This window comes from Ovis canadensis, chromosome 10, assembly GCF_042477335.2.
Source record: "Ovis canadensis isolate MfBH-ARS-UI-01 breed Bighorn chromosome 10, ARS-UI_OviCan_v2, whole genome shotgun sequence".
Classification (NCBI taxonomy): Eukaryota; Metazoa; Chordata; class Mammalia; order Artiodactyla; family Bovidae; genus Ovis; species Ovis canadensis.
In genome coordinates, this window is record NC_091254.1 from 32,773,890 (window position 1) to 32,918,068 (window position 144,179).

Sequence of the window (144,179 nt, forward strand, 5' to 3'; positions counted from 1 at the left end):
GTTCCAGAAAAACATCTATTTCTGCCTTATTGACTATGCCAAAGCCTTTGACTGTGTGGATCACAAGAAACTGTGGAAAATTCTGAAAGAGATGGGAATACCAGACCACTTGACCTGCCTCTTGAGAAATCTGTATGCAGGTCAGGAAGCAACAGTTAGAACTGGCCATGGAACAACAGACTGGTTCCAAATAGGAAAAGGAGTACGTCAAGGCTGTATATTGTCACCCTGCTTATTTAACTTCTATGTACAGTACATCATTAGAAACGCTGGCCTGGAAGAAACACAAGCTGGAATCAAGATTGCCAGGAGCAATATCAATAACTTCAGATATGCAGATGACACCATCCTTATGGCAGAAAGTGAAGAGGAACTAAAAAGCCTCATGACGAAAGTGAAAGAGGAGAGTGAAAAAGTTGGCTTAAAGCTCAACACTCAGAAAATGAAGATCATGGCATCCAGTCCCATCACTTCATGGGAAGTAGATGGGGAAACAGTGGAAACACTGTCAGACTTTATTTTTTTTTGGCTCCAAAATCACTGCAGATGGTGACTGCAGCCATGAAATTAAAAGACGCTTACTCCTTGGAAGGAAAGTTATGACCAACCTAGATAGTATATTCAAAAGCAGAGACATTACTTTGCAGACTAAGGTCCATCTAGTCAAGGCTATGATTTTCCTGTGGTCATGTATGGATGTGAGAGTTGGACTGTGAAGAAGGCTGAGCATGGAAGAATTGATGCGTTTGAACTGTGGTGTTGGAGAAGACTCTTGAGAGTCCCTTGGACTGCAAGGAGACCCAACCAGTCCATTCTGAAGGAGATCAGCCCTGGGATTTCTTTGGAAGGAATGATGCTAAAGCTTAAGCTCCGGTACTTTGGCCACCTCATGGGAAGAGTTGACTCATTGGAAAAGACTTTGATGCTGGGAAGGATTGGGGGCAGGAGGAGAAGGGGACGACCCAGGATGAGGTGGCCGGATGGCATCACTGACTGGATGGACATGAGTCTGAGTGAACTCCAGGAGTTGGTGATGGACAGGGAGACCTGGTGTGCTGCGATTCATGGGGTCGCAGATTCAGACACAACTCAGAGACTGAACTCAACTGAACTGAACTGATACTGTAGTTGGAGAGAGGGCAAAACCCAGGTGTTAGAATGTCAGGCAGCTTCAGTGAAGTGCCAAACAGTAAATAAAAAGCCTTACACATCATTGCTGAGCTTCCCAGATGGTGCTAGAGGTAAAGAATCCACTCACCAAGGCAGGAGACATGAGAGATGAGGGTCTGATCCCTGGGTGGGGAAGATCCCCTGGAGAAGGAAGTGGCAACGCATTCCAGTTTTCTTACCTATTGAATCCCAGGGACAGAGGAGCCTGGAGGGCTCTGGTCCATAGGGTTGCAAAGTGTCAGATACAACCTAAGCAACTTAGCACGCACTGTTGACAGTGAAGTAAATCCTTGAGAGGATTGTTTAAAATTGTAGAGTCTCTGCAGGCCTGAGTTCTTTTTGTTTGTTTGTTTTGTTTTTTAATTTTATTTATTTGCCTGCACTAGGTCTTAGTTCCTGCATGTGGGATCTAGTTCCCTGACAAGGGATCAAATCCAGGTCCCCTGCATTGCAAGTGTGGAGTCTTAGCCATTGGACTACCAGGAAAGTCCCTATGGAAGACAAGCTTTAATGCAACGTGGAACTGAGATTGAAGAGGCCCCAAATCAAAAACTCACAGAGATTGATTGCTTGGTTATTATACACCCCCCTCAGTTCAGTTCAGTCTCTTCAGTCGTGTCTGACTCTTTGCAACCCCATGAATTGCAGCACACCAGGCCTCCCTGTCCATCACCAACTCCCGGAGTTCACTCAAACCCATGTCTATTGAGTCACTGATGCCATCCAGCCATCTCATCCTCTGTTGTCCCCTTCTCCTCCTGCCCCCTATCCCTCCCAGCATCAGGGTCTTTTCCAATGAGTCAACTCTTCGCACGAGGTGGCCAAAGTATTGGAGTTTTAGCTTCAGCATCAGTCCTTCCAATGAACACCCAGGACCGGTCTCCTTTAGGATGGACTGGTTGGATCTCCTTGAAGTCCAAGGGACTCTCAAGAGTCTTCTCCAACACCACAGTTCAAAAGCATAAATTCTTCGGCACTCAGCCTTCTTCACAGTCCAGCTCTCATATCCATACATGACCACTGGAAAAACCATAACCTTGACTAGATGGACCTTCTTTGGCAACATAATATCTCTGCTTTTGAATATGCTATCTAGGTTAGTCATAGCTTTCCTTCCAAGGAGTAAGCGTCTTAATTTCATGGCTGCAGTCACCATCTGCAGTGATTTTGGAGCCCCCAAAAATAAGGTCTGTCACTGTTTCCGCTGTTTCCCCATCTATTTCCCATATACTCCCTACCTCGCTTCAAAAATGCTCTGAATTTGTATTCCCCAGAGAGAGCAGTTTTTAGCCTACTGTCTCCCTTGTATATCAGTCTTACTTATTTGTCACACACTTATGCCATATGTTGTACTTATCAAGTTTTCTCCAGAGAAACAGAACCAATAGGACACAGTTCACGCAGAAGTTTATTTTAGGGTACTGGTTCACATGAATATGGGATCAAGTTCAAAAACCACAAAACAGTCTAGTAGGCTGGGAATTCTAGTAAGAGTTATGTTGTAGTCTTGAGTCCAAATCCCCCAGGGCAGTAGGCTAGAATCTCAGGCAGTGTTTCTGTGTTGCCATCTTGAAAATTCCTCCTGCTCTGGGGAATCTTAGTCTTTGCTCTCAAGGCCTTCAACTAATAGGATAAGGCCCGCACAGACATGATACAGGATAATTAGCTTTGCTCAAAGTCTGCTGATTTAATTGTTCATCTCATCTGAAAAAACACCACCACAGCAACATCCAGACTGGTGTTTGACTAAACGACTGAGCACCATAACTTAGCCAAGTTGATACATAAAATCAGCCATAATACCTGCCTAGAAGATAATTCAACATTAAGGAGTCTAAATTAATCATCTCCTCTGCAGAACTTTCACGTTCTACTTGGAGTATAATTTTTGTATAAGTGTCTTATCTGAACTACTCGACTTTGAGCTGACTCACTGGAAAAGATCCTGATGCTGGAAAAGATTGAGGACAGGAGGAGAAGAGGGAGGCAATGGATGAGATGGTTGGATGGCATCACTGACTCAATGGACATGAGTTTGAGCAAACTCGGGGATAGTGAAGGACAGGGTAGCCTGGTGTGCTACAGTCTATGGGGTTGCAAAGAGTTGGACAGGACTTAGCAACTGAATAAAAACAACCATTCCTTAGCGGACAGTGGGGCTAGAGAGACACCTTGGGTGTTCTAATTCTGGTTCATAAGAAGAAACTCATTTTTTTCTTTTCAATCACTTTACACAGAAAGAAAAAAACATCAGCCTTACATCAAGCTGGTTCCTTAACACACCCTGCTAGGTTTTCTGGGGTTTCATCCTTCCAGGCTCCTAATTACTATACATGATCAAAACAGAAGAGTGTTTCTATGTGCACCAGCAGAAAGAATTTATAAGCACTGACACCCCTAGAGTGTGAGAAATTCAGAATGCCTTCCCTGGTGAATTCCCTGGTGGTCCAACGGTTAGGACTCCATGCTCACACTGCTGAGGGCTTGAGTTCAATCCCTGATAATGGAACTAAGATCCCACAAGCCTCGTGGTGTGGCAAAAAAAGAAAAGCAACAAGAAGAATGCCTTCTCCACTGTGCATTTCCCATCTGTTTATCTGCAGCACCCACACCTTTACCAAGCCCACCTCCCTGCACACCACCAGGATGGAGCCCAGGCTCCTTTCTTTCCATGGCATCAAGCTCCTCTGCTCCCCACCAGCGCAGAAAGCAGCCTCTAATTGCACCCTGGCTTGTCATCAACAGGAGCCTCCTGGCTTGTCTATGAGAAGCAAAGTGAATTGGCTGGTCTGGGCAGTTACAAGGGCTTGGTACTTGGACCTCCCTAATGACTTGGATGAAATAATACAATTTCCTGGGCTTTATGCAGATTTCTGAAGTCTCCAGCTATCCAGTGTAGTTCAGTCACTCAGTCATGTCCAACTCTGCGACTCCATGAACCAAAGCACGCCAGGCCTCCCTGTCCATCACCAACTCCCGGAGTCTACCCAAAGCCATGTCCATCGAGTCGGTGATGCCATCCAATCATCTCATCCTCCATCGTCCCCTTCTCCTCCTGTCCTCAATCCTTCCAGCTATTAGAGCAACTGCAAAGTACTCTTGGGATACTTTATTAAATATATAATTTTATTTATTTATTTAGGGCTGTGCTGGATCTTCGTTTCTGGGTGGGTTTTTCTCCAGTTTGGGGGCTCTGGTTCTCACTACAGTGGCTTCTCCTGTCATGCAGCACGGGCCCCAAGGCCCAGGGGCTTCCGTTGGAGCATGTGGGCTCAGTAGTTGAGGTTCCCAGGCTCCAGAGCACAGGTTCAATAGTTATGGTGCACGAGCTTAGCTGCTGGCAGCACGTGGGATCTTCCCTGATCAGGGACTGAACCCGTCTCCTGCACTGGCCGTTGGATCCTTTACCACTGAGCCACCAGAGAAGCTCTCTTTAGGTACTTAAACGCATGATACATGTCTTTTGTTTTGTTTCGTTTTCTTCGCCCATCTATTCTGTTGCACATGCCCAGTTTCATTTTAGTTTGGCCTGTCCAAGAGGCCCTTGCTGCTCGCATCCTCAAGCTGTTAAGAGGCACAGAAGCCTGCTTAACTGAGGAAACAATGGTGCTCAGTGAATGTGAGTGTCACATAAACGCTCAGCAAGGCTAAGAGAAGCTGTTGGTTCTATTAGTAAGCAGAAATTCCCTAATATGGGCAGGATGGCTAATATCATAGCCAAAGGAACTACAGTTGGTATTGTTAGTATTTGCTAACGATAGGAGGATGCATGATTACTCAGGCTTCCCAGCCTAGAGGTAATGAACCCGGCTTCCAATGCAGGAGATAAAACAGACTCGGGTTCCATCCCTGGATGGGGAAGATCCCCCGGAGAAGGGAATGGCAATCCACTCCAGTATTCTTACCTTGGAGAATCCCATGTACTAAGGAGCCTGTGGCATACAGACCATGGGGTTGCAAAGAGTTGGACACGACTGAAGTGACTTGGCACGCATGCATGATTACTCAAGTTTTCTGAAATTCAGGATCCTTATCATTTAGATATGATGAGATAGGACTGTATTTCACTGTCACTGCAATACTACATGAAATCTGTGTGTGGCAGTGCCTGGCATGGGCCTGGCAACTGAAGGGTGGCCAGCAGCTGACTGCTGGAGAAGTGAGTGTGGTGAACACATCCCTCAAAGATGAGGAGCTCGTTAGGGAAGCCCCTCCCTCAGTTTTCCTGGACCTTGGTGACAGTCACCAAAGACTAACCAGAAACACAGAAGCCATTCTGAATATTTAAAACAGGGAAGGTTTGGGGACTTCTCTAGCAGTCCAATGGTTAGGACGCCACACTTTCACTGCTGTGGGCCTGGGGTTCAATCCCTGGTCAGGGAACTAAGATCCCACATGCCATGTGGGACAACCAAAAAATAAAATAAAATAAAATAAAATAAACAGGGAAGATGTGCTCAGGTGATGCAAGAGCTGAGAAACCAAAAGAGGAAAAGACAGACTAGGGTAACTGAGACTAACAGCCCACGTGACCATCAGGGGCTACATGGACAGAGGGCAAACATGGCCTTCTCCAAGCTCAGGGGTCACCCGGCAGAAGTTGGGCCCATGGCAGGAGGGGGTGGGGTGGGCAGAAGCTGGAGCCACAGTGGAGACACAGCTGCCATCAGAAATGCCACCTGAGGGACTTTCCTGGTGGTCCAGTGGTTAAGACTTGGCACTTCCACTGCAGGGGGGTTGGGTTCAACCCCTGGCATGCCATGCAGCACTGCCAAAAAAGAGAAAGAAATGTCACATGAGGAGCAGATGAGAAGAAATACCATGGCTTTTTTCTCCCTTTCTTCCGCTAGTTCCACGCCCCACTAAGAGCAAGAACAGGGGAGAGACAGGAACACAGCTGTGAGTCAACAGGCCCAGGCCCTGGGATACCCAGCTGGCTCCAGAGCCTCTGGAGCAGACGGACCAAGTGAAGTGGTCTGGTTCCCAGTTCTTCATCTGGGGTGAGTTTGTTTCCAACCCATCTCCTCCTCTCCTGTCCTTGCCCTCAGTCGGCCCCATGCCTCTGTTTCCCCGATGTCCCTGAGGTGTTCTGCTCAAGCTGGGTCATTGTTCCATCTACAGATGGGAAAGAAGAACAGACAGCAGGCCCACTGCGCCATCAGGGAAGCACCGCTGTCTAAATGTCAGCGTGCGTGCAAGGTCTGAGCCCGCCAAGCAGCACGGAATTCCGGCAACACCATGCTCTGCGGCGCATGCGCTCTGCCCAGAGTTGGAAAGAAGTAGGATTTTTCACATCCCCAGACGCTTGGACTTGGGGTATCGTATTAGGGGATACTCCGCTCCACGAGCCACCTATATTAGTAGTTCTTAAAACCCTGGCCTCAGATTCAACTCAGGGAATGTGGAGAGCAGAACATTTTTTAGGATTTTCTGATGGCTCATTTGTCATTTATTTCAAGAGTGTTTCCATTATCTGCTCTATTGAGCTTAATGTTTACAAACTCCCTCCTTACATTCTGTTATTGAAACCTACCCGGAGCCATCCACAGCGGTCTGTCACCCCAAATTTGTGAAAAGCTTCATGCATCAGGGGAAAACAGATAACAATGAAGACAATTTATTCTCCCAGCTGTAGTGCCTCTTGCTGATGAGTTCAGTCATTAAAATGTGTATACTGACATGGAAAGTTAAAGTGTATGGTGTGGGAAAAGTGGAATGAAAATTTATGTCAAACACAGGAAGTGACAAATGAGCAAACACCAGAGTAAAATGCCCAGAAGGCAGTGCACAGAAATGCTGTGTTTGGGGGCTTTTTAGAATGATTGATGATGGGGTTCCCTGGTGGCTCACTCAGCAAAGATTCTGCCTACAATGCAGGAAACCTGGGTTTGATCCCTGGGTTGGGAAGATCCCTTGGAGAAGGGAATGGTTACACACTCCAGTATCCTTTCCCTGGGAAATCCCATGGACAGAGGACCCTGGCGGGTTACCATCCTTGGGGTCGCAAAGAGTCAGACACAAATGAGCGGCTGACATTACTACTAGTAGTCATACGACTGATATTTGTGGAAGGAAACTAAGTTTATCCTAGAAATCCTTGTGTTCAGTAGTAACTGGTCATACTTGCCTTTGTATCCTCAATTTCTTCCCCTTGCCCCATGGAGGAGTTTCAGTGTGTTTCCAAAACCACACAACATAGGCTGAAGACATCGGACCAGACTATCTCTTGACTCTCTTTCCAGGGTTCTTATCTAGCCACGTGTCACCTCAGGCAAAGATGGGGATGAAGAAGGCAGTCAGTTGCCAGGATGGAAGTCACAGAGGGCAGGGAGAGAGACTTGAGAGCTGGTCAGGCTGGGCTCATGATGTCATGTTTGGGATTTAGAGGAAACCAGAAGGCAATGGCACCCCACTCCAGTACTCTTGCCTGGAAAATCCCATGGACGGAGGAGCCTGGCAGGCTGCAGTCCATGGGGTCGCTAAGAGTCGGACACAACTGAGCGACTTCACTTTCACTTTTCACTTTCATGCATCGGAGAAGGCAGTGGCACCCCACCCCAGTATTCTTGCCTGGAGAATCCCAGGGACGGGGGCGCCTGGTGGGCTGCCATCTGTGGGGTCGCACAGAGTCAGACACGACTGAAGTGACTTAGCAGCAGCAGAAGGCAACAATGAGCAATTCCAGATTTGAGACTAAACAAGTTAGTTTCACTTCTCTTCTGTACATGTGTTTTGTTCAGGCTCTAATTCTGTGGGCTTTTTCCAGAATGCTGTTATGTTCTAATACATTGCTGCTGCTAAGTCACTTCAGTCGTGTCCGACTCTGTGCGACCCCATAGATGGCAGCCCACCAGGCTCCCCATCCCTGGGATTCTCCAGGCAAGAACACTGGAGTGGGTTGCCATTTCTTAGGCCTTAATTTATCATAAGCAACTTTGTTTCCTCTAAAAGGTCTAGGATGGGCAGCAAGAGATTTTCAGGGACTCAGAAAGGGGGGCCTGAAAAGGAGGGGAAGGGGTCTGATAAGGGAATGAAGAGTGAGAGGGCTTCGCCATCTTCGTATGTTAGTCGCTCAGAAGTGTCTGACTCTTTGCAACCCCATGGACTGTAGCCTGCCAGGCTCCTCTGTTTACCCCCTTCACAAAGAAACTTCTGCGTAAACTCGATTGTACACATCATACTGAGGAAAACGAACTTGCTTCTTTGCCAAGACTGTGAGCTGGGCCCCTTAATGTCTAGACCTGGAGTCTCCTGACTCATTACCATGCAATATTCTGCAAAGAAAATTAACCTCCTGTTAGACTTCTTAACTCAGCAACGCATCACCAATTTGCTCAATGTTTTTTTTTAAAGCGTTTTGCAGGGTTTCCCTGGTGACTCAGTAGTAGAGAATCTGCCTGCCAGTGCAGGAGACGGGTTTGACCCCTACCCTGGGAAGATCCCACATGCCTCACAGCAGCACAGCCTGTGCTCCACAACTCCTGAGCCTGTGCCCTAGAGCCTCTGCTCTGCAATAGGAGAAGCCATGGCAATGAGAAGCCCCTGAAGTGTGGATGGAGGGTAATCCCTTGCTCCCAGCAACTAGAGAACAGTGCAGAGAGGAAGATTCAGCACAGTTAAAGATGAATAAATAATTTTTTTTTAAAGTATTTTTCAATGGGATAAGTGTGTATGTGTTGGGGGTGAGGAGGGGCTGTAATGTATCACGTGACTGACCAGCAGTATGGTTCTCCATCTCCTTCTTCCTGCTCTCTGATTGGCTGGACTATAGTGGCTGTTAATGTTCACGTCAGGCTTCTGAGGTGGTGCTCACGGTAAAGAACCTGCCTGGAGACACAAGAGACATGCAGGAGACCCAAGAGACGCGGGTTCGATCCCTGGGTGAGGAAGATCCCCTAGAGGACGGTGTGGCAACCAACTCTAGTATTCTTGCCTGGAGAATCCCATGGACAGAGGCGCCTGAAGGGCTACAGTCTATGGGGTCGCAAAGAGTCAGACACGACTGAAGTGACTTAGCACAGCACGCAATGCTCCTTCCAGCCTCAGCATCTCTCCAAGGAGCCAGCCCTCCTTGGGAAGTTAAGTTGTTCCCCTGAAGGGAGGATTAATCATGAAAGACTGAAAATCAAAATATTAAAATAAGAGAATTTTTATCTTAATAATTGAGCTGTTTAAAATCCTGAAAGATGATGCTGGGAAAGTGCTGAACTCAATATGCCAGCAAATTTGGAAAACTCAACAGTGGCCACAGGACTGGAAAAGGTCAGTTTTCATTCCAATTCCAAAGAAAGGCAATGCCAACGAATGCTCAAACTACTGCACAATTGCACTCATCTCACATGCTAATAAAGTAGTGCTCAAAATTCTCCAAGCCAGGCTTCAGCAATACGTGAACCGTGAACTTCCTGATGTTCAATCTGGTTTTCGAAAAGGCAGAGGAACCAGAGATCAAATGGCCAACATCCGTTGGATCATGGAAAAAGCAAGAAAGTTCCAGAAAAACATCTATTTCTGCTTTATTGACTGTGCCAAAGCCTTTGACTGTGTGGACCACAATAAACTGTGGAAAATTCTGAAAGCAGACCACCTAACCTGCCTCTTGAGAAATGTGTATGCAGGTCAGGAAGCAACAGTTAGAACTGGACATGGAGCAACAGGCTGGGTCCAAATAGGAAAAGGAGTGCGTCAAGGCTGTATATTGTCACCTTGCTTATTTAACTTCTATGTAGAGTACATCATGAGAAACACTGGACTGGAAGAAACACAAGCTGGAATCAAGATTGCCAGGAGAAATATCAATAACCTCAGATATGCAGATGACACCACCCTTATGGCAGAAAGTGAAGAGGAACTAAAGAACCTCTTGATGAAAGTGAAAGAGGAGAGTGACAAAGTTGGCTTAAAGCTGAACATTCAGAAAACTAAGATCATGGCATCTGGTCCCATCACTTCATGGGAAATAGATGGGGAAACAGTAGAAACAGTGTCAGACTTTATTTTTTTTGGCTCCAAAATCACTGCAGATGGTGACTGCAGCCATGAAATGAAAAGACGCTTACTCCTTGGAAGAAAAGTTATGACCAACCTAGACAGTATATTCAAAAGCAGAGACATTACTTTGCTGACTAAGGTCTGTCTAGTCAAGGCTATGGTTTTTCCTGTGGTCATGTATGGATGTGAGAGTTGGACTGTGAAGAAGGCTGAGCGCTGAAGAATTGATGCTTTTGAACTGTGGTGTTGGAGAAGACTCTTGAGGGTCCCTTGGACTGCAAGGAGATCCAACCAGTCCATTCTGAAGGAGATCAACCCTGGGATTTCTTTGGAAGGAATGATGCTAAAGCTGAAGCTCCAGTACTTTGGCCACTTCATGGGAAGAGCTGACTCATTGGAAAAGACTTTGATGCTGGGAGGGATTGGGGGCAGGAGGAGAAGGGGACGACAGAGGATGAGATGGCTGGATGGCATCACGGACTTGATGGACGTGAGTATGAGTGAACTCCAGGAGATGGTTATGGACAGGGAGGCCTGGCGTGCTGTGATTCATGGGGTTGCAAAGAGTCGGACACGACTGAGCGACTGAACTGAACTGAAGTCCCCTATGGATTAAACTTTTGGATGGTTCATGGCAACCGACCACTTTCTTCCTGAATTTTAGATCCTCGAGGTTGGAGAAGGTAGGGGTATGAGCTCCCTAAGACTGCCGTGCAAGTTGCCATTAGCTTGGCTTAAAACAACAAAAAATTTATTCTCGCACAGTTCTGGAACCAGTTTTCTGACATCAAGGTGTTGGGAGAGCACCCTCCAGAGGTTCCAGGGGAATCCTTCCTTGTTTTTTCCAGCTTCTGTGGCTTCCGGTTAGAATCAAGGACAGCGGATCCACTCTGTCCACTCCAGGGGGCCTTCTCCCCTGTGGGGTCCTGTCAGACATCCCTCGGCCCCTCTGTTACAACAATCCCTGTGATTGCATTTTGAGCCCACCTGAGTAATCCAGGAGTGATTCCTCCTCTTGGGATCCTTCTATCAGTCACAACGTTTGCCATGTAAGGCAGTGTTAGGTCATCTTTCTGAACATCAGAGAAGCCAAACTGGAGAGGATGAAGACCTTGAACTTTTTGGCCATGTCATGTGGCATATGGGATCTTAGTTCCCCGACCATGGGTTGAATCTGCACCGCCTTCATTAGGAGTCTTAACCACCAGACCACCAGGGGAGTCCCAAGGATGAAGTGCTTTAACTTCAAGTATACTTTCTTTTCGCTGCTTTTGTTTTTTAAATTTTAAGTTATTGGGACAAGCCCATTCACTGCAATATTAAACTCTGGTTGTAGAGTTTGTTTTACTTCAACATCAAGGGATGCCTGAAGAGCGGGCACTCAAAAGATGGCCTGGGAGGAAGGAGGTCCTAAAGGGTTTCTGTGGATTCCTCACTCGCCAATTGCTAGGTCAGGGTCTCCTCACCACACATTGCATCACAGTAAACCACACCAGCGTTGCCTTTTGTAGAATTAAACGGATGTGTATCAAGTATAACTAAGGAATAAACATCAGAACCAGTTAAGTGTTTTAACACATATCCAAGACTTCTGATTTGCAAAGAACTGAGCCATACTGAACATAATTTAATCTGATTCAGAATAAATTTAGAACATCTCTCCAAAACATGTACAGATTCTGGGGTTAGGATGTAGACATATTGTTGGTGCTACCATTCAGGCCACTACACTGGGTAATTCTTTTCTCTTATCACAGAATGTGTCCAACTGCACATGAGGTTTGTTGTTTTCTAAATTACATGTGTTTTCAAGTTTTGCTTTCATTTTTTTCGCTTTGCAAATTACCTAAGTTGGACTGAGAAAAGGCATAGAAACCAGAGATCAAATTGGCAACATAGAAAAAACAAGGGAATTCCAGAAAAACTTCAGCTTCATTAACTATGCTAAAGCCTTTCACTGTGTGGATCACAACAAACTGTGGAAAATTCTTCAAGAGATGGGAATACCAGACCACCTTACCTGTCTCCTGAGTAACCTGTATGCAGATCAAGAGGTAACAGAAATGGATGTGGAACAATGGACTGGTTAAAAATTGGGAAAGAAATACATCAAGGCTGTATATTGTCACCCTCCTTATTGAACTTCTATGCAGAGTACATCATGAGAAATGGCAGGCTGGATGACTTACAAGCTGAAATCAAGATTGTCGGGAGAAATATGATATGTAGATGATACCACTTTAACGGCAGAAAACAAAGAGGAACTAAAGAGCCTCTTTTTGAGGGTGAAAGAGGAGAGTGAAAAAGCTGGCTTAAAACTCAACATTGAAAAAACAAAGATCATGGCATCCGGTCCCATCACTTCATGGCAAATAGATGGGGAAAAAGTGGAAACAATGACAGATTTTATTTTCTTGGGCTCCAAAATCACTGAGGATGGTTGCTGCAGCAATGAAATTAAAAGATGCTTGCTCCTTGGAAAAAAGCTATGACAAAACTAGACAGCATATTAAAAACAGAGACATCACTTTGCCAACAAAGGTCTGTATAGTCAAAGCTATGTTTTTTCCAGTAGTCATGTATGGATGTGAAAGTTGGATCATAAAAAAGGCAGAGTGCTGAATAATTGATGCTTTTGAGCTGTGGTATTGGAGAATACTCTTGAGAGTCCCTTGGACTGCAAGGAGATCAAATAGTCCATTCTGAAGGAGATCAGCCCTGGGATTTCTTTGGAAGGAATGATGCTAAAGCTGAAACTCCAGTACTTTGGCCACCTCGTGTGAAGAGTTGACTCATTGGAAAAAACTCTGATCCTGGGAGGCATTGGGGGCAGGAGGAGAAGGGGACGACAGAGGATGAGATGTCTGGATGGCATCACCAACTTGATGGACATGAGTCTGTGTGAACTCCGGGAGTTGGTGATGGACGGAGAGGCCTGGCGTGCTGCGGTTCATAGGGTCACAAAGAGTCGGACATGACTCAGCGACTGAACTGAACTGAACTGAAAGGAGATCAACCCAGAATATTCACTAGAAGGACTGATGCTGAAGCTGAAGCTCTAGTACTTTGGCCAATACATGGTGCAAAGAGCTGACTCATTGGAAATGACCACCTGGTGTGGGGAAAGATTGAAGGTGGGAGGAGAAGAGGGTGACAGAGGATGTGATGGTTGATTGGCATCACTGACTCAATGGACATGAGTTTGAGCAAACTCCAGGAGATAGTGAAGGACAGGGAAGCCTGGTGTGCTGCAGTCAATGGGGTCAAAAAGAGTCGGACACAACTTACTGATTGAACAAAAACAAAATGGCCTAAATAGAAACATGATTCCTGTTTACTTCTTCCTTGTGTTCTGAAAATAAGCTACTCTCTCTGGTTCTGATTATTTAAAAATCCCAGATTTGTGTTGGTGAGAACATACGTGCTAGAATCAAGCTTGGTGGTGGTGGTGGTTTAGTTGATCACCTGTGTCCGACTCTTTTGTGACCCCCATAGACTGTAGCCTGCTGGGCTCCTCTGTCTATGGGATTCTCCAGGCAAGAAGACTGGAGTGGATTGCCATTTCCTTCTCCAGGATATCTTCCAGACCCAGGGATCAAACTCAGGCAGATTCTTTACCAACTGAGCCAAGCTTATGTCTAAAAGTCGGAGTCAACAAGCTGTGACTAGTGCTTTATTGTAACCAGCAAGAAATTGGCCCCATTTCTCCTTAACTCACTTTGTCATCCAGGAATAAACTTAAAGATCTCCTTCAAAATTAGAGTTGATTCTCATCTTTGATGACTTCTTCAGGCCTTTAGAGTTCCAGAGAAGTTCTCTGTGCACTGTGTATATTGAACATGCTGCCATTTTTGTTGTTTCTATTTATTTCTCAAGGTCATCAGGAGTAACAGGTTGAAAAATGTGTTGATTCATTTCTCTGCTGTGTTCGGATTGTCTTTTCTTTAAAGCCATGGACTCTTTCCCTGTCTACTGCAAACAATTTCATTTTTTCATCCTGGCAAATCTGATTAAAATGAGATTTTATTTCTTTATGTCCTCAGATCAAGTTGTACAAGGAAAGAGTTTATAATGGGTAACTTTCATCCTATCTATATATCTATTTGAAATCCTAGGCTGTTCTAAAAATAAAATCTTGAAGAGATTTCTCCTTTCCTTGAGGTTAACATGTTGAGAAGTAGGGAGGAAAGAAAATAAGGAAGAAACTTTTCTCTCCGTATCATTCTTAAAAAAGAGTCTTATTCTGCTCCTTGAAAACCTGGCATGCAGAGTTAGCTCTGGAAGTAGAGGGTTGGATTTCCTTTTAACTTTATTTTAATGAGATGTAGATTAGTCAAGACTCTTGAGAGTCCCTTGGACAGCAAGGAGATGAAATCAGTTAATCCTAAAGGAAATCAATCCTGAATATTCATTGGAAGGATTGCTGCTGAAGCTGAAACTCCAATACTTTGGCCACCTAATTCAAAGAACTAACTCACTGGAAAAGACCTCAATACCAGGAAAGATTGAAGGCAGGAAGAGAAAGGGATGACAGAGAATGAGATGGTTGGATGACATCACCAACTTGATGGGCATGAGTTTGAGCAAACTCCAGGAGATAGTGAAGGATGGGGAAGTCTGGTGTGCTGCAGTCCATGGGGTTGCAAGAGTCAGACATGACTTAGTGACTGAACAAGAAAATCAGTCCATCTATTGGACTTTTGGGGAAAGGCATGAAAACCTATAGTGGTCAATTGTTGAATTATTTTTTCAAGCTTTTTTTTCCCCCTAAGAGTAAGAACAGTAATATTGTAATATTTGTACACTGTGAATTTCCACGTGAGTTAATTAAATATTAGAAATAGAGTCACAGGCTCAGAAGAATCTTGCTTTCAGAGCAACAGGCTTGGCCTCAGCCCCTTCTCCACAGCTCCACGAAGAAGCAGCACAGAGAACTGCCCGCCCTCATACTCACTTCTTCAGTGTGAAGATCAGACCACCGCACTGTCCTGGCCACAGTCATGGCCAGAGAGCTGTGGGACATTCAGGCAACAGATCCAGGAGCCTCCTCCCCCTCCATCTTGGCAGCAGCAGCCCAGAGCTTTCAAGGAAGACCTATTTTTCATTGCCCTAGGTCTTCCCTGGTGGCTCAGACAGTAAAGAGTCTGCTTGCAATGTGGGAGACCTGGGTTCGACCCCTGGGTTGGGAAGATCCCCTAGAGAAGGAAATGGCAACCACTCCTGTATTCTTGCCTGGAGAATCCCATGGACAGAGGAGCCGGTGGGCTACAGTCCTTGGGGTCACACAGAGGCAGACACAACTGAGCAACTAACACCATGCGCCACTATGTACTATGTAAGTCTCGAGATTTGTGTCATTTGGGGGAGCTACAGATTGGATGAGGAAGGTCAGGACCAGGGCTGGGAAGGGCTGGGGCTGGGTGCTGAATTGACTGGTTTCCAGGGACAGAGGAGTCCAAGGATGAGCATGCGTCCAGAGATAGCTTGTCTTTCCTACGGCCTCTAGGTCAACAGAAGGCAGAAGGGGAAGCAGGCATCATGGATTCTTGGCAGTTTTTCAGACGCCTGCTCTGGCATCCAGGCCTAGAGGAATATTTACTAGCTGTATGCAGGGACTGGGGAGGAGAGTGAAGGGTTCAGCAGGTCTGAGGCTCTGTTTCTTCATATGGATCATGATCTTTTTTTTTTTCCCCAGATCTATTATAGTTCCAGCAAATAAACTATAAACAAGCAAAACAACCAAAGCCTTCTTACAATTCGAGGATCGATTTGTTATTTATTTTTATCCAACACAATAAACTCCTTACCATTTTGCACTCTTCTCAGGCCTGAAAATAGTGCTTTTTATTTTGGGAGATGAACAAATAGTTCCGTTTGACTGGAGTGTGGGTAAGGAGCAAGAGGGCTCCTTAACAGGACATGTGACCAGAAAGAAAGGCTGAGGTGGGACCTTGAGGACAGAACTGCTGGTAGCCTCAGGCATGGCGAGACACTGCCCTGGGTGTTAGGCTTTGGTCCACCCTGCTCTGGTCTTCTCCCAGCCCTGTCTGTCAGAAGAGGGCTGGGAGTCTGTGGGGCTAAAGGGTGTGCCTATCCCCTCGGCCCTTCCTGAGAATCCCCCAGTCAAATATTCCCAGGGGCTGTGTGCTCTCTTCCCTGATGTGTTGGAGCATACATCTTGTGTATATCTGTGGCCTAGGGTAGCCAAGAGTGGCTGTTTGCAGGGGCAGTGAAACAATCTTGGCAAACTTGTCAAAAAATGATTGTTTCTCAGCTCTCTATGCTGCACCAGTAAGCAATATATCTGTCTTTATGCTAACTCTACACATTTTTTTATTACTGTAGTTTTGTAGTAAGTTTTGAAATCAGGAAGTGTTTGACCTCCAACTTTTTTCTCCTTTTTAAACATTGTTTTGGCTCCTTAGGGGTCCCTTTAAATTCTCCATTTTGAACATTCAGGAATAACTGAAGCAAAGCCAATGAATCCCTGAAGTAGTAATTAGTAAAAGTTTATTGTGCACATATTGAAAAGATACTACAGACTGGGAGGATTCAAATCAAAACCTGGAATGAGGAGCAAAAGTATATTGTTATAAAGCAGCTTCTATAGGGAGAAAGAAGTAACTACTCATTCTTCACAGTGATTGGTTCATTTTTCACAGTGATTGGTTATAATATTAGAATTTTCAGTGATTGACTCATACCAGTCTTGGGAAATAGTTCAAGTTTTGCTTATGATTTCCAGAGGCATAAGCAAGAAATGACCCCAGCAGTGTTAGTCTTGCCAGTAAACGAAATTAAGTTTTATATAACTAAACTGGTTTTGTTTTTCAAGGCTGGTCTCCATTTGTTTTTTATTCTAATTGTTGTTTAGTCACTAAATCATGTCCAATTCTTGGTGATCCCGTGGACTGCAGCACACCAGGCTTCCCTGTCCTTCACCATCTCCCAAAGTTTGCTCAAACTCATGTCCATTGAGTCGGTGATGCCATCCAACCATCTCATCCTCTGTTGTCCCCTTCTCCTGCCCTCAGCCTTTCCCAGCATCAGGGCCTTTTCCAGTGAGTCTGCTCTTCACATCAAGTGGCCAGAGTATTGGAGCTTCAACTTAAGCATCAGTCCTTCCAATTTATATTCAGGGTTGCGTTCCTTTAGGATTGACTGATTTGATTTCCTTGCTGCGTCTTCTTCTGCATGCAATCAAAAGCTTCAATTCTTCCATGCTCAGCCTTTTTATGGTCCTTTTGGTCATTCTTTCAGCAGGCTGAGAGTATCACCAACTGATATAGCATTACTCTCCTTTACCTACTGTTGATGGATAGTCAGGCCAAAGAATGGCATATTCGCTGTGTCCATTAGTTGAATCATAAGGCCAGAGGGCCATGTGGTCATCATCTTCATTATTTACGTGGTTATTGTTTATTTCACCTGGTTGTCTGATTGTGATGGATATCACTTCACGTGAGAGCGGCTCTGACAGGCTTTAAAAATCCTCAAGAGAATGCAATGTCTTCAGGAGGTTAATATGATAACTATAAGGAAACTAATAGCCAAGGATTGGAAAGTTTCCTGAAGCAGAGATTCCCCAGGAGACAAGATTTAAGCAATTAAATAATTCAAATGGGTTATAATCAGATGCAAGTTTTACCTCTAAATCTATTTACAATTTTTTGGATAACGTGTAATTGGGTTTAATTTTTTTAACTTATTTACATGGACTCAGCATGATGTAATAGCAAACACATATCCTCATATTTTCATGGTTGCAAGATGAACATGAAGATGTTGTAATTCAAGAGATGGTATTGAAGGTGAGTTTCCACTAAGATTAAGCTTCTATAGGGTGTAAGCTGGGCTTCCCCACTGGCCCAGCAGTAAAGAATCCACGTACAATGAGGGAGACTTGCAGGAGATGTGGGTTCGATCCCTGGGGTGGGAAAATCCCCTGGAGAAGGAAATGGCAACCTACTCCAACAGTCTTGCCTGGAGAATCCCATGGACAGTGGAGCCTGGTGGGTTACAGTCCATGAGGCCACGAAGAGTTGGACATGACTGAAGGGGCTGAGCACACAGGACAGAGTGTGAGCAACCAGGTAATTTAATGAGAGTAGTTTCCATGGAAACAAAAGAAAAATAAAGGTTAATATCAAATTATAAATTCCATTTCTGAGCAAATTATAAATTCAGTTTCTGAGTTTGCAGAGCAGCCAGGTGGGAAAATTTCCAGATGTTGAGTTCGCCCTTCTTCAGGTGGAAGGCGGGCAAGCAGCAGCAGCAGGTTTCCCTGGTTTACAACGTGAATATCTCGGGTGATTTTTCTAAGTGATCATATAGCAACAGGAACAAAATGGACCACACGTGAGCTGTTGTGATGATTCCTCTGAAGTTCATTTTAAGTTGTTCAGCTTTGGCTTGCATGACTTTGGGGAAAATGACAGTTTTTGTTTACAAGTCAAAATGGGAAAAAATCAGAAATGCTTATTTGGGAAGTTCTAGCCAAGTATTGGAGGAAACTAGAAGAATTCAGTTTTCATTCCAGTGAATAGGTAGAAAACAAAACATTAAAGATGACAGCACTAGGATCTGATATCCAAAAAGGGGTATTAACAAAATACAATTTTTTCTCTCTATAATCCTGCCCTCTTTTTTAAATCACAGCTGATTACAGTAAGACAAATTTGTTTGCAAATTATGCTTACTTTCAATTAACTTGACCTGTTTATTTATATAAGTGCAGCACGAATAGTGATTGACTCTATTATTTTAAATCTCTGCTAGAACTTTAGTCAGAAATTGCAGCTTGAACTTTTCAAAGACTCTCAAAATAAATAAGTAAAAGCAAAGATGGAAAGAAAGAAGAAACCTCTCAAGGCTAAGAAGTCAAGGTAAGAACTTGTCCAATTGCACCCTGGCTCAATGGTAAAGACTTTGCTTGCCTATTCAGGAGACTCGGGTTCGGTCCCCGATCCACAAAGATCTCCTGGAGAAGGAAATGGCAACCCACTCCAGTATTCTTGCCTGGGAAGTCCCATGCACAGAGGAGCCTGGCAGGCTACAGTCCATGGGGTTGCAAAAGAGCTGGACATGACTTAGCCACTAAACAACAACAATAGAGAGGAGATTAAATTCCTATTGAGCATAGACAAATAAAAACATTGTCATGAAAAATAAAAATCTTTAATAAGAAATTCAAAATTCTGGAGGGATCAGGTAAGGAGGAAAATGTAAGTGTGCTAACTTTTGTTGCAAAGATACCCTTTACCAAATTGTCAGAAGTTATTGATAGATTGCTTTAAGGAGTGGAGAAAAGGGAGTCCTTTGAATCCCAGAAGTAAAACATGAAAGAAGCAGCAGTGTTTTATATGAAGTCATAAAAATTATAGTCATCCTCATCAGTTCATCTAGTAGCCTGTAATTAATTCGTATTTATCTTGATCTGTTATTAGCAGTTTTATAAATTCATCAGTTTTCCATCAGAGTTTTAGAAATTCTTACTTTGTTTATTATTATGATCTTCAAGTTATCAGAAAACCTCATTCTAAAGTACTTGTCAGGGTCTTCTCCATGAATCTCTTCGTGGAGAAGAAATATTGTGCAATATTTTTGCAATATTTTGCAATATTTCTCCATATTTTACAATATCTTTGAAGAAATTTTGCAAGAACACTTTTGCAAAAGCATCAGGGTAAGGCAATAACCATTGACAAATGACAAAAAACTAAAATACAGCCATGTTTATAGATCGAGGGAAAGGGCACAAACAGACACACACAAAAAATGGCAATTGACAAATAAATTTAGTTATCCTGTGACATACATTTAAAAATGATAATTGATAACATTATGTCGACCGAAAAAGATGTACAACTTGAGACTTGTGAGTTAAGTTTTATTTGGTGCAAAATGAGGACTGCAGCCCAGGAGGCAGCACCTCCGATAGCTCTGAGAGACTACTCCAAAGCTGCAGTGGGGGAAGGTCCATATATAAGGTTTTGGTGAAGCGAGTTCAATATGGTGAAGCATGCATTTTACAAAAGGCTTTTTGTTAGTCATGAGGGTCTGATGTCACCATGAAGGGATTTAGCGCTTCTCTAGATATGAGGAGATGCAAGGATTGAGACCATAAAATCTGTTCCTAAAAACATCCACCAGATTCCCTGGAGCACAGAGTGCCTCACTCCACCCTGAACTCCCTCAGTGGGTGTTGCATGCAGGTCAACAGCTGTAGCAGCATGGGGTTCAATCTCCATGGCAGATGGCAAATGCCTTTGTTGTTCAGTTCAGTTCAGTTCAGTTCAGTTCAATTCAGTCGCTCAGTTGTGTCCGACTTTTTGCGACCCCATGAATCGCAGCACGCCAGGCCTCCCTATCTATCACCAACTCCTGGAGTTCACTCAGACTCACATCCATCCAGTCAGTGATGCCATCCAGCCATCTCATCCTCTGTCGTCCCCTTCTCCTCCTGCCCCTAATCCCTCCCAGCATCAGAGTCTTTTCCAGTGAGTCAACTCTTCACATAAGGTGGCCCAAGTATTGGAGTTTCAGCTTTAGCATCAGTCCTTCCAAAGAACACTCAGGACTGATCTCCTTTAGAATGGACTGGTTGGCTTTCCTTGCAGTCCAAGGGACTCTCGAGAGTCTTCTCCAACACCACAGTTCAAAAGCATCAATTCTTTGGTGCTCAGTTTTCTTCACAGTCCAACTCTCACATCCATACATGACCACTGGAAAAACCATAGCCTTGACTAGATAGACCTTTGTTGGCAAAGTAATGTCTCTGCTTTTGAATATGCTATCCTGGTTGGTCATAACTTTCCTTCCAAGGAATAAGCGTCTTTTAATTTCATGGCTGCAGTCGCCATCTGCAGTGATTTTGGAGCCCCAAAAAATAAAGTCTGACAATGTTTCCATGTTTTCCCATCATTGGCAATTGATAAGTGCCAATTTGTATTTGACAATTATATCAGAATTTTAGGAATTTTATATTATTTAATTTCTAGAACATGTTGTTGCTGTTTAGTTGCTCAGTCATGTCCAACTTTTTGTGACCCCACAGACTGCGGCATGCCAGGCTTCCCTCAGTTCAGTTCAGTTCAGTCACTCAGTCATGTCCATTTCTTTGTGACTCCATGGATTGCAGGACTCCAGGCCTCCCTGTCCATCACCAACTCCCAGAGTTTACACAAACTCATGTTCATTGAGTCAGTGATGCCATCCAGCCATCTCATCCTCTGTCGTGCCCTTCTCCTCTGGCCTTCAATCTTTCTCAGCATCAGGGTCTTTTCCAAGGAGTCAGTTCTTCACATCAGGTGGCCATAGTATTGGAGCTTCAGCTTCAACATCAGTCCTTCCAGTGAATATTCAGGACTATTTTCCTTTAAGATTGACTGGTTGGATCTCCTTGCTGTCCAAGGGACTCTCAAGAGTCTTCCCAACACCACAGTTCAAAACCATCAATTCTTTAGTGCTCAGCTTTCTTTATAGCCCAATTCTCACATCTATACATGACTACTGGAAAAACCATAGCCTTGACTAGATGGACCTTTGTTGGCGAAGTAATTTCTCTGCTTTTTAATATGCTGTCTAGGTTGGTCATAGCTTTTCTTCCGAGGAATAAGGGTCTTTTAATTTCATGGCTGCAGTCACCATATGCAGTGATTTGGAGCCCCAAAAAACAAAGTTTAACACTGTTTCCACTGTTTCCCCATCTATTTCCCATGAACTGATTGGACCAGATGCCATGATCTTTTTAGTTTTCTGAATGTTGAGCTTTAAGTCAACTTTTTCACTCTCCTCTTTCACTTTCATCAAGAGGCTCTTTAGTTCTTCTTCACTTTCTGCCATAAGGGTGGTGTCATCTGCATATCTGAGGTTATTAATATTTCTCCTAGCAATCTTGATTCCAGCTTGTGCTTCCTTCAGCCCAGCGTTTCTCATGATGTACTCTGCATAGAGGTTAAATAAGCAGGGTGACAATATACAGCCTTGACGTACTCCTTTCCCTATGTGGAACCAGTCTGTTGTTCCATGTCCAGTTCTAACTGTTGCTTCCTGACCTGCATACAGATTTCTCAAGAGGCAGGTCAGGTGGTCTGGTATTCCCATCTCTTTCAGAATTTTCCACAGTTTCTTGTGATCCACACAGTCAAAGGCTTTGGCAGTCAATAAAGCAGAAATAGATGTTTTTCTGGAATTCTCTTGCTTTTTCTCTGATCCAGTGGATGTTGACAATTTGATCTCTGGTTCCTCTGTGTTTCCTAAAACCAGCTTGAACATCTGGAAGTTCACAGTTCACATACTGCTGAAGCCTGGCTTGGAGAATTTTGATCATTACTTTTCTAGCATGTGAGATGAGTGCAATTGTGTGGTAGTTTGAGCATTCTTTGGCATTGCCTTTCTTTGGGACTAGAATGAAAACTGACCTTTTCCAGTCCGTGGCCACTGCTAAATTTTCCAAATTTGCTGGCATATTGAGTGCAGCACTTTCACAGTATCATCTTTTAGGATTTCAAATAGCTCAACTGGAATTCCATCACCTCCACTAAAGAGTCAGACATGACTGAGCGACTGAACTGAACTGATGCTTCCTGAGGCCCACTTGACTTCACAGTCCAGGATGTCTGGCTTTAGGTGAGTGATTACACCATCATGATTATCTGGGTCGTGAAGATCTTTTTTGTATAGTTCTGTGTATTCTTGCCACCTCTTCTTAATACCTTCTGCTTCTGTTAGGTCCATACATCTGTCCTTTACTGAGCCCATATTTGCATGACATGTTCCCTTGGTATCTCTAATTTTCTTGAAGAGATCTCTAGTCTTTCCCATTCTGTTGTTTTCCTCTATTTCTTTGCACTGATCACTGAGGAAGTCTTTCTTATGTCTCTTTGCTATTCTTTGGAACTCTGCATTCATATGGTTGTATCTTTCCTTTTCTCCTTTGCTTTTTGCTTCTCTTCTTTTCTCAGCTATTTGTAAGGCTTCCTCAGACAACCATTTTGTTTTTTTGCATTTCTTTTCCATGGGGATGATCTTGATCCCTGTCTCCTGTACAACGTCATGAACCTCCATCCATAGTTCATCAGGCTTCCCTGTCCTTCACTATCTCCTGGAGCTTGCTCATACTCTTGTTCATTGCATCTATGATGCCATCCAGCCATCTCATCCTCTGTTGCCCCCTTCTCCTAGAACACATAGCATGTAACTATGTGACAGATACAACATAAAGAGAGCTTAATTTAACATATTAAATAAACCTAATCAGTTTAACTTATCTCCTTTAAAAGACAAGATAAATCTTTTGCGATGTTCTAGGGGCCTTCGACAAAATCTCAACTTGCTTCCAGATCCAAAAGACTCCAGTTTATAATTTGCTTTTGGGAAGTTTGTCAAAACGATTCTACTGAGGTTAAGTTCCTCTTGCAAAGGCTTAATTAAAATTATTTTAGTTTAGCTTTAGTTGGGCAATCAGGTTTTGTTTGCTGTTGGAATTTTCAAGGAATTTTTTTTCACAGCATGAATTTTAGGATGGATTTTTTCTGTTTCTCTGAAAAGCACCATTGATAGGGATTGTGCTGAATCTGTAGATCAGTTTGGGTAGTATATTAATAATATGAAGCCTTCCAATTCATGAACATGGGATATCTTTCCATTTATTTATGTCTTTCATACTTTTCAGCCATGTTTTATTTTCAGTGTACAAATCTTTAACCTCCTTGGTTAAGTTGATTCCTATGGGGATTTTTTGATGGTATTGTAAATGAAATTCCCTTGTTGGACTGATCATTGTTAGTGCATAGGAATGCAATTGGTCTTTGTGTAGCCTGCCATTTTGCAAATGTTTTTTATTAGTTCTGCCAGGTCTCTGTGTATGTGCAGTCTTTAGCGTTTTCTACATGTAGGATTATATCATCTATGAACAAACATAATTTTACTTCCTTCTTTCCAGTTTGGATGCCTTTTGCTGTGCTTAGTCAGTCAGTCATGTCTGACTCTTTGCAACCCCATGGATTGTAGCCCTTCAGGATCCTCTGTCCCTGGAGATTCTCCGGGCAAGAATACTGGTGTGGGTTTTATTTCTTGCCTAATGTTATTGCAGCATTAATGCTGAAGATATTAATGAAATGGGGGAAGTGAGAAATGGTTAGACTTAGAACATATATTGCAGGTGGAACAAACGGAATTATTGGCTTGCATGTTGGCTGTGGGAGAAAGAGAAGTTAAGGATGGCCTCTAGGTTTATGTGAGATTGACTGGCTGAATCACTGTGGTGCCATTTCATTAAATTTTGGGTAAATGAGAGGGTGTGTCCTTGGGTAGGGAAGAGAAAAGCTCTGTTTGGCCACATTATGTCCATGAATGTGGATAATACAGACTTCCCAAGTGGCTCAGCAGTAAAGAATCTGCCTGCCAATTCAGGAGACACAAGAGATGCAGGTTCAATTCCTGGGCCAAGAAGATCCCCTAGAGGAGGAAATGGCAACCCACTGCAGTGTTCTTGCTGGGATAACCCCATGGACAGGGGACCTGGCAGGCCATGGTTCTTGGGGTCACAAGTCAAACACGATAGAGTGACTGAGCATGCATCCAGGTGGGTAATATAGATAAAAGCAGAATATGATGAGAAGAGATCAGAAGGCAGACTGTTGTGTCTTCTGGTCTTGTAGCCCATTTCTGAAAGCTCACATTTAGAAAAAGGAGAAAAGAAGGAGAATCAGAAAGGAAGCAAAGAAGAAACAATCCAAGGGATAGAATAGGAACCAAGAGAGTCAGAGAAACAAGGAGGAGAAAGTTTCAAGAAACTGACAGTGGTTAACTGTGCAAAACAAATTGAGGAAGGAAGACGAGGACGAAACCAGGACCTTTAAGTGAGCAGCGAGGATACCATGACAGCATTCGACAGCATTTTCACCAGAATGGATAACATCTCTGCCTAAGCACAAGTACGCTGAGAAAGCAAGTGGGTGCTGGAATCGCCCTGAGCAGCTTTGAAGTGCTATACTAATAAGGTGGTGTTGATTTTAGTGTTGTCGTAGAAACGAAAAACATGCAGGAGAACTGAAGCCACTTGAAACTCCTGACTCCAGCCCATCACGTCCCCTTGGTTTGTTGTGAACGATGCCAATAAAAACAATGAGAGGGGAGGAGCTAATACAGATTTCTTCCTTTAGTTGTGGTCCCTAAGTAGAAATCTTACACTCTTTATCTTGAGAAGGAAGCCAGCACCAGCTCTGACACCAAAGTTCCTTACAGCACAAATGGCTGTCTGACCGGAGTTCCTTCTTCTCTTGCCATTGGCTGATACCCTTCATCAAATACAATTTGCTGTTTTGCTTTTTTTTTTAAACAAGCAAACTGAATTACTTGGAGGAGGAAGACAGCAGAGACAGGGGAGACAGAGCCGAGGCAGCTGAAAGAAAGCAAACTCAGGTGAGCATTTTTATCTTTGCCCTGTTAACTTGTTGTTAAAAATTGTGCTTTGCTATGCTTCATAGGAAGAAGAATAATTTTTAAAAGTAAGTTAATTTTGTTCTGCTATAAACTTTTTTCTACTACATGGTACTTTAAAAAACATTTGGAAAGTACAAAAAAAGTAGAAGGAAGCAAAAACCACCACTGAGATAGCTGCTATTGATATTTGGGGGGTTATTTCTTTCCATTTATTATGTGTGTCTACCTATGATTTTAGTTAATTTTGGTAGTCATGCTTGTACACAACAGATAGGTTTATATTCCTTTTTTCCATTACAGCATACATTTTCCCACATTGTGTAAATGCTTTATAATCATAATTTAAAATTGCTACATAGTATTACATGGAGGAAATTTTCTGTACTTTGCCCAAGCATTCCCCTATATAGGGTCATATAGCATCTTTCCTTTTTTCATAGAGTGGGTCATTTGATAACATAAGGTATATATATTTTTTCCTTTCAGAGTCTTGTTTTTTGAGGAGAGGAGGTTAAATTTGAGGATGTAGATTTCAGCTCTCAGTTTTACTGAGAGGCACAGTGAGAGGGAAGGTGTGTATGAGACCGTGTGCTTATAATCTGCTTGTGACCCTTTGGGGACCTCAGCCAGTGGTTCTCAACTCTGGCCGTACGCTCCATCAGAATCACTTGATTCTGGGGAGATTAGAAACTTATCTTTAGAATAATTGAAAATTAACTTTGGTGAGGAGCCACTCATCTGTTGTTGTTGCTGTTGTTTTAACTTTTAAAAATTTCTCAGGTGGCTCTAACAGGTGAGAAGCATAATAACAACCAACCTAGGTTATCTGCAGTATTTCTCTCTCTCTGACCCATACCTGAAAGCTATACATTTTAAGGGAAAGGGGATACACTATCAAGCAAGCTGTCTAAGTCTCCCTTTCAATACTGCCTTCACTGTTTACAAAATTCCTTCACATACAGTCGTTCATTTGATTCACATGACTGCTGGAGTGTGTAACTCTTACTTTAAAATAAGAAAGTGAGGCCAAGAGGACACAGGATCTTTCCTAGGATCGAACCAGAACTGGCCCAATCTGGTTCAGTTCAGGGCACATACATCTTGAGTAATGGTTATTGTAGAAAAAAATTGTTCAAACTTTGTTATGTCTATATAATTGAATATTCTTTTAGCTCTTTACAGGACATTGACATGTAATAGTTATTTACATGACAATGATCATGATTTAGCAAGAAGAAAAAAGCAAGGTTACAAAATAGCATTAAAATATGGACTCATTTTTGTTTGAAAATATGTAGATTTGAAGAAAAGGGAAAGGAAGTAAAGGCACAAACATTTGTATGTGTCTGGTTGGAGGTAAATCTTATCATTTAAGTTTATTTCAGCTGGTATTACATTCTTTTTTTAACCACATTCATTGCTTGTGTAATGAAGATGTGAAGTAAATTGAATGGAATTGTTCTTGTCTTTCTGGTTGGCTCTTCTCCAGATACAATGGTATCAACTCATTTTACTTGGCTGTAAAGAAGCCTTTCTTTTAATTCTTGATGAGTTTTGTTCATACTTGTCACAAATAATTCCTGTTAGTGTTAGCTAGCATGTTCTTATTATTGTTAGCTAGCATCACCTGGAAACTTACCAAGTGTCAGACATTGAGTTAATTGTATCAGTTTTCCTCATCAATGCCCAGTCTTCCCTCTGCGGATGAAGGTCTTGAAGCACAGGAATAAGAGTGACCAAGAGGCAGAGCTGAGGCTCAAACCTAGGTCCCCTCTAACTCAAAACACATGTTTTCATTCGTTATACCCTCTTTCCTCCCTGACCTGAGGTCATCAAGGGTACCCCGCGTCATGTACACATCACTCACTGGGGAAGAAAGTGATGTATTTTTTGTGGTGTACTCATTGCGCTGGACAGAGAAGGCAATGGCACCCCACTCCAGTACTCTTGCCTGGAAAATCCCATGGATGGAGGAGCCTGGTAGGCTGCAGTCCATGGGGTCGCTGAGGGTCAGACACGACTGAGCAACTTCACTTTCACTTTTCACTTTCACACATTGGAGAAGGAAATGGCAACCCACTCCAGCGTTCTTGCCTGGAGAATCCCAGGGATGGGGAAGCCTGGTGGGCTGCCGTCTCTGGGGTCGCACAGAGTCAGACACGACTGAAGCGACTTAGCAGCATTGCATTAGAAAAGACCCTGATGCTGAGAAAGACTGAAGGCAAAAGGAGAAGAGGGCCACAGAGGATGAGATGGTTGGATGGCATCACTGACTCAATGGACATGAGTTTGAGCAAACTCTGGGAGATAGTGAAGGACAGGGAAGCCTGGTGTGCTGCAGTCCATGGGGTTGCAAAGAGTTGGACATGATTAGTGACTGAACAACAACAACATTGCTATATGTCAGGATCACCTTGGGCATTTGAGTATCTCATGTGTGCTCCAGACTCAGGGACTCCTGCTTTCCTAATTTGTCTTGCTCACCAGACATCTGAGGCATGCTAATCCCCCAAGGCTAAATCTGGAAGGTAGAAACCTAACAAGGGATTGTGCAATGACCCAGTGAGCTCTGGTTTATACAGCAGCCAAGATGGGCAATGTTGAAGAATTGGCCTGGGTTTATCAGCTTTTCTGCAGAGCCTTATCAAATCCACAACAGAACCCACAGCACTGTATCTATGGTGTTCTCACAGAACTGCTCACTTCTTTGTGTTAGAATTACTTATGTGTGAGTCTCATTCCTTCTGCTGGATGAAGAATGGCTGAAGATGGAGTCTCTGCAGACAGCCTAGTACACAGGCTCCATTAAGAATAAATATTGTTTATCGCTAAGTCGTGTCCGACTCTTTTGTGATGCCATGGACTGTAGCCCACATGGCTCCTCTGTTCAGTGGATTTCCCAGGCAAGAATACTGGAGTGAGTGAGTTGCCATTTCCTGCTCCAGAGGATCTTCCCAACCCAGGGATCGAACCTATGTCTCCTGCATTGGCAGGCAAATTCTTTATCACTGAGTCACTTGGGAAGCCCTAAGAATAAACAGGCAAGTGTAAATACGTTAATTCATCGATGAATGTAAACTTTAGTTAACAGCTTCTTTTTATCTCTATGGAACCTATTAACCTCTTTATGTGAATTGACCCATGGAGAAAGTGGTATAGTCTTGGACAATCTTTAAAGGGAAACTTCTCTGGCTTGGTGGCAGTAAGGGCTGACCCCTTGGACAGAGAAAGTAATGGAAGCTGGAACAGCAACCTGGAACCAAAGAATCTTAAAGTTGGAGCATCCTCAGGAAGAGCCGGTGTTAGTGCAGAAGCTTTTTACATCTTCAGTGTTTCAAGAAGAGGTTTTAAAGAAGCAAGCAGATCTGAGGAAGAACAAGAAGAAGGGGGGATAGGTGGATAAGTCAGGGGAGGAGCAGCAAAAGGAAGAGAGAGGAAGAAGGGGTAAGAAGGGGAGTCTGTTTGCTCCGGACGTTCATCAAGCTGGGAGAATCGAAAAGGGTCCAATCCACGGTTATTATTTCTATTGCATGTTATGAAAACAAGAATATGTTTATCATGGAAAAAACAAAACACCATTCCCCAAGTAAGTGCCTTCCTGTGGGATTATGGTTTTATCTTGTTTGTTCCTCTAGCACAGGAAACACAATCATCTACAAAATGCTTGAAGGCATCGCAGATTCTTTGAAATAAGTTTGTTTCTTTTTATTTTGAATCTTACATCAAGTAGAACTTTGTTCTCTTGCAAATTCTGAGAGATTTGAAAGGGACTCCTTTTGTTAGTTGCAGTGGGTGTTATTGGCCCAGAGTCAGAAAGACTATTTGCAACCCTCAGAGATAAAAAGAGAGTCACCTCCTATGATGTGTGGGTGTGTTTTGCAACCTTCCTCTTGCCTATAGACCATTGACCTGATATATTCCTGTCCCCGATGGCTCAGCAGGTAAAGAATCCATCTGCAGTGCAGGAGACACAGAAGACGTGTGCTTGATCCCTGGATGAGCAAGATCCTCTGGAGGAGGAAATGGCAACCCACTCCAGAATTCTTGCCTAAAAAAACCCCGTGGATGGAGGAGCCTGGCGGGCTACAGTCCAAAGGGTCGCAAAGAGTTAGACACACAACTGAGGGGCTAAGCACTCACATGCATTCCTGTCCCCAGATCTTAGATTTGAACTTCAGAGACAAAAAGTTTGTGAGGAAGAATGCCTGGACATCAGTTCAGTTCAGTTGCTCAGTCGTGTCCGACTCTTTGCGACCCCATGGACTGCAGCACACCAGGCTTCCCTGTCCTTCACTATCTCCCAGAGTTTGCTCAAACTCATGTCCATTGAGTCAGTGATGCCATCCAACCATCTCATCCTCTGTGGCCCTCTTCTCCTTTTGCCTCAGTCTTTCTCAGCATCAGGGTCTTTTCCAGTGAGTCAGTTCTTCAATTCTGTTGTAAAAGACCATTGAGAATTTTTCTTCCCTGGAAGATATCTATCGTGAAACACAAAATGAGCAGGGAGTGGGTGAATCATAGCTTCCTTTGCTCACTCACTGGTTATTTCTTTGTGCACATTTATGGCCACGAGCTATGCCAGCACCCAGGATACAGCAGTGACAAGCAAGATGTTCTTGCTTCGGTGAGTGAACACTCTGCAGGGTAGGGATAAACAGGAGCTAGTGGCTACCCTGTGGGTGGTGTGAAGACAGGAAGCACTGAAACAGCCAAGACCCAGAGGGCTCAGAGAATGCTCTTTCTAGAAGTGATTCTGGGAAGAAACTTGAGGCTGGTAAATGGCAGCCCACTCCAGTATTCTTGCCTGGAAAATTCCATGGACAGAGGAGCCTGGTGGGCTACATACAGTCCATAGGGTTGCAAAGAGTCAGACACGACTGAGCACGCACACATATGCAAATAAAGGGCCAGGTGAGGAACTGGAGTTCAGACTAAGTAGGTAAGACAGAGTCTGGTGTGTTCAGAGCATTGCACTAAGTTATGAGGCTGGAGTGGATTTTTTTTCTGAGGACAGCGGTTGAGAGATGACAGCCTGTCATGGGCGGCCTTGAGAGGGCCCCTGGGTGGAAAGAGGGGCTGGTGGGAACCTTGGGTAACAAGGGCAGGCCTTCCTTGAAGGAGACATTGGGTGGCAGGATGATCTGGGGCTGTGGGCTGAGGGGTGGGGGGAGCCGGCGGTGGGCTTTGTCCTTTGACCTCTCCCTTTTAGGTCACCCATGTCCACTGTCCCCCAGGCTACTGGCAGCTGGTTAGGACACCTTCCTGGACAATTCTGCTGATTTTCAATTTTTTTGAGACCTAGGAAAACATTTTCTTCTTATCCTTTACAGCTTTCTTACTTTCCTTTACAGCAGGGGTAACGCTAACCTCCTAACCTCCAGGATCTAATGCCTGATGATCTGAGGTGGAGCTTATGTATGTAATAATAATAATAGACATAAAGTGCACAGTTAGTGTGATATGCTTGAATCATCCCAAAACCATCATCCCCCACCCCGATCCACAGAAAAATTATCTTCCATGAAACCCATCCCTGGTGCAGGAAAGACTGGAGACCACTGCCTTACAGTTTTTTTTACCATTCTTTACAGGTTTCCTGCACCTGGCGTACTATTTTCCCCCTGGCAGTAGCCAGGCTTGCACAGGCTGCTGATGCCTTGAAAGTGTGTGATGTGCAGGCTCCGTGCAGCTGTGGGGGGTCTTCCATGGTATTGTCTCCCTGGCCCTCTCAATGATGCCGAAAGGCTGAGTACTTGCTGAAAATGCTCAGGCCACCTCTAAGAGCTAGAGCTAGGGTTTGGATCCTGTTGGGATTTACTCCCCAAATTTTTCTATGACTTCATCCCGCCACTGTATCCTGCCAGGAATCATATGATGCTTAACTGCCTACCTTGGTCAATAATTCCTTTGCTCCAATAAGTGAATTTAATAATGGAAGGTGAAATGCTAAGGTGGAAGGGGAAAGACAGAGAGGCAGTTTTCATTTGAGTAAGTGGGCTTTAGGGGAGCCCCTGAGTCGTGTCTCGTAGTCACTTGGATTGTGGACAGCGAGAGTCCTGATGCTGACGCGACCCCTGTGAAATTACTGAGGTGAGTAGGGCAATGGCCTCTGAGATCACACTTGCTGGTTTTCTGTCTTTGGAATCAGAAGACTTGGGAATCAGAGGCTCAGCTGCAGAATGAGTCTGTGACGTTTCTTGGATGTTTCTTGATATTTCTTGGATCAGAAATTGGGTTAATAACAGATACTTCCAATCTTCATAGACTGATGAAGTGCATTAGAAAACAATTTTTTAAATGCTCAGATTCTTTATGAAATTAAACCCATAATCAGCTTTGTTGCTGCTGTTGTTCAGTCACTCAGTCGTATCCAACACTTTGCAACTCCATGGACTGCAGCACACCAGACCTCCCTGTCCCTTCCTCTTTCCCGGAGTTTGCCCAAGTTCATGTCCATTGAATCAATCCACTGATGTGAGCCGTGCATCTTGCTCTCAGAGGCAGAAAGGCCCCTCAGTGGCTTGGGTATTAACCCTCCCCTAGGGTTCAGTCCCCTGGGATAAACTGTTCTCTGGAAGCATTTTTCTCCTCCAAATAGCACATCAAATAACAAAATTAAGGCGTAGTTCTCCCCACATATGTCCACAACCCATGGGCACCTTTGGGCACAGGGAAATTCTCGAGAGTGGAATTTCAGAAGAGAATGTGCAAACTGACTGATCAAGTGAACAGAGCGGGGACAACTGGTCGGCAAAAGAGAGAGAAAAGGCAGCTATTGCTAACCCATCAGCAAGAAGCTGCGACTCAAAGGAGCTGACATTTTGGCAATGCCATTGCTCTCCAAATTGTCACCTTTTGTGTATCCGTGCTGATCTTTGCCCTGATGGTGGCCTGGCACCATGCTTCTTCTCGAGGTTCTTCTTCCTGCGTCTTGCGGTGGTGAATGTCACTGACCACACACTCTGCATCTGAGGCAAGTTCTCCTTTTGGTGGCGGCAGGCCACAGCTGCTGTGCATCGCATGTGCACCCCACCCCCATGGGGCCCGACACACAGTATTTCAAGCAGCCTGAGGCGGAGTCCAGGCAAGGAAGGTTCTGGTGGCTCCCAGGGCTTCCAGCCTTAGATCAGGGAGATCCCCCTGGAGGAAGGCATGGCAACCCACTCCGTTATTCTTGCCTGGAGAATTCCACAGACAGAGGAGCCTGGCAGGCTATATAGTCCATAGGGTTGCAAAGAATCAGAAACACAACTGAGTGACTAACACTTTCCCCCTTCCTGTTTGCTGAATCCTGTGGGGTTCCTGAGAAATCTGCGGAGAGATGAAGGCGGGCCAGGCAGCTTCCTTATAAAAGAAGCCAGTGAGAGGAGGCACTTATAAGCAGGAAACTACTCAGGGCATTCAGCCTCCCACAGGGGCCCTCCGCCACAACGATTCCCACCCCTGCTGCAAAGACTCACTCAACTCTTTCCCTGATGACAAAGAGACCAGATCCAAACACTGTTCCTTGGGTCTTCAAGCTTCCCAGGAACTCCTGGAAATTTCATGAAGGGCACACTGACTTTTCTGTCTACTGAGCCCTGGAGCAAGTCTGGTACAGTTTGGTTGGGATCTGGGAGGAAAGGTTGGGCCTTATGAGCTTTGTAACTTGCGCACATGAACTCCTAGGCAGAGGACAGGTAGGAGACAGTGAAAGTCGGGCCCTGGAGGGGAAGCTTCAAGGTCATCCTATCAGGCCCAGGACTCTGGTTGAGGGGTCCCACTGGGCCCCAGATCTATTAAACAGACTGGAGAATTTGCTCCTGTGGGAACTTCCCAAGCCCTAAATGCTATTTAACACCTACTGGTTTACAGCTGATCTGCTAGCACCTCTTTCACTGACAGGCTGACATCATAGCTGCGAAGTGTGGGAGGAAAATGGCATTTGGCAGAATTGACCATTAGGCTGGTGGTACGGGAAAGGATGGGAGGGACTGGCACTATGGGACAGACGGGGTGGAGGATCAGAGCGCCAGAACACTCCAAGATGCTGACTCCATAGAACAAGGCTCTGAGTTCACTCATCTGCCCCCTGTTTATTGTAGAAGCCCAGAGACCAGCTCAGTTCCTCATTCAAAAGATATGGTAATCTCAGATCTGTTCGTTTGTATTTCTGTTTTGATCTGTAAGCTTCTAATTCATGTTGCTGCTAAGTTGCTTCAATCGTGTCCGACTCTGTGCGACCCCGTAGATGGCAGCCCACCAGGCTCCCCTGTCCCTGGGATCCTCCAGGCAAGAACACTGGAGTGGGTTGCCATTTCCTTCTCCAATGCATGAAACTGAAAAGTGAATGCATATTAGCCCTTGAAAAACTCTGAAAGTATTAATACAAGACTGTTTCTGGGAGGCTAAAGAAGTGTCTCAAGCTATACGTTTCCACCTGGACATTTGGAGCCTGTTACAACTGAGGGCTGAGCTAGCAGGGTTGGATTTCAAGAACAAGGCACTCACTGAGACTTCTCTATTTTGGAGGGTATATTAGCTACCACTCTGGGGCCTCTGGGATTTTGAGGCTGTAAAACGTTTCAATCCAGAAGGTTGAGTCCTCTTTGTACAACTTCAGGGAGCTAAGTCTGTGAACTTTTGCAGTAATAACAGCTAATGATACAGAAGGGCTTTCCAGGTGGCTCAGATAGTAAATAATCTGCTTGCAAATGCAGGAGACCCAGGTTTGATCCCTGAGTCAGGAAGACCCCCTGGAGAAGGAAACTGTTACCCACTCCAGTATTCTTGCCTGGAGAATTCCTTGGACAGAGGAGCTTGGTGGGCTACAGTCCATGGGTTTGCAAAGAGTTGGACATAACTGAGCTACTAATAATTTTAATTATTTAATTCTTCCCTGATCTCTCAGACAGTAAAGAATCTACCCTCAATGCAGGGGACCTGGTTTAGATTCCTGAGTTGGGAGGCTACCCTGGAGAAGGGAATGGCTATCGACTACAGTATTGGTGAAATGATGCTGAAAGCTCAGCATCTGTGCACTGGAGCTGAAATGAATCTTGGAGACAAAGTTTGGGGTGAAGTAGAAAAGAATAGCTTTATTGCTTTGCCAGGCAAAGGGGGCACAATGGACTCCTGCCCTCAAAACAGTGTATCCCAGCCCAGAAGGATTCGATGAGGAGTTTCATAGCAAATGATTCAAGGGTGGGAGTGCTGATAAGATTAGCGTGTGTCCAGAGCCTACACTCCTCTAATCTGGTCTCAGTTCAGTTCAGTTCAGTCCCTCAGTCATGTCCAAATCTTTGCGACCCCATGGACTGCAGCAGGCCAGACCTCCCTGTCCATTGCCAATTCCCGGAGTTTACTCAAACTCATGTCCATTGAGTCAGTGATGCCATCCAACCATCTCATCCTCTGTCATCCCCTTCCCTCCTGCCTTCAATCTTTCCGAGCATCAGTCTTTTAAGATAAGTCAGTTCTATGCATCAGGTGGTCAAAGTAATGGAGTTTCAGCTTCAACATCAGTCCTTCCAATGAACACCCAGGACTGACTTCCTTTAGGATGGACAGGTTGGATCTCCTTGCAGTCCAAGGGATTCTCAAGAGTCTTCTCCAACACCACAGTTCAATAGCATCAATTCTTCGGCACTCAGCTTTCTTTATAGTCCAACTCTCACATCCATCCATCACTACTGGAAAAATCATAGCCTTGACTAGATGAAGTAATCTCTCTGCTTTTTAATATGCTGTTTAGATTGGTCATAACTTTTCCCCAAGGAGTAAGTGTCTTTTAATTTCATGGCTTCAGTCACCATCTGCAGTGATTTTGGAGCCAAAAAAAATAAAGTCTGACACTGTTTCCACTGTTTCCCCATCTATTTGCCATGAAGTGATGGGACCGGAAGCCATGATCTTAGTTTTCTGAATGTTGAGCTTTAAGCCAACTGTTTCACTCTCCTCTTTCACTTTCATCAAGAGGCTTTTTAGTTCCTCTTCACTTTCTGCCATAAGGGTGGTGTCATCTGCATATCTGAGGTTATTAATATTTCTCCCAGAAAACTTGATTCCAGCTTGTGCTTCTTCCAGCCCAGCATTTCTCATGATGTACTCTGCATAGAAGTTAAATAAGCAGGGTGACAATATACAGCCTTGACGTACTCCTTTTCCTATTTGGAACCAGTCTGTTGTTCCATGTCCAGTTCTAACTGTTGCTTCCTGACCTGCATATAGGTTTCTCAAGAGGCAGGTCAGGTGGTCTGGTATTCCCATCTCTTTCAGAATTTTCCACAGTTTCTTGTGATCCACACAGTCAAAGGCTTTGGCATAGTCAATAAAGCAGAAATAGATGTTTTTCTGGAACTCTCTTGCTTTTTCCACAATCCAGCAGATGTTGGCAATTTGATCTCTGGTTCCTCTGCCTTTTCGAAAACCAGCTTGAACATCTGGAAGTTCACAGTTCATGTATTGCTGAAGCCTGGCTTGGAGAATTTTGAGCATTACTTTGCTAGCGTGTGAGATGAGTGCAATTGTGCGGTAGTTTGGCATTGCCTTTTTTGGGATTGGAATGAAAACGGACCTTTTCTAGTCCTGTGGCCACTGCTGAGTGTTCCAAATTTGCTGGCATATTGAGTGCAGCACTTTCACAGCACTGTCTTTTAGGATTTGAAATAGCTCCACTGGAATTCCATCACCTCCACTAGCTTTGTTCGTAGTGATGCTTTCTAAGGCCCACTTGACTTCACATTCCAGGATGTCTGTCTGGCTCTAGATGAGTGATCACACCATCGTGATTATCCGGGTCATGAAGATCTTCTTTGTATAGTTCTTCTGTGTATTCTTGCCACCTCTTCTTAATATCTTCTGCTTCTGTTAGGTCCATACCACTTCTGTCCTTTAGCAAGCCCATCTTTGCATGAAATGTTCCCTTGTATCTCTAATTTTCTTGAAGAAATCTCTGGTCTTTCCCATTCTGTTCTTTTCCTTTATTTCTTTGCATTGTCCCTGAAGAAGGCTTTCTTATCTCTTCTTACTATTCTTTGGAACTCTGCATTCAGATGCTTATATCTTTCCTTTTCTCCTTTGCTTTCCGCCTCTCTTCTTTTCACAGCTATTTGTAAGGCTTCCCCAGACAGCCATTTTGCTTCTTTGCATTTCTTTTCCATGGGGATCGTCTTGATCCCTGTCTCCTGTACAATGTCACGAACCTCATTCCATAGTTCATCAGGCACTCTATCTATCAGATCTATGCCCTTAAATCTATTTCTCACTCCCACTGTATAATCATAAGGGATTTGGTTTAGGTCATACCTGAATGGTCTAGTGGTTTTCCCTCCTTTCTTCAATTTAAGTCTGACTTTGGCAATAAGGAGTTCATGATCTGAGCCACAGTCAGCTCCTGGTCTTGTCTTTGCTGACTGTATAGAGCTTCTCCATCTTTGGCTGCAGAGAATATAATCAATCTGATTTTGGTGTTGACCATCTGGTGATGTCCACGTGTAGAGTCTTCTCTTGTGTTGTTGGAAGAGGGTGTTTGCTATGACCAGTGCATTTTCTTGGCAAAACTCCATTAGTCTTTGCCCTGCTTCATTCCTCATTCCAAAGCCAAATTTGCCTGTTACTCCAGGTGTTTCTTGACTTCCTACTTTTGCATTCCAGTCCCCTATAATGAAAAGTACATCTTTTTTGGGTGTTAGTTGTACAAGGTCTTGTAGGTCTTCATAGAACCATTCAACTTCAGCTTCTTCAGTGTTACTGGTTGGGGCATAGACTTGGATTACTGTGATATTGAATGGTTTACCTTGGAGAGGAATAGAGATTATTCTGTCGTTTTTGAGATTGCAACCAAGTACTGCATTTCGGACTCTTTTGTTGACCATGATGGCTACTCCATTTCTTCTGAGGGATTCTTGCCTGCAGTAGTAGATGTAATGGTCATCTGAGTTAAATTCACCCATTCCAATCCATTTTAGTTCCCTGATTCCTAGAATGTCGACATTCACCCTTGCCATCTCTTGTTCGACCACTTCCAATTTGCCGTGATTCATGGACCTGACATTCCAGGTTCCTATGCAATATTGCTCTTTACAGCATCGGACCTTGCTTCTATCACCAGTCACATCCACAGCTGGGTATTGTTTTTGCTTTGGCTCCATCCCTTCATTCTTTCTGGAGTTATTTCTCCACTGACCTCCAGTGGCATATTGGGCACCTACTGACCTGGGGAGTTCCTCTTTCAGTATCCTATCATTTTGCCTTTTCATACTGTTCATGGGGTTCTCAAGGCAAGAATACTGAAGTGGTTTGCCATTCCCTTCTCCAGTGGACCATGTTCTGTCAGACCTCTCCACCATGACCCGCCCACCCTGGGTTGCCCCATGGGCATGGCTTGGTTTCATTGAGTTAGACAAGGCTGTGGTCCTAGTGTGATTAGATTGACTAGTTTTCTGTGAGTATGGCTTCAGTGTGTCTGCCCTCTGATGCCCTCTTCAACACCTACCATCTTACTTGGGTTTCTCTTACTTTGGGCGTGGGGTATCTCTTCATGGCTGCTCCAGCAAAGCACAGCCGCTGCTCCTTACCTTGGATGAGGGGTATCTCCTCCCACCGCCCTTCCTGACCTTCAGCGTGGGATGGCTCCTCTAGGCCTTCCTGCGCCTGCACAGCCACCACTCCTTGGACGTGCGGTTGCTCCTCCCAGCCGCAGCCTCTGGCCTCAGGCACCGCCCCTGGCTTCCAACACTGGGTGGCTCGTCTCGGCCTTCGCCCTTGACCTCGGACGCAGGGTAGCTCCTCCCGGCCGCTGTCCGTGGCCTCGGACATGGGGTAGCTCCTCTTGGCCGTTCCTGCGCCGTCGCAGCCTGGCACTCTAGGCCGCTGCCCCTGACCTCGGACATGGGGTAGCTCTCGGCCACGATTAGTGTGCCGGGCGCCACCGCTGCCACCTGTACTTAGTGCACAGGGCCTATCTCTCTAAAGCAGTGCAACTTATGCTATCGATTTATTTCCTAATTTTCTTTGAATTTGCCTCTTCTCAGCTTCGTGTCACATACTTAATTTGTCTGGCTGATTTTTAGAGCCACATATATGGTATAGTCAAGTGCATGTTTTTATGGGCAGTGAGGAACAAAGTGTTTTAAATGTTTCTTCAAGGAAAGCCATGCACTGAATGGAATTTTGGATTTGAGTTGGCCCCGCTTTTAACCTATGACTCTTAGTTAAATGAGGCTTCTAGGAAGCGTTGTTGTTTAGTTGCTCAATTGTGTCTGTTTTACGACTCCATGGACTGTAGCCTATCAGGCTCCTCTGTGCATGGGATTTCCCAAGCAAGAATACTAGAGTGGGGCTACCATTTCCTCCTCCAGGGGATCTTCCCAATCCAGGGATTGAACCCACATTTCCTGTTTTGCAGGCAGATTCTTTACTGCTAAGCCACCAGAGAAGACCCTCTAGGTGGGGGGTTTGTGTTTTTCTTCTTTAGCTTTCCAAGGATGAAGACGCTGTTCGAATCAAAGCCCTGGCTTCTGTAGCCTCAGCCCCTCTCCCTCCCACTGGGGCAGTTTGACAGCCTTGAGCCACGCCTGCTCCCTCCCCTTCACCTCCAGCCCCTCTGGGGCCCAGAACACATCCCAATCCGAGGCAGAGGACTTGAAGTAACTCTGGTACTCTCCTTACCCTTGGGGTTGATCTCTTCCTGATATGATGCCTTGATTCTAAAACTGAGCATCTCTCTCATTCCTGAGATTCGGTCCCCTTCTCAACAAAGGCAAACGGCCCCTCTCTTGGCACCCCTGGCCCAGATCTCTGCGCCCAAGGTGTTGTGTGGCATTCAGGTTCTCCCGCAAAGACTGGGGCCTGCCTGCAATGGCCAGGCCTCCTCTCAGGCCCAAAGTCCTCTCTTTCCATCGTAGCCTGGCAGTACAAGCGCCTCGCTGCCTGCCAATGGACCTTCCCTCCTGAGTTCTGCCTTCTTCCCCAATTGCTCAAAAAGTTCCTCTTGCCAGGGGCTCTTGTTGGTTCCCTCACACCCATCAGTATCCTAGGGAGCAACTGCTACCATCTGTTTTTGCTCTCCTGTCCATGCTCATACCTGCTGGGCCCCATGCTCTGCCTGGGATAAGGGACTCTCCCAGCATCTGTGGCTCTCCTTGCAGGCTTACTGCCCCCAGTGATGGAAAGGACAGGGTGCAGGGCCAGACTGCCTTCCTCATTGCAAGTCATAGGGATCCTGTTGGTCTCGAGATGGGAGAAGCAGTTTTAAGGTCTTTATGGTCAAAACATTTAAGGACTTGATTGCTCTCAAGTCTATTTCTATTATTTTAGATCCTTTCCTGATATAAACTTTTCTTAAGATTCTATCCAAGTTCTGGCTCCAAAGTCAGGGCCATATGGACAGGACTCTGTCCTTTTCTAAAAAGGCCATTGGTAATAGAACACATGGGCTTCCCAAGTGGCTCAATGGTAAAGAATTCACCCGCCAATACAGGAAAGGTGGGTTTGATCCCTGGGTCAGGAAGATCCCCTGGAGAAGCAAATGGCAAACCACTCCAGTACTCTTGCCTGGGAAATCCCATGGACAGAGGAGCCTGGTGGGCTACAGTCCATGGGGTCTCAGGAGAGTTAGGCAGGACTTAGCAACTAAATAACAAGCCATTAGGACATCACAGTGCATTAGAGTTCCCTGTGCTACACACTGTGTTCCCAACAGTTGTGTGTTTTGTACATCGTATTGATCCCAGTCTCCCAATTTCTCCCACTCCACCCCTTTCCTCCTTGTGTGGGCATGCTCAGCTGTGTTCGATTCTTTTCAGCCTCAAGGACTGCAGCCCACCAGTCTCCTCTGTCCACGGAATCTTCCAGGCAAGAATGCTGGAGTGGGTTGGCATTTCCTCCTCCAGGGGATCTTCCTGACCCAGAGATCGAACCCATGTCTACTGCATTGATAGCAGTAGTAGTAGTGTTAGCCGCTCAGTCATGTCTGACTTTTTGCAACCCCATGGACTGTAGCCCACCAGGCTCCTCTATCCATGGGATTCTCCATGACAAGAATACTGGACTGGATTGCCATTCCCTTCTCCAGAGGATCTTCCCAATCCAGGGATCGAGCCCAGGTCTCCTGCATTGCAGGCAGATTCTTTACTGTCTGAGCTACAGGGAAGATCACTGATAGGCAGATTCTTTACTGCTGAGCCACCAGCAAAGCCCCGTGTGTGTGTTTTTTGTTTGTATGTTTGTTGTTTGTTTGTTTTGACTGCACCACATGGCTTTGGGGATTGACTCTGCGATACAGCAGTGGAAGCGCTGAATTGTAACCACTAGACCACCAGGGAACTCCCTGCGGTACTTTGTTAAAGAGCCGTAGGAAACTAATACAACTCTCATTTCACAAAGTAACTGATGCTTAGAAATGCTCATTCCCCCAATAGTAAGTGCTTCCAAATTTCCAAATTTCACTGACTCTAACATAAAAGGTAGAAAGTGAAAGTGAAGTCGCTCAGTCATGTCTGACTCTTCGCGACCCCATGAATCGCAGCACGCCAGGCCTCCCTGTCCATCACCATCTCCAGGAGTTCACTCAGGCTCACGTTCATCAAGTCTGTGATGCCATCCAGCCATCTCATCCTCTGTCGTCCCCTTCACCTCCTGCCCCCAATCCCTCCCAGCATCAGAGTCTTTTCCAGTGAGTCAACTCTTCCCATGAGGTGGCCAAAGTACTGGAGCTTCAGCTTTAGCATCATTCCTTCCAAAGAAATCCCAGGGTTGATCTCCTTCTGAATGAACTGGTTGGATCTCCTTGCAGTCCAAGGGACCCAAGAGTCCTCCAACACCACAGTTCAAACGCATCAATTCTTCAGCGCTCAGCCTTCTTCACAGTCCAACTCTCACATCCATACATGACCACAGGAAAAAGTCGTGTCCAACTCTTTGTGACCCCATGGACTGTAGCCCACCAGGCTCCTCAGTCCATGGGATTTTCTAGGCAAGAGTACTGGAGTAGGTTGTCATTTCCTTCTCCAGGAGATTTTCCGAACCCAGGTCTCCCACATTGCAGGCAGATGCTTTACCATCTGAGCCACCAGGGAAGCCCCCAAAGTAACTTCAGTTCAGTTCAGGTCAGTTCAGTTCAGTCACTCAGTCGTGTCTGACTCTTTGCAACCCCATGAATCACAGCACGCCAGGCTTCCCTGTCCATCACCAACTCCCAGAGTTCAACCAGACTCACATCCATTGAGTCAGTGATGCCATCCAGCCATCTCATCCTCTGTTGTCCCCTTGTCCTCCTGCCCCCAATCCCTCTCACCATCAGAGTCTTTTCCAATGAGTCAACTCTTTGCATCAGGTGGCCAAAGTATTGGAGTTTCAGATTTAGCATCATTCCCTCCAAAGAAATCCCAAGGCTGATCTCCTTCAGAATGAACTGGTTGGGTCTCCTTGCAGTCCAAGGGACTCTCGAGAGTCTTCTCCAACACCACAGTTCAAAAGCATCAATTCTTCAGGGCTCAGCTTTCTTCACAGTCCAACTCTCACATCCATACATGACCATTGGAAAAACCATAGCCTTGACTAGATGGACCTTTGTTGGCAAAGTAATGTCTCTGCTTTTCAATATGCTATCTAGGTTGGTCATAATTTTTCTTCCAAGGAGTAAGCATCTTTTAATTTCATGGCTGCAGTCACTCTTTAATTCCAGACATTTGAATCTTGGCTTGTTGATCTGGCCCATTAAGTAGGGATCCTCTTCATCTATCAAAATCATATTCTAGATAAATTATATAATAACAGCAGCATTTCACAGGGACAGTTTTATAGAACATTAGTTCTGTGGAATAGTAGAATGTTTCAGTGTGCAAAAACGTTTTCAGAGTAAAAAAATAAATAAATAAAGAGGGACACACTGTATTAATCAGACTTGGTTTTTTTTTTCTTATAGGACCTCCTAGAGCTTTGACATGTGTTATGAATCTCCAAGAGAGAGATACTAAAGCTTGCTGTGTCTCTCAGGCTGATTTGAACACAGAAGCCTTTCCTTACACAGAACATCTCATGGAATTCGTAGTTTGTGGAAGATACTTTGGGAAGTGCTGAACTAAAGAAAAGACTTTTTTTTTTTTTTACGTCATTTACATACCAACCATGTTTTCTGAGTTGCATCTTCACATCAGTCTCTGAAGGAGAATTGAAAAACATATTTGCTGTATCGGAAATACATTTACAAAGCATACATTTGGGTAAGTTAATTTAACTAACATTTTACCATACTTCTTTTAGAAGTATCATTCTGTGAATTCTCAGAGTCAGTGTCTTCTAGTCAAAGGCCTTTATGAACACCCCTGTAGTTGAACAGCATTGAGTTTATTGACTTGTTGTATCAAGGAGAATGCACACCATGGGAAATCAGAATATCTCAGGAAGAGGGTGTTGGAAAAGAATTCTTGCAGGAATTGTGCTTCTGTTAGGTAATTTGGGGCTTAGATTAAAAAACGGAGGACTTTGCAGAAACAAAAATGGTTATTAGTTCTTATAAAAAAAAACTCTGTAAAATAGGGACCCGGACTACCATACCCAGACAATGAAAATATGTCTCCCCAAGCCACTTGTTTTTTTCCTTAGACATCTAGAAGTCTGCCCCTACCTCTGCAGTTATGGGCTGTCCTGTAGTATTTACATAGGTAAGGCAAGAAGTGTTCAGTATAAATTTCTCTTTGACTAGAAAAGAAGAAATTAAGAACCATGTGATTATCCATGACAACTATGCCTAGTAAATTTACATTTAAACCAATGCTTGGTCAAAGATTAAAAAAACCTGCACACTTCTAAGAGTGGTAAGACAGATTGTATTCAATAATATACTATTGTAATTTTTTCAATAATATACTAGTCCAACATGAACTGAACTCAGAAGTAACTGGATGTTTTATTTTATTTATTTTTTTTTTAAAAAAATACTTACTTATTCATTTATTTGGCTGTACCGAGTCTTAGTTGCAACACACAGGATCCTTGTTGGATCCTATGGGATCTCTCACTGCTGCGCTCGGACTCTCTAGTCATGGATGTATGCTCAGTAGGTGCAGGGCGCAAGCTCAGTTGCTCCATGGCATGTAAGATCTTAGTTCCCTGACCAGGAATCAAACCCACATTCCCTGCACTGCAAGGAAGATTCTTACCCATTAGACCACCAAGGAAGTCCCTGGGTGTTTTAAAAAGAGAATGAGAGAAAGGAGAGGAGAGTGAGTGAGCAGGGGCTCAGTAGAGTCAGGGAATTTAAAAATTACAAATAGGAAGGAGGGGTTGGGTCCAAGTGGAAAGTATCTGGGTTTTCTAACTGGTACTTAAGAGATTGGGCTCTTACCCTCCCACAGAGGCTTGAGGCAGAGGCCCTATGTCCAGGTGTTGGCTGGAACAAACACTGAATTCTTTTGGCAGCCTTGAGATTTCTCAGGCTATGTAAGAAGGGGTCATCCTTGAGATGCAGTCTTGAGTTGTTCATAGCTATGTTAGTGTTTTTATGTTAGTTGTTATTCAAGTCAGCATAAGTCAAGGTTAACACCTGGTTGACAAGAGGATTCAGAGGAGCCTGGCTAGAGTTTCATCAAGAAGAGAATCTTTGTCAGCTTCCAGAGCAGAAGATGTGTAATTGATGACTTTCTCCAGGGTCAGAGACAAGCTTCAGATGATCTTCATCTGGACCCTCGGCAAGAGTTCCCCTAGTCTGAGACTTCAGCTTCAGTCAAATAAATGAATGGTTATTCTGCATTCTAGAAGTTTATCATGAAATGAAATGAAACATATAGTAAAGACAGATGGTAAAAGGATAAGCACATGGTAAGACATAGCCAATATTTTTTGATTCAAGTTTCAAAGAAAAGCTAGTATTTCTCTCTGTTTCATTAAAACCTGGATAAATGTAAGCAATGAGCAGGAAGCAATTTTTTGTATCTGTTTCTTTTTGATTCAGCATGGAAAGAAAACTTGTGTCCTTATCTCCATCCATCTCCACATCAGAAATGGAAATTAACAGCACCTTCAGCGATCACCATAGCAACAGGAACTGCACAGCTGAAAACTTTAAGAGAGAATTTTACCCCATCGTGTACCTGGTAATATTTATCTGGGGAGCCTTGGGAAATGGCTTTTCCATATATGTTTTCCTGCAACCTTATAGGAAGTCCACATCTGTGAACATTTTCATGCTCAATCTGGCTACTTCGGATCTCTTGTTCACAGCCACACTGCCCTTCAGGGTGGACTATTACCTCAGAGGGTCCAATTGGATATTTGGGGACCTGACTTGCAGGATTATGTCTTACTCTCTGTATGTCAACATGTACAGCAGCATTTACTTCCTGACTGTGCTGAGTGTGGTGCGTTTCCTGGCCACCGTTCACCCCTTCCGGCTCCTTCATGCCACCAGCATCAAGAATGCCTGGATTGTTTGTGGCATCATATGGGTCTTTATCATGGCTTCCTCAATAACGCTACTGAACAATGGCTCTGAGCTGAAGGGCAATGTCACCTTGTGCTTGGAGCTGAATCGTAATAAAGCTCCTAAACTGAAGACCATGAACTACATTGCCTTGGTGGTGGGCTTTCTGCTGCCCTTCTGCACGCTCAGCATCTGCTACTTGCTGATCATCCGAGCTCTGCTGAAGGCGGAGGTCCCAGAATCAGGGCTGCGGCTTTCTCACAGGAAGGCATTGACCACCATCATCATTGCCTTGGTCATCTTCCTCCTGTGCTTCTTGCCCTATCATATACTGAGAACCCTCCACCTGCTCCAGTGGGAGGCAGATTCATGCAGTGACCTGCTGCATAAAGCTGTGGCCATCACACTGGCTATGGCGGCAGCCAACAGCTGCTTCAACCCTTTGCTTTATTACTTTGCTGGGGAGAATTTTAAGGACAGACTAAAGTTTGCACTCAGGAAAGATCATCCACAGGAACCAAAGTGCTGCTTTCCTTTCTGTGTGTGGCTGAAAAACGAAACAGGAGTGTAAGGGGTTCTTGGGCAAGGCTGTTCCTATGTCTTGTGTCCACCTTCATCCAAAAGACCATATATTTACACCATTCCCAACAAAAGTCGATTCCCAAGATTTAATCGACCGTGATTTTATTATAAGACCTACTTCAGATTTTTCATTAGGTGTATCTTCAGTGTTTGAGCCTAAATAAGGAGTACAGCAGGAAAAATCCCCTTTAGAGTCTTGCAACCAGAAATGTCAGACTGGGAGAGCATGCTGAGCACAGCGGCTGCTGCTTCTCATCAAATTCTGTATCAGTCAGATCTCTGGCCCACTAGGCATTCTAAATGCTTAGTTTTAAGACAACCCCAACGTTTCCAGCTTCTCTTGTTCCTCGTCCTTCTTCAAGCTCCTGTTGTTATTCTTGTTCAGTCACTATGTGTCCAACGCTTTGCGACCCCGTGGACTGCAGCATGCCAGGCTTCCCTGTCCTTCACCGCCTCCCAGAGTTTGCTCAAATTCATGTCCACTGAGTCAGTGATGATAACCATCTCATTCTCCTGGGATACAGCCAATTAACAAAGCTACTGGAGGCCCCAGAACAGATAAGAAAAGCATCCTTAGAATTCAGGGGAAAGATTGTGAAGAGGAAATCTGCCCTCTAACAAAGCAGAGTCAAGGTCCCCAACAAGAACTGAGGGAGGAAAACAGAGAGAAGCCCTGGGACAAGAGAGAAAAGGGGAAAAGAATTTCATTTTGCACGAGGAGAGGATTTCTAGTGCAAAATGAAAATGCAAAGGCAAAAGCTATGCCTTCCTCTTGTCAGGGGCTTAGGAAAGACAGGAAGATTAGGAGAAGGATGCCCTCAGGGTGGAGGGATTATGGGCAGAATAGGAAAGAAGGGGGTCAATTTTACTCTTGACATTTGGGTTCGGGCTGTTTCCTGCAGTTCTCATCCTACAAGTTAATCCATTTGGATGGGATAAACCTCCAGAATAAAGGAGATGGTGCTAAGGGTTTGGTTGGGCACTCAGAGAGAGGGTGAGCTAGAAGGCAAGTTGCAAAGATTGTGGCACTCCTGAAATTCTATGAAATTTGATGAACATTTTGACAGAAGATGAGAAGGGTGGCTTTCTTCTGAGAGAGTGTAGAAAAGCACTGGTTTGTGGGAGGCGGGGTCCTGTCTGCCCACTGAAGCAAAACCAAGTCGACCACCTACTGCCACCACCATGACCACTGTACTGTCAACAGTTGAGTGCCCTCTGCACTGGGCAGGCTGTGCAAGGCACTCTGCTGTCCTGTGCTTAGTCACTCAGTCATGTCTGACTCTTTGTGACCCTGTGGACTGTAGCTGTCCTTGGGGATTCTCCAGCAAGAATACTGAAGTGGATTGCCATGCCCTCCTCCAGGGGATCTTCCCAACCCAGGGACTGAACCCAGATCTCCCACATTGCAGGTGGATTCTTTACCCGCTGAGCCACGAGAGAAGCCTGTGCAAGGCACTACTCATTCATTAATCCCACTTAACCCTCACACCAAAGCCCTGTATTTTCATTTGACAGATGAAGGAACTAAAGCCCAGAGAAATTAAGAATTTTGTTCAAGTTCATACAGCTCCACAAGAATTTTAAAAACATCTGTACAGAGGGGTTGGCTGGGTGCTTCACCCACCGTTCCCCTGGCAACCCTCCAGGGACATTACTTGAACGTCTTAAGTGAGAGTTTTCCTCCCCCATCAGGTACCTACCCCTTCTCCCTCTCATGAAAAGACTGAAGGCTGAAGTTTCTCTCTTTGGAATTGTCAGCCCCAAGATAGAGTGGAGGGTGGGAAGGAGGTAGTGTTCCGAGACTAGGAAAAGACTGAGGGAAAGTCCTCATAGTGAACAGGAGCCTCAGAGTTCTTCGGTCACTCAGCCGCCAGAATGCTAACAGACTCACACCTTGTCAAGGCAGATGCCTGGAGGACCCTCCTACAGGACAGCAGTCAATGACTACTACACATCGGAGAAAAGGGCCAGAACATTAAAAAGCAACAGGAAATTAGAGGGTAGATAGAAACATTTTCAGTATGAAAAGTCTCAACATTTTCAACACCTTCACATCTTTTAACAGAAAGCTACAGGAGAGTTTGCTTCTCCAAAATAAGAGAGTAAACCGAGATAAAGGAAAACATGACATCTAGAAAGCAGAGACTCCAACACAGGATAAAGATGAAGAAAATTCCTAGGACGTTGGTGTGCAGCAGAAAAACAAGAAACTGATTGATTTACATGTGTTGGAGAGATTTATGTCTTTCTTGGATAGTGTGGGATGAACTGGTAAAAATACACAGGAAAACAGGCAAGTTAAAAGACAAGACAATTACTAAATACTAAGGGGAAAGAAACTGATGTTCAAGAATGGAAATAAAACCATAGTACTCTACATGTTTCAGCTGTGAACAATATTTACATGGAGAATATAAATAGCAAAATACTGTGATATAATTTTTTTCAGGAAATGAAGGAGAGAGGTTGTGTATGTGGAGGGAGGGGTATAAGAAATCTATGTCCCTACTTTTTATCACAGAAAATGCATGATAACTAAAGCTAAAGAATGATAACTACCTGTATAAAAGTGCTATTTAACAATAGAAGCTAAAGCCCAGAATAAACAGTAAAAATGATTGATAGGATTGCCTTTGGAGAGAAGTTGGGTGTGGGAAGATAGGGTGGGGATCTCTCTTTTCCTTTTAATAACTATTTAACTGTCTAACTTGTGACTATGTATTGCTGAAATAAAATAAAAATTAAGTCAAAATTAAATTTTAAAATTCAAATTAATTCTGCCTTAAAAAATAAAAAAGACAAGGAAGAAAAGAAAGGCTACCAGAAATGGAAATTGAACACTGAGAGAAGAAAGGAAAGCAGAAAAGGAGTACATTTGGATCTGGGCCCCTGAGGGTAGCCCACCCAGCCTTGCCACAGAAAAGAAGCTCCATTTTGAGGTGAGGGGAGTATGAGGTCAGTGGTGATTTGGCATGATAGAACATTTTTTTAGTTGCAAGTACCAGAAAACCCAACTACAAGGGGCTGAAACAGTCACTATATCGTATAACTGAACCATACAAAGGAAAGCTGGGCTTCAGGTCCTATTCAGCCAGGATGTCTATGAGGCTTCCTCTTTAGGTTTGGGCTTGGTCCCAAGGCTGAATCACCTCATGGAAATAAGCTGATTGCAAAACAGCCAGGGGCTGCATGCTTCCTTACTTGTATCCAGGAAAAGAAATAGTATATCCTGCCCAAGTCATCTAACAAAATCACCGGCTTCCTTCTGATAGACCTAGTCAGATTACATGGGCTTCCCTAGCAGTTCTATGATAAAGAACACTCCTGCCAATACAGGAGACCCCTGGGTTGGGAAGATCCCCTGGAGAAGGAAACGGCAGCCTACTCTAATATTTTTGCCTGGGAAATCCCTCAGACAGAGGAGCCTGGTGGGCTACAATCCATGGGCTCAAAAACAAGACAGACATAACTTAGTGACTAAACAACTCAGATTACAGACCAGCTCCTTAATAAACCAAGTAAGGGATTTCTCTGACTAAGGATGAACAGAGTCTACACCTCAAGAGGGAGTTGAGGGAGGAGATCAAAATGGCGGAGTAGGAGGATGCAGACCTCACATCCCCCCACAAACACATCCAAAATTCATCCACACATGGAACAATTCTGACTGAAAACTAACTGGAGACTGGCAGGAACACTCATCTACAATCAAAGCTATAAGAAAGATCCACACATAATCAGGTAGGAAGGGAAGAGAAGCTACTGGGGCTCAGAAGAGAAGGGAGATTACATGTGTGGAGGCCCTCCCTGGGGAGTGAGCAGTTAGAACCACGTATTAGGCACCCCTGCCCTGGGGTTGGACACCAGGAAGACGCGTCCCTTTGGCTGCTTGGAGGCCTGGTAAGACTAAGAGGAGGACTGTGGGGAGACTGGACTCCACTCGTGAGAAACATGTACACAATGTTTTATCAGGGTGGAGAAGGTGGGTTGAAACTGCACGGGTGACCGGGTGGTTTTCCACAGTCGCCCCCGCCTGAACCACGGACCGCTCCAGCCCGGCTTGCTTCACAACGCAGCTCCACGCTGGGGCAAGGGCTGCTGCAGTGCGGCCGCAGGGTGGCCGAGGTCAAGGGAGAGCCAGGCTGTGAGGGACAAAGGAGGCTCAGATCCCCCAGTGGTATCTGAGTGTGTGTGTGTTGAGGGAGGGGCAGCCATTATTTCCACAGGCAGCTCAGCAGAAGCAGAAGCATCTGGATCCCACAGCCCAGGCCGCCCGCCATGCTGAGCGCCCGCACAAGCCCTTGTTGCTCCAGCACTGCTCCCGTCTGGGGTGGCTGCTAGTTCTGGCAGCCGGCAGAGCAGACGCTTACAAGGAAAGAGCCAGCTTGGATCCGACCCTCAGGGCTTCCGCTCGAGCAACTTGGGACCCACCCCCACAGCCAATACGGAAGTGACAGCCGCTGGGCAGAGAAGAACCACCCCCCATCCCCCCACACCCCCCCCCACACACACACACCTGGCTCTGACTCTCGCCCCTCCACCGCCAGCCCCACCCCCTACCAAGACGATAGCTGCCAGCACATCCTGAGGAAGATGGAACTTGCGTTCAGATCCCGTGGAGGAGGGCACTGGCAACCTACTCCAGTATTCTTGCCTGGAGAATTCCATGGACTGGGGGGCCTGGTGGGCTGGTACAGTCCGTTGGGTCGCACAGAGTAGGACATTACTGAAGCAACTTAGCACACACGTGTTCAGATCCAGGTCTCCCACCAAAGCCAGTGGCACATGCAGTGGGTCCAGGGGTGACCGAACACTAGGATAGCCCTTCAAGACCCCTTCATATAGGTAACTGTTTCTCCTAATTTCATAGAGACAGAGAAAGTTAAGCAAAAGGAAAAGAGAGAAATTTCTTTCAATTGAAAGGGCAAGAGAAAATCCCCTAGAAAGACAACTAATGAAACAAAGAGTAGTAAAAAGTATGGTAACTGGATTAGGGAACAGAACAGATGAAAACAGTGAGAATTTTAAACAAGGAAACAGAAACTATAGAGAAACATCAGTCAGAAATAAAGAATATAACTGAAACGAAAAACACACTGGCAGGAATTAAGAGCAGACTATGTGATACAGAAGAATGAATGCATAAACCACCCAATCAGAACAGCAAAAAGAGAAATAAATTTAAAAAATGAGGACAGTCTGAGACAGCATCAAGTGTACCAGTATTCACATTATAATGGTCCCAGAAAGAAATGCTGGAAAGGGTTTGAAAATGTATTTGATGAAATAATGGCTGAAAAATTCCCCAAACTGAAGAAGGAAACAGATATCCAGGTACAGGAAGCCCAGAAGGTTCCAAACAAGATGGTCCCAAACAGACCCACACCAAGACATATAATAATTAAAATGGCAAAAGTTAAAAGATAAAGAGAGAATTCCAAAGGCAGCAAGAAAAAAAACAGAATCATGTACAAGAGAAACCCTAAAGGTTATAAGCTGATTTTTCAGGAGAAACTTCATAAGCCAGAGGGAGTGGAATGATATATTTAAAGTGTTGAAGGGAAAATGCTGCAACCTAGTATACTCTACCTAGCAAGATGAGCATTTGGAATAGAAGGAGAGACTTCCCTAGTGGTCTAGTGGCTAAGACTCCACACTCCCAATGCAGGGGGCCCCAGGTTCGATCCCTGGTCAGGGAACTAGATTCTGCATGCCACAGCTAAGACCCAGTGCAGCAAAATAAATAAATAATAAAATAGAATAGAAAGAGAGATAAAGATTTCTCAAGTGAGCAAAAGCAAATATCGTTCATCAATGCTAAACCTACCTGACAAGAAATTAAGGGGTCTTATGTACGTGGAAACCATAAATTAATCACAAGTGTTTAACAAAACAGAAACCAACTCACGGTATAGAGAGCAAAGTAGTGGTTACCAGTGGGGAGAGGGAAAGGTGGAGGGGTGAGATAGAAATAAGGGGATGCTTCTTACAAAAGCTGGAATCAAGATTGCTGGGAGAAGTATCAATAACCTCAGATATACAGATGACACCACCTGTATGGCAGAAAGGGAAGAACTAAAGAGCCTCTTGATGAAAGTGAAAGTGGAGAGTGAAAAAGTTGGCTTAAAGCTCAACATTCAGAAAACTAAGATCATGGCATCTGGTCCCATCACTTCATGGCAAATAGATGGGGAAACGGTGGAAACAGTGTCAGACTTTATTTTAGGGGGCTCCAAAATCACTGCAGATGGTGACTGCCGCCATGAAATTAAAAGATGCTCACTCCATGGAAGGAAAGTTATGACCAACCTAGACAGCACATTGAAAAACAGAGACATTACTTTGCCAACAAAGGTCCATCTAGTCAAGGCTATGGTTTTTCCAGTGGTCATGTATGGATGTGAGAGTTGGACTATACAGAAAGCTGAGCACTGAAGAATCGATGCTTTTGAAATGTGGTGTTGGAGAAGACTCTTGAGAGTCCCTTGGACTGCAAGGAGATCCAACCAATCCATCCTAAAGGGGATCAGTCCTGGGTGTTCATTGGAAGAACTGATGCTGAAGCTGAAATTCCAATATTTTGGCCACCTGATGCGAAGAGTTGACTCATTTGAAAAGACCCTGATGTTGGGAAAGATTGAAGGCAGGAGGAGAAGGGGATGACAGAGGATGGGATGGTTAGATGGCATCACCGACTCAGTGGACATGAGTTTGGGTAAACTCCGGGAGTTGGTGATGGACAGGGAGGCCTGGCATGCTGTGGTTCATGGGGTCACAAAGAGTTGGACACAACTGAGCAACTGAGCTGAACTGAACATCAACAAGGATGTATTATGCAGCACAGGGAAATATAGCCATTATTTTGTAACAACTTTAAATTGAGTATAATAAATAAAAATAATGAATGTGCTGTACATCTGAAACTATACAATACTGTAAGTCAAGTATACTTCAATAAGAATAAATAAATAGAGAGATGAATGGAAAAAGAAAGAGGGATTAGGGTTGCATGCATGCTAAGTCGCTTCAGTCATGTCCAACTCTTTGTGACCCTAAGGACTGTAGCCTGCCAGGCTCCTCTGTCCAAGTGATTCTCCAGGCAGGAATACTGGGGTGGGTTGTCATTCCCTCCTACAAAGGATCTTCCTGACCCAGGGATCAAATCGGAGTTCCCTGCATTGCACACAGATACCGCTGAGCCATAGCAGAGGGTTATGGTTAAACCCATTGAAATCTCACCTGGGAACAGGTTGAAATGGTGCTGACAGAAACCACATATTCCGTGTTGTAAGTGAAGTGGAAAGAGAACCCCCAGCCAGCCAGCCATCTCTGATGGACATAATCTGAATCCATTCGACAGACCCAGCAACTGAGCAGGGTGGAAGGAATGATGTTCTCAAAGAAGGGTGAAAGCTAAAACATGTTTTTATTGTACAGTCTTAGAGATTTTTAAATGGCAATTAGAAATCTCAATGGGGGCTTCCCAAGTGGCTCAGCAGTAAAGAGTCCACCTGCAATGCAGGAGTCGCTGGAGACACGGGTTTGATCCCCTCATCGAGAAGATCCCCTGGAGGAGGGCATGGCAACCCACTCCAGTATTCTTTTCTGGAGACTCCCATGGACAGAGAAGCCTGATGGGCTGCAGTTTATGGGGTCTCAAAGAGTCGGACATGTCTAAAGCAACTGAGCACAACACAGCACAGAAATCTCAATAACTTTCCAAGGGTCAGCCTAAATAAAGCTGGGGATACTGGGAGCAACCAAGGATCCTTGGGGTGAGTAGTGATGACAGCATTGTGAGTTAGTATCTTTAAGTCTATGGTGTGTGTGTGTGTGTTTAAGAGAGAGGAACTTAATGATTTACTTTTCTTTTTTCCCAAGACTTCCTTTTCCCAGTGGGGTAAAGAACGTTGTCCTTGAACAATAAAACAAAAGGGAGCTCTTCATTTACCAAAGTGAAAGCCAAAAGTGTCTGGGGTGTTAGGTACAGTCCTTTTTATTTGAAAAGTTAGGTATTTCTTCAAAAAAGTACATATATTGTTCAATGGAGAGAAAAGATTTTTGTTGTGTAAACTTTAGTAGAATTATGATACTGGGACTGTGCTTTTACCATGGGACCTAAAAGGCAAATGCCATTCTATTTTGTAACTATTTTAAATGACCAATTCTCTGATTTTGATTTAGTTAAGCTGATTTGTAATTTATTCTGGAGTAGTGATGTGGTAGTCGCTCAGTCATGTCCAACTCTTTGAGACTCCATGGACTGTAGTCCACCAGGATCCTCTGTCCATGGAATTCTCCAGGCAAGAATGCTGGAATGGGTAGCCATTCCCTTCTCCAGGGGATCCTCCCAATCCAGGGATTGAACCTGGGTCTCCCACAATGCAAGCAGATTCTTTACCCTCTGAGCCACCAGGAACTGGAGTAGAGATCATATCAAACTAGTTAAAGATGTGTTAGGAGGGATATCAGTAAGGGAGATGGCTTTCTATAGAGAATTCACTTTTCTTCTTGGAAAAGATGTTGAAAATAGAGGTCCTATTTGTAGAGAATGGGAGTGGGGAGGGAGTAATCTGGGGGATGTAGTGACCATGGGCTCCTATACTTTGGATTTTGATCAGTGAAAAAATTTTGAGGCTCATACTGACTTTCCTCCACAGAGGTTTTGCCCTTATTTTCTGCCAGGTTCTTGAATGCATTGCAATCCTATGACCACATTAGATTAAATTCACTACTGGATTTCTTTTTTACACCACACAGATAGTGAAAATTCTGGCCATAATTCCCCAAGAACTGGCTTGTGATTCAAATTTTCCACCTGCATCTCAGGGGTCCACACAGACAAAGTCTATTACTTCTGTCTGATGTCTGTTTCTTATTTGCTCTTACACTGAGAATGGAGCTTATGAAACCAAGTAAGACCCTATGGGGATCCTGGGCATGAAAACCTTTCTGTGTCCCCCGTTTCTTGTTTGTAGGGAATAGACTTCAGTCTCCATGACCTTCCCTGAGTTCCATAGGGCAGGTTCAAACGGCTGCTAACTAGGAGAGGAACAATAATACAGCTCTGGGACAGAATCCTGGTCCCATCTCAAAGGATAAATATAACAGTATCTTTGAGCTCTTCTGCAAAACTAAAACCCCCAACAAATGGAAGATGTTAACCACTTGATGAAGCACTCTTCATTCCAGAGAGAAGGGCACAGTGTGATGATCCTGAAAACCACGGAAGCTCATCAGGAGACCTCCTAAGCCCAGATTAAAGGAATGTAGGCCCTGCACACACCCTGACCCTTATCAGCAACCCCCCCTTGAACCATTGCTATAAAGCTCCTCACCAAATCCCCCATGTTGGAACACACAGTTTTGAGGTTGTTAGCTATGTTCCCCTTTTCCTAGAAAAGCAATAAAGCTACTAGTTTCTACTTCCACCCCAAACTCTGTCTCTGAGATTCAATTTGGCACCGGTACACAGAGGCCAAGGTTCTGCATCACTTACAGCCGTGTTCTAGCTTTATTCAAAGGTATTGTAGACCTTCTCCAGAAAGGTCGCCACTGAGGCCTTCTCGACCTGTGGTTGCATAGTGTTCATCACATCAAAAAGTGGAATCTAATTTCCTGCCTCTTGAATCTGGTCTGGGCTTAGTAACTTGCTGGGACAACAGCAGACAGCAGAAGTGACATTCTGGGGCTTCCAAGACTCGCTCATGACAGCCTTGGGTCATGAGTCTTAACTCTGCCTGAGTCTTTTAGACAATTGCTCTTGAGATGCTCGCTCTTAGAATGTGACTGTCATTCTGTGAGAAGACCAAACTACCTGGAGAGATAACATGAAGATGTTTTGGTTAGCAGCCCTGGCCAAGTTCCAACCAATAGCCAGCATCCACTGCCAGCCACATGAGTGAGCCCTTCCCGGGGGAGAGCCAAACTTTCAGATGATTCCAGCCCCAGCTTCCTTCCAGGTTCCATCCCAGGAAACTCCCCAAGTGAGAACTTCCCAGGTGAGTCCAGTCAACCCACAGACAGAAATTAGCAGGCAGACGCTGGGGAAGAGAAAAGTAAAGGGAATTTTAATTGAGGGACATGGATAAAGACACAAATAAAATCTAGTGCTTTTTGAAAATTGTAAGCACTCTAATGTAGACTGGTGGACTTACAGGTATTTAGGGGGTCATGGGAGACCATGACAAACTTCTGAGAAGTAGTATTAATTAATAGAATAACTAAGCCTCCTGTGTGTGAGAACCATTACTCTAGAAGTAGCTTAAAGGCTAGATCTTCAGCATAAATATAGAACCATGTTTTAAAGCTGCTGCTGCTGCTAAGTCGCTTCAGTCGTGTCTGACTCTGTGCAACCCCATAGACAGCAGCCCATAAGGCTCCCCCGTCCCTGGGATCCTCCAGGCAAGAACACTGGAGTGGGTTGCCATTTCCTTCTCCAATGCATGAAAGTGAAAAGTGAAAGTGAAGTTGCTCAGTCGTGTCCGACTCATAGCGACCCCATGGACTGCAGCCCACCAGGCTCCTCTGTCCATGGGATTTTCCAGGCAAGAGTACTGGAGTGGGATGCCATTGCCTTCTCCGGTTCTAAAGCTAAACAGAACTTATTCTTGATTGTCTTCAATTATAAATGATTCATTCTTCTCTGCTAGAGGAGTTAAGTGCAAATTAATTTTATTAAGTTTTCCTGCAAGGAAATGGCATAAATCTATGAGCAAAGGAGCCATTTACTTGGAAAAACTTGATCTTTTCAGCTATCCTCAGATTTCCTCACTCTGGCCACATTTAAACTTGTGCTTTTTTAGTTGTAGCTGACTCGCCTCTTTAAAGAAAAACAAACAAACCCACACCTGCAAATTCTTATTGAGTATAATTGTAGTCTGGGATGATCATCCTTTTTTTTTTTTTTTTAAAGCTTCATCAGTTATTTGGATGAAGCGTATTTTTAGATTCTCTTTTCAGAACCACACACATCTCAAGTTACCCTCTTTGGAAGATGTCAAATCATTTTTTATAAACAGTTCTCCATTTCAAATTTGAATATACTCCAAAATATCTCTTAAGTATCTGAGTTCTGCTACAAAGGGAAAAGTAACTCTAAAAAAGAAGTGTGTTTATAAAGAAAGAGTGTTTCAGTGAAGAGTCCCATGAGCTGGGGTCTAACATCATCTCAGACACTTTCCAGCTATGTGACCTCAGGCCAAGAACTTAGCTCTCTTGGCTTGGTTTTCTCATCTGTAACACTGGAACAACAATACTCACCCCCATCTTGCAAAGTGATCCTCATGACAAAATAAAATATGAAAACCCATGTCAAATCCTTTTGAAATCCACTAGCCCCCACAGAAATGTCAGCTATTCTATGCTACTAGATGTTATGCATAAACAGAGTTCATAGTAATCAACTTACATGTTAAATGCCTTTGAGGAGTCTGACCCTTAAATGAAGTCAGGCAGTGAATCTTTCCTTAGAGCAAATAATTAATTTGTGACATTAGTCCCTGATTTCTGGTCTTTGAATTTTGCTATTTTGAGCGTTCTAGAAATAGGGCGCACTCAAGTTCCTGCTTAAAAGATTGCAGTAATTATGCTGAGAGTAATGCAGCGCTGGACAGAGGGAGCTCTGATGTTGGCATCAGCTCTCGTGATGAGCAACCAGTAAGTCTCCTGGAAAGCCTCCACATGCCCCCCAAGGGCTCCTGGAACACAACTTCGGTCCTCTTTACGTGTGAAGTGATGTCACAGGAGCCTAATTGATTATGACTTAAAGCCACTCTGAGTCTCCTTAACCTCTTCTCAAATGCAGGCATCTATAAACAGCTTGTTTCATAAATATAGTTAGCCATTTTCCGGAAATATGGCAATAGAGCCATAATCTCAAATGAGAAAGGTTAGACTCTCAAAGCTGGCGTGCTAGAAATCAAGAGTGATCCAAAGCTGGTTGAATTCAGTCCTGACTATTGGTTCTTTAGGGAAGTTTGAAATGCATAACCTTAAACCAGAGTTTATGGGGTTTATTTTGTGTTGCCTTTTTTTTTTTTCATTTTACCACAAGGCTGCACTCAGAATAGTGAGGACTAAGCTATGGGTCACATACAAGACTCAAAGCTAAGGTTCTCAAAAACAGTTTAGTAGGGGTGTGGGGGAGTGGGGGGAGGTGGGTGGAGAGGGGGGGATGGGGGGTGGAGGAGTTGGGAGTGGGGATGGGGGGGAAGGTTCTGGACTCGCAGTCTGGGAGACCAGCATTTGAACTGCGGCTCTGGATTCACGGGCAAGGAAGGCAATCTCTAGAACCTTTGGTTTTCTAACCTGTAAAACTGAAAATATTGAAATCTCACAGTGTTGTGAAGATGCTAATCTGTTTAACAGCAGCTAGCAACGTACTGGGTACAGAGGAGGCATTCAGTGAGCCGTGCTTATTCTAGTAGAGTGAACCAGTAGGGGAGGAAAGAGAGTTTTTAAATTAAACTGAAGAAGATGGATGCAGTAAAATAAGAAATCTATTTGTTCTTTGTCCCTGGATCCTAGCTTGAAAGAAAAGTGAAAGTAAAAGTCGCTCAGTCGCTTTGTGACCCCATGGACTGGATAGTCCGTGGAATTCTCCAGGCCAGAATACTGGAGTGGGTAGCCTTTCCCTTTTCCAGTGGATCTTGCTGACCCAGGAATCGAACTGGGATCTCTTGCCATTTCCTGAACTATAGGAGTGTGTTTCTCACAAGTGCCCCTTTCAAGGACACAGAGTTTATGCTAATGAGGTGCCTTAGGGTAGGATCCCTAGATAGCCTTGGGGTGACTGGGAGCGGGGCAGAGGGGGGTCACTAGAAAGACAAAGTGATTAAGAGTTGGAACTTTCAGCACCATCCACTAGATTGGGGGGTGGGGTGGGTGGGGCTAAAGAGGAAACTCTGGAAATGCCCTTGAACAGTGAAAGTGGATGAGCATCTGGGATGCTCGCGCTGAGCACAGCAGACACGTGCTGAGAGGACAGTGCACACAGCTCCATGGAGACAGACGCTCTGCACTCGGGATCCTTCTGGACCCCTCTGTACCTCTACATCTGGCCATTCATCTGTATCCTTTAATATTCTCCCCCCTTTTTTTTTTCAAATGATTAGAAATCTGTCTCTTTTTTGGTTTTTGGCTGCCCTGTCAGGCTTGTGGGATCTTAGTTACCTGACCAGGGATCAAATCTGGGCCCCTGCAGTGAAAGCTCAGAGTCTTAACCACTCAGATGACCCGGGAATTCCCTAATAAACTCTTTGTTGTTGTTGTTTAGTCTCAAAGCCCTCTCCAACTCTTTTGTGACCCCATGGGCTGTAGCCCACCAGGCTCCTCTGCCCATGGGATTTCCCAGGCAAGAATACTGGAGTGGATTGCTATTTTCTTCTCAAAGGGATCTTCCTGACCCAGGCATCGAACCCAGGTCTCCTGCATTGACAGGCGATTCTTTACCACTGAGACACGAGAGAAACTGAAAAAACTGGTAAATATAAATAAATGCTTCTCCTAGTTTTGGGAGCCACTATGGGCTTCCCAGGTGGCACTAGTGGTAAAGAACCCACCTGCCAATGCAGGAGACATGAGAGACACAGGTTCCACCCCTGGGTCAGGAAGATCCCATGGAGAAGGGCATAGCAACCCACTGCAGTATTCTTGCCTGGAGAAGCCCATGGACAGAGGAGCCTAGTGAGCTACGGTCCACAGAGTTGAATAGAGTCAGACATAACTGAAGTGACTCTTTAGCTAAGTCTTTAGTTAGTCTTAGCTAACACTTTAGCAACTTAATCAAACTGAAGGAGGAGGACAGGGGACCCTCCAATGCATAGCCAGTTGGCCAGAAGCACAGGTAACAACTTGGATTTGCAATTGACATCTCACATGGGGTGGAGGAGGGCAGTCTTGAGAGACTGGGCCCTTAATCTGGGAATATGATGCTCTCTCCAGGTAGATAAAGGTTTGTATAGTCAAAGCTATGGTTTTCCCAATAGTCATGTATGGATGTGAGAGCTGGACCATGAAGAAAGCTGATCGCTGAAGAATTGATGCTTTTGAACTGTGGTGTTGGAAAAGACTCCTGAGAGTCCCTTGGACTGCAAGGAGATCATCAGTCCTGAATATTCACTGCAAGGACTGATGTTGAAGCTGAAGCTCCAGCACTTTGCCCACCTGATGCGAAGAGCCAACTTATTGGAAAAGACCCTGATGCTGGGAAAGATAGAAGCCAGGAGGAGAAGGGGATGACAGAGGATGAGATGGTTGGATGGCATCACCAACTTAATGGACATGATTTTGACCAAACTCCAGGAGATGGTGATGAAAAGGGAAGCCTGGCATGCTGCAGTCCTTGGGGCTGCAAAGAGTTGGACACAACTGAGCAACTGAACAACAGCCAGGTAGATAGGGTTAGAACTGAGTTAACTGCTTTGTGGTATTGGAAAAACACACAGTAGAACAGATAAGCAAGAAAGAGCATATACACAATTATTTAACATAACTGATACATGTCACAGGAAATGAAGGAATTGAAGACCTGGAAGAAACATTTAGACCTGAGTGTTTTATGCTAGGTTTGATAAAGAGCTAGCAGAAATATGACAGGTTAAGGAATATGAGAAGAGTGGAGTAAACTGGGAGAAACCTGGTAAGTCCTATTCAGATTCTTTTTGGAGTCCCTTTATTTTCAGAGATAAGAATGCCTCTTTCCTGTGGGTATGAGAAGGGCACCCCTAACATGAAAGTTTTGTGAGGAGTTTTCAGGGAAGAGGGGTCAAGGAAAGCATTGGAATGATCTTCCTGCTTTTGCGGTTCTTTCAAATTTTCTCGGCCCCAAATATTCAATATGCCAAGATGCCATATTTTTATATATTGTGTCCTGAATTCCATCAAACCACAGGGTCAGAACACTTGAACTTTCATAGTATTGTAAGATAGTAATGAAAGAGGGAACCATAAAGAATCCCAGCTCAATGTGTGTGTGTGTGTGTGTGTGTGTGCGGTCATTTTGTAGGTCAAAAGGGAAACATTTCAAGCATTGGATGAAAGTTCCAGCCTTTGTGGTTTTTGTGAAATGCTCTGATCTAAATACCATCATCCTCTATCTATAAATCAACTTGGGCACAGTCATTTTGCAGGAATTTTAGGTTTAGGCCATTTGTGGTGGTAGTGGTAGTTTAGTCCCTAAGTCATGTCTGACGCTTTTATGAGCCCATGGACTGTAGCCTCCAGGCTCCTCTGTCCATGGGATTTTCCAGGCAAGAATACTGGAATGAGTTGCCATTTCCTCCTCCAGGGGAACTTCCTGACCCAGGGATCCAGTCTGAGTGTCCTGCATCTTCCGCATTGGCAGGTGGATTCTTTACCACTGCGCCACCTGGGAAGCCTGAAATGATCTTACACATGCAATTTGTTAAATGATTACCACTTATTTGAATGTTGAATAATCAACAATCCTCTAAGTATTCTCAGACTAATTATATAAGTAATAAATCAAATATATAAATTTAATAAAGTGAATTGTTTCAAATATTTAGATATTGCAAAGCTATCTAATCTAATACTTCTAAATGTCAAATTGAAGTCACAAATATATTAGACTTGCAAATGTTTTAACACCTTAAGAGACAATATTTAAAGTATTATAATGATTAAAAATCAGTTGTTTACACTAAGCAAGTAATAAGATTGCTAACATTATGAAAAAAAAATCCTCCTCTTCTAAAACTGTGAAAAAATAATTCTGTTAGTCTCAAAAACATACAAGCAGCTCATGCAACTCAATATCAGAAAAATAAATGACCCAATCAAAAAATGGGCCAAAGAAGTAAACAGACATTTCTCCAAAGAAGACATATGGATGGCTAACAAACACATGGAGAGATGCTCAACGTCACTCATTATCAGAGAAATGCAAATCAAAACCACAATGAGGAACCATCTCTTGCTGGTCAGAATGGCTGCTATCCAAAAGTTTACAAACAATAAATGCTGGAGAGGGTGTGGAGAAAAGGGAACCCTCTTACACTGCTGGTGGGAATGCAAACTAGTACAGCCACTATGGAGAACAGTGTGGAGATTTCCTTGAAAAACTGGAGATAGAACTGCCATATGACCCAGCAATCCCACTGCTGGGCATACACACTGAGGAAACCAGAACTGAAAGAGACACATGTACCCCAGTGTTCATCACAGCACTGTTTACAATAGCCAGGACATGGGAGCAACCTAGATGTCCATCAGCAGACAAATGGATAAGAAACTTATGGTACATATACACAATGGAATATTACTCAGCCATTAAAAAGAATGCATTTGAATCAGTTCTAATGAGGTGGATGAAACTGGAGCCTATTATACAAAGTGAAGTAAGTCAGAAAGAAAAACCACAATACAGTAAATTAAGGCATATATATGGAACTTAGAAAGATGGTAATGATGACCCTATATGTGAGACAGCAAAAGAGACACAGATATAAAGAATAGACTTTTGGACTCTGTGGGAGAAGGCGAGGGTGGGATGATTTGAGAGAATAGCATTGAAACATGTATATTACCATATGTGAAATAGATCACCAGTCCAAGTTCAATGCATGAAACAGGGTGCTCGAAGCTGGTGTACTGGGACAACCCTGAGGGATGGGATGGGGAGGGAGGTGGGAGGGGGGTTCAGGATGGGGGACACATGTACACCAGTGCCTGATTCATGTCAATGTATGGCAAAAAACCACCACAATATTGTAAAGTAATTAGCCTCCAATTAAAATAAATTAACTAATTAAAAAAATAATTCTACAGCTACTGAACAATGCACCTCACTATCAAGAAAAATTTCCCTCAAGTGGAACGTACATATTTACCCTTACATCCTTCCCAGCATAAGACCTTATGCATAAATGATGTAAACAGCTATTTATTCAACTGAATTTTATATTTAGAACTTTCCTCAAAGCACTGGTATTATCTTCTCCAGTTTTACAGATGAAGAAATAGAAGCACAAACAGGTTGTAGTATCTTGGATTCCAAACAGCCTCTTGCTCAACCCTCCTGCAAGCAAAGCTACATTTCCTAGAAGTCAGAGGGTGCCTTCTTCTCTAATCTGATGGAAAGGTAAGCCATTGCCAGGCCTGCCAGAGGTCAAATGATGCATAATAAACAGAATACACAAATAGCTCACTGGGATGTGTATGAGCTAAGGCAGCCATAACGAAATTCCACAGATTGGGTGGCTTAAACCACATTTTCTTACAGTTTTGGAAGATAGAAGTCCAAGACCAAGGTGCCATCAAGATTGGTTCCTGGTGTCAACTTTAAATTCTCAGGAGGCAATGATCAATCAAGCTGTTTATTTGGGATCAAAGAACTGCAATTCAGGGTGCACAGATTTGATTAGAAACCTAAAGAGTATCCCATTAGGCAGTGATAGTCAGGGTGTTTTTAAAGACAAAAGGAAATGCTTGCATAAGTTGTTTACAAAAAATTTTTATTGGTGTTGGCGTGGAATGCTTGCCTTGGCTACACAAGATTTGGTTGCTAAGGCGGTCACTAGGCAGAAGCCTGTTACTGGAGCAAGTTGCAGGTATTCTTGCAGAGTTGTTGGAATATTTGCAACTTGGCCCAGTTCAAAAGTTCACAGTCCCATCGAGTGAGGACATGCATCAGGCCCACCTTGATGTCCTCCCAGCTCCACTGAAAGCCCCTTAGTATAAGTGATCCCATTTTATTTCACCTTTCACACTGGTGAGGTCTCTCTTCCTGACTTGCAGACGACTGCCTGCTCCCTGTGTCCTCGCAGGGCCTTTTCTGTTTGCACAGAGTGGGAGGGAGTGGGGCGAATAGGGTGGGAAGGGGGCTCTGCTCTCTTCTTCTTCTTATAAGGACACCAGTCATATCAGATTAGGGTCCACCCTTAGGACCTTAATTACCTCCTTCAGGTCCTGTCTCCAAGTACAGTCATATCGGCAGTAGGGCTTGAACATATGGATTTTGGTGTTGACATAGTTCATCCATAGGAGAACGCAACAGCTAACTGGAGGCCAAGCCCCCGAAGGCAACAGGACCCTCCTCAGCCCAATGGTTCTGGATGCTTCTTGATGGCAGATTCCACTCTCCTCATGGGCTGTATGAACTCAGAGCTTGGGATATGCAGTTTATTGAGTCTATGAAGACTAAGAAAGGTGTTAGAAAGCTTTGTTCTTTGTATTTTTGATCTTGTGCCTAACTTTCACTCCAATTGTTGGTTGGTTTGCAAGCAAACTGAAGGGAAGAAAATACAGAGAATCCAAAGCATCATTTCTGCTGATCTGCAAAGCCAGACTCTGTCTTATGACAACTTTTTTTTTTTTTTTTTGGCCTCACCACAAGGCATATGGGATCTTAGTTCCCTAACTAGGGATTGAACCCATGGCTTCTGCATTGGAAGAGCAGTGTCCTAATCACTGGACCTTCAGGGAAGCCCCATGATAACTTCTTGCAGAGGCAGCATGGCACAGTGTAAAGAGCCCTGTACCTGGGAACAGAAGTCCAGGCTCAAATCCTAACAGCCTCCTGTAACTCATAAGCCCCTCCAGGTTTGGGGCTCTGGCTCCGTGCCCTCCCTCACCCTCACTCCTGACCCCTCTTCTCTCTAACTCCCTCTAGCAATGCTGGTCTCCTGCTTCCTTGCACATGAGCCCAACAAGCACGCTCCCACCTCCGGGACTTGGCAACAGCTATTTCCTCTGCCTGGAATCTCTCCATCAGGTATTCACATGGACCACTCTCTTACTTCATTTATTGTTGTTCAGTCGCTAAACTGTGTCTGACTCTTTGTGACCCCATGGACTGCAGCACACCAGGCTTCCCTGTCCTTCACCATCTCCCAGAATTTGCTCAAACTCATGTCCATTCAGTTGATGATGCCATCAAACCATCTCATCCTCTGTCGGCCCCCATCTCCTCCCGTCCTCAATCCTTCCCAGCATCAAGGTCTTTCCCAACGAGTCAGTTCTTCACATCAGGTGGCCAAAGTATTGGAGTTTCAGCTTCAGCATCAGTCCTTCCGATGAATATTCAGGACTGATCTCCTTTATTCAGGGTTTGATCTCCTTGCAGTCCAAGGGACTCTCGAGAGTCTTCTCCAGCACCACAATTCGAATGCATCAATTCTTTGCCGCTCAGCCTTCTTCGTGTATTACTTCACTTAAATGCCAACCCTCCCCCCGAGAAAGGCTCTTCTCTTACGACACTACCAAAACGATACTACCCACACCCTCCCCTCATGTCCGTCAGCTCTGTCCCCACACACTGCTTTATTTCTCCTTGTATTTATTACCACCTGACACTCTCATATATATTTATTGGTTTATGGTTTGTCTTCCCCAGTATACTATAAATTTCCCAAAGGCAGATTTCTTGTAGCCCAGGCCCAGAATATTCCCTGAAACAATGAAGACACTAAATGAATGAATGAGGCACTTAACCTGTTTCCTGTTTCCTGAGTTGGCTCTTCCTCACTTAGGTGCTGCTCTCAGGGGCCTCTGGCCTGCCCTTGGCCTCACGGAGCTCTCTCATCTCAGACCGACCTTGACCAGCATCACCCCACAGCCTCTAGGGCCATGTCAGCTTCCTGCTTTCTGCAGACAATGGGTGGCGGGCTGCCATGAGTTGTGTGAGAAGTTCCAGAAAGTCCAGATTCCCCGAAATGGTGGCTTTCCCCTGAAATGGTAGAGGGCAGAGGGGTGGATGAGGAAAAGCAGGGGGCGCAGGGCCAGCTGACCTCTTAAAGGCCGGGAACAAAACTGGCAATGGCAGGCGTTGCCTTGAGAGAGGAGAGGCTGGGAGGGGTTTGCGAAAGACAAAGCACAAGGCAATCCATTGTCCTGTCCATATGTGCCCAAGATAAAAGTGCCTCTGGAATAAAGGGAGAAGACAGCAGATGAAGCAAAAGTGCCTGAATGAGCCCCAGGATCAGTGCAAAAAGGAAGAGCCTGGAAGCTCTGTGCGAGAAGGCCTGCTCACCACTCTCTCCCAGGTCCCAGGGCAATTCCTGGCACATCACACGGACTCCATCAACTTGTAGTCTGCCGGAAGATTTGTTTAGAGGGTAGGTATGTGTGAGATGAGACCTATCAAAGGTGGCACACGGCAAACACACTGAAGATGGACAGTGTCCAAATGAAAGAGCTGCTTAAAAGAGGCATCAGTGATGAAATGGAAAGTCAGGCAGCCGTCGGGTCACAGCCGGGTCCCGGTGGTAATGGCCGTAGGAACCAATGTCTGATTCTTTGCGACCCCACAGGCTGCATCATGCCAGGCTTCCCTATCCTTCACCATCTCCTAGAGTTTGCTCAAACTCCTGTCCATTGAGTCGGTGATGCCATCCAACCATCTCATCCTCTGTCATCACCCTCTCCTCCTGCCCTCAATCTTTCCCAGCATCAGGGTCTTTTCCAAGGAGTCAGTTCTTTGCATCAGGCAGCCAAAGGATTGGAGCTTCAGCTTTAGCATCAGTGTTTCCAATGAGTATTCAGGGTAGATTTCCTTTAGGATTAACTGGTTTGATCTCCTTGCTGTCCAAGGGACTCTCAGGAGTCTTCTCCAGCACCACAATTTGAAAGCATCAATTCTTCAGCATTCAACCTTCTTTATGGTCCAACTCTCACATCCAAACACGACTACTGGAAAAAAACATAGCTTTGACAAAATAACCTGGGCAAGTTACTTAATTCCTTTGTGCCTTATTTTTCTGGTCTGGAAAATGGGTACAAATGCTACTCACTTTGCATCACTGTATATGCAAGAGCCCAGCATGGCCCTAGCATGTGAAGGGCAGTCTACCGAAAACAGAGGAGAGAGGTGAGGGTGAGAAGGGCTTAAGTGGAGAGGTGGGGCTGGACAGGGAGAGAGCCAGAAGTTGGTGGAGAGGATTCAGGCTGAGGTCCCCTCTACACACCCCCATCATGCAAACAGAGGAAAGGCTGTATGAGGACCCAGTGAGAAGGTAGCTGTCTACAAGTCAGGAAGACAGACCCCACCTGTGTGAAAGGTGAAATAAAATGAGGTTGCTTATGTCAAGGGGTTTTTCAATGGAGCTGGGAGGATATTAAGGAGGTGGGCCTGATACATGTCCTCACTAGGTGAGAAATGAGGGTTATAGAGAGGACTAACAGAGTCCCAAGGATCAAGGAGAGGGAGTTTTGTTACGGGTTGGCCAGGAGTGAGGAGGAGGGAGGTGGGGAGGAGGGGAGGAAGAGGAATCTGGCAACCGAGGTAAATGGGACCTTGACAGAGCCCCAGAACACCGCCAGGCACACCACAGCTGAAGCCCGGCTCCACTGGCTGGTGTTTGCCTTCGCGGAAGGCAGCCCGGGAACCCTCATGCCCACCTGGGCAGACCCGCGATTCGGGCCCACGGAAGTCACAGAGGTCTCAGCAGGAGTCAGAAGTTCATTAACACAGGACTTCTCAGGCTGGGATGCCTGCTGGGGAGGAGATGGAAACACAGTGAATCAATCTCATCCTTCAGAGCAGGAAGGAAATGAAACATTTTGGAAGTCGTTGAAAGGCAGATTTTATGTTAACTGGAATTAAATGTTTGGTTAACCAGTTGCTCTCTGACTTGTTTTTTTAAATTGAAGAAGGGTCACAAAGAAGCGACACACTGAAGCGACTTAGCATGCGCGCACACAGTTGGTTCACTGTGCTGGAAATGTGCCTTTGCTGTTCATCTATTAATATTTTATACGTAGTGGTTCTGTATCTCTTAATTCCATGCTTCTGATTTTTCTCTCCTCACCTGCCTCTTCCTTTCGGCAACCACCAGCTTGTTTTCTGAATCTGTGCCTCTGTTCCTGTTTGCATGTTTATTTACCTAATATCTTTCAGATTTCACATACAAGTGATAAACAGCAAACACTGTCTGACTTATTTCACCAAACATAATATTCTGTAGACCCATTTATGGTGCTCCAAATGGCAGTATTTCATTCTTTTTATGGCTGAGTAATATTCCAGCACACACACACACACACACACACACATACATAAACACCCACTACATCTTTTTAATCCAATCATCTGTCAGTGGGCCCTTGGATTGCTTCCATGTCTTGGCTATTATAAATAGTGCTGCTTTAAACACTGAGATGTTTGTATCTTTTGGAATTACAGTACTGTTCTCATTTTTTTTCCAGATATATACCCAGGAGTCGAATTGCTGAGTCATATGGTAGTTTCATTTTTAGCATTTGTCCTTTTCTGTCTGATTTATTTCACTAAACTTAATATTCTCTAGGTCCAAACGGCAGAATTTCTTTCTTTTTTATGACTTCTGGATTTTGTAAGTTCAAGATAGATATCATCTTGGCACTCACTGGGAGCACTGTTGAACTCAGGCTTATTCCAACTGTGCAGGATCTGAGACATTTCATCCACGACTTAATTTTTCATCAGGCTCTTTGCATGCTGAGTGAAAACTCTCCTAACCCTTGCGTCAGACACTTTCTCCAAGGACCAGCTTACCTCCTGTGAACAGAGTGTCCTGTGTTACATGCTGGAGCAGTCACCCCAAATTGGGATGAACTCTTTTGGGGAAGGTCAACTACAAATTGGCACTTGCCGAGAGCATTTGCTGGTGACTGCACAATAGCAACAAGGGCACTTGCCACCTGCCTCTGCGGAGACTGAGCCCTGAGCTGCTGCTGTTGACCTTTAACACCCCTGAGGGAGTTCAGGGCAGAGTGAGGCACTCTGTGCACCAGGGGATCTGGAGGGGCAGGTCTTTAGGTAGTTAAATATTTTCAGGCACTGATTTCATGATCCCAACCTTTGCATGTCTTCACATCTAGAAAAACGCTAAATCCCCGCATGATGTCATCAGATCCTCGTGACTGGCAGAAAAGCTCTTGTAAAGTAAGTGCTTGACTACACTGAACACCCCTTTCACCAAAATCTTATATATTGACCTTTCCCTACTACCTCTTTGGAGCAGGCTCTCAGAACTGAGGTGCTATCTCCCAGGTTGCAGTCCTCATTTTGCCCCAAACAAGACTTAGCTTGAAACTCTCAAGTTATGCATCCTTTTTTAGTTCACAGGACAATGTCATCACTATCACTCAGGAGTACCTGGATCAAAACCATTTCCACAGAATGTGTGTGTGCGTACTAACTCGCTTTGGTTGTTTGCGTCTTATACCCCCCAGGCTCCTCTGTCCATGGGATTCTGCAGGCAAGAATACTGGAGTGGGTGGCCATGCCCTTTTCCAGGGGACCTTCCCGACCTAGGGATGGCACCGACCTCTCTTCTGTCTGCTGCACTGGCAAGCGGGTTCTTTACCACGAGCACCGCCTGGCAAGCCCTCACTGGGGTGTTGCTTGCATTTTTCACTCCCATCGTTTCACTAGTCTACCGGAAGTTCTTCTAGAGATTGCTGGCATGTGACATCACAACAGTCTGCATGTACAACACATGTGTGAACGTCAGACATTAAAGACATTTGCAAAAATGGAAAACGTCTCTCTTCTATTTTTTTATTTTGAAAATAGTTATTTTTCATAAAAACACTTGTAAGTCAGCATGTGATGGGCTAATTGATATATATTTCTGCTTACTTTAAAAATGGATCCATATTTTTTAAATTGATATATATTGATACAGGTGAAGATGGGCTCAAAAAAAGGACAGAAATGGTCTGGACCTAACAGAAGCAGAAGATATTAAGAAGAGGTGGCAAGAATACACAGAAAAACTGTACAAAAAAGATCTTCATGACCCAGATAATCATGATGGTGTGATCACTCATCTAGAGCCAGACATCCTGGAATGTGAAGTCAAGTGGGCCTTAGAAAGCATCACTACGAACAAAGCTAGTGGAGGTGATGGAATTCCAGTGGAGCTATTTCAAATCCTGAAAGATGATGCCGTGAAAGTGCTGCCCTCAATATGCCAGCAAATTTGGAAAACTCAGCAGTGGCCACAGGACAGGAAAAGGTCAGTTTTCATTCCAATCCCAAAGAAAGGCAATGCCAAAGAATGCTCAAACTACTGCACAATTGCACTCATCTCACATGCTAGTAAAGTAATGCTCAAAATTCTCCAAGTCAGGCTTCAGCAATACGTGAACCGTAAACTTCCTGACGTTCAAGTTGGTTTTTGAAAAGGCAGAGGAACCAGAGGTCAAATTGCCAACATCTGCTGGATCATGGAAAAAGCAAGAGAGTTCCAGAAAAACATCTACTTCTGCTTTATTGACTATACCAAAGCCTTTGACTGTGTGGATCACGAGAAACTGTGGAAAATTCTGAAAGAGATGGGAATACCAGACCACCTGACCTGCCTCTTGAGAAATCTGTATGCAGGTCAGGTCAGTTAGAACTGGACATGGAACAACAGACTGATTCCAAATAGGAAAAGGAGTACGTCAAGGCTGTATATTGTCACCCTGCTTATTTAACTTCTATGCAGAGTACATCATGAGAAATGCTGGGCTGGATGAAGCACAAGCTGGAATCAAGATTGCTGGGAGAAATACCAATAACCTCAGATATGCAGATGATATCACCCTTATGGCAGAAAGTGAAGAGGAACTAAAAAGCCTCTTGATGAAAGTGAAAGTGGAGAGTGAAAAAGTTGGCTTAAAGCTGAACATTCAGAAAACTAAGATCATGGCATCTGGTCCCATCACTTCATGGGAAATAGATGGGGAAACAGTGGAAACAGTGTCAGACTTTATTTTTGGGGCTCCAAAATCACTGCAGATGGTGACTGAAGCCATGAAATTAAAAGATGCTTACTCCTTGGAAGAAAAGTTATGACCAACCTAGATAGCATATTCAAAAGCAGAGACATTACTTTGCCAACAAAGGTCCGTCTAGTCAAGGCTATGGTTTTTCCAGTGGTCATGTATGGAGGTGAGGGTTGGACTGTGAAGAAAGCTGAGCACCGAAGAATTGATGCTTTTGAACTGTGATGTTGGAGAAGACTCTTGAGAGTCCCCTGGACTGCAAGGAGATCCAACCAGTCCATTCTGAAAGAGATCAGCCCTGGGATTTCTTTGGAAGGAATGATGCTAAAGCTGAAACTCTAGTACTTTGGCCACCTCATGGGAAAAGTTGACTCATTGGAAAAGACTCTGATGGTGAGAGGGATTGGGGGCAGGAGGAGAAGGGGACGATAGAGGATGAGATGGCTGGAGGGCATCACTGACTCGATGGATGTGAGTCTGAGTGAACTCCAGGAGTTGGTGATGGACAGGGAGGCCTGGCGTGCTGCAATTCATGGGGTCGCAAACAGTCGGACACGACTGAGCGACTGAAATGAACTGAACTGATACATGTTTTGGGTTCCTCTTTTTTTTAATATTTGTTTTACAGGTTTTCTTGCTAAATTAATATTTTTTCCTAATGAAATAGATATTTTAATGATAAATTTAATTAAAAAGTGAATCTTAGTTTTTAATGTAGTAAATATGATAGAAGCCTGGCGTGCTGCAGCTCATGGGGTCACAAAGAGTCGGACACAACTTAGCAAATGAACAACAACAAAGTATGATAGAACCCACATAAAGGAAAGGTCTTTGAGGAAATTCTGTGGCTGTCCAGTGGTTACATCCAGCGTTTTCACTGCCATGCACCTGGGTTCGATCCCTGGTTAGGGAACTAAGATGCCTGCCAACCTCACAGCACGGCAAAAAAAAAAAAAAAGAAAGAAAGAAAAGAAAGAAAGAAAGAAAGCTCTTTGAGTGTTCGATAACTTTTTAAGACTATAAAGAGGTCATAAGACCAAAATGATTGCAAACTGAGCGAGACTGTTTACTTACTTCTGTGCCTGCTCTTTAGTCTTCAGAACAGACCTGTAAGATAAAGCCTTTGCTCTCCAGCTTACAGAAGACACAAAAGAGGTTCAGAGAAAACCCTCACTTCTAAGAAGAGGCAGATCTGGGATTGGGCATGCTCGCGTTCTCTATTCCACCCACTTTTCTGCAGTATCTGCTGACATCCATTGTGGCAAAAGGAAGTCTTATGAAAGAGAAAGAAACCCACAACGTTTAGCAATTTTGCAAGAGGCAAACTTCACTCTCAAGAGATTTCTGAAAAATATGTTGTGTATTATTTTTTCTCAAGAGAAAGAAACAAACTTAGTTCAAAGTGACCTCTCTTCACCCTTGACTGGGCACTCGTTGCGTCTGAACTGGGCAGGGTCCTGTGACTGAGACGTGAGCTCACCGTGTCTGCACAGCGCCCTCTGGCGGCCTGCCTCCGCTCCAGCACCGCTTGGTGTTAAGGCGGCCTTAGACCCAGGTTCCCGCTTCAGGCGAGAGCCCGCAGGGACCCCCGGAATCTTCCAAGGGATGGGAATTCTTCCAGTAGCAACCAGACTTTTATACGAATATGAAAGGCAGCCTTCAGCATTGAACCCCGCCCTTGGGGCCGCTCCTGGTTTGCAGGTCCATTTTTCTGCCCGTTTTCCACATCCAGAGCTCAGAACACCCACAGAGGACGGCCTTCTCTCTAGTGACTTGAGGGGGAAGCCTGGCATAAGCTCTGGGCCCACACAAACCTACGTTTGAATCCAGGCCCTCCGACCTGTAGCTTGGCAAGTTACTTAATCTCTCCGAGCCCTACGCTTCTCATTTTAAAAATGGAGATGTTAATATTTCCCTTGCAGTGTTGTGAGCCTGAAGGGGGACAGTTCAGATATGCTTGACAAGGGGGTGAAAACTGCTCATCTCGGGCTCCCTACTTCTGCTCTGGGCTGACAGGGAAGCTGACCTTGAGTTCCATGAAACTTCAGCACACCCTGGTGGCCCTGTGGCGGTAGATTCAGCTCCCACCAGTGGCAGGGATTTGTGTAGCTCTCAGGATATAAAGTGAAATAAGGTAGGTTTAATGCAGTACCTTCTAATCTTTTCACAAACATCACACAGCTCATTCTTCTCTTAAAAGACTTTTTTAAAAAAAAGTTTTGTTTTGTTTTTTAGCGACGCTATTTGGCTTGCAAGATCTTAGTTCCCTGACCAGGGATCAAACCTGTGCCCCCTGCAGTGGAAGTGTGGAATCCTAAGCACTGCACCACCAGGGACCTCCCATGATTTTAGTTTATTTTTCAAAGGTTTTTTTTTTTTTAATGTGAACTATTTTTCAAGTCTTCATCAAATTTGTTGCAATATTCCTTTTGTTTTTGGCCAGGAGGCAGATGCGATCTTAGCTCCCCACACCGCTTGCACTGGAAGATGAAGTCTTAACCTCTGGACTTCCAGGGAAGTTCTGATAGCTTACGGTGAACAATGTTGGATTCATGATCTCCGAAGAAGATTTAGCTTCAGGACCAGAGACCAGACCTGACCACTCAGGGCTCCTGTGTGGGAAAAGCTTCGTTACAGTGAAAAGGGACAGAGAATGCTTCTGATACAGACGTCAGAGGGCGGAGAGTGCCTCACCCGCTAGTCTTAGCAAGGGAGCTATATACTTTTTAAATTAGTTATTAAAATAAACAACAGACTGGTTCCAAATAGGGAAAGGAGTACGTCAAGGCTGTATATTGTCACCCTGCTTATTTAACTTATATGCAGAGTACATCATGAGAAACGCTGGGCTGGAAGAAGCACAAGCTGGAATCAAGATTGCTGGGAGAAACATCAATAACCTCAGATATGCAGATGACACCACCCTTATGGCAGAAAGCGAGAAACTAAAGAGCCTCTTGATGAAAGTGAAAGAGGAGAGTGAAAAAGTTGGCTTAAAGCTCAACATTCAGAAAATTAAGATCATGGCATCCGGTCCTATCACTTCCTGGCAAATAGATGGGGAAACAGTGGAAGTAGTGACAGACTGTTTTTGGGGGGCTCCAAAATCACTGCAGTTGGTGATTGCAGCCATGAAATTAAAAGACGCTTACTCCTTGGGAGAACAGTTATGACCAACCTAGACAGCATATTAAAAAAGCAGAGACATTACTTTGCCAACAAAGGTCTGTCTAGTCAAGGCTGTGGTTTTTCCAGTAAGTCATGTATGGATGTGAGAGCTGGACTATAAAGAAAGCTGAGTGCCGAAGAATTGATGCTTTTGAACTGTGGTGTTCGAGAAGACTTGAGACTCCCTTAGACTTTAAGGAGATCCAACCAGTCCATCCTAAAGGAAATCAGCCCTGAATATTCATTGGAAGGACTGATGCTGAAGCTGAAACTCCAATACTTTGGTCACCTGATTCGAAGAACTGACTCATTGGAAAAGACCCTGATGCTGGGAAAGATTGAAGGCAGGAGGAGAAGGGGACAGCAGAGGATGAGATGGTTGGATGGCATCATCGACTCAATGGACATGAGTTTGTGTAAACTCCAGGAGTTGGTGATGGACAGGGAGGCCTGGTGTGCTGCAGTCCATGGGGTCACAAAGAGTCAGACACAACTGAGCAACTGAACTCAACTGAACTGAACCAGACCCACTCCCATGATATACATTTTAAGACAACAGGAAGGAGAAACTGTCCTCAAGCAGGACACATTGTTGTTATATAACCCTTATACAGAGTTTAAGCTGAGTTGTGTTGTTGTGAAATCATTAGGTTTAAAGAAAAAAACATTTTCTGTGACTAAGACTAAGGAATGTAGAGGGTAAAAAAAGATATTTGTCCTTTCCTCCTCCTTGAGAATTCCAGACCCCTGTCTTCTCTTCGAGAGCCCCAGACCCCTCTTTCCTCCTCAGAGACCCCAGACTTCTTATCAATCTACCTAGAAATTGACTGTCTCAGTCCCAAGATTTAATTTTTAAAAGCAGTTTTAGGGTTCACAGCAAATACTGAGCAGAAGGCGCAGATATATCCTATATACTTCCTTTTCCCAGATATCCAAGGCCTCCTCCGCCATCAACATCTCCCACCAGATGGTACACTTGTTACAACTGATGAACCTACATAGACACATCATGACCATCCCCAGTTCACAGCTTACCTGAGGGTTCACTCGGTGCTGTACCCCTGTAGGTTCTGACAAATGTATGTAAGCGAAATGCGTGTGTGCTAAACTGAAAGCAGAAGTTGGAGGGAGAGAAATAGGAAGCTGCTGGCTTGGAAGATGGAGGAGGGGGCCGTTCTCCAGGAATGTCAGTGGCTTCTAGAAGCTGGAAAAGGCAAGGAAGTGGATTCTCCCCTAGAATCTCCAAAAGAAAGACAACCCTGCCGACACCTTTGATTTTAGCCCAGTGGGACCCATATAGGACTTCTGATCTATGGACACGAAAGAGAACAAACGTGAAAACAGTTTGAAGCCCCCAGGTTCCTGGTAATTTGTTACAGCAGCAAGGGGACATAAATACTGGAAGGGGGATACACTCTGGGGGAGCAGAATACTTTTAGTTGGTGGAAAGTGAGAACCCACTCACCCAGTGGTCAGAAGCAAGAGTCCTGCTGGTTTGACCCTCAGGCCTCACTTCATTATCATCAATACCATTCTCTTCAAGGCTTGGATAGTTTTGCATTTCAGCCATCCTCCAAATAATCCCCCAAATTGAAATGTTTGTTTCCCTTATGTGAAGGATTATTTATCGAATTAGCTTGTTGAAGTAATTATTCTCGCTCATCAAATTGAATTTAATTAATTTTCATATTTCAAGGGCCTGATAGCTGCTAACTGTATCCACTTGGCCGACCGCTCCATAAAACAATCTGTGTTTTCCCCCATTGCACTTCTTTGCATCCTAAAAGACTATTCACTTCTCTGGAGTAAAACTGTGAGGAATGCCAGGCCAGACGAGCAAATTCGCTAGAGGGAAGAGAATCCGTTAGTAAAACACAGCCCAAGGGTTTGTGGCAAACTGATGAACACTAAGCACATTGCTACGGCAGATGGAAGCAGGCAGAAGAGAGAGGGTGCTTCTCCTTTAGACTCTGTGAGGATCCTGAAAGAGGGGCTGGGTTGCCGGACCCCCCACCCCCAGAGCCCCAGCATCTGCCTGCAGTCTGGGAAAGCTCTCGAATGGCTTTTTCAGAGTTTGGCTTCTGGTGGCCTCACAGGAGGCCCACGTCTACGAATGTGTTCATACCCATCCTGGCTTTTCAGATCTGTTCAGGGACGAGCTGCCTTCAGAGCTGACTGTGTCCTCAGGGCTCCATCTGAGTGTGTCTCTGGTGGCCCAGCTTTGCAGTGTCAGGCTGTATTTTTGAGTCAACATGTACAGCAGCACTTATTCCCAGACCCTCGAGGGCAGTGCTAGAAAGTGCTTCGAAAGAAAAGGACAAACAAGACAGAGAAGGAGAAATACGGTGTGGCATCCCTTGTATGTGGAGTCTAAAAAGAAATGATGCGGATGAACTTACTTACAAAACAAAAAGAGACTCACAGACTTAGAAAATGAATTCATGGTTGCCAGGGGGGAGGGATAGTTAGGGAGTTTGGGATGGACATGTACACACTGCTGTATTTAAAATAGGTAACTAACAAGGACCTACTGTGGAGCACATGGAACTCTGCTCAGTGTTATGTGGCAGCCTGGATGGGTGGGGGGTTTGGGGGAGAATGGATACATGTATATGTATGACTGAGTCCCTTCACTGTTCACCTGAAACTATCACAATATTGTTAATCAGCTATCAGTTCAGTTCAGTTGCTCAGTTGTGTGCGACTCTTTATGACCCCATGAACTGCAGCACACCAGGCTTCCCTGTGCATCACCAACTCCCAGAGTCCACCCAAACCCATATCCATTGTGTCGGTGATGCCATCCAACCATCTCATCCTCTGTCGTCCCCTTCTCCTCCTGCCCTCAATCTTTCCCGGCATCAGGGTCTTTTCAAATGAGTCAGCTCTCTGCATACCCCAATACAAAATAAAAAGTTCAAAAGGAAAGGACAAACTATTGGTGGATTTACATGATGCATAGTCAAACTGATACCATCGCTCAACTTCTTATTACACATCTATACAGTTTGTATGTCAATTTATATACATATACACACACTAATAGAGACAAAGCATTAAGGCAAAATTTCTTTACAACTCAGGCGAGAGTCTGCCATCAACAATCTATGACCTGTAATTAGTGGTCTGGTCAATAAGATTATAACCATAAACAAAACATAGCTGTGCTTACCCTTCACTTTCAAATATCCACCCTCCCTGCATATAGACATAGGTGTTCCTATGTTACAAAGCATGTTATTTCACTCGATGCCCACAGTGATCAGGTTTGACGGTAAGGGCTTAAAGGGTAAGTGATATGCCCGAGGTTACAGAGCTCCCAAATGGTGGGACTGAAGTCGGCTAATCACTTATGTCTATCTTCTGTATGATTACACTTTACAGAACTCAAAAATACTGAGAAGTTGTGATAGTCATATAAAGAATGCTTATCATGGATTCTTCATATATTATGTGCCAGGCCCGGTACCGGTCACTTCTGTGTACTTCTTGTGAAATCTTCCTGCTCGCCCTTAGATGTAAGTAGTGTAATTCTTACTTTGTAGATGAGGAATCTGAGGCTTAGAGAGGTGAATCAACAAACCCAAGGCCACACAGCTCACATCTGGTAGAGCCAGGTGTGAACTCACTTCTGACTCCAAAGCCCACGCTCTTCCCCTTTGGCTGTGTTTCCTATTTTCCCTTTAGTACCAATTTAAATCAGTGCTTCCACCTTTTGTAACAGTATTTGCATTTTGCAACATCTCCAGTTAAGGAATGGGAAGACTTGTTTCTTTGGTTTGGGTTTTAATTCCAAGTGTCTGGTAATGGAGGGGAGGGTTCTGGGGGGGGAGAGTCTAGGGGGTCAGCAGGCAGCCCCCTAGTGTCTCTGAAATTCACACCTCAGAGCCAGCCAGCCCAGGCTGCTGCGGGCACAGCTTCAGTTCTCCCGGAGGGTGAATAGGTTCTTCTGAAAAGTGCTGCATGTGCAACACTCTGAGCCCTCGAGAGAGAACTCTTGAGTCCGAGCAGCCCTGGACAGAGGAGCCTGGCGGGCTGTAGTCCATAGGGTCGCACAGAGTCAGACACGACCAAAGCAACTTAACACAGCATACATGCACGTGGCCCTGCTCTTGAGGAGCTGTACAGCCTGGACAATTCATTTCCGAACCCTCTTGGAGACTCTGCCCCCTTTTATTGAAACGGGGATTAAATTAGATAATATGTGTGTGTTTGGGGTGGGGTGCCAGGCAAAACAGGGAAGCTATTCTTTCATGTTCTCTTCCAGGGAGTCAAGTTTCCCTTGGCCCTTCTCTGAGCGAGCTCTCTGCATGAACCCTCAGTGCCTGCCAGGGCAGGCTAATGATCAGAGGCTTTCCCACTCTGCCTTCTGAAGGGTTTGTGGTTGGTACACGTGTCATTTCTTGCAGGAGTTTCCAAACCTCATCACCGAGGAGCTGTCTCCCAAGTAAAGGCTGTTGTGTGTGTTAAGAAATGACTTTGCTCATCCGCAGAGCCCACTGGTTGGATGGCATCACCGACTCAGTGAACATGAGTTTGACCAGCAGTGTTGACCACTTAGTCCTTGTTTTCGTGACTGCTGAAAGTGTCTTTTTTTTTTCCTTTTAATTTTGTATTGGAGTATAGCTGATTAACAATGTTATGATAGTTTCAGGTGGACAGCAGAGGGACTCAGCCACACATACACATGTATCCGTTCTCCCCCAAATCCCCTCCCATCTAGGCTTCCACATAACATTGAGCAGAGTTCCCTGTGAAGTGTTGCTTTTAAGTCCTGCATCTTTATTGAATTCATGTCTGCAAAAGCCAGTCCTGTGCAAACGCTTGGATGTCACTTCTCATTCTGGACTTATATGGACCCCACTGGCAGAACCATGACACTTTCTGAGAGACAGTGTTCAGATAATTTCAGAAAAGCAACAAGCTCATTGGCACGAGTGTTAACCACTTCATATCGAATTTTCCATGGTTTCTTCGTAGTCTGTAGTCTTAGACCCAAGGTTAAGAAAGAATGAACATGATATAGCAACTTAGCTTTTACAAAGCCTTATCATCAAGACACATAAGTGTGCCAAAGCTGTGTCCTGAGCCCTGGCTGTGTGCAGGACCGTGCGAGGTGAGTTGGTGTGTGTACGTAGGTCATGACCCCTGTTTTCAGGGTCCTTATAGTAGACAGCTGGATGCAGACGTAATGTGCTGGATGAAGTGGGGAAAGCATACTTGGTCAGTGTTAGCAGTGTGGCCAGTGAGAGAGAAATCAGCGTTTGTGCAGGTTCAGGGACAGTATTTGGAAACTAAGAATTGTGAGGGATATGCAAGAATCTACAGGAATGAGAAAACTGAAAGGTCAACAGGGGAAGCATTTTCAGCTGAAGAAACAAAGGCACCCAAGTGAGAATTTGCCCCAGGGTGATTAAGGCATTGAGAGTGTTCGAGCCTACTTGGTCCACTTCTTTTAAAACAGTGGGAATCAAGTTTGCAAGGATTGAAGAAAGAAAGTGAAAGTGAAGTCACTCAGTCAAGTCTGACTCTTTGCGACCCCATGGGCTGTAGCCTACCAGACTCCTCCGTCCGTGGGATTCTCCAGGCAGGAATACTGGAGTACGTTGCCATTTCCTTCTCCAGGAGATCTTCCCAACCCAGGGATCGAACCTGGGTCTCCCGCATTGCAGGCAGACGCTTTACCATCTGAGCCACCAGGGAAGCTCTTACAAAGATTAATTGGGCTCAATAAAAAGGAGGTTGAATTCTAAGTTGAGGAGTTTGGCTTATTCCTTTCAATAGTGAAGTCTCTGAAAGTTTTTTGAGCAGACAAATGGCATTGTGAGAGTGAAGTTTTAGGAGAGTTACACTGGTGGTGGTGTTTAGAGGCGGTTGTCATTGAGGGGAAAAGATATAAGATGGGGGAGTAGTTTGAGGACTATTACAAAGAGTTGATAATGAAACCATAAGAATGGGAACTAGGATGACCACAGAGGGAAAGGAAAATAAGGGACAAATAAATGCAAATTGGAGAGCAAGCAGATGGTAGGCTTACAGAAACAGCAAGAGAGACAATGACATCACAGGGTGAAGGCGGAAAATCTGGAACTTGTTGGTATAGCTGGCTTAAACAAGTTAAATTTGAGGTCTGGTGAGACAACCCCAAGTGAAAGGTAAAAACGGCCAGCAAGTTACTGGGGATTCCAGAAAGCAATTGAGAATGAATTCCAGGCTGTAGACATGATTAGTGTGGCATCCGAGTGGAGAGGATGGCTGAAGTTGAGTACTATAGTTTGTAGTAAGTTTTAAAATTAGGTAGAGTGACTCCTTCCACTTGATTCTTTTTCATAATTGCTTTAGCTCTTCGAATTCTTTTGTCCTTCCATATCACTTTTAAAATAAACTTGCCTATATCTACCAAAAAAATTTTGCTGGGATTTTGATAGGAATTGCATTAAACTTGCAAATCAGTGTGGGGAGAACTGACGTCTTTATTACATTGAGTCTTCCAAATATGAACATGGTATGTCTCTCCATTTCTTTATATCTTTCATCCTTTCTTTCATCAGTATTTTGTGGTTTCAGCATACAGGTCCTATACATGTTTAATTTTATTGGGAAAAAAATCCAATATAATGATTTTAAAATCGTTTATACAGATGATAAGTACAAAGACAAAGGGCTTTGAAATGGAATTAGGTGTCAAAAGCAAATGTTATGTATTTATCTTTTCTCTCCAAAGCAGCAAGAAAGAAGGGAAAGAAGTGAGAGTTGACGAGGGTTAAGGCCCAACAGCAAAGGGCTCTAGGGAGCCAGAGATTCCACAGGAGAAGCAAGCCCAGGGTGGGGCAAAGGGTTCCCTGAGGGAGATGTGCAGACGCACCCCCAGATGGCCTCTACCTATTTCATACATAGTGCTATCGAGGAGTACTCAGGGCCGCCACCAGCTGAGGGTGAGACATGGAAGCCTGGGATCTCACAAGCAGGAAACACAGGATCCCTTTTACTGAGGAGGCCCTATATGAGATTCCCAGTTTCCCATCCAACTACGGGAAGGTAGTGTATATAAACTGAAATCACTCAGTGGCCAGGGGACTCAATCCTGGAATGTACACTATGGCAACCTGCTCTGATGTCATATCCACCGTATTCATGTCTTTTTCTTAACAGCTCAGTATTTCTTCTTGTTGCCAATAGTCGTGGCTGTAAACTTACCCTTAACATTTCCCAGCCACAGAGCCGCTAGGACACATCCTCCAGGTAAGTCTACTGTGGTCCCTACTGCAGGCAGAGGAGCTAACATCGGGAAAAGTCATGTTATCCCTTACACTCTTACGAAGATAAAAGTAAAACTGAGCTCAAGCATTGAGAGTTTTTGCCTTAAAAATCTCATCTCCTCCATGGTAAAACAGAGAGAACTAGAGTACTAGAATTCAGAAAAACAAAGATGAAAATGCAATATCTGTGAAGAAAACAGAAAATCAAATTATATTATCCCCTGAAAGAAACAGAATTTTGTTTTTAAAGGCAAATATGATCTTTCTGCAGCAGGATATAATTTTTGGCCCTTTTGTCACAAACAAATCACTAAAAGCAATAGCATTTTATTATTGCACAGAGCAGTTCTCAAAGAGAAGGCAGTGATGGGTGTGCCGTGTCATGTCAGGCTTCTGTTCAGGCTTATGGAAGATGCTGAAAACACCAAGGTAGGCATCTATCCAAACTCTGTGGAGAAATTCACAAATAAACGGAGCAGACTCCAAGACAGAAAGTGTAAAATAACACACCATGGGACACTGGTCTCCAGCGTTGTGTAAGTTACAAATTCTAATATAAAGCTATCTGGCATAAATTACTCAAGATTACTTGAGAGGGTTCAGAACTAATACTGGAGGAGAAAATGGGCACCATATAAATAGAGAAGTCCACAGCTGGCATTTGGAAGGGGGTCCTAGAGAAGGTGAGAGCGTGGTTTTGTGGGGTAGGAGGGATGAGCTGGGAGCCTGTGTGAGCAGGCTCTTTCCTACTTCATGTGGGCTTTCTTGAACAGGGGCAGTCATGGTGAGGAACGGCACTCCAGAATGAACAGGGTGAACCTCCACATGAGGGAATTTTTTAAAATATTTAATTAATTAATTAATTTAGGCTGTGCTGGATCCTTTTTTTTTTTCTTGAAGGTTTTCCCTAGATTTTCTGGATTTATTAACATGTTGTCTTAATGCTTTGTCTTTTCCCTCTTTATTTAAATCTTCATCCGGAATTAATTTCATTTTAGATATGGCACACTGTCAATATTTTCTGCAAAACAAGGAACTATCATTGTAATTATCTTATTAACTAAAGTGGTATTTAGAAAATTGGTTTAAGTTCTCAACTCTTTTCTCTACCTGTAGCGTGGTTAGTTGCTGTGCAGGGGCTTTCTCTAGCTGCGGCGAGCAGGGGTTACTCTCTAGTTGAAGCACAAGGGCGGTGCTTTCCGTTTCTTTACTCTTTCTCTTTCTTTGCGGTGGTTTCTCTTGTTGTGGAGCACAGGCTCTGGGGCACTCGGGCTTCACAGCTATGGCACGTGGGCCCAGTAGTGTAGCACATGGGCTTAGATGCTCTGAGGCATGTGGGATCATCCCGGACCAGGGATAGAACCGGTGTCCCCTAAATTGCAAGGCAGATTCTTAACCACTGGACCACCAGGGAAGCCTGACACAAGGGAATTAAGTGATGATTTGATCAAGGTTAGAGGGACCACGGGAAGTAGTCAGAAAAGGGAACAGTAGCAAAGGTTCGATAGTCTCCGTGCTTCCACTGCAGGAGCCGTGCGTTTGATCCCTGGTCGGAGAACTGAGATCCTGCATGCCACGCAGTGTGGCCCGCCATCCCTTCCCCAAAACAGACTCAATAGTGCTTACTCTGGGCCAGGCACTGGTCTCAGGACAGTTTACAGATGAAGAAAGTAAGGCACGAAGAGGTTAAGTAAATTGTCTAAGATTACTCAACCGGCAGAACCTAAGTCACTGTTCTTAACCACCACATTATGAAAGTGGTTTAAAAAGGTTCTAAATATGAGTCACAAATAGAAAAGTTGGTGCCAAGTCCTCCCTATTTCATAGCCAGTTGCCATAACAAATTCCCCTGTTTGGGACTTAAAGACATGGCCCCTTGTCACTGCCATTAACACTGGAAGATTTCCATTGCTGCTACAAAGACTTAAAGAAAAAGCAATCACTGAGGGAGAAATTCTCCATGAGGAGAGAAAGAGCCAGAGAGGGAAGATTTGGTTAAGAGACACAGAAAAATATGGAAAAACAAACGAACACTGACCTGGGATTCATTCAACCTCAATCAAAGGGTTCATTCTGGAATGTCTAACAAAAAGGTCAAAAGTGTCACCAAAGTGAAATGACCCCACTAGGCAGCTAGTAAACAGAAGACAGAAACTGATTAAGCTATAGCCCAATCACCCTGTGAAGCAAAATCTGGTTGACTGAATACACTGCATACCTGTAAATGACCTTCTTCATGATTTACTCATAATTTGGCAAAGTGGCTTTGCCCAAGAAGCATCCAAGTAACAGCTAGTCATACTGAAAGCCACTAGGGGGCAGCTCAGTTTAGTCGCTCAGTCATGTCCGACTCTGCGACCCCATGGACCGCAGCACACCAGGACTCCCTGTCCATCACCAACTCCTGGAGTTTACTCAAACTCATGTCCACCAGGTCAGAGATACCATCCAACCATCTCATCCTCTGTCATCCCCTTCTCCTCCTGCCCTCAGTCTTTCCCAGCATCAGGGTCTTTTCAAATGAGTCAGTTCTTCAGGCGGCCAAAGTACTGAAGTTTCAGCTTCAACATCAGTCCTTCCAATGAATATTCAGGTTTGATCTCCTTTAGGATGGACTGGTTGGATCTCCTTGCTGTCCAAGGGACTCTCAAGAGTCTTCTCCAGCACCACAGTTCAAAAACATCAATTCTTTGATGCTCAGCTTTCTTTATGGTCCAACTCTCACATCCATACATGACTACTGGAAAAACCAGAGCTTTGACTAGACAGACCTTTGTTGGCAAAGTAATGTCTCTGCTTTTTAATATGCTGTCTAGGTTGCCCATAGCTTTTCTTCCAAGGAGTAAGCGTCATTTAAGGGGGCAGTACCATGGAGAAAACAGCGGGAAGGGTGGCCTCCCAAGGTCTCACCTGTTAGAGAAGAGCATGTAGTTGGTTCTCACCATTCGTGGAAGGTGCTAGCAGTGCGCAGCAAGGAGCCTTCTCTTCCATCACAGTCGTTTCCTTCTTCTCTGCACTTATGTTTAACAGCAAAACAAGGGACTTCCCTGAGGGTCCAAGATTCTGCCTTCCAATGCTGGAGGCTCAAGTTCAAACCCTGGTTGGGAAATTAAGATCCTACAAGTCCCATGGTGTGGCCCAAAATTTTAAAAATAAATAATAGGGAAAACAAGACTCATCCTTTCAAACTTTGGCTTTGAGGCTGATCCAGGGTGTAACGTGGGGCGCTGTGCTGTCTTAGCCACATGACATGGGGTCAGTCCTCCAGGCCCACCATGGCCGAACCTAGTGCTTTATCACAGAGCATCTTTATCAGGCCTCTCAGAGCTTCTGCTGAGGCTCAGGACAACAGTCACACCTCTGTTTCAGGCCACAAGGGGGAAGAGAAGGCTTCTTTCTTTCCTCTCTCTCTCAGAGCTTTTGCTCTGCAAAGCAGTGTTCCTTTCAGAATGAAGTTGCCAGCATCCTGCCAGACATAGGTAACAAAAGTCAGCACCCATAGGAGCCAACTCCTGGGTCCCTTTCTGAAACTCTCCAATTATAAGAGTTCTCCCAGTGCTCAGCTCCCACCTGGGACCTCTGGTCACTTGTGTTGGCTTCTTATTTTGTCTGAAATGTCCTTCTCTAATTCCCTCCTTCCTTGGGCCTGCCTAATTCCCATTCATCCAGTAAGAATTAGTCCAGTAAGTAATTCATCCAGTAAGATTACTTGGTCACCTCCTCTAGGAAGTCTATCCTGACTGCCCCCAGGTTACACGGTAAACTACTCAAATATATGGCCCCCAGCATCCTGTGCTAAGCTCATCACAGCATTTATCAAGCTATGAAGCATTTTCTCTTTTCTCCCACTAGACTGTAAGCTTCATCAGGGAAGGGTGTTTGTCTGGATCATTGTGAATAATCAACATTCAAAAGAAGAAATATTCAGGGTCTTGACAAATATTTGTGTGCATGCATGCTCAGTTGCTAAGTCACGTCTGACTCTTTTGCAACCCCACGGACTGTAGCCCACCAGGCTCCTCTGTCCATGGGATTTCCCGGGCAAGAATACTGGAGTGAGGTGTCATTTCCTTCTCCAGGGGACCTGCCCTGCCCAAGGATCAAACTCGTGTTTCCTGCATCTCCTGCTTGGCAGGCGAATTCTTTACCACTGAGCCACCTGGGAAGCCCTGACAAATATTTGCAGGATGAACTGATGTTGGAACCAGGCAGGTGCAGAAAAATAATCATTTAGGAGTGGGATGGTCAAGAGCACAGGTACTGGTGTCAGACAGATCGGGGTTAGAATCCCGGTCTTGTCACTTGTTACACCTCCCTAAGCCTTAATTCCCTCATTTATAAAGCAACAATGACAATAAATAATAATTACCAGCTTTGTTTTTATTACAAGACCTACCTCAGGATTGAAATAAAGATCAGATGAGATGTTCTGAGTGCTTACAACAGAACTCAGCCCATTCTAAAGGCTTGACGATCCTTGGCAATACGCCCACCCCTCCCCCAATGCTGGCCTAGCCCTTCCCTTGCAGGAGTGGATTTGAAGGGGAAAAAAAAATCATTAATTTGCTTAGAAAATCCTGATATTCATATTTGAAGAAAACAACATCGGATTGTTTTTCAAAGACAGCCTCCCATCAGCCAGAAGCCGATTACTCATCTTTTAAGAAGATGAGTAAATATCTTTTGCACTGTCATCCTGGAATGAGTCACAGCGACGGAGGGTCTCGTTTCCAAGGGCGCATTTGAAGTGTGTCTCAAGAGCCCTTTGTTACAGAACTCGCCACTAGGTGGCAGCCGAGCCGGGGACCCTCGGAGAAGAGAGCGGCCTGAACCTTAAGAGGGCTTGCGAAGGCCGCGGTGCTTGGAAACGAGTAACTGACTCATCCAGGGAGTGTTAGCCCAAAAAATGACAAGGGCTTATTTCAACAGCGTGTAAAATATACCGTCCCCGGGCCCAGAGTAGTACTATAGACCCGGGAAGCCTGAGGGTCACCTCCTCAGAAATAAAAAATTCAGGCCGTTGACAAATGAAGACCCAAGAGCTTATAAACTATTTTGGACACGTGTTATAAATTTGATCCCAAGATAATTAAGTGATACTGCAAACAGCCTTATCTTGCTGTGCGTCTTCTCTGTTTAAAAGCCTGCAATGACCCTGTGGGGGTTTCTTAACCAGAGGTGGGAGGGTAGAAGCTGGAGTCTGATGTCAGGATCTCCAGGGGAGCAACCCTGGTTCGAGAAAGAATATCCAATATGCCTGTTTTTCTCTTTTCTTTCCTTTTTCTTTTTGACCGCTTCACAAGGTGTGTGGGATCTGTTCCCCAACCAGGGATGGAACCTGGCCCCTCTGCATTGGAAGGCGAAGTCTTAACCGCTGGACCACCAGGGAGGTCCATGCCTACTTTCTTCATAATACAGACACAGGAAGCAAAGCCTTGAGGGGGGTCTATCTAGTGGCTGTATGCAAAGGATAAAGAGAAAAAGCATTGACAGGGCATGACATTTTTTTTAAATGCTATCAGAAACATGGACTCAGCATTAACAACAATAATGATAATGAACATTTATTAAGTATTTAATATGCACAGTTGATTTCCTGTAGCATTGACAGATTTGCTCTCCCTGCAGTCCAAGGACTCTCAAGAGGCTTCTCCAGCCCCACAAAGTGAAAGCAATATATAGTAATATGTTACTATGTGTCAAGTAGATAGCTAGTGGGAAGCTGCTGTATCACACGGGGAGCTCAGCACGGTGCTTTGTGATGCCCTAGAGGGGTGGGATGCGGGGTCGGAGGGAGGGAGGCTCAAGGGGGAGGGGACATGTGCATACTTCTCGCTGATTCATGTTGTACAACAGAAACCAACACAACATTGTGAAGCAACTATACTCCAATAAAAAAACAAAATTTAAAAATACAGCATTGCTTGCCTTGAAGGCTTTGGGAAACCCTCCTGTCCATCTTCTTTCAAGGGCAGGGCCCCAGCTCACGTTGCTCTCACACACACGCAGGCTTTGCCCGTGTCCTCCTGGCCACACGTCATCAGCTCGGACATTGCTTCCTCTACGGAACCCCGATGGCCACCATCCACGTTCCTGGTGCTCTCTTCTCTGCTGCCGGGGACTCCGTCACAGCTAGAACCCTGGACCACTGGAACGTTCCACCTTCTGCCTTTGATCCGTTTGTCTGCCTCCCACACTGGACTTCTGAGGACCCAACTTGCTCTTGTTCATCCTTGGCTGTGCAGTCTAGCCCAGTGCCTCCCACAGAAGAGACGCTTACCATTCCACACGTTTACCAAATGATCCTGTTTTTTTCTCAGGATGGAGAGGGCGACACCTTAAACCAGGGTGTTCTTGCCTGGAGAATTCCATGGTTAGAGGAGCCTGGTGGGCCACAGTCCATGGGGCCCTAAGGAGTCCGATACAACTGAGCGACTGACACTTTTCACTTTCCCCAGCCCCTGGTGCACGGCCTGTTAGGAACCAGGCTGCCCAGCAGGAGGTGAGTGGCACCGTCATTGCTTGCATTATCGCCTGGACCACCACCGCCTTCCATGGAAAAATAGTCTTCCACAAAACCCATGCCTGGTGCCAGTAAGGTTGGGGACCAATGCTTTAAACCATACAACTGACCTGTATTTAAGAGCTGGGGGAGGGGTGTCCATGCAATCCCAGTTGTTAGCTCCTGTTCTCAACTACATTCCAAGACACGAGTCTAGGACATTGGGCACAGCTGAGGCTGTCAAAGCGACATTGGCGACTTCCCCCATGGGGCTTCTTTTGGAGTCTGTGTATGCCTGACTAGAGACCCCTTTTAGAGCAAGGAGTTGGGGGCCGTCCCTCTGGCCCCTTTCTTGATGCTCCCTCTGGCTCTCAGTGAGGGCTGGGAATTCTTCCAGGGAGGAACTCCACAGTCAGCAAGCTTTTGCACAATTTATTTCAGGCCGTTTGTCTTCCTCTAGGTGTGCGGCACTGTAGGGCTGAAGCTCACAGCCATTGTCCTAAATCCCTTGCAGATATAGATGTGTGCAATTTTTAGAGGATAGAGATGCAGTGCCAAAGCGCGGCTCCCAGTGTCAGTTTAGTGCTCCCCATGGGCATAAAAGCACTGCAGTGAACTGGCTGCCTTGGCGAGAGATACCTCCCGAAATCAGCCTCTCCTGAGAGCTCCATCTCCTGAGCCCATAGCAGGTGTTTAGTATGCTTCTTCTAAGAGCTGAGTAAAATGCTTATTTCCTGGTCCTGTCTTGCTAAGGATCTCAAAAATGTCTTGTGAATATTTTACGCTCATGGTGAAATTGAGAGGCTAATATAACAGACACCTCTCCTCTGTCAGCCACTTGGTCACGTGTTACCATTTTACTGTATTGTCCCCAAATTCTTTTTCTCAAGATGTAAATTACAGATACGGATGAAGATTCCTTGGGGGCAAGAGCTCCAAATCTCATCCCCGTCTCTCTTCACAATCTTGAATTTTAATGTTTATCATCTTCAATAGTTTTAAACATTGACTACATATGTATGAATCCATAAACAAGATTTAGTGTTGTTTTTGAACTGTTTTAGCAGTATAAAAATGACATATTACTGCACTGATCTTCCTGTAAATTGCTTTCTTCACTCAATAATATTATTTTTGAGATTTTAAAATATTGATGCGCATAGGACTAGCTCATTCACTCTAACTACTAAATTGTAAGAATAGATGGTTGCTTTATTTTTTTCTGTGATTTGTGAACATTTTGCTCTTCCTCTTTTTTTTTCCTGTGAAAACAATACCGCAGTGACCTGTCTTATACACATCTACTGTGCAATTTGAGAAAATATGTCCAGAGCAGAATTGGTGGGTTATAGAATTAGATATCTTTGACTTCACTATATATTGCCAAATTGTTTTCTGAAGTGGTTGTATCAATTTATATGGCCAATAACAATGTCAAGGTTTCCATTTTTTCATGTCCTTGCTTCCTCTATATGGAAAAAAATTTCAGACTTACAGAAAAGTTGCCAAAATGCTACAATGAACACATGTATCTACTTTATTTCAACAGTTACTAACATTTTGCTACATTTGTTTTCCCTTTCTTTTCAAAATTTCTTGGCCTTTAGTGTTCTGTTTCCAAATGATACATATATTGAAACACATGTATACAGACAAAAATGAAGATATTTAATAAATACAAATAAAATTTTAAATATGTATGTATCTATCCTAGAACAAAGATATTCTCCTACATAACATAATGCAATTATTACACTCAGGAAATTAAACACTGAGATAACTCTATTACCTATTGTATAGGCTACGTTAAAAGTTCTCCACTGAGCTAATAGTGCTCTTCATAATTTTTCCTCCAGTCCAGAATCTAATCAGGGATTGAACATTGTATTTAATTGTCATATATCTTTAGTCTTCTTTAATTCCCTTTAATCCATAAAAATTCCCCAGCTTAAAAAATAAAATTCCATGACATTAATATTTTTTCTCCTTGCCAACTCTTGATAATGCCAGACTTTTTCATCTCTACCACACTGACAGGGAGTGAAATATCTCAATGTGATTTTAATTTTTTTTCCCTTGATTTCTAGTGCAGTTGAGAAAACTTTCATATGCATATTGGCAATTCAAGCATCAAAAATATTTTCTGTTTAATATTTTCTGCCTGTTTCAGTACTTGTAGTTTGCATTTGTTTTTATAGATGTATGAAAGTTCTCTCTATATTCTGGATACTAAACGACTGTCAGTTAAAGGCCGTGTTAGCTATGATGCTTGGGTAGGTTGTTGAACAGAGGTTTTTAATTTTAATAATCAAAGGTATCAATGTTTCGCTTAATGATTTGTGACTTTGCAAAAAGTCCTTTCCCATCCCAGATTCATAAAGATAATTTTAGATCTTTTATCCACTTGAAACCTATTTTGTGCATATGATAAGTATCTAATTTCAACTTTGTATATGTAATGTACTGCTGCTGCTAAGTCGCTTCAGTCGTGTCCGTCTCTGTGCAACCCCATAGACGGCAGCCCACCAGGCTCCGCCATCCCTGGGATGCTCCAGGCAAGAACACTGGAGTGGGTTGCCATTCCCTTCTCCAATGCATGAAAGTGAAAAGTGAAAGTGAAGTCGCTCAGTTGTGTCCAACTCTTAGCAACCCCATGGACTGCAGCCCACCAGGCTCCTCCGTCCATGGGGTTTTCCAGGCAAGAGTACTGGAGTAGGGTGCCATTGCCTTCTCCGGTGTAATGTACTAGTGCTACTTATTACAGAGCCCATCCTTTCTCCACTGACTCTTAATGCCACCTCTGTCATAATCAGGTTTCCATATAACTAGCATTATGCTCTTTTCATTAGATATTGTATAATTGCTCTATAAACTGATTGTATTGATTTATTCTGCCAATAACAATGACAAAGTTTCCATGTCTTCATGCCCTTACGACCTCTCTTTTGGGAAAAATTCCCTTGCTTTATTTATCTGTCCCTATTGGGTTTCTCTGGTGGCTCAGTGGTAAAGAATCCTGAGATATGGGTTCAATCCCTGGGTCGGGAAGATCCCCTGGAGGATCTATGGGGTCATGAAGAGTCGGACACGACTGAGTGACTTCACTTTCACTTTTCACTTTCATGCATTGGAGAAGGAAATGGCAACCCACTCCAGTATTCTTGCCTGGAGAATTCCATGGACAAAGGAGCCGGGTGGGCGACAGTCCATGGGGTCACAAAGAGTTGGACATGATTGAGCAGCTAAACAACAAGTCAATATTACACTATCTTAGAGTAGGTACATCTTTGCAATAAGTGCTATTATCTGGTAAGAGTGGAGGTCCCTATGGAAGGATAAGAGACAGGTGAGGCAGAGCCAAACTTCCTCACCTATATACCTTAGCTGACCTCTGTCTCCCACTCACAGATACACATTGGCTAATTAAAGCTTGTTGATGAGCCTCCTGAGATTTTTCGGTTGTTTATCATTTAGCGTTAGAAGAATATTGTGAAGATGAAATGAGCAAGTCCCAGTGAAGTGCTTGGTACAAAGTAAGCCCTCTGTAAATATAAGCTATTATTCAATTTCAGTTAATGGCAGTGAATTAGCTGAGTCACTCAAGTTAGAGGCCTGGGCCTCATGAATGATTCTATTCTGTGCATTCACACATAATAACCAAGTCCACTGATTCTGTGTGCATGCTAAGTTGCTTCAGTTGTGTCCAACATTTTGCAACCCCGTGGACTGTAGCCCTCCAGGCTCCTCTGTCCATGGATTCTCCAGGCAAGAATACTGTGGTGGGTTGCCATTCCTTCCACCAGGGGATCTTCCTGACCCAGGGACCAAACCCAAATTTCTTATTGTCTCCTGCATTGGCAGATGGGTCCTTTACCCCTAGTGCCACCTGAGAAGGCCCTACTGATTCTACTTCCTTGGCATTTCTCACACTGGTTCCTTCTCTCCCTCCTTGGTCCTGGCTTCCCTGCAGGCTCAGAGCATCTGCCTGCAATATGGGAGACCCGGGTTCGATCCCTGGGTCAGGAAGATCCTCTGGAGAAGGAAATGGCAACCCACTCCAGTACTCTTGCCTGGAAAATCCCATGGACAGAGGAGCCTTGTAGGCCACAGTCCATGGGGTCGCAAAGAGTCGGACACGACTGAGTGACTTCACTTTCCTTTTCCTTGGACCCTGTTCTGGTTCAGGTCCTCATTGCTGCTGATCTGAATTACTGGGCTCCTGGCAGCTCTTCTTATTCTTCCAGTTCTTCCTCCTTGGTACCAGAATGATATTTCAAAGATAAATTTGATCGTGACAGTCCTTGGTGCCTTCAGAATAATATACTGACTAGCTGTGTGGCTCTGAGTAAGCTACTTAACACCTCATGTCTTTGTTTCCTAATCTGTAACGTGAGGATCATTGCAATATCTCTTACAGCCGTTGTAAACACGGGATCTAATTCAGGTGCGAGTGAGTGAAGTCGCTCAGTCGTGTCTGACTCTTTGCGACCCTATGGACTGTAGCCTACAAGGCCCCTCTGTCCATGGAGTTTTCCAGGCAAGAGTACTGGAGTGGGTTGCCATTTGCACACAGGATACGATAAGCACTCCAAAAATATTACTTCCAGTCTTTAGTTTCTCATTTTCTTTATGTGATACCTGATGCTGGTTTTGTTTCCAGCATCCTTATTACTTTCCTTCTTTTACAGTCTCTTAAGTCTTAGTCATGTAGTTCAGGCTGGATTGACCCCATCCCGACTCCAGAGGTGGGTCCCAATTGACATAGGAGTGTTCCATCACCTCAAGCCAAGTCAGACCAATGAAAGCCAAACAGGTTTAATTTCAGTGATTCAGTTTGCATTACTGAAAAGTAAATTCTCCTTAACCTCACTCCAATATTCTTGCCTAGAGAATCCCATGGACAGAGCCTGGTGGGCTATATAGTCCATGGGGTTGCAAAGAGTCAGATATAACTGAAGCAACTTAGCACAAGCATGCACAAACTCTCCTTTCCTGGAGATCCTGAACAAGAATATTTGCAGCTCCAGGAATTACAGGCTACCATTTTTGGTTCACAAGTGAAAAGCTAGCTTTATAAGGAATTAAGTCTATGGAGAGCAAACTGTAGGCTTGCAATGAAACATGATTGAGCTGCTGGTTCAAGCTTCACCTGAAGGTAGCCCTCTATCTTGATATTTCATGAGCCCATAAGTTTTCTTTCTTGTTTAGGCTGATTTCATATGGGTTTCCAGCTACTTGCAACATAGAATCTAATATATGGTGCCTGAAAATGGATTCTTGAGCACTTGTGTGTCTTCAGACCATATTGTTCTAAATGAAGCTGCCTCTGAGGTCCACACCTGCTATGGTAGTTTGAGGGGTGGCTCCACAAAAGCAATGTCCACCTAGAGTCTGTGAGTGTGACCTAGTTTGGAAAAAGGGTCTTTGCCAATGTCATTCAATTAAGAATGTTAAAATGGGATATCACTGAATTAGCAGGGTGGGCCCTAAACCCAATGACAAAGGCCTTTATAAGAGACAGAAGATACAACGTGGGTGGAAAAGAAGGGATGGCCGTCTGAAGGCAGAAGCAAATGTTGGACTGATGCAACCACAAGCTGATGACTGTCAAGAGCTTCCAGGACCTGCAAGGAAGAATTCTCCCCTAGAGTCTTCACCACTAGAACCTGGGGCATTTGAATTCAGACTTCTAGCCTCCTAGAACTGTGACAGAATCGATTCCTATTTCTTTAAGCCATCAAATTTGTGGTAATTTGTTAATTAGGAAATTAATACACCTTAGGTGGGCAATTTGCATATCTAGAACTGCCTTAATGAGGGGACCCTCCTCCCCAGCAATTTCTATCCCTTATAGGAGAAGTTGCTGTGCTGTGCTAAGTTGCTTTAGTCGTGTCTGACTCTTTGTGACCCTATGGACTGTAGCCCACCAGGCTCTTCTGTCCTGCCAAGAATACTGGAGTGGGTTGCCATGCCTTTCTCCAGGGGATTTTCCCAACCTGGGGATTGAACGGGAGTCTTTTACGTCTCCTGCATTGGCGGGTGGGTTCTTTTCCACCAGCACCACCTGGGAAGCCCTAGGAGAAGTCGCCTGAGTGTATTTTTTCACATCCTCATAGTCTTCACTATGGTTCTTCCTACTGTAACACAAGATTACTTTCCATATCCATATCCTGAAATTTTACCTCGATCCTTTCCCCTCCTTTTCTATCAAAATTTAAGCCAAACTAGGGTGACCATACGTACCACTTTGCCCAGAACTGTTCAGTTTATACCTCCTGCCCTAATGTTATTATTGCTGTTATTTTAATATTATTTGGCTGAGCAGGTCTTGGGGCTTCCCAGGTGGTGCCAGTGATAAAGAACCCATCTGCCAATGCAGGAGAGGAAAGAGACACAGATTCGATCCCAAGGTTGGTAAGATCCCCTGGAGGAGGGCATGGCAACCCATTCCAGCATTCTTGCCTGGAGAATCCCATGGACGGAGGAACTTGGTGAGCTATAGTCCATAGGGTTGCAAGGAGCCTGACTTGACTGATCCGGCAGCACCCACGAACACTGCCACGCCTTAGCTGTGCCCTCAGGATCATTTTATTAATTGTTGTCTCATGTGGGATCTAGTTCCCAAATCAGGGATCAAACCCAGGCCCCCGGCATTGGGAGCATGAAGTCTTAACCAATGGGCCACCAGGGAGTCCCCCAGTGTTGTTATTATTAATAGCAGATTTTCATTCTCAGTTCAGTTCAGTTCAGTCTGCTCAGTCGTGTCCGACTCTTTGCGACCCCATGAATCGCAGCACACCAGGCCTCCCTGTCCATCACCAACTCCCGGAGTTCACTCAGACTCACGTCCATCGAGTCTGTGATGCCATCCAGTCACCTCATCCTCTGTCGTCCCCTTCTCCTCCTGCCCTCAATCCCTCCCAGCATCAGAGTCTTTTCCAATGAGTCAACTCGTCGCATGAGGTGGCCAAAGTACTGGAGCTTCAGCTTTAGCATCATTCCTCCCAAAGAAATCCCAGGGCTCTCAAAGTGTCTTAATTTGGTCAATTAATTCTACAGTTAGTCTTGTGAATAAAATCGGTCAGCCTCTGCCAAGCTCACTGTGTTAAAGATACCACTCATCACCTTCCTACCCACACTTCCTGAGGAAAAATTTCGTGCCCAAAGCTCTGGACCCTTAAACGACCGGCACGACTTGTTGCCCCATTCTCGACTCAGCAGCAGCAGCAGCATGATGGATTGGGGTGGTCAGAAGAAAGTGATTTTTTTTGTCATCTGTTTGGCTATACTAAAGTCTTCTCTTAGAGATTTGAAATTGGGAAATGGAGAGACTTAAGCGACTAGGAACACAGCTATCATGAAAGAACGTGAGGCAGCATTCAAGACTTGAGGAACAATCAGTTCCCTGTCCCCAAGGAACAGGATGGAGGAACCATCAATACGACTGTAGGCTTACACATCCAGAGTTGCCCTCCAGGGGGCGCCATTCACACAGAACACCTCGTGACTAATTCTGAAGCCGTGCGATGCGGGTAGCCCTGATTGTTTTGCTTCCTGGAATCTTTCTGTTATAGTTCCGGTTCTTATATATTTCTATCAGTGGTTCTCAGACGCGGCTGTCTGTCAGAATTACCTGAGGAGATTAGAAAAAACAATCCTGCTCCCCAGGTCGCACCCCACACTGAATAAATGAGAATCTCTTGAGTGAGAACCAGATCTCAGTAGTTTGAAAAACCTCTCGGGTGAGGTGAATGTGTAATCAAGATTGTGAATCACCTGATCAGGGAGTGATTCCTGGGCCCCTTCTCTGAGGTCATGTGAGTGGGTCTCAAGTTGCAACCAAAGGGTTTGTATGCATGGCTCCTCCCAGGCTTCTGAAGGAGCTTGGACACTCCTTGGTGTTCTGGATCGGAGGATATGGCCTATGACAGTCTTCTTACTGACCAGCTGTCATAATCCTTATCTAGAAAAATCTGGTGCACTTTGCCTGACGCTCTAAATAATGAGGTAGTTAAATTGCTGGCTAATTTCATGAGCGGTTGGAATAGCTCTTTGCATGAAAATGAGAATTATGTAAAACAGAATCTTGTTTTTCTTCATCCCTTCCTGCTTTGCCTCTCTTGATGCTTCTGTGGACAGGGTGAGTCATCTCTCAGCTACAACTGGACTGGAATTTCTTTTAAACTACACAGCAAAAAGTAGATTGTGCTTTTTCTTTCAGTATTTCACACTGGCTTCAGGCTGTCCATTTTCAATCATGTTTTTGCCCTTCTGCCTGGATATAAACATTCCTGTCTCACCTGCAGCAGCTGGCAGATGCCAGAGGTTTATAAAAGAGCATAGGGACATAAGAACTATATTTGGGAATGGCCATTTTGAATGACAAACTGATCCACGCTCTGGAATTTTCTTAATTAATTAGACCTGGAGGAACAGACTTTTCTGTCCACTAGATGACTTCCTCCTGTCTTTGCTGGAAGAATCAGTGATCATTTGCTATTAGCAGCACCCACCTACCCAACACCTGAACACCACTTTTAGAAATGAGATTACATGACCTGATTCCAGAGAGAAAAATCTCTCGTGATCAACAGTGACAGGCAGGCCTGCCGCCCACCACCATGGTGGTTTACTTATTTTTCCCGTGAAAAGGTAACAGGGAGAAAAGGATGAGCTAAGTCTTTTCCAGGGAGACGTGGAGCCCTGAGCTCATGCATGAAGCTCCAGCCTGCGACGGGCCTTCATAATCCCTGGCTTCTCTGTTGCATGCAGTGCCCAGAGATTTGAACAGATGCCAGCCGGAGGAGAGACTGAGAATTCTGGACCAGGCATTCTCTAGAAGAGAGAAAAATACTCATCAGTTTTAGAACTCTCTGTGCTCTTTTTCTCTTTGCTTTTTCACACCCGTTCTTCTTACCTGCCTGGTGAACTCATTCCCATTCTTCAAGACCCAGCTCACGAAACCCCTCTGTGAAGGTCCCTCTCATTTTCTGTGCGAGGACTCCTGGCCATAATGTTATTATCGTACTTACCATTCTCTTTACTTAGCCATAGCCTTTCTCACTAGTTAAAAAACCCTCTGGAAAATCCCCTGGCAGTCCAGTGGTTAGGGCTCCCGTGCTTCTGTTGCAGGGGGCATGGGTTCGATCCCTGGTCAGGGAACTAAGATCCTGCATGCCACGTGGCAAGGCCAATAAATAAATTAAATAATTAGATTAAAATGCTCCAAAGGTGGGACTGACTCTCTGACGTGTCCCTATAAGCCTATAAAAGTCCCTGAAGCCCATAAAAGTCCTGCTGGCACAGAGCTGGTACTCAAGAAGTAGATGATGAATTTAGAATGACACTGGCAGGAAGGCAAGAATGAACGGTATGCCTCTGCGTGCAGTGCTTCCATACATGATCTTATTAAAGCGTAACAACCTTATGAGGGAAATAGAAAGACAAGAAATATTACAGTGCTTTCTTTCTCACTGCTAATAATGGGCAGGGGTCAGAGTGGCTCTCTTGACTCCCAGTCACATTCTTTCTCCATCCTGTGATAGCCTGAGTTACTCAAAAAGCCTCTTTTAAAATGGGAACATATATTCCTTTTCCTTAACCAGAGCATGCTAACCAGCACAATTCACTTCATTTGAAAATTGCTATTTTGAGGGCATTAGCTTAATTTTTGCCTCTTATATGCAAAACCTTTGAAAAGTAGAAGTATCCGCAATTACACAGAGAAGTGGTTCTTTCAGGAAAAATTTAGCAGGAAACTCATGCCCATACTCAGCATCTTAAATTAAAAGTATCAAGTGGTCTTATGCGCTAGGAGCATACAGTACGGTGGGCTTCTTTCAAAAGGCCCATTTAGAAATACAGCACAGGGACTTCCCTGGTGGTCCAAGGTTAAGACACCAAACTTCCAATGCAGGGGACCCAGGTTCGATTCCTGGTTGGGGAACTGAAATCCCACGTGCGGCTGAAAAAAAAAAAAAAAAAGACAGAGATTGACTGTACCCAATCAACTGTGCACTTGAAGATCTCAAAATAAAGGTTTTCATTTCCCCAAAAGAATTATTAAAGGAAAAAAAGTGCAGCACGGAGCGCATTGGCATCTCTCAAAAGCAGACACATCCTGCAGTAGCGACAAAATGATCTCAGTCCCACGAGACTGTAATAGAATAACCCCATCTACAGAGGAGCTGAGAGGGCAGGGTAAGAGCAGTAAGGGCCTACGTGTGCCACCGCTGACAGTGTGCAAGACTGTTCCAGAGACTGTGATGAGCGTCACAGGCCTCAGTATCAGTGATACCCTGCAAGCATGTTCACCAGAGCATTATTCACAACAGCTACAACATGGAAGCCACCCAAGTGCCCATGGATGGATGAATAGATAGGCAAAATGTGGTGTACAAATACAATGGAATATTGTTGTTCAGTTGCTCAGGCGTGTCCGACTCTTTGAGACCCCACAGACTGTAGTACGCCAGGCTCCTCCGTCCATGCGTTCTTCCAGGCAAGAGTACTAGAGTAGGTTGCCATTTCCTTCTCCAGGGGATCTTCCCAACCCAGGGATTGAACCCTGGTCTCCCACATTACAGGCAGACTCTTTACCAACTGAGCCACCAGGGAAGTCCTCTACCTGTGATTGGCACCTTCCAAACCACATCCTGGAGCCTAAGTACCAGGAGTGAGAAATGTCAATTTTATCTTCCCGCCTCTCCCTGATAGAAAAGGGTTGGGCAGCCTGGGGAGCTTATCAATGCACACAATAGTACTCCGGACAATGAAGACTTTGGCCAATTGCCAAATAAAATCAAGCTAAAGCGAAAAGAATGTAGTCTGAAACTGCAGTAGTATAAGCACCCAAGAGACGGACGTGCACGCAAGCTCTTGATCTCTGTGAACTCTGACATTTCTGCCCTCCTCCCAGGGGGTCTCCCTACCATCCAACTTCCTGAAAGACCCACTCTCATTTCCCCTTGGGATGTTTTCATTCTCTGTCATGAGGAAAGGCACCGTGATGAAATAATTGAGAGAAATATTTGGGAACAAAGATGTTCATCACCAAGTTACTTATCATCATAAAGTTGAAAATATTTTGCATATTCAAAAGCAGGAGAGGAATTTAATTTGTGTATTTATGATGAATTCTTTCTGTTCTTTCTCTCTTTTTTTTTTTTTTTTTTGACCACAGCAATCAGCTTATGGGATCTTAGTTCCCCAAAGTGAAGTGAAGTCGCTCAGTTGTGTCCAACTCTTTGAGACCCCCATGGACTGTAGCCTACCAGGCTCCTCTGTCCATGGGATTCTCCAGGTAAGAGTACTGGAGTGGGCTGCCATTTCCTTTCCCAGGGGCAACCAGATATCAAACCTAGGCCCCCGGCAGTGGAAGGGTGGAGTCCTAATCACTGGCCCATCAGGGACAGTATTTAGGGACTGAGAAAAAAGTCAAAAGCAACATTTCAAAATATTACATAGGACTGTGCTAAGTAACTTCAGTCATGTCTGATTCTTTTCGACTCAATGGACTATAACCCATCAGGCTCCTCTGTCCATCAGATTCTCCAGGCAAGAATATTGCCTGGAGTGGGCCGCCATGCTCCTCTGCAGGGAATCTTCCCAACCCAGGGATTGAACCTGCATCTCTTAAATCTCCTGCTTTGGCAGGCGGGTTCTTTACCATTCACACCGCCTAGGAAGCCCCATTTTCCTTATGAAAGTAAAAAGTGAAAGTGGCTCAGTTGTGTCTGACTCCTCATGACCCCATAGACTATAGACTGCCAGGCTCCTCTGTCCACGGAACTCTCCAAGCAAGAGCACTGGAGTGGGTAGCCACATTATGAGTATTTTCTTTGCAGTTCTTTTTTTTTATTTTCCAAATTTTCCACAGTGAGTTTGTAATGATAATTGGAAATCTTGTTATTTTCATTTTTTAAAAAAAGAAACACATACGACCATCCCTTTCTTCCACCCCTCTTGCTGAATTTCACCTCTTGGCCATGTTCATTTTCCAGACAAGAAGTTAGGCTCCTCTCTGCCTGCTTCCATCTCACTTCCAATATCTGAAATCCCTTTATTTCTGTTGAGAGCAGCTCACTTCCCACTCCCCACACCTGCCCCAGGGGAAGATCATGCTTTTAGGATTTAGGGATGGAGAATTTTCAGATGCTCCCCACAGGTTAGCCCCACTGGCAGAGGCCATGCATGGGTGGAGAGAGGGACTCTTTGGTACAGAGCTAGACCAAGGCATGGTCTGAACCCCACGAACACCCGTGTCACCTCCCCTGTAAGGAACTGTCCAGTGCCAAACAGTTGAGTTCTCAGTTCCCAGCTTCCATTGTCACCCGGGTCGGTAAATGGATCAAACAGAAAGTGAGAAAATGTGAGCTGTGATGACTTTGAGAACCACCGATGCGAAGAGGCGTCTCATTGGAAAAGACCTTGATGCTGGGAAAGGTTGAAGGCAAGAGGAGAAGACGGCGACAGAGGATGAGATGGTTGGATGGCATCAATGGACATGAGTCTGAGCAGACTCGGTGATAGTGAAGGACAGGGAAGCCTGGCGTCCTGCAGTCCATGGGGTCGCAAAGGGTTGGATAAGACCCTTTGCGACTGAATGACAACAAGGGAGACTATCCGCAGATTCCCTGTTAGCCACAGATCCTCTCTGCTATTGTCACTTAAGGTCCCCAGGCCAGACCTATGACAGTCTGGTAAATCAGGCCTGGTTGGCCACGTTAACTTCATCCTTCAGATCAAACGTCTAGTCCGTGGTTAGAAATTCTTTTTTCCCATTTTAGATAGAATCTGCATAGCAGACTACTCTGCATAGCAGAGTAAGCCTCCCGCAGGCTGGAATCAGAAGGCTACGCTGTCACCTGCAGACATCTCCAGGGGGGCTGGGGGAATGTTAGTGATAAGGAATTGTTTACTGGGTGCCTCCAGCTAGGGTACCAGCCCTGGAGGAAGAGCAGCAGAACAGGCACTAACGAGCAAGAGAAGGCAGGGTCAGAAATGGCCATTAGCTCAGAGAACTAGGCTTGCTGACCAGAAAGCTCAGGAAAAAATTGCAAAATGCTTTCAGGCTGGGCTCCCAGTACAGAATAATAAGCCTGGTGACGAAGGCGCTTTCGCTGTGAACTCCACCCCTTGGTGACCGAGCCCCGCCCCTTGGTGACCGAGCCCCACCCCTTGAGGACCGAGCCCCGCCCCTTGGCTGCGCAATAGCCAGCCCTGAGAGGCGACCAAGACCCCAGCAGCTCAGGCCACAGAAAGGAAGGTGTGGTGAGGAAAGAGACCAGTAGCATAGACTTTCTGAGGAGCTCTGACTGTTAGAACACCTTAGAGTCCGCTGCCGGCGAGAGAGGGCAGAAACGGCAGGATCCAGCACGTTTGTGCTTAATCCGGAGGAAAACAAACACACTGGCTAAGGAGGGGGCCGCTGCAGAGGTGGAGAAATAGTGACCAGCTGCCCGTTCTGTCCTTGGACCAATTGGGAGAAAGCCCTCCCTCACCAGTTGGTCAGGAGTGGCAGCAAAAGGGAAAGCTCCCCCCACTTCCCCACCCCACTCCCCCAAAGCCAGACTATAAGCGCTGCTAGGTTCCAAGAACGCAGAGACCCTGTGTGTTTTCTTTTGCCGTTCACTCTGCAGCCCCAAGACTGTGGCTGAAACATCATAGATGCTCAGAAAATATTTGTTGTCCTGAGGGAGAAACAAAGTGGAAAACCAGAAGCTAGAAAATCTGCAAGTGCAGTGAGGGTCATTTCTTACTTCTCTCTGTTCCCCTGACCTGGATTTCAGGCCCTTCTGAGTATGTGATTTTAGATGGGCTGCCATTTCTCATGACCTCATGCTTAGTTTGGGTCTGGTTTTTCATTTATAAGGTGATGATAACAATACTTCATAGGGTTCTTGTCAGGGTTAAATGAGGTAATGTATATCGAAGAGATTTGTAAACTGTAAAGTGTTAGATAAATGCTAACTTTCTGCTGTTTTGTGAGGATGGTATGATGATGTTGAGGATGGTGATAGCAATGATGAAACAATGATGGTTTCTTTTGGAAGAGAAGGTTGTGAAACTCTGAAGCGAACTTAAGAGAATTTCGTATGTGGAACCAGAGTGGATGTGTTGATGGAGAGAAAGGGTCACAGGAGCCAGAGACCCCAGTGCAGAATTTTGCTCACGTGGCTTGTGTGGTCACCCTTTATGTTGCTAAATTTGAACTCTGGGTTAGGAAAGCTCATTTAGAGCAAGGAGCATCTTTCACTCCTGTTTGTTCTTCATGCCCCTTACACAGTACGTTGTTCATCAACAAGCAGTAAACATTTGTTGTGGGGAAATAACGAATGAATGACTTGATGAAGGGGGACATAGCTGCAGTGGGCAAAGAGCAATGAGAATATTATCTGGGCAGATTGCTCCCTGAAAGTAATTTGTTCAGGCGGAATCAAAACTGATCTTGCCACTTCCTAATTTAAAAACTCCATTGATTCTTCACTGCTCAAAAAATGAAGTTCAAGTGTATTAGGAGGGCATACAAGGCCCTTTAAAAACTAGATCCAATCTCTCTCCTTTTTTTTAAGAATATTTATTTACCTATTTAGCTGCATTGTGTCCTAGATGTAGCACGCAAGCGTTTTGTTGCAGAGCGTGAGCTTCTCTCCAGCTGTGGTTCAAACTCACTAGTTGTAGCACAACCTTAGTTGTCCTTCTGCATGTGAGATCTTAGTCCCCTCACCAGGGGTCAAACCTATGTCCCCTGCATTGGAAAATGGATTCTTAACTACTGGACCACCAGGGAAGACCCCCAGCCTATCTCTCTAGTCTCATCCTCCTTCCCTCACTCCATTTCCCCAAACCGTAATTCCTCCCACAACTGTCTTTACTCACCCACGTTCTAACAATGCTGAACTCCTTAGGGTTCCCTGGACAGGCCATGTCTTTTCCGAGTCTATTTCCTTCTGTTGGCACACTTCTGTGCATCCATGGAGATACAGTTTCTGCGCTGTCTGTTTTGGAAAGCGGTCCCTGATGTCCCAGGCATTTGTTCATTCACAGAACTAGTGTTTCCTTAGTACCTGTGTTTGAGCAGGCCACCCAAGATGGCTGTTCTCTCGCTCTCCGTGCAGCTCCTGTTCAACCAGTCGCTGCTTCACCTCTACCCTACTCACCTAACCAACCTTTCCTCTTCATCATGAGCCTAACCAGTAAATGCCTGTGTACTTGCCCCCGGCCCCAGCTAGTGATGGTTCTAATCTTTACATCAGCACTATCTACCCCGTGATAGTTTAGCAATGGGGCAATAAGGCACACCGGTCTGCTGGTTTCCCTGGTAACCTCCATAACAGGTAATCTCCCTCTTCCCCAGTAGTGAAGACTACTGCTATATCCTGCCCACCATCTTTCTTGGTGGAGTGTCACTCCAGGTCTTTGCTTCAGACATGTGAGAGTCCCCCATCCATCAAATCACTGCTGTCTCTGTTGCTGACCCTGGGCTCTATCTTTGGGCTTGTGATTGGGCAAGTACAGAGCTTCCAGGCCTGCGGGTGCAGCCTAACAACCTGCGGTGAGCCAGATACTGTTCTAAATGTTGGAGGCAGCAGTGAACAGGTCAGACTGCGTCTCCATCCTCATGGAGCATTCATTCAAACAAAAGGGGGTGGGAATTCAAAGCAAAGGAAAGAAAATCATTCTATACTCTGCTGGAGTTCAGTCTGTAAGTCATGTCTGACCTGCGACTGCAGCCTGCCAAGCTTCCCTGTCCCCTACTATCTCCCAGAGTTTGCTCAGACTCATGTCCATCGCATCAGTGATGCTATCTAACCATCTCATCCTCTGCTTCCCCCTTCTCCTTTCCCTGTGTTTACTGTTAGGATGTTGTAAAAGTAAGAGGGCTGGGGGACTGAGGAAGGGGTTGAGAATTCTGTTTTATTTAGGGTGATATATCAGTCACGATAAGATGGCTTATGTTGCAATTAAAAAACAGCCCCCTAAAACCTTAGTTTTAAAACAAAGATTTGCTTCTAGTCATGCTCCTTGGTTCCTGAGGGTCATCTAGGGCTTAGCTCCACATTCCCTACTCTGAAGATAAGCCCAAGCAAACATTTCTTTTTTTTTTTAATTTTTATTTCATATTGGAACATAGTTGATTAAGAATGTTGTATTAGTTTCAGGTGTACAGCAAAGTGACTCAGTTACATATATACATGTATGTATTCTTTTTCAAACTCTTTTCCCATTTAGATTATTACAGAATACTGAGCAGAGTTCCCAAGCAAACATTGCTTTGGCAGAGGCTAAAGAAAAGGAGAGGAAGCAGACACTGGTGCTAAGGATTTCACCTGAAAATGGTGAAATCCTCTCTGCTCACATTTCACTGGCCCAGATGAGTCACATGATCACACCTGAGTGAAACAGGATGTGGAAAGAGCAGTCCTACCATCTTCCTAAGAAGAGAGAACTGAACATGTGTGAGCAGTCTTGATGATTGCTGCACATGGTCAAAGAAGGCCTCTGATGATAAAGAGACACTTAGGCAGAAAACTCAGGAAAGTAAGGAGTGAGCTGGTAGACATTGCGGGTAGGGGACATCGTCCTTCTGGGTTCTCAGGCCAAAGAGCTTAGAGTCATCCTGACTCTTTCCTCTCCCTTTCACTGCCCACATCAAACCTATCAGCAAATCCCATCAGCTATACCTTCAAACTATTTCCAGAGTTGAGTGCTGCTCACTTCCTGCAGTGCTGGTTCAAGCCTCAGCATCTCTTTCCTGTCTTTTTTTTTTTTTTTCTGATTGTTGGGCTGCACTGCCAAGCATGTGGGATCTTAGTTGCCTGACGGAGGATCAAACCTGTGTTCCCTGCATTGGCAATGTGGAGGCTTAACCAGTGGACTACCAGGGAAGTCCCCTCTCCTCTGGATTATTGCAGGAGCCTCTCACCTGCTCTCACTGCAGTCTGTTCTCCCCACAGCAACCAGAGGGACACTTTCCAAATTGAAGTCAGAGCATGACGCTCCTTTGCCCAAACTCTACTCTTGTTTCCCATCTTTCTTGGAGTAAAAGCCCTATATCCCCTACAGGGCCTCACACCATCCACCCCTCACCCACCCAGTTCCACCCTGCCTTCTCTCTGCCCTCCTCCACAACTCTCCCTCTCTCATTCACTTCACTCCAACAACTCTGGCCTCTGTGATTTATCACCAGTTTGCTCAATAATGATTTGAGTGCCTGCTCTATTCTAGGCACCAAAATAGAAGACTGAAAACAGAGTTAAAAGCAGAGACCAACGCTATACTTTCCATGCTCATGCTTAGTCGTGTCTGACTCTTTGTGACCCAGTGGATTGTAGCCCACCAGGGTCCTCTGTCCATGGGATTTTTCAGGCAAGAATACTGGAATGGGTTGCCATTTCCTTCTCCAAGGGATCTCCCCAACCCAGGGATCAAACCCAAGTCTCCTGTGTCTCCTGCATTGCAGGCAGATTCTTTACCTGCTGGGCCATCAGGGAAGCCCATACCACAGTCTGTTTACCTGTCTCTCTCCTACTACACTAGTATCTCTGTCTCCATGTTATTCATCTGTATATCTATATGCCCAGCACTACGTTTGGCATGGCTTGTTAAGTGAACAATACAGGTTTGAGAGGAAGATAGAACGATGGATAGACAGATAAATCAGATAAATAGACAGACTGACTGACTTCCACTTTACTGAAGCTGTGGCATGTGGGTTCTTTGAGGTGGAATATACCAGCCTCTAAGAGCTGAGGCCATTTGCAAGGAACGCCTAACAGCAGAGGGCCCTATCTGAATTTGATTGGTATTTTCAAGGAGACTATGAAAGTAAGCAGACTTTCTTGTATGAAGGGGGGAAAAAAATAGATTCCAAATCTGAAACGATTTAGCCTTGCCAGATGATTGAACCATAGGAAAGAAACTTGGGCTCATGGGGTCAACCACAGCCCATTTACATGCCCCTTGGTTTGACTTGAACTTTTAGGAGAGGAAAGAGATGGGTTGATAAGGTCAGAAATAAAAGTAACAGATGACCACAACATTGGTGGAGAGCATTTGAGGGCCCATCAAAACTCTATTTAAACTAATAAGTTTTCTGTTAACATCTTGTAGTTAAAATCCTCAAATGCGAATATGTAATCTTTCCACTTCCATTCATGTCAGTTTCAGAGAACTCAAATTATTAGTGTGTCCCAGAAGCCAGTTTATCTAAATCGAAGCTGTAACTTCTGCTAAGAGAAATACTAGAATTTAATGTAAAACTAGAAAAGAAATTCATCCAGAAGTTACCAAAAAAAAAAAAAAAGATTCTTAATAGATCCCCCCACAAAGATGATTCTTTTCTTCTTTAGAAAGATGAAAGTTACTCCCTCTGATTGGGAAAAAAGATAGCATTACCTCATTTCATAGACGTGAGCTACTGTGGCTGGCTCAGCTTCTGCCATGTGATTGGGAAGTTTGCCTTCCTAGTGCCAATTGAAAGGGAGAGAGTTGGAGCACTTAGGGATATGAAGAGACTGCCAGCTGAGTCAGGAAGTTCTGGGCCCCCAGTTGTTGACAGAGAATTCACAGCCAACACAGGATAACAGGTATTGTCAGTAACTGTGTGCTACTTCAGAGTCGTGTCCAACTCTTTGTGACCCTATGGACTGTAGCCCACCAGGCTCCTCTGTCCTTGGATTTTACATCCTCCTCCAGGGGATCTTCCCAACCCAAGGATCGAAACTGTGTCTCTTATGTCTCTTGTGTTGGCGGGCAGGTTCTTTATCACTAGAGCTACCTTGAAAGGGTGTGTCCTACAGATTATGTAACAGCAAACACAGATGATTTTTATTTCTCTGAACACACAGGGGATGTGTTTATATGATTACATTGTATTCTGTGTGAGCTCCAATTGTGGCTCACAACCCAAGAAGGTGGTAAGTCCTGATTAGAAAGCATCATTTTGTCTCCTCTTTAAAAAATATTCATTTTTGTTTGTTGATTGTTTTGGCTGCACTGGGTCTTAGTCACAGCACATGGGGTCTTGGACCTTCATTTTGGCACTCGGTATCTTTAGCTGAAGCACTTGAACTCTTCAGCTGTGGCATGTGGGATCTAGTTCCCCAACCAGGGATTGAATACAGTTCCCCAACTGGGAGTGAGGGGTCTTCGCCACTGGGCCACTAGGGAAGTCCCCCTCATGTCTCCTTTTTAAACACAATGCCGTTTTACTAGGGATGAATCCTTAGCAGAAGATTAATATATGCCAATTGAATGAATGAGTGGGTGAAAAACATTGCCACTGAGAGGAAGCAGCGAGGGTAAGAGCTGCTAGAATACCTTGACTGATTCTCTTTAGAGGTGAACAGTATACCTAATGCATCATAGAAACCTGGTAACTTTGGTTTTAAAGTATAGACATTTAAAAAAAAAAAAACCTGGAAATGCTTTGCTATGCAAAGAGCAAACTACAAAATACTGAGGGCTTCTAAGTTTCTGGAAGGGTAATGTAGGTAATGTAGGGTCTGCTGGCAAATTTCAGATGGTGGCAATGTAAATTGAGTGGCAATTTCAAAGACAGGTGGGTCCCAGAATAAAGTCAGAGTGGGAACTAAAAGCAAACTCAAAAGGGATAAAACCACGTATGTGCCCAGCATGCAACTGAACAGCCTAAAAGGTTTAGGCTCCCTTTCTGTAGACTTTCAGAAAAGGAGCCTTTCAGTGAGAGGTTTATTTTCATGAGACTTTTGTTCCTGTGGTGATCTGCATAATTTTGCTACTGTCTACTTGGCATAAATCATTTGTGAAGAGATGAAAATGTCTCTCACTGACGCAGAACCTCTTTGAACCGGCTTGCCTCTGTGCTTCACCCCCTGGGTTCTGAAGAGTGAAATTTTCCACACCACACGTGGGCTCAGTGTGTCATCCCAGGGTGCTGGTGCTCGTGGCGCTGATTGTGTATGAATCTGGCTATGGCAAGGGCAACCTAAAAGTTACATGAAGATGAGAATCAAAGGTTACCAGACACCAGAGCAAAGATAACTTAGCAGCTCAAAACAGCAGAAACGGAAACAAGCAGAGCACACAAGGTGTAGAAGCCCGCAAGGCACCTAGAAGTAAGTCACACTCGCTTAAGTAGCTCTTGCGATCTCCACAGGTGTTTTTTGACGGGTGTGGATGGCACTGGCTCCATACACAGGCATCCCCCCATCACTGTGCCCGCGTTGGATTTGATAAATGAAGCAAAGCACCCTCTGCAGTAGGCTGATCCATGAATCCAAAGACCCAGGTTCTGGGTTCTGATCTTCTTACTAGTTTGTTGATGTATCTTTTCTTTAGTTCTTTTGTCTCTAGCTGGTTGAATGATGGTGGTGGTGGTTCAGTTGCTCAATGGTGTCCAACTCTTGTGATCCCATGGCCTATAACCTGGCAGTCTCCTCTGTCCATGGGACTTCCCAAGCAAGAAAACTGGAGTGGGTTGCCATTTCCTTCTCCAGGGGATCTTCCCAACCCAGGGATTGAACCGAGGTCACCTGCATTGCAGGCCGTCTCCTGCAATGCAGGTGGGTTCTTTACCAACTGAGCCACCAGGGAAGCCTCAGCTGGTTGCATGCTTAGCTTTCATTGTTCACCTCTAGGCTGTAGGTAAAAAATGCCTGCCTGCCTTGTTGTAGGGGAATAAGTGAGAGAAAGGACGTGAATGTACCCTGGAGATGTGAATTCCAGGAGTCAGTCATGGCATGATTTGGGGGCTGAAGATGAAAGAGATGGAGATCTTGGTAGATCAGAGGCAGCCACTCAGACAGAATCTCATAGTCAGCTGTCACAAAGTCACTGGGATTTTATTAGTGTAACCAGAGCAGACTAGACTCAGAGGGTTAGATTCATGCAAACCAAACTTACAAGAGATCAGTATTGGAATTAATATGCAGTATTTAATTATTAATATGCAGTATTTAATACACAGTGGGAGATAGCCCTATGCAGTGACAAGAAGGTTTGTAACTACTACCCAAGAAATCCCCCTCCTAATTTTTGAAGGTGGCCAGCAGTTGTTTTAATGAGAAGATTGGACAGGATTCTCAGCTAGATGCAGTAGAAAATAACTATGTAAATGGGTGTAAGTACAAGAGCAATTTATTAAAATTATAGTGGACATTTGGAATTGTGATCAGCAATGGCACCCCACTCCAGTACTCTTGCCTGGAAAATCCCACAGACAGAGGAGCCTGGTAGGCTGCGGTCCATGGGGTCGCACAGAGTCGGACATGACTGAAGCGACTTAGCAGCAGCAGCAGCATAGACTCAAGGTCAGGTACATGGGCAAGAGCAAGGCTCCAAAACGGGCCTGAGAACTGGTATAGAGAAGGCGTTCTGCTTCAGCCACTGGGCATTAGGTATTGCACTTTGCACTGAGCAGAGTCTGAGGTATTGTTAGTAGAAATAACAAATGCCCACCACCGTCCACCCTTTTGGCTATCCAACAGTGACACTCTTCTTCATCCCAAATGCTTCTGCCTGACAAAATGTAACCATCCCTCACACAATCGGACAATCTTTCACTCCTTCCTCAGAAAGATGGCAACACCAAAGCTTATCAAGGACTGCATCCAGCTCATGACCTGGAAGTCTCAGTGGGACTCTTCTCTCTCTAGAAGAGGAATACCTGTGGCGATTTTCTAGAATACCTATAATATCCTATGGACTAGATATTAAAGGGGTAAAGATTTAGTGGTAGTTAAAGGGGGTTTCCCAGGTGGGTCAGTGGTAAAGAATCCACCTGCCAATGCAGGAGACCCAGGAGATGCGGGTTTGATCCCTGGGTCCAGAATATGTCCTGGAGTACGAAATGACAACCCACCCCAGTATTCTTGCCTGGAGAATCCCCATGGACAGAGGAGCCTGCCAGGCTACAGTCCACGGGGTCACAAAGAACTGGGCACAACCGAGCAACCGAGCACACACACAATAGTTAAGGCAACTACTACCAACTCATTCTATTCAAAATCACGGAGAAGGGAAGAGAAAAGAGGAAAAATAGTTAAAATATGAGCATGACACTATAGTGAAGAAAATACAGAAAAAAATATGACTGAAGAGTCAAGACTATCTGACTGCCTATTGTCCCATTATTAGTGTTTCTCCTTTTCTAAATTTATTTATTTAATTGTCTGTGCTAGGTCTTCATTTCAGCATGCAGCATTTTTAGTTGCAGCCTGGGAACTCTTAGGTGCAGCATGTGGGATCTAGTTCCCAGGCCAGGGATCATACCCCGGTCCTCTGCACCGGGAGCATATAGTCTTTTAGCCACTGGACCACCAAGGAAGTCCCCCACTATCAGTCTTTAACAGGGCTGACCAGCAAGCAGGAGAGATTTTTCAAAGGTGAACAGTGCCTTCACTTGCTAGAAAGCCTTAGGGACCGCTTCTGTGGCAATCCCCTTGAGATTCCCGACAGGCTTCATTCCACGTGACAATTTGCAACAAACCCTTGGAGCCTTGGTGCTCTGCCATCACAATCAGCTGGAGAGAATTCTCTTGCCCCCGGCTCTACTTAAAGCTGCTTGTCTTTCAATGTGTAGTGAGCAGAAACAGAACATCCAGAGGTGGTATATGTTTTCTACAAAATCCAAACATTTCCACTAAGCATTTTCTTTTCCCTTAGTGGTAGGGGTTCCAAGATGTAGCAACAAGTTGTTGACTTGAAATGGTATCCCATCTTGCCTCAGACTTCTGACCTCTCAAACCTAGTATTTTCATGACTGTCTACCTCCCAGTCTCCTCATTCATAGCAAAGTATATCGAGCTCCAGAGACTTTCTGCTCCCAGAAATCTATCTCATCCATGTACTGAAACGGTGTGATCTGTGAGATGATGACAGGGATAATCAAAGCCCCTGCAGACTGACTTGTGAGGCACAGGACAGGAAGTTGATGTGTCCCTGGGCAGTACATGGAAGTTATACTGCCCTCCTCCCTGTTGTTCACTTGCTAAGTCGTGTCCGACTCTTTGTGACCCCATGGACTACAACACACCAGGCTCCTCTGCCCTCCACTATCTCCCGGAGTCACTAGGTGAAAGCAAAGTACTCCATATATTTTCTGTTTGGGAGGATAGAGACCAACAGCTGTCTTCTGACGCCATGGGATATATATATTCACTTTACTGAAAAGACCACATCCAGAAGAGTAGTTCCAATTTGTCATTATTCCCTGATTAAGCTTACAACAAATTGTTGTCATGATCCAAAATCTACCACTTGTAATACTACCAAAAGGGCAGTCCAATGAGAATGTGAAAATAACCCCACTCCTATAGCATTTCAGGTCCATAATAATGGTATTTATGTGTTCAGTTTTATCAAGATTGAGGCATTGCATTTGATTTACTGAGTAAGAGGTTTCTCACTGACCTTTCCAATGAGAATAGATTTATTCCATGGGTCAAGGACCCAATGAGGGGGTTCTGAAGATTGCTAAGTAAATCTATGATATCAATACACTAAAAAGCTAGGGCAATAACTATGGAGTCTACTGTGAGGTGACTTTAGGTTAAATCTCCATCTGTTGCATGGCCCTGATAAGCCTCCACTCTATAGATGACAGTGGCATTCTGGGTCCCTGAAAATTAATGTTTCTTAGAGATAGTGTCTAATGTTCCAGTTAGACTAGATATGTTTTCTTCTTCTAGTAACTGACCATAGGACCCTTTGGAGAAGCTGCCGGAAGGTATGCAATAAAGGACCAGTCGGACGATTGCATGTTCCTTCTGTAAGTGGTCACAGCCTTCCTCTACTCAAGGAGCTCTTGTCTGGAAATTGTCTCAGCTTGGAAATACAGTGAGAGAGAGTGACTCTTTTGTAGTGGCAAATGTAAAGACTTTATTTGTAATCCTTGGAGTTTGGTGGGTTTTACAGATTAAGCCGTATCTTTATGTAAAGCTTTTCTGTATTTATTCTCAGGAGTCAAGAGCAGTGGTTAGATCAATGGTTCTAAAAGTGTCCCTGGATCTGAAACATCAGTATAACCTGGCAAGTTTTTAGTTAGAAATGCAAATTCTCGGATCCCATCCATACTTTCTGCATCAAAAACTCTGTGCCCGTGCCCACAACCTCTCCTTTCTCCCTTCAGCCAAAAGGGAGTCCTCATCTTCCATCACCTACAACTTACTGGGGGTCCAAAGGAGTCACTCTGTTTCCACAGTCCAACTTCTTCACAGGTTGGGCCAAGACCACCCTGCTACATTTGATTTAGGAAAGTTATAAATAAAAGAACTGGGGAGATTTTTTATTTTGGAAGCATCATAGCCAACAACGACTTTGAGTATAGGAGGGTAAGGGTTTCAATATCTCTTGTTACAGCGGTTTGTCATCGTGACTCACACTTAGCAAGCTTCCATTTAGCAGTGCATCAGCAGCATATTTTAATCCGGCAAGCAAGTGGACTTCAGTCATTGTCCCAGTGCTATGTAAATAGATGCATTCTCACCAGCTCAGAGATCAGCTTTTCCTGCCGTCATCAGTCCTTGGGAGCTCACCTCAAGGATGACACCCATCCCTGACCTCCAACCGCCCCCCTCGCCCCACCATACACACACAAACACACACATCCATGTTTGTGCATTCTTCTCTCCAGGAAGTTCTGTTCAGGCGCCTGGCTCACTTCCAGCCTGATGCAAGGACATGTTTCCTAGCTGTCCCTGATTTCCAGGCCTGTGTCCCCTGAGCAACACCATGACCCATATCTCCATAGCAAACTGTGCTTCCTTTTGAGAACATGATGATCTTTTGAAGGATACTCCATGGCACTTCTGTTAATGAAGAGCTGTGTTCTGACAACATACTTTGTGACCAGGAGCTTCATTTCGAGGGTCAAAATAAAGTTGGACACACAGGGTAAAAAATAAAGTTGAACAGATAGATGTGTGCCCCTTAAAATCAGCAAGGGTCCCCAGTTCCTCCTAATAGCCAAATTGAGTGGATGCTTTCTGATCACCCCACTTGGTTCCTCTTCTACCTCTGATAGGATGGAATCAGGGAATTGGGAGAGAGTGATGGAGATACACAAACTGGGTTCAAATCCTTGCTCCCATCTTCCTAGCCAGGGGACTTTGGACAAGATACATGATTTCTGAAACTGGCTTTTCTTCATCTGTAAAATAAGTTAAATGATTTGCAAGAAAGATTATAATTTATATGGGGCTTTTGGAATACAGAGAGTCTCTGTTTTTCAAAAAAATATTTATCTATCTGTCTATTTGGCTGCAATGAATCTTTTTTTTTTCTTTGTATTGAGTCTTAATGTGACTCAGGATCTTCATTGCCGCTCACGGTCTTCTCTGTGTGTGGTGCATGGGCTTAGCTGCCTGGTGGTATGTGGGGTTTTAGTTCCCCAACCAGGGATCAAACCCACATCCCCTGCATTGGAAGGCAGATTCCTAGCTACTGGACCACCCTAGTCTTTAATAGTGAGAGGTTACTACTGCTCTTGTTGATGAGTTTTCATTAGTAAACTCTTCCCCTGGATGTTGCGACACAGCCATGCACGATTCTCGTTCTGCCTCAGTTTCCATTTCTCATTCCTCCAATCAAGAGTTTGCATTGAATGTCTCCTATGTTCCTGGCATTTTACTAGGCTTCCTTGGTAGCTCAGCTGGTAAAGAATCTGCCTGCAATGAAGGAGACCCAGGTTCGATTCCTGGATTGGGAAGATCCGCTGGAGGAGGGCACGGCAAGCCACTCCAGTATTCTTGCCTGGAGAAGCCCCATGGACAGAGGAACCTGGTGGGTTGCAGTCCTTGGGGTCGCAGAAAGTCAGGCATGACTGAACGGCTAAGCACAGCACAGGGGTACAGAAATTGCTACTACACAGTCCCTATCCTGGAGAAGCTCACAGACCAGCGGAGAGAGACATACAAACAATTATGACTCAAAACTGCTATACTAGAGGTCCACACATGGTGGTCTGAACACAGCGGCTTAAGGTGTCAACAGGATCTGCGAAGTCTTCTGGCCTGAGCTGAATCTTGAAGGATGGCTTTAAATTTGCCAGGCAAACAAAGAAAGGAAGTGTTTCTGGATCCAAAGCCAGCATAGCATCAGTGAAAATCATCTAGCTGGTTCAACATCAAAAGCCTCAAACAGAAAAAAAAAAAAAAGAAAGTTAAGCCACAGACCAAAAATAATATCATCATTTTTGTCTACAGACTTTTGGATGTGGTGACAGTCTCACACATGATCAAAGTGTTTCTTGAACATCGCTTAGGAATACACTGACACAGCAGCTTTCAAAACAGTGGCCAACTGCGTTGTCTTGGCTCTGGGAGGTATGTGGCATGAAAACCGATCTAAAACTGTATAATCACAATCTGTGTGAGATGCTCATACTGTAAATGGCATATTTACTTACAAAACAGGAAGAGACTCACAGAGAACGAACTTATGGTTGCCAGGGGGACGGGATAGTTAGGCAGTTTGGGTTAAGCATGTACACACTGCTGTATTTAAAATGGATATCCAACAAGGACCTACTGCAGCGCACAGGGAACTCTGCTCAATGTTATGTGGCAGCCTGGATGGGAGGGGAGTTTGGGGGAGAAATGGATATTTGTATATATATGGCTGAGTCCCTTTGCTGTCCACCTAAAACTATTATAACATTGTCAATCGTCTATACTTCAATACAAGATTAAAAATTTAGGGGAAAAAAACAACTCAGATTAACTGAGAAAAATCACATTCAACTTTCCATCTCAAACTCACAGATATCCTTTGAGTGGATTGGTTAGGAAAAAAAAATCACTATAGGTTTAAATTTTTTTTTCTCTTTCTCTTCTCCTTCTCCTGTCCAGGGATATAATTGATTTTGCGCAAGTCAAATCCAAGTATGATATGACTTCCCCCATCTGAAGCCCCTGTATCAGAATTTGCATGTCATTTGCTGAGATTTTCCTTTTATAGACCAGAACACTAACAACGAAGTCCTGTAGTCCATTTTTTTTAAATTACAAAAACTATAGAGGAATTTAAGATAGTCTTGTTTAAGAACCTTTTACAATAATTACTGAGTTTGGTTGGCAAAGAAGTGTTTATATGGGCACAGTTACACATTGCTGATGGCATTGAAGTTGATCCCCTTTTGAAGAACAGCCTAGCAATACTTATCAATGTCCTGATGGTGATCACAATGATGGTAGTGAGAATGTTTATTGACTTAACTTACTGTGTATCAGTCACAGTAGGTTACGTGTGTTAACCTACCCTTCTACTCTCAGTAATGCTACTAGTATTATTACTATTTGACAGATGAGGACACTGGAACACAGAGAGTTTAAGAAACTTGCCCAAGGTCACACCGCTAGCAAACAGCAGATCAAGTATCCAAACAAAGGCGCTCTGACTACATGCCGGAGACGATGCTTTGAACTATTCACTGTACAGCCTTTTACTGTATCAAATTCTAATATCTCTCTACCCAGTTATTACATTCTGGGAATTGATCCAGAGCAAAAAAAAAAAAAAATCCTAATCATGAACAAAGTGCATAGTATTATGTGTCATTGGAAGCAACCCAAAAGTCCAAATTGGCGAACAGTTAAGTAAATGATATACGTCCGGATAGTTGACAACCTCACACCATCAAAAACGGTGGTCACAGCTTCCAGGTGAAGAAGATGGGTTGGATACATGCATCCATTATTACTCCTTCCCGAAGTGACAGTGAAAGGATCTTTTTAAGAGGCTTAAGTCCACAAGGACCAGAGTAAAAGGAGACCAAGCCAATTTTGTTAGCGAAGTCTGAAAGTAGTAGATCATTCAGAAGTAAATGACAGCACATCAGAGAGAGAGCAGATTCCTCAATGGGCAGGGGGGCAAGGTATGAATCAATCTATTGGAGGCTTCTTTTTTTAAGTTACATGTATTTACTCCATTTCTGGCTGGGCTGGATCTTCATCACCGCTCAAGGGCTTTCTCTAGCTGCGGTGCGCAGGCTTCTCTTTGTGGTGGCTTCTCTTGCTGTGGAGCACAGGATCCAGGGGGCATGGGCTTCAGCACCCATAGCACAAAGGCTTAGTTGCCCCCACAGTGCGTGGAATCTATCCCAGACCAGGGATAGAACCCATGTTCCCCATATTGGCAGGTGGATTCTTAACCACTGGACCACCAGGGAAGTCCCAAGGAGGCTACTTTTTAAGGCTCAGAAATTGGTGGCATTCACTTAAAAGTGAAATGACTGGAGGGGGCCGCTAGAACAAGGGGAAGGGTGGACAATCTAAGAAGCACTTTGATGTCTCATTTCCCATTATTCTTTCCTATTCTGCACAAGCCGGTGACGGTCCCTCCTCTGACCCTGGTAGATGGTTGGAGGTTTGGTCCAGGAGAAGATACCACACAAGCTCTCTGGACCAAATGGATCAAAGTATCTCTGAACTAGAGGGCTCTTCCAGCAGCGCCCAACACAGTTCATCACTCTTTCTTGAAACTTTTTTTTTTTCAGTTGACTTCTGGATTCTCTCCCTTGATTCTCTGTCTTCTTAACTGGTCCCTCCTTCTCGGTTTCGTGGGATAGTTACGTCTCATCTCATCCTCTGAATGTTGATGTACAGTCTATGCTTAGTCCACTGCTCAATCTGTATTATTCCCTAGGCAGTTTCACCCGGCCTCGTGACCTTCAATGCCATCCCTGGAATTTATGTCTCCAGCCTCTTCCTTGAGTACCTACAATATTGTGATTTATAAGAAATTTGCATCTGGTCCTTCAGATGACCAAAATATATTTTTCATATTTATTTGGTCTTTGTCCACAGTTCCTGGCTCACAGCTCCCCAGACCCGTGGAGTTTCCTGAGCGGTAAGAGCAGTGGGAGCATCTTTTGTTATATTTGGTCTCCTGTGCTCAGTGCCTGAAGCCACTTCAGAGCCGTAAAGGTGAAATTCACACAAAAAAAGGCTTTTGTACCACAACTGGGTTTATGTTAATGAGGCAACTTCTGGGAAGCACCTAAGAATGGATGCTGGTTGCCAGGGTAACCAACCAGAAATAGAGGATTCAGACTGATTTGCAGGGAATGAAGAAGGGCTGGAGGCTGAATCAATCACCAGTGGTCAATGATTTAATTAATCATGTCTGTGTAATGAAGCCTCCATCAAAAAACAAAAAGAATAAGTTTTCTGAGAGTTTTCAGGTTGAGGAAACAGAACACTCCCATGTGCCACTGTTCAGTTCAGTTCAGTTCAGTCGCTCAGTCGTGTCCGACTCTTTGCGACCCCATGAATCGCAGCACGCCAGGCCTCCCTGTCCATCACCAACTCCCGGAGTTCACTCAGACCCATGTCCATCCAGTCGGTGATGCCATCCAGCCATCTCATCCTCTGTTGTCCCCTTCTCCTCTTGCCCTCAATCCCTCCCAGCATCTGAGTCTTTTCCAAAGAGTCAACTCTTTGCATGAGGTGGCCAAAGTACTGGAGTTTCAGCTTTAGAATCATTCCTTCCAAAGAACACCCAGCGCTGATCTCCTTCAGAATGGACTGGTTGGATCTCCTTGCAGTCCAAGCAACTGTGCTGGCCCCAAAACTCCATGAGAACAGAAGCATCTTTGTTTGGAAACTTATACTATGTATCTCTTTTTTTTTAAGGTCTTTTTTTTTTTTAATGGATGATTTTTAAAGTCTTTATTGAATTTGTTACAATATTGTTTCTGTTTTGTTTTCTTTTTCGCTTAACTCCCCACCAGGGATGGAACCCTCACCCCCTGTGTTGGAAGGTGAAGTCTTAACCACTGGACGGCCAGGGAAGTCCCCTTTATGTGTCTCTTCGTCTGGCTATTGATTCATATCCTTTAATATCCTTAATAATAAACAAGCAACCCAGTGAGTAAACAGGATTTCTGAGTTCTGTGAGCCTTTCTAGCAAATTGATTGAACCCAAGTAGGGTCATGAGGTGGAGAAGGCAATGGCACCCCACTCCAGTACTCTTGCCTGGCAAATCCCATAGACAGAGGAGCCTGGTAGGCTGCAGTCCATGGGGTCGCTAGGAGTCGGACACGACTGAGTGACTTCACTTTCACTTTTCACCTTCATTCATTGGAGAAGGAAATGGCAACCCACTCCAGTGTTCTTGCCTGGAGAATCCCAGGGAAGGGGGAGTCTGGTGGGCTGCCATCTCTGGGGTTGCACAGAATCGAACACGACTGAAGCGACTTAGCAGCAGCAGGGTCATGAGGACCTCTCAGTTATGGCCACTTAGTCAGAAGCGCAGGGACCAAACTGGACTTGTGATTGGTACCTGAAGGGGAAAGTGGTCCTGTGGGATTGAACTCTTTGTCTGTGGAGTCTGATGCTATTTCTCAGTCATGTCTGACTCTTTGCAACCCCTTGGACTGTAACTCACCAGGCTCCTCTGTCCATGGGATTTCCCAGGAAAGAATATTGGATGGGGTTGCCATTTCCTTCTCCTGGGGATCTTCCTGAGCCAGGAATCAAACCCAGCATTGCAGGTGGATTCTTTATGGCCTGAGTCACCTCTGCAAAAATGGGGTCTGAATTGAGCTGGGTTATAGTACATCCAGCTGATGCTCCCAGCATTCCTTGATGATGTGGGAGGGTTGGGGGAGCTGCCCCTCCACACATTGGAATTGGGTGCAGAACCACGTAACCCCAGACTTATACAGCCACTTATTACTCCACACATACATTCCATAGATGTCTCAAATATGGCGTGTAAAACCTAACTCATGACGTCTCTTCCAAACCTGCTTCCTTATAATCTCCCCTGTGTCAGCAAATAGCAATTCCATTCTTCCCGATGCTCAGACTAAGACCCTTGGAGTCAATCCTTGATTCCCCCCTGTCTCTATCTCCTCAGAACCAATCCATTAGCGAATCCAGAAAACATATCTGGAAACTAGCCATTTCTCAGCAGCAATTTGGTCACAGTTTGGCCCTGGTTCAAGGCACCACCATGATTTGACTGGAGTGATACAATGGTTTCCTAACTGGGTTACTCTTTCTTCTCTTAGCCCATGCAGCCTATTTTACACCTAATAATTAAGATGACTAGTCACCTCCTTTCACACTATGCCATGCTGTGCTGTGCTTAGTCATTCAGTTGTGTCCAACTCTTTGCAACTCCTCTGTCTGTGGGGATTCTCCAGGCAGAAATACTGAGGTGGGTTGCCAAGCCCACCTCCAGGGGATCTTCTCAACCCAGAGATTGAACCCAGGTCTCCTGTATTGCAGGTGGAACTTTACCCTCTGAGCCACCCCAGGGAAGCCCAAGAATACTGGAGTGGGTAGTCTATCCCTTCTCCAGGGGCTCTTCCCAACCCAGGAATCGAACTGGGGTCTCCTACCTTGCAGGTGGATTCTTTACCAGCTGAGCTACCAGGGAAGCCCATACATTATGTGATAGCCATACCCAAAGGTATCAGGCACGTTCCTGCCTCAGGGACCTTGCTCATTCCCTTTGCTTGGGAGGCTCTTCCTCCAGCACCACCTACATCCCTCAGGTCTTTGCTCAGTGTCATCCTCTCAGGAACATCTTCTCTGATCACTCTGTTTTAAATAGCCTTAAATTCATATGTGTGTGTGTGCTAAGTTGCTTCGGTCATGTCCGACTCTTTGTGACTCCCTGGACAGTTGCCTGCCAGGCTTCTCTGTCCATGGGATTCTCCAAGCAAGGATACTGGAGTGGGTTGCCATCCCCTCCTCCAGGGGATCTTCCCCACCCAGGGATCAAACCTGCATCTCTTATGTCTCCTGCATTGGCAGACCGGTTCTTTACTCTTAGCATCACCTGGGAAGCCCTAAATTCATATGCATGTGTGAGTATTAGTCACTCAGTTGTGTCCAATATACCTACTACTATTTATAAAATAAAGGGTTTGCCAGGTGGTGCTAGTGGTAAAGACCCTGCCTGCCAGTGGACGGGCCACGGTCCATGGGGTTGCAAAGAGTCCAACACGACTGAAGAACTTTCACTTCGCTTCACTCTAGCTCCATCTTTCCTTCACTCCTGTTTTTCTTGTTTTTTTTTTTTGTTTTGTTGTTGTTGTTGTTGTTGTTTTCTTAATTCAAAGCGTTTGCCTCTTTTTGACAAATCATAATTTTTAAGAATTAACTGATTGATTGATTGCCTGCTTTCCTACTTGCGTCACAGAGGCAGATATTTTTGTGTCTTACCCTCTGCAGCCTCTCCTGTGCTTAAAAACAGTGCCTGCCACATGGCAAGCACTCAGTAAACAGTGAACAGGAAAATCCAGACACAGCTGAAGTGAGATTAAGAGGCTATTTTCATATTGGGAGCTGACAATCCCTGCTGCACTCCCTCAGCTAAAGTCCAAGAATGTTCGAAGGCAGGGCTTTGACCTCCGTGCAGGAAATTGGAATAGTATGCTTTGGGGAATCTGCCAGCTCACCGAAAAAGGAGCTGAAGACACTGACATTGGGCTCCCTAGGAACTTTTCCAGACAGTTCACCCTCTAGATGATCTGACATCTAGAGGGTGACCTTAGCTAGGACTGAGGGTTCCCTAGTTCAAGGAACATTCAGTATTAAAACTTAGGAGTCCCAGGCAAACCACAGTGCTTTGTCAATACCATCCACATTCTCAGAGCTCCCAGTCTCTCAGTTACAAACAAACTTGCTGAAACATCTAAGTGAGCACACATCTGGACAGTCGTTATCTTGAAAGACTAAGACCAAAATAAATACTCAGTTAAAAAGTAACTCGGAAAAAACAAAGACTATGCTTGGAGAAGGGGAAAAAAAAATCATCGATATCCTCAGAGAAAGAAGAGAATATCCCAACCATGAAAAGGGACAGGAAATCAGACATTAAAGGTAAGAAAACTAGAGAATTAACCCAGGAGATCTGATAATAGGAGTTCTAAGTAAGACAGATCAGAGAACACAGAGGGCAGAAACCATTAACAAAAAAGAACACGGTGGACCCAAAGTCAGTCAACCCAAAGTGTTGGAACACGGAGAATAAGAAAGAAAGAGATGGGGCCTAGACTGTGCTGAAGGCTCTTGGCAGATCAGGCAAACAAGGACTGAAAGCAAGCCACTGAGGTCATTGGTGACTTGATAAGAGCAATTTTGGTGGCCCAGTGGGAGTAGAACCAAGTAGGGTGAGTTAAGAAAAAAATAACTAGAGGGAAATGCATGAAAATAAAAAATTGTGTATTAAGTTAGGATGAGATTATATATGTCTTTTTTTCTTCAAACTTTCTTTTCGATCTATCATCTATTTATCCTTTTTATTCTTCTAAATTGAAAATTGAACCAATCCCTTCAAATGGAAAGATTTGCATGAAGGTCAAAAGTTACTGTTGTTTTTTTGGAGGAGTACACATATCAATCTGTTCTTAGTCTTTCTGGATTATATTAATATCCTGCCTTGTAAAAATGAGGTACCTTGAATATATCAGAGATATGTTGTTTTCACAGAATTGTGAAAACATTGGTAAATGTAGGAATAACAAAGAGTGTGGGGCCTGGGGAGTCCTCGTTTTCACGTGCTAAACACACACACGTGTGTGCACACATAAATTTTTAATTCAATTCACATGGTGTGGCGAGGTCAGTCAATCTGATGATTCAATTTTGACCCAGAATCCGGGACAACTTTGCAACGTCAAGAGCCTTCACGACATGATGGAAGCAAAACGGAGCCGGCTGTCCCAACGAAGAAACACAGTTGTGCATGAAAATGGCCTCCTTCTTTGGGGAATGCATACCTTTGCCAGAAATACTCTCTACATATTTATTTATTCTAAAGGCTCTACTGAGAAGATGAAAGGTTTTGTTTTATTTGAAAACCAAGGCATAAGTAATCCAAGTAATAAGCAATATTTAGAGTAAGATTATTCTCCTCCTCATGAATCCTCATACCACTGAACACTAGTTCTCTTGTGGCCCTTCGTACTTTCTTTGTTATATGTTTATGTCTTGTCTCCCTTGACTTAGTAACTCATCTCTCATTTCCTTCAGCACTAGCTCTTGCACAGGAAAACAGCTTAATAAGGTCTACTAAATTTATTCACACATACATACGTTCATCCAGCACAGCAGCTGACAAGCGATGGAAGTCTTTACCTTTCACAACTGTTGGCTCTTCCGCTTCAAATCTGCTTGGTTTTCAGTGTCTCCTTTGGATACCAGGTCATTGCTGTTACTGAATCTGCAGAAACCCAGTACAGCCTATATTCTGTCAAACCAAAGTTTGAGGTGCTCTGAGGTGCTCTGTGTCATAAACAATAATTTTGTTCACCAGAATATTGGCCCAAAATTTGAACCAACTGCTCATCTAACATTTCTTTCCTGGGTTAGTTTCATCAACAGCATCTATATCTTATAATTAACATTATAATGATAATAACATAAGACTTTGTAATTAATTTGTTCATGCACTCTCTATTCCCAAGAAACAGTGACTCATTATATCCTTAATTTGCAAAACACACTCTATTTTTAATTTTTATATTTAGTATAATGAGATACAAAATCAATTTATTCATGGTCTTACAAAACAGGATTGCTGAGACAGGGTTAGAACAAAGTTACCGAGTCTCAGGCATTTGTGTTCTGTCACAGACACTCTTCCACCAGTCCATCCATCCGCTCATGCATCCAAACATCCATTTATTTACTCAGGATAACTTTATTGTGCTAGGCATTGTGCTAACCTCAAAAGAAACAAGAGTTATTGCTACTGCTCTCAAAGAGTTCACAATGGGAAGTGAACTAGAAAAGAGGCAAGTTGTTGGGAAGCCTACACCAGAAAACAGGCAAGTTTAAAAAAAAAAAAAAGGAAAAAATGCAATGTTAGAAGTGTGCATTTTACAAGCACATCTGTAACTTTCTGATGTTTGAACTGATAATGATTTGTGTACTTTCTAGAAGACTAAGCTGTGGTTTCCCAAAGATAAGCAGATGCCACCATCACTTCTCAGGTAAGAAATTTACATGTAGGAATATTATCATTATTTGAGAACAGTGTTAGGTTGTTATCTGACATAGGGTTTTTTTTTTTTTTCTTTAAAGTCATTGAACTTGTTCTTCAAAGGAAATTTTACTGAACTGAACTGAAGCAAAATAAATACAGATGAGATGCGCTGTGCGAAGGCAGAAGTAACAGGTCAGAGCCCCACCTAACGGCTTGCTCAAGATTTCCAAGAAACCCCAGACTCTGCGGAACATCATTGAAAACCAATGAAGAAAAGCCACCCTCCTTTCTAGTTTGAGTATCAAATGTCACATCCATCCAATCTTGTTGACCATGAAAATTAATTTAGGGTCTAATATCTGAATCAAACTTGTCTAATCTAAAGACGGTCAGCCTGTGGGTAGAAACACCCAACTGTATAATGAACCATAGTGGGAACTTGCCTGGCAGTCCAGTGGTTAAGACTCCTCATTTCAGAGCATCAGTTCTATCCCGGGTTGGGGAGTTAGGATCCCACATGTCTCACAGTGCAGCCAAAAAATAAATTAACTAGTTAAATACATAAAATAAGCCTCAACAGTACTTCTGAGGCTCTTCAGTTTCATCAGTGGCGTACTTTGTTGCTGTTGCCGTTCCCTGACCTGCGTAATATGCAGAATGCTTTCAGAGGTTTTTAATCACTTTGCCCTCTTCTTTTCAAAAATGGAGCAAGTATTAAAAAAAAAACAACAAATTTACTGAGGTCTAACTGGCATATAACATTCTATTGGTTTCAGGTATACCATGTAAAGGTTTTATATTTGCAGATATTGTGAAATGTTCGCCACAGTAAGTCTAATTACCACCTGTCACTGCACAAAGTTAACTTTGAGGACTTACTCTCTCGGCAACTTTCAAATACGCTCTCCACTCTCATTGACCCTTGTCACCATCCCATACTTTATATCCCCGAGATTTATTTAGTTTGCAACTGGAAACTTGTACCTTCTAAAACCCTTTTCATGTTTTACTCATCCCCAACCCTCCTCCCCTTTGGCAACCACTGCTCTTGAACAAGTATTTTTGAACTTAGCCATATATCAGGATTGGAGAGGCAGTGGTTGGAAAGACAGACACACCCCTCCCTTAAAAGGAGCCACACGCAGAAATACACAGTGCTTAGGAACATCACGTAAAGTCTAGGCAAGCATAAAAGAACCCAAGTTCATTATAGCCAGCATTCATACAACTGTCTTATCATTCAATTCAACAAATAATTATTATTACTTACTAAATGCCATGCTCTATTTAGATGGAGGGAGACAAAAAAAAAAAAAAAGAATGCTACCCTCACCCTCAGGAAGCTCACAATATAGTACAATAACAAGGAAAAGCAGGCTGGCAGGCCATTAAAGGGAGAAGCAGATCACCATCATGGTTCCTACAAAGGGTGAGATTAGAGTGCCATTTACAATCAGGAGTGGAAAAGCCTGCCAAACAGGCTTTTTCTGGACCTGTCTTCCTGGCTCATTGAGATAATAATTTTCTTTTGGGGAATCAAAAAAGGACTTTCAGAAATTCTCTTTTCTTTGGGGGGTGGAGAGGGGTGGGAAGGAAGATACTGGAGAGAGAGACAGAGAGAGAGAAAGAGAGAGAGAGAGGAAAGGAGATCAGTATAGGATATCTTCACCCAGAAAAGAAATCCAGTTTCCGTTGGACTTTTTCTTACTAGTCTGTTCCTCCTTCATCTTCTCCCACCATCCATCCAGCTAATCGTCCAGTCCCGTCCTTGACCCCTCACTTACCCTCCCATATCAAATATCACCCCCACCCATATCGAATGAATCACCAGCCCTGTTGATTCAGCTCACATATCCATTGAATGTATCCATTGCTCTCTCTTCCCTGTTCAAGCACTTTACATTTCTATGCAGTACTTACAAACATTATAATTAATTATCTACATAATTCCAATCAACCCATCCACTATACTCTCCCCACCTCAACCGTAAGACCCATAAAGCCAAGGACCATGTCCACTGTATTCACTACTGTATCCCCAATACTTAGAGAAGGGTCTAACACAGAGTGTGTGTTCAGTGATGGGAAAAGAGGGTGAAAGGAGGAAATAAGTCGATCCAAGCTCAATAATCGTCAACTCTTCCTCTAAACTCCTTCATGATTAGGTGAAGACAAAATGTATATAGAAATGCATGTATATTCTTATGTACATCCTTATTTCACTGAAGTGGTCAACTTCTGACAATGTCAAATGCTTCGGCTGACTCTATTTTATGATAGATTAAAAATAAAGAAAATGCAATGTATGACAAGTGAAAGTGTTAGTCACTCAGTTGTGTCCAACTCTTTTCGACCCTCTAGACTGTAGCCCACCAGGGTCCTTTGTCCATGGGATTCTTCAGGCAAGAATACTGAGGTGGGTAGCCTATCCCTTCTCCAGGGGATCTTCCCAACCCAGGGATCAAAACTGGGTCTCCTGCATTGCAAGCAGACGCTTTACCATCTGAGGCACCAGGGACGCCCCAGTGCAACGTATATGTATATCAAATCACCCTTCTGTCCACTACGCACATCCTACAATTTTATGTCAATTATGCCTCAATACAACTAAAATTAAAAAAAAGGAAAACCACAAGAAACAGAACCACATATCCCGTTAGAAGTTGACAGAGTGCAGCAATATGATCCAGTTGTTCACATTCTGAGTCTTTTAATTGATTGGCTGGTCTGTAAACACTGGATGGCTTGTGCAGTTGAATCTGCTGTGTTCCTATGTCAGGCTTCCCTCGTTGCTCCGCTGGTAAAGAACCCGCCTGAAGTGAGGGAGACCTGGGTTTGATCCTGGGTTGGGAAGATCCCTTGGAGAAGGGAAAGGCTACCCACTCCAGTATTCTGGCCTGGAGAATTCCACGGACTATATAGTCCATGGGGTCGCAAAGAGTCAGACACGACTGAGCGACTTTCACTTCCTTATGCTCATATGTCAGCCCAACACTTAACCAAGAGTATGTCCTAGACACATGCATGAGTGAATCTAAACTCAGCATCTCTAATATTCACTGTCTTTAGTTTATCATTATGTTTATTTCATTTCCCAGAAGATACAATAGGCTCTTGTGTCCGTTGTTGCCTCCTCCACGGGATCTTCCTGACCCAGGGATCAAACCCGAGTCTCTTTCGTCTCCTGCATTGCCAGGTGGGTTCTTTACCAGCTGAGCCACCAGGGAAGCCTGTTTGTCAAGCTTGTCTCACAACACAGTCTCAGGTGTATGTATCTGGAGCCTACATTTCCCAGATTGACACATTTTAAAACAGATTTCAGAGGGGAGGGGCCTCCAGCTCACCTTTCAAAGAGTGGAACATCTGCTTTGATTTGGTAAACAGTAGTGCTTCATCCCCTGCCTGCCTGCTCAGAAGCCCACATATCACAAAACCCGAAATGCCACTGGAGGATTCAGCCTCCAGGCTGGATGCATCGTGTCTGGTCCAACCCAGCAATTCCCACGAAGCAAAGTCAGTCTTATTACGGCCTGTCCCATCTGCCTCAACTATTAGAAAAGGTTAAAACTTGGCAGAAGCTTTTATGAACCATGGCCTGCCCTGGAGAAATATAGACTTGTTATTGCTTTGCACAGAAATGAAACAAGTGGAAGAAAAACAGGAGTGGGTCCTCTGAGTCACAGGATGTGGGTGAAGAGCTCTTACTAAATTGAGAGCTTAAATACTAATTCATTAAATGGAGGGCAAGAATATTTGAGGTCAAGTTCCTGATCTGCTGCAATGAGCTGTGTGAACTCAAGTAAATTGAAGTCCTCTGGGTCTCTGCTTCCCCACTGCTAAAGTGGGAATCATATCCGACCCTCACTTCACTTCAGGACTGATAAAAGGTTGAGATGACAGGTGAGAACACACTTTATAAAGAAAACTATGATGAGGGAGTTCCCTGGAGATCCAGTGGCTAGGATGTACTGCTTTCGCTGCGTGGGCCCAGGTTCTATCCCTGGTTGGGAAACTAGGAGCCCACAAGCTACACAGCATGGCCAAAAAAAAGAAAACTGTAACCAAAAGATATTCCAAAATGGAGGAAACCCCCCCAAATCATTCCTACTGGGAACTTGAAACTTACAGGTAGGTTCCTTTGCAACAAACCTGTTTTTCTAGGTGTATATTAAATTTAATGTTTCCTGAGTATGAGTCTGTGTTTTAGAGAGCAAGTTTTTAGAACTGACAGAGGCAGAGGAGAGAAGGCAGTTCATGATTCAAAATTTCCGACAGAAACTCCATAAAGTAAATAGTTGAGTCCACTCATGCCTGTGCTCATGCAATCATTCTTTAAGCAATCGCTCAATGCCACAACAGTTTAATGAGCACCTACTATGCTCAAAGTATGGTGCTGGCCACTATGGACACAATGAGAATAAAGGCAGTCCTGATCCCTGCCCCGATGGACCTGATGTCCAAGCACTTTTTGAAATGCAGAAGTGGATCAGATATGATTTCCACCCTGACACAGTTATAAACTAGTAGAAAGAGCAGTGGCTGTGAAGGGAAATTGAATCCTTCTCAATGGGCTTTGCTTTTTTAAAAGCAAGAGAAAGAGACGAACGGGTCTCATCAGTCCTGTCTTTTTCCCTAGATCAGCAAACAGCATCAACACCAGCAGACAGGCAGGCTTTAGTAGCCTCTAAAACCCTCCCTTGACTTCATGCCCTTTGACATGACCTTTAGCCCATGGTCAGTGTCTCCACTTCCTTCCTACACTTGCCTTCCTCAAACCAACTTAACTGAGATCCTCTCCCCACCACTCCATTGTGACTACTCTAGGCAAGGCCACCTACGGCCTCGATCTTGCCAAATTAAATGGTCCCTGAATTCAGTGGTGAATATCTTCTATTGACACTTGGTTCCATTTCCCTCAAGAGCTTGAATTCTATAGCTGTGTCTTAATAGACATCTCTCTTCTCATGGAGAGTCAACCTTACTCCATTTATCAAGCATCATCTCAGACACTGTAGAGAATGTCAGGAGCAAGAGAAGGGCAAAAGCATCATCTGGAAGTGGGGATGGGGAAGAGGGTAGAGAAGAAGTTAGAGATGAAACAAGACATTGAAATACTACCCTCCGTTTAAGTGATTGATGCATATATGCTGCTCTCAGGCTACAGTTTCAATGAATCACAGATGCAGTGATGGGTAGTAGGTGGCGGTTTTAACTTTCACTTTTTGTTTTCTCAGGAGCCATGGGGGATGGGGAGCCTGAACCCCTCTTCCAAGCTGGAGCCTGTGGAAGCAGCTCAGCTTGCTGACCCCACCATCCCCCTCCTACCAACCCTCCCCCTGACATCAGGGTACCAGTAAAGGTAGACCTCACTTCCCAGGGAGCCAGTGAAACAGCATTCTGACTGGGGGCAAGATAACAGTGTTGTCTGCCTGCTGTGATGGCTAGAGGAGGCTGTGTTGGCAGGAGGGGAGATCTCAGTGTGATAAGGGAAAAAAATCAGCTTGTGTCACTTGTGACAGCCTCAAGGACACAGCTAGGACATAAAAACACATCTGCTCCTACCCAGAAGGCCCCCATCTTCTCCACGGCTCTCTCTATCTGTAGGAACCCAAGCTATGCCTTATTCACAGCAGCAACATGTGGATAACAGAAAGAGTGTATAAGTCGAGATGATAAGAGAGTTTTATTTGCTTTTCCAGAAAGCATACCAGGGAAATGAGCTACCAGAAGAACGCTTGCTTGTATGTGATGGATGCAAAAAAATCTCGGAGTCTGTGATTGAGAAATGGTGCCCTTCCCCCCGGGACCGGAAGCTCGTGAGACTCAGCAGATGTTCATGGAAGCTTCCCTGTGTCTCTGAAAGCCTGCTCCTGCTCTTTGTAACAGACTATGTGTAGCCAAGAGTGACTGGATCAAAGAACATGTTCAGAAACAGAAGCAATGGATTCATCATATCAACAGCTGGCGAGGCCCATGCGGGTTAGCAGGAACGCCGTAGGCCAGGCCCCAGTCCAAAGAGTCAGGCACCCAAAGGAACGAGCTCTGTATTTCTCCTCCGACTTCCCAGAGCTCTGAGCAGGGCAGTCTATCATTTTCCTGAGTGTTACAGTCACCAGCTTGACCTAAGAATGTAAAAATGAAAAGCTAAGTGGGAAAGCCCTGTACAGTCATTGATTTTTTTCACCAGGAGCCATGACCCAGGTCATCAAAACTGTTTTTCAAATCACAGGGCCATAGATCTGGTAGAAACCTGGAGTAAAGGGTTATCCTGCCAAGAAGGCACAGCAGCCCTCCAGCCTGATCTGTATTCCCACCTCTGTAAGTGATTCTCTGCCAGCCCTCATGGTATATTCTAAGACTTAATGGCTTCTCAATCAAAAGGCACTGTGTCTTGTCTAATTTAAGCCTCCCTTACCACACACATTCAGATCATCAGGCCCATGCCAAACAGCTGCTTATTTTCCTTCATAGCAATGCATTTTATGAAATTCCCTTGTGGTCCAGTGGTTAGGACTCCATGCTTTCACTGCCAAGAGCGCAGGTTCAATCCCTGATCAGGGGACTAAGATCCCACTAGCCTCAAGGTGCGGCCAAATATTGAAAAAAAAAAAACAGCACTTTACCTATTACAAGACTTCCATTTTTCATTTATGATTTGCACCTCCCAGTTATTAAAATGATTAAGGTGCCTGCAGAGAACTATTAACCATGCTTTCTCTACTCTGGCCAACAAAGATCTTTTCCTTTCCAATAATTCCTCAGTGGTTTTATAGACACATCTGTTCTGAGCTGCCCCTCCAATCCAGGAGCTCCACTCCTGCCTGGCTTCACACTACCTGACCAAACCCATCTCCTTACTACTTCTGCCCACATAGCTCTGGTGAGCTCATTTGTGTTGGTCCCTGAGCAGGACTGCTTCAGTCCTCCATCCACTCATGTTGCCCCCCTCAGCTGTAAGGCGCTCATTTTCCCATCCATCGCTCCATGAAGCCTTCCATCTCAGCCCTTACTACTCTCTCTCTGCTTTGAATGCTTGAAGAATTCAGTCTGCACTCCACAGCTGAACGCTTCCTAATACCATCACCACTCACCACTGTTTCACATCTTTTCTGTTCCCCCTCCAATTTCATTTTTTAAATAAACATGTTATCATACTTTAGCACAGTTTTAGATTTGCAGGAGAGTTGTAAAAATATTACAGAGGTTTCCTATATTCACTCTCCTGACCCAGTTCCAGCACCCACTTGCTACCATCCCACACTATGAGACTCCATTAGTTAAAATTAAGAAACCAACGCTGGCATGTTCTGTTAACTGAACTCCAAATCTTATTGTGATTTCACCAGGTTTTCTTTCAAGTTATTTTCCTGTTCCAGGAACCAATCAGGAATACCACTTTGCATTTAGTTGTCACGTTTCCTTAGTATGTTCTTGTCTTCCACTGAAAATTTCTCAGTTTTTCCTTGTTGTTTTTTTTTTTTCCCACCCCCTTGACCTTGATAGTTTTTGAGGCATATGAGTTAAGGAAGTGGTAGCATGTCCCCCTATCTGGGTTGTTCTGTTGCTTTCCTTAAGAGAAAACTGTGGTTATAGGATTTTGGAAGGAATACCACAGAGGTGAAGTACCTTTCTCATCATGTCGTATTGGGGGTACCCGTCAGTTATAGGACATCACTGGTAAAGTTAACTTTATTCATCTGGTTAAGGTAGTATTTGCCAGTTTTCACCACTATAAATTTTATATTTTTCTCCTTCTAAATTGGGAAAGGAGTATGTCAAGGCTGTATATTGTCACCCTGCTTATTTAACTTCTGTGCAGAGTACATCATGAGAAATGCTGGGCTGGATAGAACACAAGCTGGAATCAAGATTGCCGGGAGAAATATCAGTAACCTCAGATATGCAGATGACACCAGCCTTATGGCAGAAGGCGAAGAGGAACTAAAGAGCCTCTTAATGAAAGTGAAAGAGGAAAGTGAAAAGGCTGGTTTAAAACTCAGCATTAAAAAAACTAAGATCAGGGCATCTGGTCCCATCACTTCATGGCAAATAGATGGGGAAACAATGGAAACAATGAGAGACTTTATTTTGGGGGGCTCCAAAATCACTGCAGATGGTGACTGCAGCCATGAAATTAAAAGGCGCTTGCTCCTTGGAAGAAAAGCTATGACCAACCTAGACAGCATATTAAAAAGCAGAGACATTACTTTGCCAACAAAGGTTCATCTAGGCAAAGCTATGTTTTTTCCAATAGTCAGGTATGAATGTGAGAGTTAGACCATAAAGAAAGCTGAGCACTGAAGAACTGATGCTTTTGAACTGTGGTGTTGGAGAAGACTCTTGAGAGTCCCTTGGACTGCAAGGAGATCCAACCAGTCCATCCTAAAGGAAATCAATCCTGAATATTCATTGGAAGGACTGATAGTGAAACTGAAGCTCCAATACTTTGGCCACCTGATGTGAAGAACTGACTTATTGGAAAAGACCCTGATGCTAAGAAAGATTAAAGGCAGGAGGAGAAGGGGATGACAGAGGATGAGATGGTTGGATGGTATCACTGACTTGATGCACATGAGTTTGAGCAACTCCAAGTATTGTCGATGGACAGGGAGGCCTGGCGTGCTGCAGTCTATGGGGTTGCAAACAGTTGGACACAACTAAGCAACTGAACTGAAACTTCATTCTTTGGATACATGTCTAGCTCACATTCAAAGTACCCCTCATACTCCTTTTTAACCACCTAATTATTTTGGCTGCATATTGGGGGAACTTTCTAAATTCTCCATGTCTCTTCCCAAAGCTCATCTCTAAAAGGCAGAGAATCCTTTTATACAGATTCAGTCAAGAGGATAAACATCTTTAAAACTTCTGCACATTATCCACTGGTCCATTGTGTGGATTCTTGTCACCTTGTCCTACCCCATAACTCTTTTGCAGTAATTAGAAATCACACAGTAAATAATTTCTAATCTGTCTCTTTCAAAGTGTTTTTAAATATATATATATACAAAGGAAATCATCTTAGATAGATCCCTTAAGAAACAATTTCAGGAAGAAAGCAGGAGTGCAAGGCTGTGAAATGGAAGGTTTATCAATATTTTCAGCAACCTCGAAGCAAATGGAAAAATAAAAATAGAATTTAGAGTTCAGAGTGAGTGGCTTGAAGCAGAAGCACAAACTCACTGCAGTGTCAGCTTAGGTGGCAGAATGGCTTCGGGGAAAGAAATGTGTGTGGAGGTGTTTCCAGACGTGTTTCTCCTCTACAGTCGGTTTTTATTGATTGGATGCACTTTGGGTAGAAGGTTGTGACTGAACAACCAATAAGGTCAACTAAATCTTTAATAATTTTGTGGCTCTACAGCATTCAGATTAATTGGAAAATCACCAGATTTTTTGCTTTTATAATACGGCTTCAACCTAGCTGAGGTCAGTGCTTCCTGGTGTTTGTGTGGCAGAAATCAAATGCCGTGAGACCACCTTCATCCTAAAAGTTCTGGGATCAATTTATTTTGAACACGGTTTAGACTAGTGATGGGGAAACTTTTCCTAGAAAGGGGCAGCCAGCAAATATTTTAGGCTTCGTGGACTACGTATGATCTCTGTTACATATTCCGCTTCTTCCCCCTTCTGCCTCCCTCTTCCTTCTCTTCCTCTCCCTGCCTGGCTGCATCTTCTTCTCAATCTTTTTATAATGTGACAAATACTGCTTGCAGGTTGTACAAAAAAAGAGACCACGGGCCAGTTTTGGCCCATGGACTGGTGGGTAGTTTACCTAACCCTGCTATGGAATCTCCCTGAATGTTCCAAATGTATACAGTGTATTCAGTTCAGTTCAGTTCAGTTCAGTTCAGTCGCTCAGTTGTGTCTGACTCTTTGTGCCCCCATGAACTGCAGCACGCCAGGCCTCCCTGTCCATCACCAACTCCCAGAATTTACTCAAACTCCTGCCCATTGAGTCGATGATGCCATCCAGCCATCTCATCCTCTGTCATCCCCTTCTCCTCCTGCTCCCAATCCCTCCCAGCAACAGAGTCTTTTCCAATGAGTCAACTCTTCGAATAAGGTGGCCAAAGTACTGGAGTCTCAGCTTCAGCATCAGTCCTGCCAATGAACACCCAGGACTGATCTCCTTTAGGATAGACTGGTTGGATCTCCTTGCAGTCCAAGGGACTCTCAAGAGTCTTCTCCAACACCACAGTTCAAAAGCATCAATTCTTTGGCGCTCAGCTTTCTTCATAGTCCAACTCTCACATCCATACATGATCACTGGAAAAACCATAGCCTTGACTAGACAGACCTTTGTTGACAAAGCAATGTCTTCTCTGCTGTTGAATATGCAGTCTAGGTTGGTCATAACTTTCTTTTCAAGGAGTAAGTGTCTTTTAATTTCCTGGCTGCAATCACCATCTGCAGTGATTTTGGAGCCCCTCAAAATAAAGTCTGACACTGTTTCCACTGTTTCCCCATCTATTTCCCATAAAGTGATGGGACCAGAGGCACGATCTTAGTTTTCTGAATGTTGAGCTTTAAGCCAACTTTTTCACTCTCCTCTTTCACTTTCATCAAGACGCTTTTTGGTTCCGCTTCACTTTCTGCCATAAGGGTGGTGTCATCTGCATATCTGAGGTTATTGATATTTCTCCCGGCAATCATTAAAGACTCGGAAAAGATATGTAGGATAAAAGTGTATTTGCCATTGTTTAGTTGGATTTATCTCAAATGTATTTAACCATGGAACTCTTTTTTTTTTTTCTGCTGCCCACTTAACGTCTCACGTGGTTCATCTTCTACGGGAAATACTGTGGGAAATTCTGCCCTTTTTCACATAATGAGAATAATGAAGTTTATTCCTATCCTACTCACTCTGTGTACAAAGAAACATTCCAGATTACTTAAAAATATAAATGAAAAAGTGTCAGATCCTACCTCTGTCACATTGGAGTACAAATAGTTTCCCAGGAGAGACTTCAAAAGTACTAAACACAAGACAAAAATTATGGATCTGACTACATCAAAGTGAAGGAATTCTTTTCAAGAAACAGCACAATAGAAAAACTTAATAATTGAGGGTAAGGTTGGGAGAAAATATTTGCAAGTCAAAAATCATGAAAGATTAGTATTTCAAGGAACTCTCACAAATTAGTAAGAAAAAACTTGGGATCCCAATTTTAAAAATGGGCAAACCATATGCATGAACAATGTATAGGAGGGAAAATCAGAATGGTTAACTTGTATATAAATAAGATATTCAACCTAATTAATAATGAGAGGAATACAAAATGAAAGAATAAAATACTTCTTTATATTAAACATAAGTTGGCAAAAAAAATTTTAAATAGGATAATAGTCAATGTTGGCAAGGACATGTGTAAACTTTTCCCCCCCACACACTGTCAGAGCCGTAAGACCACTGAAACCATTCTGGAGGGGGAAAATGCCAGTTAATTAGCATTCAGAGTCATTTTCTTAAGCAAGCACTAATGTTTATCCAATATCTTAATCAGGGCCAAATAACTGCAATAATGATGTCAAAATGTTAGTGGCTGAACATGATAGATGTTTTTACTGCTCATGGTGGCTCAGCTGGTAAAGAATCCGCTTGCAATGTGGGAGACCTGGATTTGATACCTGGGTTGGGACGATCCCCTGCAGAAGGGAACAACTACCCACTCCAGTATTCTGGCCTAGAAAATTCCATGGACTATATAGTCCCTAGGTCTCGAAGAGTCAGACACAACTGAGTGACTTCACTTTCACACTCCAGTGAGTGTCAGCAGGGAGCTCTGCTCCACACAATCACTCAGAGCCCCAGGCTCCTTTGAGTCAAAGGTTCTGCCATCTTAGAAGAGCTCTGAGGTTCACCACTGGATCTTAAAGCTCAACTTTCAGAAACCTAAGATCATGGCATCCAGTCCCATCACTTCATGGCAAATAGATGGGGAAACAGTGGAAACAGTGGCTGACTTTATTTTGGGGGGCTCCAAAATCACTGCAGATGGTGACTGCAGCCAGGAAATTAAAAGACACTTACTCCTTGGAAGGAAAGTTATGACCAACCTAGACAGCATATTAAAAAGCAGAGACATTACTTTGTCAACAAAGGTCTGTCTAGTCAAGGCTATGGTTTTTCCAGTGATCATGTATGGATGTGAGTTGGTCTGTGAAGAAAGCTGAGCGCCGAAGAATTGATGCTTTTGAACTGTGGTGTTGGAGAAGACTCTTGAGAGTCCCTTGGACTGCAAGGAGATCCAACCAGTCTATCCTAAAGGAGGTTAGTCCTGGGTGTTCATTGGAAGGACTGATATTGAAGCTGAGACTCCAGTACTTTGGCCACCACATGTGAAGAGTTGACTCATTGGAAAAGACCCTGATGCTGGGAGGGATTGGGAGCAGGAGGAGAAGGGGACGACAGAGGATGAGATGGTTGGATGGCATCACCGACTCGGTGGACATGGGTTTGGGTGAACTCTGGGAGTTGGTGATGGACAGGGAGGCCTGGTTTATGGGGTCACAAAGAGTCAGACATGACTGAGCGACTGAACTGAACTGAAAGGAAAGACTGCAGAGGAAGAGCACCCCAGCTTTTAACTGCCTGGTCTGTGGGTGACACCTCTGCTCCCCTCAAAGGCCATGAGTCATACTGCCCCACCCAGAGGCAAAAAGTCTACGAAATGTAGCCAAGGAAGAAGAGAATGAGAATTTTAGTGAAAAATTACCCTGTTTTTGCCACAGCTAACAAGAGGTTAGAGGAAATTTTTAGATTTGATAAGAATTGTTTAAAATACAGATTTTCTTTACCATTTGCAACTTAGTTTTAAGACTGTAAATTAGTTATGGGCTATAATTTTTAAAATTTTAAACCATGATTTATGGTTTGCCCAAAGAATACCTTCTCCCAAGTACATGAAGTGATAATTTTTGTTTGTTGTTTTCTTAAACAAAATTGACTTTTTTGCTGAAACTGACTTTTCATTTATTCTATTTTTTAAATATCTGTTTATTTATTTGACTGTGCTGGATCTTAGTTGTGGCATGTGGGATCTAGTTCCTTGGTCAGGGGTCAAACCTGGGCCCCCTGCATTGGGAGCATGGAGTCTTAGCCACTGGGCACCAGAGAAGTGCTTAGAGTGATAATTTTTCAGGGAGTTTAGACTATATTCTGAGCAGTAGGGAAAACTAAAGTTTATGTTATTTTGATATTGTTGTTGAGTTGCTAAGTCATGCCCCAGCTCTTTGCGACCCCATGGACTGCAGCACACCAGGCCTCCCTGTCCATCACCAACTCCTGGAGTTTGCTCAAACTCATGTCCATTGAGTTGGTGATGCCATCCAGCCATCTCATCCTCTGCTGTTCCCTTGTTCTCCTGCTCTTAGTCTCTCCTGGCATCAGAGTCTTCCAGAGGTAAACAAAAGTTGACAGTATGATGCACCCTTATGAACCCATCACCCAGCTCCAACAGTTGTTAACTCATGACCTATCTTGTTTTCTGTTCTATCTGCACTCCCTGCTCTCTCCCCGGCTTCCCTGGTGGCTCAGTGGTAAACAATCTGCCTGCCAATGTGGGAGATGCAGATCTGACCCTGGATTGGGAAGATCCCCCGGAGGAGGAAATGGCAAACCACTCCAGTATTCTTGCCTGGGAAATTTCATGGACAGAGGTTCCTGGCTGGCTATAGTCTGTGAGGTCTCAAGAGCTGGACACGACTGAGCAACTAAGCAACAATCTCCCGAACTATTTATGTCTCATATGTAAACACGAGCTCCCTGTGAAAAGGCAGTTCATATGGCAGTGCCTTATCATAAACGTGAGGGTATCTTGAGTGTGGAAATCACGTGGATCAATTTTCCCAGATGAAGATGAAGCTAATGCCCCTAAGACTTCAGCGTTCATTCTATATTTGTGTGTGTGTGTGTGTGTTCAGTCATGTCCAACTCTCGCAACACCATGGACTGTAGCCCACCAAGTTTCTCTGTCCATGGGATTCTCCAGGCAAGAATACTGGAGTGGGTAGCCATTTCCTCCTCCAGGGGATCTTCCCAACCCAGGGATTAAAGCCACATCTCCTGGATCTCCTGCATTGCAGATGGATTCTCTACCCTCTGAGCCATAGAGGAAGCCCCTCTATATTTGTATATTTTGTATCAATTTCAAGTGAGATCCCCAAATATTACCTGCCTAAGATAGGTTTCTAAAGTCAGAGTAAATTTCCTATTGCAAAATAATCAAGGCAAAAGAGAAGACAAATGCACACACGAGGAACTCAGCAAAATCGGCTGAACATACTCTGAAAAACATAAACACAAAACGACCATGAGCAGGCCATGAATTGTCCTGAGCTACACAATCGAGTGATAAGACAGATGACCTGGAAAATGAGAGCTGGCGGGGCTGTCTGAGATTGATTAGCTCTCTGCCCTAATGCTCAGGTAATAGGATGCCTTTCAGCTCCATTCTGCCCATTTCAGTCTAAATTTGTTTTCCCTGCTGCCTTAAAAATTAGACGAGATCCTGTCACTTTCACCCCACAATCATACGGAAGCTCGCTTTCCTTGCATTACTCCAAAATACACAAAAGCAATCCTTTTTCCTTTGCAACACAAAATGCCGTTCATGTTCATCTAATGTCATCAACACAAAACCTCACCAAGTACTTCCTGAGAGATTGATTCCAAAGCAAAGCAAAATGTCATGAATTGGACAGGCGGATGAGGAAAAAAGGCAACAATCTAATAGATGCAAAGCAGGAAATCATAAACAAGCTGTAAACTTGGAGAGAGAGATGCGAAACTGAATCAGCCTCTGTGCTACAGACTTCATAGCAAACAGTCACTCCAGACCCACAGAGTGGACGCATGATGGGGTATGCCCATAAAGGAGAGAGTTTGAGAACCAAGTTTGTTTTGGGGGAGGCTGGAAAACCAACCAAACAGATCAATTCAGAACAGAATGGCAGGTCTTGACACAGAGGTGACAATGGTAAGGATGAATTGAAGGCCACGCTTGGGAGTAGATACGTGATTTGCAGTGTATCAGAAATCTCCAACATGAAAAGTTATGTGTTGGGCAGCCTTCTCGAAATCTCCATCTGTGTAATCCTAGTTAAATTGCTTTCTACTGGAGAGAACTCTGAGCTAATCCAGCCCTGAGCTTTCCCATATAGGTTTGTGAGCTGCCAGTGTGAGTATTCTGATACTGGAGTGGTGCACAGAAAATAATATTTATAATTATCAAGTTTAAAATTAAACTACTGATGTGCATGCATGCTTAATCGTGTCCAACTCTTTGCTACCCCATGCACGGTAGCCCCCTAGTCTCCTCCCTCCAGGGGATTCTCCAGGCAAAAATACTGGAGTGGGTTGCCATTTCCTTCTCCAGGGGATCTTCCCAATCCAGGGATCGAACTCGCATCTCCTGCATCTCCTGCGTTGGCCGGCAGATTCTTTACTACTGAACCACCTGGGAAGCCCATAAAATTAAACTAATTGATTAATAAATTTAAAATGTTGTTTACATTATGGCCTGAGGTTTCACTTAAAAATCTTATTAGGGTATTTATAAGTCTGGTAAATTGTGTAAAATAAAAACAAGAAGGCCTCTGATGGGTCACTCAAAGGCCACTTGATCCACTCACACTGAACATTCTAACAATAAATCCCATTTACAAACTTAATCAGATCCCTGTAAACATTTTACTTATTTATTTGGCCATGCCTTGCCACTTATGGGATCTTAGTTCCTAGACAAGGGATCGAACCCATGCCCCCTGAGATGAAAATGCCGAGACCTAACCACTGGACAGCCAGGAAATTCCCCCTTTTAAAATTTTAGACTTCATTAATTATAGAAGAAATTAATTAAAGAAATTAATTTAAAAGTATAGTATTTGATTGCTTTTTAAGCCCTTCAAATACCTAAAGGGAAGACTTACAACGAGAAGAAGTATTATTAGAAACTTCTGTCCATCTAGTGAATTAAAATTTAAGTCCTTTTAAACAGTATAATACCACTTATTGGCGAGGTCCATTTCTCTTATGCTTTTTGCTTAAAAAAGCAAGCCTATACATTCCCCCCCCACACACACACACACAGGCCTATACATTTTAAATCAAGTGCATAAGACTAAGCTGTCAGTTTCTCTAACATACTAAATTCTCTCAGGTATCACATGTACTTTTATTGTCAAGCATCGATGAAATACTCCCATTCTTAGTATGCATGTGTTCATATACGGGTTTGTCATCTCCGCTTTCAGTTCTTCTTATCTTACAGTTTCCTATAGAGAGTTGAGGCAATTGCCTTGCCAGTGACCACAACAGGATCATCATCGCAGGCAGCCTGAGATTGCTTATTGATCATAGATCTGAAGTCAGCAGGCAGGAATGGGGGAATGAATAAATCTAAGGGGATTCTTTCTGAGTCACTGAAAGACATCCTGAGCCTTTTGGGGATAGACTCTTTGACAATAAAAGACGTCAAATCCTATATCCTGCAGATGAGTTGAGTCGATCCAGGTTTAAAGTTATACTTTATGTCATTCCCTTATGTGATGATCTCAAGTTTTCAAACCCTTCCCCAGGCTAAGCTATTTTCTTATGTACCTCATTGAATGGTAGATTCTCTTCTGGTTATTCATAGACCTCACCACTTCCTGGCAGATCCAATTAGATTCTGCACCCCTCTCACACCTTCTTCATGCTGTGTGGTTACAACTTTACAGCTGGTTTGAGACAAGAGGAAATGAAGCAAAGGAGGTGGCCTTGCAGGTGGTTTCATTCTGTCCCTGATGTTGAACTGGGTGACTCAGCCAAAGAGGGACCAAAGAGAATGTTTAATCCAAACAACCTCCCTCTGAGAGTCCCACTCAAACTTCCTTCTCCTCTGAGATGTCAGTTCCACAGCAGTACAGCATGTGTGCAAAGTGCAATGTGTCCTGTTTCACTGTGATGAGCAAGATCTCAGGACTCAAGCTGTAAAACAAATGACTATTCCCAGTCCCAAGGAAGACCCATAGTTTGACTCAGCTCCAAGTATTCACATGTGGTAGGCTGAGTAATGGCCCCCAGAGATGTTCATGTCCTAATCCTGGACACTTCGAATATGCGACCTTATATGGCAACAAGGACTCTGAAGATATGACTATGTTGAGGGTCTTGAGATGGATAGATGATCCTAAATTTTCCAGATAGGCTCAACGGAATTACAAAAAGTTTTTATTAGAGGCAGGCGGAAAGTAAGTGCCAAAGAAGGAGGTATGATGATGCAAGGAAGTGGTTGGAGTGATTTGAGGAAGGGGCCACAAGCCAAGGAATGCAGGCAGCCTCTAGAAGCTGAAAACAGCAATGAAATAGATCTTCCTCTGAAGCTTCTAGAATAAACCAGCCCTAGTGACACTCTGATTTTAGCCCAGTGAAACTGATTTTAGACTTCTGCCTCCCAGAATGTGAAAGAATAAATGTGTAATGTTTTCAGCCAATCTATTTGTGATCACTTGTCAGGAAATTAATAGGAGCAGTCTTTTCCCGACAGCTCTAGTTTCAGTCGTGTGATATGACTCCTCTCCAGATCTTGTCTTTGAATATTATGAGGCCTCTTTAGCTAGACAACCACATTTCTACTCAGTGGGGTCATTGTTTATTGGCTCTCATCTGCCTTTCCCTGCAGGCTGAAATTTCCAGACTCCCACCACCTGGTTACCAGCAGGGTTCAGCCAATGGCAGGCATTAGAAGACCAGAAGGCAGGATGGGAGGAGACGCCAGTGCGTTTTCTACCTTCTCTCCAGACCATGGAAACGGTACCTCTGGGAGTGACATCTCCGGCTACATCTACTGCCATTCCTGCTCCCACCTATCAGGAGGTCTCCCCAAAGTTCTTGCCTGCACAGTGCAGGAATCTCCCCCACCCATGTCCCACCCACCTACCACCACAGTTCTACCACCTCCTTCTTTTGTCCTTCCAGACAAGAGTGGGAGGTAGTTGCTGCTTCCTATTTCCTTATCGCTGCATTCCCTCACCTTCCTCTGTTCACTTTTTTTTTTGGCCACACCTCGCAGCTTGTGGGATCTTAGCTCCCCAACAAGGGGTTGAAACCAGGTCTTTGGCAGTGAAAACACGGAGTCCTAATCACTGAGTCTTGGGGGAAGTCCTTTTTTTAATTTTTAGGTTGTTTTTTTTTTTTTTGGAAGCGGTTCACTTTTTGAATTATTCTGAACACGATGTATCATTTTCCATATTGATTCTACTATGAAAAAACTTGTCTTTTCTGTCTTGCTGCCACGGTAGTGTTGTGTTCCTTTATGTCCTTGATGATTCAGTGTGGGGAGGTAAGGTAGCTTTCTTCTGACTTTAAAGTCTACCTTGAAACCTGAGAAGTTTCCCATCTCTCATTTCTCTCATCTTCGTGGAAACCTGACCCAAAGGCGCCCTCTGACTCTGGCCCCAAACTTCCCCAGCCCTGCCGTTTCCTCCCGAGCGTACACTCGAGTCGTTTTTTAATATCTTACCATCTCAACAACCTTCTCACTAATTTACCATTTGCATATTAGTCAGCAACTCATAAAGAAGACTGAGCACCGAAGAATTGATGCTTTCGAGTTGTGGTGCTGGAGAAGACTCTTGAGGGTCCCTTGGACAACAAGGATATCAAACCAGTCCATCCTAAAGGAAACCAACCCTGAATATTCATGGGAAGGACTGATGCTGAAGCTGAACCTCCAATACTTTGGTCACCTGATGTAAAGAGCCCACTCATTGGGAAAGACCCTGATGCTGGGAAAGATTGAAGGCAGGAGGAGAAGGGGGCAACAGAGGATGAGATGGTTGGACAGCATCACCGATTCAATGGACATGAGTTTGAGCAAGCTCCAGGAGATGGTGAAGGACAGGGAAGCGTGGCGTGTGGCTGTCCATGCGGTTGCAAAGAGTCAGACATGACTTAGCAACTGAACAACAACAACTCTGGCAATCTTAAGCCAAAATCATTTCTTGGAAGGACTCGAGGGCTGAGAATTGACAAGGGGCTGTAGGCATTAAACCATTAAAATCGGCAGGAACCGAGGATTTCCAGAAGACCAGGTAAAAGAAGAGCCACAGCCACCCAGTGTGGTGGGTCACTGCTCCAGGTCCCTGTGGCCCCTTTCTCGTGTCCTTTCAACACTTTGTCAAGATTCCAGTTCCTGAGACAGTGAGTCTGATTGGTTGAGCCCAGATCATGTGCCATCTGACCCCGAGGGAGAGGAAGGGGTAAGTTCCTTTCAGGTTCCTTAGAGCGGTTGTCCCCAGCCTTTTTGGCACTGAGGACTACTTTCGTGGAAGACAATTTTTCCATGGACTGGGGCAGGGGGTGGGGGGTGGCTTTGGGATGATTCAAGCGCATTACATTTATGTGCACACTATGTCTATTATTATCACATCAGCTCCACTACAGAGCATCAGGCATTTGATGCCAGACGTTGGGGACCCTTGCGGCTTAGGGGAAGGCATGTCTTCTCTATGCCATGAGGACAGTATCCATGAGGGAAGGACATTTCTTTCCAGTGAAATCAGGATGCTATGGAAGGGCATTGATGTTGGACAGCCAAAATCAACAAATGGCCATTTTCTACCCATTATCTTATGTTTCAAAATCCATGACTGATCCAGAAGGATAGAGGCTCTGCATGTTTGAGATATATGGGAAAACTCTGCTCAATTTTGCTATGAACCTAAAACTACAAAATGGAATCTATTAAAAATATTCTCAAACCCATGACTGATCCTTTTGATATTAAAATTCTCACAACCCCACATTTCCATGGTACCTCACAAATTCCCACTTCCTTTTGTTCACTTCTTCATTCACATCTTTTGAAAGGGTATTAATCTGGGGCTGAATCATCAGTGATTTGGGGTTTTTTTAAAAACTATTTGAGAAGTTAATTTCATGATCTCCAAAATACTTAATGAAAGTGAAGTGTGAAGAAATAGTCTATTACCATCCCTGGAAATCAGGTCCAAATGAGACTACACTGGGTTTCCAGTAGACATCTGGAATAAATAAGTGTGTGTGTGTGTGTGTGTGTGTGTGTGTGTGTTTTCTTATGCAACTGGTTTAACAATCAGCAAAACAGCATGTTCTCCACAAAAAATGCTGTTAAGATGCACAGTATTTCTCCAGTAAGACACACATGCTGTTCAACAGGCATCAGATATTTACAAAGTGAGTCCTTGCTTCACAATAGTTCCCCTGGCCATCAGGGAGGGCTTCAGGCTCAGCCTTCATTCCAGGCTCTTCTGTACCAGCCAAACCTCCTTCCCAGGAAAGAGGAGGTTTGTCTACACAGTGCCTGCTCTGGCCAACAAAATTGTGTTGTTGCATATGGCACACATCAGTGCCTCGGTACTCAGACCAAAGTTAACGTTTGGTAAACAAGCTTTCTGTCTTAAATTCCCCTTGAATCACTTCTGCTGTTACACAACCACTCAGTAAGGACATGCAGTCCACGCTAACGAGTGGTGAAAACAGAGCATGCCTCTAAACCAGCAGCAGCCTATAGAAGGGGAATGAGACAACTTCCCTTTGTGTTGGGTCACAGGCCTGCAGATGGGGACCCTCTCCAGGGCCCTGCTGGAGAATGGCTTCTCTCTCTCTCTCCCTGTGAGAGAAACTTATAGAAACTTTCACTGGCTGCCTGCAATGTATTATGTAACGCTCACTCCGTACTACTCACCATGTGTCCCCAGGTCACATTACACTTACCTAGAACAGAGAAACTCTTAATAGAAATGTACAAAGTGGCTGAAGGGAGAGGGAGCGGTTACTTTCCTTCCATCACTCTGAGCTCCATCACTAACTTGTGTTATTTTTGGAAGCGATTTCACTGCTTGTTTGTTGGTCTCTGGTTACTTCTTTTATGCTAGCATATTGCGTAAAGAAGATGAAGAAGATCAGCCTCTTACACCTTATTTGTATACCATATTTGTCTTCCTTGGAATCACAGCACAGAATTCACATACCACATACTATTACAAAATAGAGCAACAAACAATACTCTCTGCCTCATACAAGGTTAATACTTAATACTTGCTGATGAACAGCCAAACTCCATCCAAAAAAAGGAAAGAAAATGTCAGTTATGCAATGATTCCTCTTTATAACCACTACACAGGCATTCACCCATTCACTCATTACATTTGTTGAGTGCCTCCCATGGCTAAGCACCAAGCCAGGCACAGAGGAAATGAAAATAAGAAAAACAAGCCATTGTCTTTGCCTTCATGGAGCAACAGATACCGACCAAATAATTACACAGATATACAAACTACAGGGCTCTCCAGATGTTTCTAGTGGTAGAAAACCCACCTGCCAGTGCAGGAGACGTAAGAGACATGGGTTCAATCCCTGGGTCAGGAAAATTCTGAGGAGGACACGGCAACCCACTCCAGTATTCTTGCCTGGAGACTCCCCATGGACAGAGGATGGGGTCACACAGAGTCAGATACAACTGAAGTGACTTAGCACGCACCATGCAAACCACAACGGTGACAAATGTTAGGAAAAGATACAAGACGCTGTAAAAACCTACACTGGGATTTGAGTAGTTAGACAAGCTCAGGAACATCTTCTCTGAAGAAACGGTCCTTGAGTTAAGATCAGAAAGATGTGTGCAAGTGATGTAGCTGAGAAAAGCACAAAAAAGTATCCCCGACTAAAAGAAGAGCTCTGGGGTGGGAGAGAGTGAGCGGGGAAGTCACTGGCTCTGGAGAGAGGGAGGGAGGGAAAGCAGGGCAGGACAGGAACCTGAAAACCCAGCCAAGGACCACAGCTGAGGAGTTTGCCTTATCCTAAGGGTCATGAGAAATCATTGAAAGGTTTCTTAGGCCCTGGAACGAGGGCTGGGCTTGTGGGTAGTAACCAAGAAACCTGTGGGCCCCAACCAGTTCCCCTTGCAAGCACTCTGAAGTATCATGGTGCATATAAGAGCAACATGGGCAGAAGACACCTCCTAGGCCTTCCCTGGTGACCCAGTGGTTAAG

General features: G+C 44.3%; 1 protein-coding gene, 2 long non-coding RNA genes and 1 other non-coding gene across 6 annotated transcripts; 2 read left to right on the forward strand and 2 right to left on the reverse strand.

Moving 5' to 3' along the window:
• Nucleotides 1-25,002: 25,002 nt before the first annotated feature.
• Nucleotides 25,003-48,349, forward strand: CYSLTR2 (cysteinyl leukotriene receptor 2). 2 transcript variants are annotated; one of them, XM_069601343.1, is made up of 4 exons: nt 25,003-25,587; nt 42,515-42,812; nt 44,543-45,577; nt 47,658-48,349. In XM_069601343.1, the coding sequence occupies exons 3-4, from the start codon at nt 44,544-44,546 to the stop codon at nt 47,725-47,727; spliced, it is 1,104 nt and encodes a 367-aa protein (XP_069457444.1). In that variant the 5' UTR covers nt 25,003-25,587; nt 42,515-42,812; nt 44,543; the 3' UTR covers nt 47,728-48,349. The 2 variants fall into 2 exon arrangements, 1 of the variants encoding a protein (XP_069457444.1); XR_011259356.1 differs by having other exon boundaries at nt 25,037-25,587; nt 44,543-44,684.
• A 15,570-nt stretch (nt 48,350-63,919) lies between these two features.
• LOC138446492 (uncharacterized) lies at nt 63,920-74,577 on the reverse strand. 2 transcript variants are annotated; one of them, XR_011259358.1, is made up of 4 exons: nt 74,513-74,577; nt 66,953-67,048; nt 65,586-66,241; nt 63,920-65,282 (listed from the first exon to the last, which is right to left on the reverse strand). It is a non-coding gene; the product is annotated as an uncharacterized lncRNA (long non-coding RNA). The 2 variants fall into 2 exon arrangements; XR_011259357.1 differs by having other exon boundaries at nt 65,586-66,244; nt 74,513-74,571.
• A 4,531-nt stretch (nt 74,578-79,108) lies between these two features.
• Nucleotides 79,109-79,180, reverse strand: TRNAC-GCA (transfer RNA cysteine (anticodon GCA)). The gene has a single exon. It is a non-coding gene; the product is annotated as a tRNA-Cys (tRNA).
• A 40,747-nt stretch (nt 79,181-119,927) lies between these two features.
• LOC138446756 (uncharacterized) lies at nt 119,928-128,545 on the forward strand. Its single transcript, XR_011259550.1, has 5 exons — nt 119,928-120,058; nt 122,120-122,172; nt 122,264-122,357; nt 125,264-125,361; nt 127,865-128,545. It is a non-coding gene; the product is annotated as an uncharacterized lncRNA (long non-coding RNA).
• Nucleotides 128,546-144,179: the final 15,634 nt, after the last annotated feature.

Excerpts from the sequence above, each read along its gene's own strand:
- CYSLTR2 (XM_069601343.1), top strand. The coding sequence starts at position 44,544 with ATGGAAAGAAAACTTGTGTCCTTATCTCCATCCATCTCCACATCAGAA. Across the intron at positions 45,578-47,657 it reads CTGAAAAACGAAACAGGAGT|AAAGCTACAGGAGAGTTTGC; the intron begins GTAAGGGGTTCT and ends ATCTTTTAACAG.